General features: G+C 39.8%; 3 protein-coding genes and 1 long non-coding RNA gene across 7 annotated transcripts; 2 read left to right on the top strand and 2 right to left on the bottom strand.

Moving 5' to 3' along the window:
- Positions 1 to 778: 778 nt before the first annotated feature.
- On the top strand, positions 779 to 2,297 carry LOC128089513 (tubulin polymerization-promoting protein family member 2-like). The gene is made up of 3 exons (XM_052701040.1): positions 779 to 1,284; positions 1,431 to 1,584; positions 1,712 to 2,297. Exons 1-3 carry the CDS (start codon positions 887 to 889, stop codon positions 1,892 to 1,894), a joined length of 735 nt encoding a protein of 244 aa, XP_052557000.1. The 5' UTR covers positions 779 to 886; the 3' UTR covers positions 1,895 to 2,297.
- Positions 2,298 to 8,683: 6,386 nt separating this feature from the next.
- SYK (spleen associated tyrosine kinase) lies at positions 8,684 to 53,447 on the bottom strand. 3 transcript variants are annotated; one of them, XM_052700923.1, is made up of 14 exons: positions 53,289 to 53,446; positions 42,737 to 43,193; positions 42,040 to 42,200; positions 32,703 to 32,841; positions 30,796 to 30,877; positions 28,968 to 29,014; positions 25,529 to 25,597; positions 18,863 to 18,956; positions 18,030 to 18,207; positions 16,745 to 16,954; positions 16,149 to 16,338; positions 14,705 to 14,845; positions 14,347 to 14,459; positions 8,684 to 10,207 (listed from the first exon to the last, which is right to left on the bottom strand). In XM_052700923.1, the coding sequence occupies exons 2-14, from the start codon at positions 43,148 to 43,150 to the stop codon at positions 10,135 to 10,137; spliced, it is 1,911 nt and encodes a 636-aa protein (XP_052556883.1). In that variant the 5' UTR covers positions 43,151 to 43,193; positions 53,289 to 53,446; the 3' UTR covers positions 8,684 to 10,134. The 3 variants fall into 3 exon arrangements, with proteins under 3 accessions (XP_052556883.1, XP_052556884.1, XP_052556885.1); XM_052700924.1 differs by lacking the exon at positions 53,289 to 53,446 and adding an exon at positions 52,163 to 52,237; XM_052700925.1 differs by lacking the exon at positions 25,529 to 25,597 and having other exon boundaries at positions 53,289 to 53,447.
- Positions 53,448 to 66,303: 12,856 nt separating this feature from the next.
- LOC128089379 (uncharacterized) lies at positions 66,304 to 70,030 on the bottom strand. Its single transcript, XR_008210500.1, has 2 exons — positions 69,959 to 70,030; positions 66,304 to 69,797 (listed from the first exon to the last, which is right to left on the bottom strand). It is a non-coding gene; the product is annotated as an uncharacterized LOC128089379 (long non-coding RNA).
- A 27,842-nt stretch (positions 70,031 to 97,872) lies between these two features.
- On the top strand, positions 97,873 to 108,988 carry DIRAS2 (DIRAS family GTPase 2). Of its 2 annotated transcripts, XM_052700946.1 has the most exons (3): positions 97,873 to 98,188; positions 104,961 to 105,130; positions 107,275 to 108,988. In XM_052700946.1, the coding sequence occupies exon 3, from the start codon at positions 107,314 to 107,316 to the stop codon at positions 107,911 to 107,913; it is 600 nt and encodes a 199-aa protein (XP_052556906.1). In that variant the 5' UTR covers positions 97,873 to 98,188; positions 104,961 to 105,130; positions 107,275 to 107,313; the 3' UTR covers positions 107,914 to 108,988. The 2 variants fall into 2 exon arrangements, with proteins under 2 accessions (XP_052556906.1, XP_052556905.1); XM_052700945.1 differs by lacking the exon at positions 104,961 to 105,130.
- Positions 108,989 to 121,896: the final 12,908 nt, after the last annotated feature.

Raw genomic sequence — 121,896 nt, 5'->3', positions numbered from 1 at the left:
ACAATCTGAGCTAATCCCTCTGTAATGAAAAATCCTCCTCCCAGCGCCCATTCTCCCCCTGCCATACCGATACTGCACAGCCCGTGCAACCTGAGCCGTCTGTAAAAACTGTTAAGGCTGAAGGCAGGGGGGTAGGTGCTAACTTAGAAGTGGGGATCAGAGGGAATGAATGCAGGGTTTGCAGGAGTCTGTGGGATGGGAAATGAGTTGTAATCTGGCCGAAATATCCAGCCAGTGTGTGCTGGAGCGCATCTGATTTAGTGAAGGTGAAGTCCCATTGACGGAGATCAAAATGACTCACAGGTCTCGGGCATTGAGAGCAAGAAGACCATCACAGCCCAAAGCCTTACTTTCACCCCTCTTTTGCACCCCTTGGTGTCATGGTTCTGCTTTTTTTGTTTTTGGGTTTCAGTATTCCACATCAAAACATCATGTAGTGTACGGGGCATTAAAGTGTCACTGCCCCAATCCCTGTACATTACAGCAGTCACGGGATCTGGCCCTTCCGGGTGGGGGGGGCGCTCTCTTGCTGTCTGGCAGTGGGTGCTGGAGGTGCTTTCCTGGCTGTTCCAAGCTTTTCAGGTTTGAATCGGTCCCGGGAACTCTCTCTCTCTCTCATCTTGTCTGATTTATTAATCTCAATTTCAATTAAGTTGTGTATATTGTGTTATCTTGTATTCCGATATTATAGTAAAATAAGTTTTCCTCCATAGATTGCTGCTGCTGTTCTTTTCCTCCCTTCCTTCCTTCCCATTTTTTGTGGGACTGGGGTGGGGGTGGAGGGCAGAGGCCTGTTGCCTCTGTCACGGACATAGATTGATCTGATCAACTCCGTGACAGATTTTTGGTACATTGGCGGTTCAGTGGTAGAATTCTCGCCTGCCACATGGGAAGCCTGGGTTCGATTCCCTGCCAAGACACTTGGGTTCCAGACCAAGCCCTCTCCCACCTGGATTCTACCTGTTCTGTGTTGGTGCCTAGTTGGTTGCCTTGGCAGCGCTGTGGCAACCAATGGACAATGCCCATTGGTGACTTCACTTGTTCTGAAGGAGTCCAGCTGCAGGTCAGTCTAGCAGCTCCTTCCCTGCCAACTTGTTCTCTCCACAGTAGCAAGATGTCTGGGCTAGAAGAATCTTTCCGTAAATTTGCAATATATGGTGACAGAGCTGCCAGCAGCAACAGCATGACAGGGAAAAACTTCTCCAAGATGTGCAAAGAGTGTGGGGTGATGGATGGAAAAGCTGTGACCAGCACTGACATTGACATTGTATTCAACAAAGTCAAGTAAGTGAGGCAGTGAGATGCTGTAGGCAAAGGAGCAGGCAGGCACTCAACGGGCATCCATGGATTCTTTCCTTCCTACTGCCACACAGCTTTCCTCCTGGTAACTTTCCTTTTAGTAACCTTTGTCTTCTTTTTTCTGGCCATAGGACCAAGGGTGCCCGCACCATCAATTTTGATGAGTTCCAGCAGGCCATGAAGGAGATCTGTGTTAAACGTTTCAAGGGCAAATCACCAGAGGAAGCCCTGCAAGCTGTGCATGGCCTCATTGAGGGGAAGGAGCCAAGCAGCGTGGGCACCACCGTGAGTAGAAGTCTTTATCCACTGTCCACCTGGAGTTGCCATGGGCCCCTGCATCCCAAGGGTTATACTTGCTAACACTGACAAGCCTGTCTGACCTTGTTCCTAATTCTGGTCTCCTTTCATGCAGAAAGTCGCAAAAGTAGCTGGGGTCGAGAGGCTGACGGACACTAGCAAATACACTGGCAGTCACAAAGAGCGCTTTGATGAGAGTGGCAAGGGGAAAGGACTTGCTGGCCGTGAAGACTTGACAGACAACAGTGGCTATGTTGGTGCCTACAAGGGAGCTGGCACTTATGATAAGACACACTAGGACTGAAGCTACTTTGGGAAGCAAAGATCGTCTTCCTCTAGGAATACATGGCAGAAGAGGCAAATAAAATCTCATGAAACTGACCTCCTGTGTGTACTGCCAATCTGCAATATGATAGGATGGGAATGGCTGGGGTGCATACAGCATGACCAGCAGTGCCTGACCACAGCCTTAAAAGCACTCTTACAGTGCACAGGATGTGATATAGGCCATCCCTGGGGAGGGTAGGAGTCCCAGTAACGCTAGTCATTACTTTTTGCCACTCCTCTTCCCTGGGGTTAAACCTCTTCACCCATTCACTGCACTTGGCATGGTCATTCATTGCTATTTCCCCTACTTCAAGCTGCTGGCAGCTGGAAAGGGTCTGTATCAACAGGAAAGTGAATAAAGACTTACGACTGTCGTCTCCTGCTCTGTGCTCATGCTCTCCTCAAGGTACTAGGGGATGGGAGACCAGGAAGAGGGTAGAAGTGGCATCCAATGGAAAGCCAAGGTGTTTCCCCTAAGTGTTTATAAGTTAATTTTTTTTTCTCTCTGAACAATAACTGGTCACTGAAACTTTAAACAGGCAATAAATTCTGTGAAACTCAGATTCAAGACTGCTTTTTTTTTTTTTTTTTCTTTCCTATGTGGCAATAGTGGAAGTGCATGCAGTAAAATGGATAGAAGAACACTGAAATACAAGGAAAAAATTAAGGCCTTATGCCAACTCTTCCTCTTACCTTTTATAACTCCGATAAAATACATTAATTTCTGCCCTCAGATATGTTGGCTTAGTACATTGTGTCCTCTACAAAAGTCTAAGCGAAGTACATGTAAATTAACTGGTAGCAGGGCATTGTCCACAAAAGAAAAGCTAATACAGCTGATGAAACAAAGGCAGGACATTCTCACCCTGCTCTGCTTCCAGTGGCATAGCATTCCTTATTTTAATGCAGTCAGCAGGTAAGTGTAACAATATTCAATACTTCAGAGCTATGATTATTGTTCCTGACACACTGTTATTGGTTCCTGGTGTGACTCTATTCATCTCACTGACCTTCAGCTGCACTGGTGAAAACATGGCTGAATCTGCAGGACTGCCTGACAGTGCCTTTTGCCTGGACACAGCTTGTCAAGTGCCTTTTCCTGCAGTCTCTTGCTCTTTCCAGGATGGATACCTTCCTGGTTTTTGGGGAGCGCAGCTAGTGTGTTTTATAGTGCAATACAAAACATGTGTTCGAGGTTCTTCAGTACTTTTACAGCCCCATCCCTACCCTTTACAAAGGCTTAACAAATGACGGGCAGCAAACACCTGCCATCAAGCAGAAAGCCACACTGGATCCACTGGCTCTGCAGGTTGCTAACACCCAGACAGATCAGCATTTGGGCAGTAGATGCAGGCAGCAGCAGTCTCACAGATATATCAGTTTCCAGGCTTTGTGTGGTGGTGGGTGCCTCCATTCCTCCTTGCTGCACTTTCAAACAGCTTAGGACATTCATATTTTGCAGAGGACGACAAAGCTTGTCCTCAAAACCCAAGCAAACCTTCATTATATTTCTTTGTTAAGGCCTCAGTTCCCTTGTAATTAAATCATACAAGAAATAGCCTACATAAAGTAGGCCAATGCATACAGGAATGTGTTGGAATACTAGCTTTTTTAGTTGTTGTTTTTTAGGGTTTGTTTGTTTCTTTTAATATAGCTGGCACAAAAAAAAAAAGCTGTGTGAACATAGGGAACAAGCTGAGAGCTTTGTACTAATGCCTGTGTACTCAGAGTTCTGTGAATTCTGGTTTGCATTATCTGGCTACAGCGTGACACTGGAAAGTGAATTTCTGAGACATGATTCAATCTGTATTTCATCCTGTAATCTAACTTATGCAGCACTTCAGCTCCAGCAAGAATCCCTGGCTTGTCCTGCCTACTCCTTATGAGCAGAAACCACAGAAAGATGCGGAATGCCACGCTTGCTCCTTCCAGTAGCTACAGAGCAGACAGATGGAAAGGAAGTCATGTTGGCTAAGGAGTTTAAAAATAGTACCTATTGCCTATATTGCTACATGATTCTGGGGAAGATTTAAAAAAACGTACAAATCAATGACAGCATCAGTAAAACATCTGCAAGAGAAAAAAATAAAATTGTTCCTTTGGAACATGCAGAAATATAGAAGATACCCCACTGCAAAGTAGGGCAGGAGGCTCCTGTCACACCACAGCCATCTGGTACCAAATTTCTCTACCATTTTTTATTTCCTTTAAAGACACCATATTGCCTAGCAAAACAGGAAGGGTAGGAGTCATCCCCTGGCATAGGCAGGAGTGCACTGTGTGTCTTCTCCTGGTGCTACCTGCCCCCTGATCTTTGTGGAAGCAAGGATGGCTGCTGTACTCCTCTGCTGCTAGAAGAGCTGTACTGATACAAATTGCTGGATTTGGGGAATCTCGTAGGAACAATGGAAACCTTACTGAAATAGAACGGTACTTTTCTAGGAGTTTATACTGAGCTATGGCTAATATCTCTCATGGAAAAGCAGAGAAGCATTGGTTTCAAAGTATGTATCTGTTGGGGAAAAAAAACACTGGAATTAGACACGCTGTCAATTTACAACCATGTTAATGCAATCAGGATAAAATATCCCTGAATCCCACTCATTGGAAAACGTGAGCTGGTAACTGTGGTGTAGCTCTTCACATCCCTCCTGTCCCTGGCTCCCAGCCTCTCCATTGCAGTTTTCTTGCTGTCTTCTAGAAATATGACTCACAAACAAGCTCAGTAATTCTTTGCTAGCTGGTCATTGCTTCAGGATATTGGAGGATGTTGCCCGATGTGCCAGTCAGATAGAAATCATGGGGCTGACAAAATCTGCACACAAATCAGAACAAGATCTACAGCTTTATGACTGTAAAGCAAAGGGAGGCAGTAGCACAGGCAGTCATCTTAACAGGTAGGAGAAAAAGATAAGAACGTACAGATGCATGTGTGTGTAATGGTTTTAAAAAACAAAAGTCTTCAAACTTCTTTTTTTTGGCAATGCTGCAGGATGATTGCAGGATGCAATGAGCATTCCTGCAGAGTGATGCTTGCACTGCAGCATGGGCTGCTGGCTCACACTATTTGCTATGGTACTGTTACACCTTTGCAACAGCTGAACTGGGGAACGCAACACATGGGTCTGACACAAGGTGGCACACGGCAGCTCAAGCTGCGGCAATGGGACATGCCCACAACAGGCATTCATTCAGCTACAGAAGGCATCTAGGTGCAACCAGCTCTTGCCCTAACAGCTCATCTACATCTACAGTGGTAGACAGACACAGGGAGTTAATGGTCTGTGTACCTTTACTCTAGGCTGGTCATCAGAGATATTTAAAATCAAAATCATGAATATTAATGAACAACAGTGTACAGTGCTTGCCCTCATTTTCCCTGCTTCTCTGATTGAGCACATCTTCTGCCTCAGGAAACAGTGGTTAGGCTTGATGCAGAATTAATGATAGTCTGAGAAAGTCAGTGAGTGTTTGCCTCAACTGACATATATGCAACAGAAAAAGGAAAAAAAAATATATATTGGATATTAATACATAATGTTAGCCTGGCTCCAGAGAGCTCCAGGTAATTGATGCTGCTTTCAGTGAGGTTATCAGTGTGTTGCTTTGACTTTTGTTTCATTGGAATTTATGGTGAACTGCAAGCCTGAACGAAGGTATGCATGCCAAAGGCCTGCCTCTTCTTCTACCATTATCCAACAAATTATTTCCCGACACACTCTGCCTTTCTGATCCTTGCTGCATGCCCCACCCACATTCCTCCCCTCCTTTTCCAGCTCCAAGGCTGGCTACAGACTTTGGGGTATCAAGGCAGGCTGTGCACCCCCCGTGACAAGAAGGACTTGCTGGAGAGCCTGGCTACTCCCCAGCACCGCTAGGCCCACCTGCAGGGACGGCCAGGACCAAACATGTCATGCCATAGCTTTGAGCTGCACCATGCTGTGCAGCATTGGCACAGAGCTGGGATATGGATCACAGTGTGTACGAGGTGGCACTTTTTTCTCCAAGCCTGGGACTGTTTAGCCTCTTGTGCTGTTTTTCTATTTTTCTTCACTGTGGTTGTCAGGAATCATGTGGTTCTTCTTCTTCTTCTTTTTTTTTTTTTTTATTAATCATTTTCTGCTGTCAATAATTCCCCCTTTTTCTTTTTGTATGAGCAAGACACTGCAGGTAAGCTGTTCCACCCCACTTAGAATGCAACCATAGGCAATGCAAAGTATAGTAAGTATCAACAGAATTATTGCTAACCAGCGTAACCTTCCTTACTTAGTGCTAATAACCAGGGTAAAATGCCACCAAACAATGAACTCAGCTACTTATCAAATGGGTTCTCATTCACAAGAATTGACTGAGTGTGTTGCTTTAACCACTGTATCTGAAAGGTTAAAATACAACACATTCCATCAAAATCTTCACACCCATGTCCCATCTCCCCCATCCTTGGAAGAAAGTTAGTGTAGCCTTGGAAGTATATGCAGGTCCGTTATTGTTTTCCACCAAGTGGCACGCTATCTGCCGTCTGCAGAGACACAACAGCAGGTGACATGGACAGGGCGGAGGGCAGGGGCAGCGCGGCGAACGTCTGGTGGTGGAGCGGAGGGCGAGTGCGGTGAGCATCATAGAAGGAGCCGAAGGCGGGAGCGGGATGAGCAGCAGGAGCGGAGCAGAAGGCAGCAGAGACGGGATGAGCGGCTGGGGTGGAACCGAGGGCAGCAGCGACAGCGGGGGGGGTGGGGGGGTGGGGGGGGGTGAGGGGAAAGGCACGGGGGGATTGCGATCTCTCTTCTGGCGAGGGGGAAATAATCCGAAGAAATTCTTCTTTGTCAAATTCCTTCCAGTCCTTCCATTATTTGGTGCCATACAGGCAAAGCCTTAGCAGCCATTCTGTCTTAAGTAATAGCCATCTGCACTTGTAAGGAAGGTATGTGGACATAATCACCCCCCCCAGCTTGAGCCAACCAGCATCTTCAGATGATCCCGCTAGCTGTAACGAAACAGCTACCTGCTGTTCTAATTTATGCTTCTTATCACCAAACTTGCTCTACTCTTCTTCCTCAAAGAATGTCCCTAAATATATGAACAAGTCCTCTGCCTCACCAAAGGCTAGTAATCCCAGCACTTGCTTAACAGTACCTGTATCCACCCCTCGCTTCTGAAAGAAGCACTGTAATAAGTTCAGGGCTACCTCTCCTTCCATGGTTATATAATCAATATATAGGCTCAGGGGAGACCTCATTGCACTCTACAACTTCCTGAAGGGAGGTTGTGGTGAAGAGGGATTTGGCCTCTTTTTTCCAGGCAATGAGCAGGACATGGGATAATGGCTGCAAGTTGTATCAGAGGCGGTTTAGATTAGACATAAGGAAGAACTGTTTCTCTCAGAGAGTGGTCAGGCACTGGAATGGCTGCCCAGAGAGGTGGTGGAGTCGCCAACCCCAGCAATGTTCAAGAGGCATCTGGATGATGTGCTGCGTGATGTGGTTTAGTGCTTGTGGTGGCAATGGTGATGAGGAGACAGTTTAACTAGATGATCTTATAGGTCATTTCCAACCTTGTGATTCTATGATTCTTTGATTCTGTGCTGCACTGACATAGCAAGAACCAGGACAGGATGGACTGCCAGCAATAGTCATGCAAATGCATCAGCCTAAAAGCATTCATGTATTGCCATCTCCTGGCAGGGCCATGTACAGCTGCCTGTGCAGACGCCCTTAGAAGCTCACTTTTTTGAGCCAATACATATTTCAGAACTCCAAAACAGATGCCTCCACTTCTAAGAGAGTCTTCATGTGTGTGTGTGTAATGCGCCATTAAATCCTGCATAGCTGATACCCGACATAGTGCAGAAATCCCTGGATAGCTGATGTAGTGCACTGACTCTCAACACCTCTAATTTCCCAGATCCAGCACAACATCACTGAAAAGCAGTGTTTTGGAAAGGGTTAGGTGCAAAAATAACAATGCGTATTTTTAAAGATTTTGGGGAATTAGTTGGTTTATCTGTTCTGCCAGGTACCACCCTGTGCCAATAAGGAAGTCTTCAGTGTTGCACAACAATCACTGCAATTCAGCAAGTATACAGGCTTTGCACATCAGCAGCAAATTCAGAAATTTGAATCATTCTTGTTAAAACAATGTATTTTCTAAAACAACACATTTAATCTCAGTTTTAAAAGTTATTTCACAATATTTCATATTCTTAATGTAATTACAGAATAGTGAAGCTAAGAACAATTAAGTAACCCTAGAAAAAGACATTTGCTGCAAAGAAAAATGAAGAACTATTCCTCCGGTTTTCTCTAGCTTTCTTGAATGTGGTAGAACTTAAACACACATATATATTGCAAGGAAATAGCGCTGTCAGTCACTGTACAACTGGTTTTGATTTCTGCAACTGTTTTGCAACTGTTATCCCCATGAATGTTCCAATTGCACATGTAGAGCTTGACAGTTTCTCTGCAACAGAGATAATGCTAAAAAAATAGCTATATATAATCACAAGCAACAGCTACACGAGCAGTTCTTGTAGAAAAATGTTTGTTAAAAATAAATCAAAAAATGAAACCATCATCAATGTAAGTCATGTTTGAATCACATTTAAAACATGACCTTTACACTCAGTATCTTTCAGTAGAATGTACTTTCTGAAGTATCTTGCACTGGATTCCCAAATGTTAAACTACCAAAATCACTAAGCTTTTATTTTAAAATAAACCATACAATTTGTATCAAGAAATACATTGCTTCACAGTAAATCCAACATTTTTATAGCTGTATTTTATTCATATTATTTCACTTCTCAGTGTAACTGCCCAAAAATATCACCGCATTGCTAAGAATGTCCTGTTCACATAACAATTGAAAACATATGTTCCAAACATCTGTATGCAATAGGTATATCTAACTCTAAATCTTTTCATATTTCTTTAAAATCCCTGTATCTAGTAGACTCCTGAAATATACACAGGTGCCTGTCAAATGGCTGCTTGTAGGGAACACAGAGAAGAAATTTTGATTTCTAGAATATTTAAAATGAGATTGAACAAAAATACATACAAGTAAAAATTGGGGACAGAAGTTGATTACATAATTTATATTATCACTGCTATACCTACACAGTATTGGAAACTCTGCTTGGAGCATCACAAAAACTATGGTAAGACAAACACCTTTTTCTGAGATGTTCACAATGATTAATAATGCTAGAATTTAGGAGAGGACAAAAGTAAAGTGAATATCCATGAGCCTATTTCAAAATACTTGAGCTGGGAGTGAAATTGAGCTTCAGAAGTTATAAGCTGTGGTGAATAACCACATATGCTTTTGAAGAAAGGTTTGGAAAAAGATATGGTTCTGCTTAAAATACAACACAAGAAGCTTTGGTGTATCCAAAGACGGTGTAAAAGATGTATCTAGAGAAGGCTGAAACAACATGAAGGAAAGTTGCTGCTCCTTCAATTTTCAATGCATAATTGTCTTTTCAGGAACTGCAGTGATGGACTTCAGGTTAGAAGACTAATTGCTTTGGTCTTTTGTCCCAAGGTGAGACCAAGCCATTGAATTCCCTGGTTTTACCATTAATAAAGTAATTCCCATTTGGGGATTCCACAAGAGAGGAGATGGTAACACCTAATGGAGTTGATGATTCCTTTTATTTTTCTACATTTTAGAAATTCACATCTCCCAGCTCCTGACTGCAAATGTTACTAACAAGAAGAATACAATTTGGTTATAAAGTAATGGGGATAGAATCAAACACAATGTCAAAGGAACTGACACTATCACAGTAAATTTTTTTTACAGTGAAAAATGTTTATGCTATTCTTTCTCAAATAGGGAGAAGGCTGGAACAACACAATTTGAGAGCTAAGAATATTAACAAAAAATTAAATCCCCATCTGCACTCAAATATGTAAGAGGAAGAGGGTTGAAAGACTTTAAATAGGTTTTACTTGACTGTAAAGACAATAAAGCTGTAAATAAAATGGAAAGTAATGGAAGTCTATGCATCTGCACTTAGGTTGTGCTGCTCTACTTTGGAGCTTGACATTCTGCAAAAAAAGCCAAAAAAAAAAAAAAAAGGCAACCTCACAAACAGAGCTTAGCTCTCAACTGTATATGGCGAGGGTGACAGTACAAAAATAGGTCACTTAGTTTCAGAATCTGAACTGCTTCTCTTTGCTGAAGAAAGGCAAGCTGCTGCTCACATGGCTAATGGGCAATGTCGTAATAGTAGTTCCTTAATCGCAACTCCACGGAAACGAATCCTGGTCGGTCATCAACACTGTGGAAACATGACAAAGTATCACCACAAAGGACTGAGAAAGCTGAAGAGGTTATGTGGGCAGTGCAATAGCAGGCACTTCACAGCAGTGACAACTCCTAGAGGCTGTTACAGTACTTAAGGGCTACCAAAACACTGCTACAAAATGAATACCAGGAGGTTAATATTACTGCATAGCATTCAGTCAGTAGGTTTATTGTCATCAAAGTTATTTTGTGATTGTGGAAAGTATTATAGGGAATGGTAAATCAGCCTCAATTAATTTGCTACTTCATTTACTTCAGTAACAATCTAGAGGAAAGAATACTTATAATGCATTAGCTTCCTTATAATGAGTTCTACAATCATACAGATAAGCTTTGTGCCATTAAGAATAGCCTCTATAAACACTACATAGCTGTACTGTCTTGATTTCCTCTGTATCTCACCTCTTTTGATTTGGAAGAATATGACTGAGCTGACAAGAAGTTCTGACAATAATATGTTACATATTGAGATAGCTGCACTGCGTAAGCTGAACTTTTTTTTTTTTTTAGTTTTTTTTTTTTTCCTTTCAAATATTTGGGATATTCAAGTACAAATAAAAAGCAATACCTTTTATAGTACCTTTACTAAACTTAATGAAAGTGATTCTGTTTCACTCTGCAACTGCTACTACTTTACTGTAGTACAGAAAAAGGGCAGAAATTTAATGGTTCCATGTTCTTTCTAGAATACTAGATGTAATAAAATTAAGAAAAAAGCAAGTTTTCTAGAAAGGAAATAACATAACTCCTGAAATGGAACCTAAATATCTTTAGTGAACATATTATTCACATATTCTGAATTGTGATAATGAATATCAGATTCTGAAATCTGATAGTGAATTGGAAGAGTAAGCCACATTACAGTGGACTTTCTTTGCTTTATGGAAACCTTTCTAACAGCTAAAGACAACTTCAACAAAGGAGTTCTACTCTCAGTCTTTACTTCAGTTTGGGATTTCTCCTGACCTAGATGCAGCACCCTGCATTTGGCTTGTTAATCCTCATTAGGTTCACATGTGCTCTCTTTTCAAGCCAGGTCCCTGTCCAGGTCCCTCTGGATGGTATCCCTCCAGTCCACTGCAACAACCACACCACTCAGCTTGGTGTCAACTGCAAAATTGCTGAGAGTACACTCAATCTCATAATCTAAGTCACTGATAAAGATATTTGCTGCGGAGACTAGCTTCTGAGCAGGTAAGTCTGTACTGGCAAGGGATGTGGAGTAAAAAGTCCAACCAAAAAGCTCTTTTTAAGGCTTTTTAAATGCATTCTTGAGGCTAGCATCAACACTGCACTTGTGCTGGGAGCTGGCAGCTTGTGGGCAGGCTCCAGAGTCACCGGGGTGGAGCTGGCACATTAGCGGCATTAGTTTAAACACCCGCCCTCAACCTTCACACCTGATAATAAGCTTTAAATAGCTTTGGGGAGCTTGCTTCCACCCACAGAACATACCAGGTGAATAACCATTGTTTCTGCTCACTGTGAAAGGGAAGGTTCAGTAAGTGAGCATAGCACACACGTCCCATAGAGTGCTACATTTGTGCGTGTGGGAGGTGGGTCTAGTGGTGAGAATTGTAAGCTTTGGTCCCTTCTTGCTCAAGAGTCTGGCTTTCCTTGTCAGTCTCTGAGACCACAGGCTGAAACATGGTCTCCATCAGACAGCGGACTTATTCTAAGAAGACCATGGTGACCCAGACAGAGAGCTTGCTGAGAAATGTCACTGTTCAGGTCTCTGGCTGCAGGGAGTGCCTGAGTCTACTTCTGCCCAGGGACTCCACCTGAGTGAGGTGTGAGCAGGTGGACTACTTAGCCTAGTGGTGGAACTTAAAGATGAGGCGCAAAGACTTAGGGCCATCAGGGAGTGTGAGCGGGAGATTGACTGGTGGACTAACTTGCTGGCTTACCAGAGGGAAGGATTCTGGGAAAATACTCCCAGAAAGGTGGTGGTCCTGTCACAATTGGACAGACCTGGCTGATCAGGAAGGTTGGAAGAGAGTCCCAGCTCGGTGTCACAGGAGACACCCGCCTGCCTAGCCCACTTCCACAGCTCCCTTTAAGCAACAGGTTCCAGTTACTGGAAGTTGAAGGGGAGGTGAATGAAGAGGGATGGAGGATCTGCCTAGGAGAGAGCCTAGGGCGAGGTGGTCACCCCCACGCCTTGAGACTGCCTCTGACAGTAAAGAAAGAAGGGTGGTCGTGGTGTGTGACTCCCTTCTCAGAGGAATAGAGGGCACCATATGCAGACCTGACCTGTCAGGGCCATCAGGAAGCATGCTGCCTTCCTGGGGCTCAGGTCAGGGACATAACCAGGAAACTCCCTCAGCTGGTTAGGTCATCTGATTATTTTCCATTACTTGTAGTTCAGGTGGGCAGAGATGAAATTGCTCAGACAAGCCTACGCATGATGAAAAAAGATTTGAGGAGTTTAGGGCGTTTAGTTGAAGGATCTGGAGCTCAAGTGATCTTCTGCTCTACACCTTCAGGGCCAGTAAGGGACACTGAGCAGGACTGGAAAGCACGAGCAATGAATAATTGGGTCGGAGGCTGGTGTCAAGCCAGGAACTTTGGGTTCTTTGATCATGGGGTAGTTTACTCAGCCCCTGCCTGTCTGTCTGTGGAACCCACCTATCTCAAAGGGTGCAATGAATACTAGCACAGGAGCTAGCAGGGCTTATTGAAAGAGCTTTAAATTAGCTACAAAGGGGGAAGGGGACAAAATAGGCCTCACCAGAGATGAGCCTAGATGAATGATGCTTGAGCTGGGGGTGAAGTGCATCCACACCAATGCATGCAGCATGAGCAACAAGCAGGAAGAATTGGATGCAATGTGAGTCAGGCTAATTATGATCTTGTTGCTATTACTGAAACATGGTGGGACCACTCACATGACTGGAGTGCTGTGATAGGTGGCTACAAGCTCTTCAGAAGGGATAGACGAGGAAAGAAGGGTGGTGGTGTGGCCCTTTATATTAAACACTGTTTTGAGGTTGAAGAGCTTGGAGTTGAGAATGATATAGTTGAGTGTCTGGGGTAAGGATCAGGGGGATGGCTGTAGGGGTGATATCTTGGTGGGAGTCTGTTACAGACCGCCTAATCAGGATGAAGAATTGCACAAAGCATTCTATGCGCAGCTCGTAGAAGTCACACAGTCACCAGCACTTATTCTCATGGGAGACTTCAACTTCCCTGATATATGTTGGAAATATAACACAGCACAGAGGAAGCAGTCCAGGAGGTTTCTAGACTGTGTGGAAGATAGCTTCCTTATGCAATTGGCAGGAGAGCCTACCAGGGGTGGTGCTCTACTAGACCTGGTCTTCGCTAACAGAGAAGGACTGGTGGGAGAAGTGAAGGTTGGGGACCGTCTTGGGCAGAGCGACCATGGAATTGTAGAATTCTCCATTCTTGGGGATGTCAAAAGAGTGACCAGCAAAACTACTTTCTTGAAATTCCAAGAAGGTGCTTGTAGCGCGGGTCTCTTGGGAGTCGCTTCTCCAGGGTAAGCCTGGATGCTCCTCAAGATGGAAATCGTAAAGGCGCAAGAACAGGCTGTCCCTGAGTGCCATAAGGCAAGCCGTGGGGGAAGACGACCGGTGTGGATGAGCTGGGAACTACTGTTGAGACTCAGGGAGAAAATCAAAAGAAAAACTGAAAAACTGGAAAGAAAAAAACTGAAAGAAAAAAGAAAAATTGAGACATAGAATGAGTAAGTTGACAACAGAACTTTGAAACTTCTGTCCTGGAAATCAAAATGAAATGAAAGAAAAATGTTTCCTTAATTTCAAACTTACTTTTCTAAATATGTCAGACTGACTTTTTGGTGGAGTAAATTGTTTTTGATGGAATAAATTGTTTTTGATGATACACAATTTTTTGTATATTTTTGCTCAAGCAAAAAATAGATCATCTGTGCAGAATCAGATTCCTGTACTATACTCACCACTTCACATTGTTCTCTTTTGAAAGCACAACTGACTCCTACCTTTTCAGATTGCTTGTAAGCTGAAATCTAGTTGATGCAATATGCTTTGAAATATTCTTATTTCATGCTTTCTAGCTACCAACCATGTAGATTAAAATTTACCATTATTAAAAGAAAGAGATCACACTCACTTGTACGTCCAACATAATTTCATTAAGTCATAGACTTCCACTGGACAGGCTTCAGGACGTTCCATTCGTTCTCCTCTTTCAATCATCTGTGCAACTTCGCCACCTTTCATTCCCTGGAATAGGATGATCAAAGCAGTCTTCTGAGTTGCATATGATTACAGTACATGTTAGTATAGTATAAAACAAAGAGAAGTTTGGAGTTGAACTGGGGGCTGTCCTTTGACTTGTCTGTTAGAACAGCTGGGTTCTAAAGCCTTATTTGACCTGTAGCAACCCTTCCACGCAGGAAAAAATAGGTGATGTTTTGAATTTGCTCTACATTTTTATATTAAAAGAACTGACAGAAAGAAATACTCACTTTATAGGGCTTTTGCCCATAAGAGAATGCTTCCCACATTAAAACTCCAAAGCTCCAGACATCACTTTTGCTAGAAAACTTGTAGAAATTCATGCATTCTGGAGCATACCACTTGACTGGCCATTTTCCGTGACTTTGTGCCTAAAATACGGAATAACAGAAAATAAGAGAAGCAGACTTGAGACAGTAGCAAGTGGTAAACAACACTCATATTCACAGAAGCCAATTTTACTTGGATTTTCATGTGTTCATCCTAGCATTTCTGATATAGTCTGCCTTAGAGAAATTGGCAGCAGCTTCTTCAATACCATTACAAAATTGTTCGTAATCTCCCAAACTCAAATAAAGCATTGGAATTAATGCTGTGGTAAAGCAAAGCTTAGTTAAAGGACCTAACGACGTGTTTGTTAAGCTCTGTCAAATAAAGATTTTTCAACTCTTACAAAAGAGATACCAACTTAGCCAGAAGGAGTCTTGAGCTTTTATTTCAGATTACGTCAGTGCTTTATTTCAGAGCACAGTAACTGCTTTGTGACAAACTGCAATTTGATGACTTCATGCTAAACGTGCTACAAGAGTGCAAACATCAGACCATATTGGCACAGTGCTATATCTATTGAGATAACCCTGCAGCATTTTTTGCAGTTGTGAACGGAATGAGCCTTTGACACCAGATCTCAACCCCCTGACAATCTAGGCAAGGTGTAAGTGATTTAAGATGCTGCTGCCTTTTCTGGCAGCAGTTACTGTTCCCATAGGAAGGTCATCAGAGGGAAGTATGTGCTTGCTCCTCCTCTGCAGTGTTTCATGGTCTGGCTTATTGGTTTTAAACAACTGATGAAAGAAAAGGCAGTAGGATAGAATAATTTTAACTGCAAGAGCAATATATAGGAAAAGGAGATGCATACACTATCAGAGGCTTTAGCTCCCATTTACCTCACTAAATGTGGCACTTATTTTAGTATCTTTTGCTGCCCAAAGATTGTGGTAATTTAAAATAAAGCTGAACAAAACTTACCTATGTCAAACGATTATTTCCCACCTGTACCCCTTCGACAAACTCCCCAAATCTCATTCTGTTATTTGGTTAGACAGATTGACAACCTGTATTTTCCTTTGACATGATACAAACCAAGTGCTAAATTAGTATTTGCAACAAAGATAGTTTCAACCTCTATGGAAGGAAATATCTCATTTCCACAGTAAATTTCAATCTTCTAATGGTAAATTTACCAAAGAAATAACTAAATAAGGGACTAGCTTTTCCCTCCCTATTCATCTCTTAACTTTGATCACACACTTTGAAAATTCATGATTACTATTAGCAGACTATAAAATATTTAGTGTATTTCTTCCTTTCAACTTTTAAACACAACTGCTCTTAAATAAAAAAAAATCTTAGGCTATATTAGTAAACAGCTTTGACAATTTGTGCAAATCTTACCTTGTAATAATTTTCATCAGCACTAAGAGCCTTAGATAGTCCAAAGTCACTGATTTTGGCATAATGCTGGGTGACTAATAGCACATTCCTTGCAGCCAGATCCCTATGTACAAAGTTATTCTCCTCCAGATATTTCATCCCCATGGAAACCTGATGTACAAGTTCTGTTATATTCTTTTCAGTGATGTGCCTGAAAATCATAATTGAGTCTTTAAGAGGTCTGTAGTTCATTTTCATTATTTTTCAAGGAGTTCAAATACAAACTTGTTTGCACACATTACATACATATATAAAATATATTAGTAACAAGATCCATTTACGTTTAGCAAAGATTTAATTAGAACAGGCAACATAAGAATGTCTTGATCATATCAATAAACTGTGATCATATCCATAAAGAACATCCAGAAATTCTTTTATTCAAAATGCACTATCTTACAAAAATATTTGACATTTAGGAGACATTTTCAATATAATTATGTCCCAGTGAAGATTATCTATAATAGCTAATTATTACATAAGATAAAAAGACCTTCCTCTTGTTTTTTTCTACCCCTTTGGATAAATACTATGAAATGGAATCAAAGCTTACACACCTATTTTTTTGCAAAAACTTGTTCAGTGGCCCAAGTTCAGCCATTTCCATTACTAACATCCAGGCCTCTGCTTCACATATACCTATCATTCGGACTATATATGGGTTGTCCAGTTGCTGCATTACATTTGCTTCTCTCAGTAACTCATCCTTTATGGCTGGATCATTACTCTCGTTCTTAAGAATTTTTACAGCCACTGGCTTGGCCCCCCTGCAAAAGAGAATCCCCTGGGATTAGTTGCTGAAAAATCTGCATGTAAATTTATACAATCTCCAAGTTATGTTCCTGCACACATAGTTCAAACAGTGATAAAAGATAGAACTGAATACTTGGACAGGAAGGAATCTGATTGCAATGGGAATAACTCTCTACCAAATGATCAGAAGCAAAAGAAATAAAATGGAGAGAACGAAAACTAGAAGTAATCGTTAAAAAGTCTAAACAAGCCTGAAAACAAAGGCACTGAACAAAATTATCCTTCCCATTCTAACTAGTCTTCACTAATGAAAGTGGAAAGATTTTCAAAAAGGTATCTGTTATGTTGAGAGCCCTCAGAGGAAAAATTATAAGGGCTTTCTCAGCACTGATGTGTTTTGGACCTCAGACAATTTAGCACTTGCAAAGCCCCAAGGCAAGTGCTCCCACCTGCTGAGAAACTAAGTCTCCTCCTGCAACCTACAGTACCGATGAGATGACAGAGCTTAAATGCGAACAACTACTGATAAACAAAACTACAGCCCTTCAAATCCCCTCAGAAAATACTGGAGAATGAAAATTCCTCCTTGATTCTGAAAATCTGGGTTAAAGAAATGCCTCCAGCTTTAATTTGTGAAAGCATATACATAAGCTTCCATTTAAGCAACATACTGGTAACAGTTTATTATGAAGATGCATGAATAGTCAGGTGACTTGACTTCTGCCAGTATAAACAGGGTATGTTCCTACTGTAACTCCATGATAAGAAAGACCACAACATCTTCTGTCTGTTTGAAAATCAACATTACAGCTTCATGAAACAGGTATTCATCATACTATTTTAGGTGAGAATCCATTCGCTACAGGTAAGCTGTACATGGCTCTCTACACTATCTCACACAGACAGACTGTGCAGACCAGTCACATGAATGCCCACACAATTTCTGGAGAAAGGCACAGGGCTTCTTACTCTACTGTAACTGATAGCAGAGTCATAGAATCATAGGAGGCACTTCCCCACTTTGAAGACAAAAATAACAGCTGGGCAGTGACTATGCCACACTTCCTGGAAATAGAAGGAAACACTTACTTTTTCATCTTATAGAATCCTTTCTTTACAGTGCCAAAGTTGCCAGAGCCAAGTTCTCCTTCCTCTAGGGTTAACAATTTCCTATCAAGAGTGACATTTTTTGGTTTAATTTCATCTGGGTCAGCATACGGACTTTCATAAACCTCAGTGTCCATGGGTAAGGCCTCTCTCTGATCACCTGCAGTTCAAGGAATAAACAAATAAGAGATTATGTGAGACTATGTTGCTTGCACAGGTGCTATATTCAACATACCCATGCTCAGTGTTAACTGCTGCATCTTTGTATTTGTCTTAAGAAAGCATTATAAAAAAACCTCATACAGTCCAACTACACACACTTTAGAACATTCTCATAAAGAATGACTTTTATATGGTGACATCTTCTCACTTCTGAGCAATTGCTTAATGTGAAACAAGGATGTTCCTTCACAGAAGGAAGGTTAAAGACATGCTCTTCTCCTTAGCACTTCAGTATTCAAACAGTTCACTTCAGTTCTCAAACAGTTCTTCACTCCAATTGCAGTATTTGCAGCTTTCTTAAAGCCTAGGCATCAGACTGGCAGTGTGAATTCAGTGAGGCACAGTTCTCTTTATGAAGGGCAAGGATGCAGCTTTTAGAGTCAAGGAGGTAATAAACCTCCAACTTCTACATGGAAAAAGGGATTCCTGTTAAATCACTTTTATTATAGATACTGTCATCGGGCTTGAGCTGTGACAGCGATATGCCAATAAACAATATGGCATAAAATACAAGTAAAGAAGAAATAAGGGTTGTGGTAAAAGCTCTTGTATAAAGAAAAAAGGTGGTATTTGCGTAATAAACTTTTGCCTACCTTTCTCTGCTTCTATTAGACCTCTTGCCCTTTGCAGTACATAAGGATTAAAAGGTGTTTGGTCATCAGATGGGGGACCAATAGGTGTCTGGAGCTGTAGCACACAAATAGAATTTTTAAACTGAGCAAAATATAGTAAGTTAAAAACTTTTTTTTTTTTTTTTCCCAGAAAATTATGGCATGATTGCAAGAGAAACACAGGTGAGAATCAAAGAGTAAGACAGAGGTAAAAAAAAAAAAAAAAAAAAAGCTTATTGAATTATTGAGGTTATTGCTTGAGTAAACATGCAGGCCAAATAACACAAACATTGCTGCATCTCAAGAAGTTACAGGAAATATTTCAAAACATTAAATCTGCGAGAAGTAACTGGAATAGGTCATGCACAAATCTTATCCTGCAGATGTTAAATTTATATGCAGTTATAAATCCGCCATGTAACATTATAAATCTAATTTCTCTTTTCCCTTTTGTCTTTCTCCTCCCTCCAAGTTATCTCCAAGTTATCTCTCACCATATCTGGGCCACAGAGGAACTGCCAGAACGAATGAAAAAAAAATCCCAACAACCCTGTTTATCTCATGGATGTTACAAAGAAAATCCAATTGAAAGAAAAGAGGGTAAAAGAAAATTTAGTAAGTTTGAATAACTGAATATCATAGAGTAGTCTGTTTGTCTTTCTAGTCTGAGGAAGGAGAAAATGACCCGATCGCTAGTATATTTGAACAACTGATTCACTATGAAGCACATAGATGACTGTAGTAGAAGTCTGCTCATTCTGGAGTTGCTGGCTGAAAGGATGACTCTTACACAATAAAGTACAGAAGAGTGAAATTTATTTGCTCTATTTTATTGTGAACTGGAAGAGAGCAGTTCTAAGAATAGAAAATTACAGAAATTACTTTTTCAGTTCAGTACTTCAGTTTCTTTCACAATGTAAAAACTTCAGTGATGAATGATTTCATGCTCCCCAAAGGAGGGCATCAAAAGCATAGGTTCAGACATCAATAAGAGTTGCTCAGTTCTCATAAGAAATACAAATATATTGTACTTACAAAAACCTGGATAGGGCTATTTTTCAAATATCCAAATGTTTATTTATTTATCTTTAATAACTGAAGCTTTCTGTGGCATCAATTCCTTCCTGAAGTAGTTGTGGTTTTCAGGTAATGAGAAACAGAGCTTGGGAAATGTCTAGGAGTTAATTATTGTCATTTTATCAATTGGAAGAAGCTTTTTGATCTAGGAGGTAGAGAAAATTAAATCATAAAACATGATCTGCTCAAGTGGATGAAGCAGAAGAGGTTTTGCTACTTGGAATTTACAGCAAACCAGAAGAAGGAGACAAACTCCGCAAGATTCTGATTTGTTGGGATGGGTGTAGTGGTGGCATCAGAGATGGTAAAATTTCTGACTGGCCTTATTCGGTCCTGTGGAACAGTGTTGAAAAGGCAATTTACTGTCCGGGAGGCCAGCAGAGTAGTGATACAATTCTGACATAGGTCAGGGATAAAACTGATTACCCAGCTTCAAGAACAAGGAGAAGAATGCTAAGAAACAAGATTCATTCTTTCTCCTACTCCTGTTTTTCTAGTGTAGCAAAACCTTGCCAAATCTGCAATTTAAAATCTGCACTTCCAAGGCTCAATATAACTCTATTTGAAGCACAGGTCACATGCTTTGTTCAAAAGAAAAAGAAAAAAAATGAAAAAAAAATCACTTAAATTAGATAAATATATCTAAATATTGCAGAACAGCAAGGCAGAAACTCTTTCAGAAGTTCAAAAGGCACTGGGCAATCCCTCAAACTTAAAAAACACAGAGGGCATATGCTCTCATAGAATACTAGAATGGTTTAGCTTGGAAGGGAGATTTAAGATCACCAAGTTCCAACCCCTGCCATAAGCAGGGACAACTCCCTCTAAACCAGATTGCTCAAAACCCCATCTAGCCTGGCCTTGAATACTTCCAGGGACGGAGAAACTCATAACCCCACTGGGCTACATGTTCCAGCATCTCACCACTCTCACAGTAAAGAATTTCCTTCTTATATCCAGACTAAATATACCCTCTTCAAGTTTAAAACCATTTCCCCTCGTCCTGTCAGTACCTGCCCTTACAAGAAGTCCCTCCCCAGCTTTCCTGCAGACCCCCTTTCAGTACTGGAAGGCTACTATAAGGTCTTCTTGGAACCTTCTCGTCTCCTAACTGAAGAGTCCCAGCTCTACCAGCCTGTCCTCACAGGAGAAGTGCTGTACCCTTCTCATCATCTTTGTGGCCAACTTCTTGAGGTTAGCACCAGCCCACCTATCAAGCCTGTCTAGGTCCCTCTGGATAGCATCCTCTTCCTTTTAGGGTGTCAACTGCAGCACTCAGCCTGGTGTCTTCTGCAAACTTGCTGAGGGTTCACTCAATCCCACTGTCTTTAACCCTTACAAAAACATTAAATAACACTGGCCCCAACACTGATCCCTGAAGAACACCATTCACCACCCATCTTTGTTTGGACACTGAGCTTTTAACTGCAACACACTGAGTGCGACCATCCAGCCAATTCCTTGCCTAGCAAGAGGTCCACCCACCAAATTCATTTTTTCCCAATTTGGAGAGGATGATGTCATGCAAGACTGTGTCAAATGTTTTTCACAAGTCCAGATAGATGATGACGTTTTGCTCTTCCTCTATCCACTGATAAATTATCTCCATTGTAAAAGACCACCAAGTTTGTCAGACATGACTTGCCCTTGCTCAAGCCAAGCTGGTTACCACCAATCACCTGTTCCTTATTTTCCATATATGTGATTAGGACTACCTAAGGACCAGAGAAGTAGTTAGATGTCCCTGGTTTCAGGCTCAGTGTATGAACTGACATATTTTTCACTGGCCAAACAACATTGATGTACACCACATTTGTCTCAGAAGTAGAAAATCACCTGTGCAGAACAGCTGGTAAAATATTCTCATTAAAAGGTGTTGACTCCTTAAATGGGAAGTGTAGAGACATTTCCACTTCTTTGTAATTCAAGAGCAAAACAAATGAATCTGAAATAATTTGATGATCACATCCAGGAACCGCACTAAAAAATGAGTGCATTAATTCCCATGCTTATAAATAAAACTGCAGGTATGAACTGGAGATAGCCCACTGACGTTAAATCTAACAAACTTTTGAAGGAATTTTGTCTCAGAAGGCTTTTGCTGTTTGAAATAAGTGATAATATCTTATATATCATTAGAGGTAGTTAAGTTAACTAACAGTTACATAACTGTGGAATGATATTCCCTGTTTTGCAGCATAATTAAACGGCTTAACAAAGGCTTTTTCATTAATATTTTGGTTTAAACTGTAATTTTATGTTTCAAATGTATCTTTTCATAGCTCCTAGTAGTAATACAGGAATATTGGTTAGCACTCAGAAAACCTCAAATAGCATTCTCAACCTTAGTCCTGCCAATTATGTATTCAAGGCACGTAGCACCCTTCAGTCCTTTGAACAAGTTGTTCAAGCAGAAAGGCCAGAATTTCTCTCTTGCAGTCAAGAGTAGCAGTCTATAAATGGAGGAACGAGGTACTTATCTTTGTATGTACAGTGGTCTGAGTAATAGTACAAAAACCCCTGCCTTATTTTGAACCGTTATTTCAATTCAGAGTCCCTTCTGTCCTATGCTTTAACAGCAGCAAGTTTAATTGTGCAGGTCTTTCTGAGAAAAGGAGCTTTGCCTTAGTACAACCAAATTATAGACTAGGGGACATTCTTACCAGAATAGAGAATGAGTGAAACACCCGTGGATTTGCTTTTACAGTTAAAACAGAAAGAGGAAAGTGTCTGCCAGAGAAATCCCTTAAAAATGGCACAGGTTATGTAACATCTTATGGTGTGCACACTGGTAAACTGTGAAGCCAGGTGTCATTTAGGATCAGAGGTAATGGCTTTAAGTTGTGCTAGGAGAGCTTCAGATTGGATATTAGAAATAATTTCTTCTCAGAAGGAGTGGTGAAACTCTGGAATAGGCTGCTCGGGGAGGTGGTGGAGACGCTGTCCCTGGAGGTGCTCAAAAACGTGTGGATGTGGCACTGAGGGATGTGGTTAGTGGACATGGTGAGGATGGTTTGATGGCTGGAATACACGATCTTCTTACAGGTACTTTCCAACCTTAAAGATTCTATGACTCTATGATTTTATTGTCATTTTATGTCTTCATACTAGACCTCTATATCCCATGAATGCGTTTTTCAGCTAGTGTTTAATTTTAATTGGTTAAAATTCTCAGATGCACATTCTTGCCACTCTTTCCTTAAATAAGGACTGGCCATACAGATGTGGCAGTCCTGTACTAACACAGCAATATCCACAATAAGAGGAAAGCAGAAGAGGCAGAGTTTGCACTCAAATGCAGGTTCTTTTGTAGTAGAAGGAACATCACTTTCTATTTAAGGATAAGGCCACAGTAGGATAATCCCTCAGGAACTATGACAGCATCTTGTTGAATGAGATCTACTTATTGTTTGTTTTAAAATATGAATGAAATGGCACAAATTACTCTAAATCTCATTTTTACAGTAAATATTTTTATTTCATGGTAGAGGTTGTATTTATGAAATTAATCTGTATAGTAAGTGTTATTTCTTTTCATGTTCATAATTCTTATTTGTAATAACCCAAACATATATATGCAAAACCACAAAAATAATTTTATTTTGCCAAACCAAACTGTGTAGCAAAATGCAGAAAAAAGGCCTTAGTAGCAAAGCCCTCAATAAACTTTGGATAAAACTTAACAGTAGCCACTAGGTGGCACAAGGTCACTTATACTTTCATCAGAAAAGACAGTTTTATAAGCAAAGAAGCTGGAAAAAAAAATGTTCAGAGTGCTAAAAATACACCTAAATAGCCAGTCTGTGAAACAAATACATATTTTATAAAAAGTCACACAGAACCAGCATATTTTTCAAGTCTGAGAAAAATATAACATTGTAAATTTTACATTTTACTGTCTGAAAGGTTTTGATGCAAGAAAAGCAACCTAAGTAACCAGGCGTAATGATTTAAAGTCAGCTTCGTGTTTGTCCATTTTTCTGAACAAAGCCAAATCACAACTCTCTTATCTAATATATCATAGAATCATAGAATGACATGGGTTGAAAAGGACCACAATGATCATCAAGTTTCAACCCCTCCTGCCTGGGTTGGTGCCAGGGTCACCAACCAGCAGACCAGGCTGCCCAGAGCCACATCCAGCCTGGCCTTGAATGCCTCCAGGGATGGGGCATCCACAGCCTCCTTGGGCAACCTGTTCCAGTGTGTTACCACCCTCTGGGTGAAAAACTTCCTCCTAAGATCCAACCTAAACCTCCCCTGTCTCAGTTTAAAACCATTCCCCCTTGTCCTATCACTATCCACCCTCATCAACAGCTGTTCCCCCTCCTGTTTATAAGCTCCCTTCAAGTACTGGAAGGCCGCAATGAAGTCTCCCCAGCGCCTTCTTTTCTGCAAGCTAAACAATCCCAGTTCCCTCAACCTTTCCTCATCAGATAGAGCCCTATGATCATCTTAGTGGCCTCTTCTGGACCCTCTCCAAGAGCTCCATGTCCTTCTTGTACTGGAGGCCCCAGGCCTGGATGCAGTACTCCAGATGGGGTCTCACCAGAGCCGAGTATAAGGGGATAATCACCTCCCTCTCCCTACCAGAGATATATATTTTAATATATTTTAATCAGGATTATCAAATACAGTATAAGTAAAAAAGATTCTCACTCTGAAAAGCATCTCTAGGGCTTTTTGTGTTGATCATTTTTGTTACAGAGCAAATGGCATTGAATAAACAAACAAGTAAGCAGCAAAATAAGAGACTCACAGAAATACTTCTAGGTAGAAAAGGGGCATAAAAGTTATTCTTAGCATAAAAAAAAGCCTGTTTAAACCCCCTGCTATGTGCAGGGTCGCCACCCGCCAGACCAGGCTGCCCAGAGCCACACCCAGGCTGGCCCTGAATGCCTCCAGCGATAGCATGCTTCACAAGTGTACCAACTATTAAAAAGCATGATTTTCTGTCCACAAAACATTTTTACTAGCACCAGACTTTTTCCTTTGACTCCCTCACATTGCCTTTCCCATTCTCCTTGATCTTGCAACACCTTACACTTGTTTAAATGTAATTAACTTCAATGCATAACAAGATTTGTGCACAAGTTCTGTAGGAATATATTTTGTGTTTGTTATTAACAAACTTTGTCCCTGAATGTCTTCTGACAAGGTTTAGTGAACAAGCCAATTTTCTAGGAATTATATTTTCCATTAGAAATGTCACTTTCTTTTTTTTTTTTTTTAAGTGACTACTCTGTGAAATATATTTTATCCCTCATGGATTTTTTGCAGACATGTTGAGAACAGTACTAATTCTACATTTTGGGATGTGAAAAATTGCTTCAAAATAGCCCAATTTTCAAAACGTCTTTAGAAATTGTTTAGTTCTATAGAATTAAGGCTGGAATTGTGCAGATGATTTGTAAAGAAGGTAGCTTACAAAACCTGCACAATCTGTTTGTTAGTAGTCAAGACACACATTTAGTAATAGCAAGCAAAAAAAAAAAAAAAAAAAAGAGTGAAATTAGCCAAGTGTAAGTCCTTTTAACTCAGTTGATAACCTAAAAAGACTGTATAAAGCACCTTTTTGCTGCCAGCCTTTGGAAAGGTGTACGATTTGATTCTTGAGATAATTCCACCTCTTGCCCAACTCTAGAAACCACAATGTCAAAGAGGAACAGTAAATGTGCCAGAAAAATTACTAAAGGTATATTACAAAATGCATGTAGTATACAAGAAAAAAACACTCCCAACATTTCTCTCATATGTGTCTGATAAGTGCACATATGAAATATCAAACAAACGTAGTATATGAAATCTTAGCAATAAAATTGATTAAAACTGTAATATTCTTAACCATCTTGAATCTGTACATATGCCTTATGAGAGAATGCACTGAGACCTTAGCAGAAGTGAGCAAACTGGAAACACCTGTGATGTTTCACTTTCATCTACCACTTTGCTGGTGCATTGTCTGTTCCTGTCTGATCTCTTACAGCTACCACATCCTCTGAAAAATTGCTGCTCCCATGCTGTATTCTGCAGATGATTATTAAAATATAGGATCTTGCACTTCTTAATAAACTCCATTCTGTTCTTTTGTTCTTTTTTTTTTTTTTTTTTTTTTTCCTTTTCCTTTTTTTACAAAACAACTTAATTTAAACTTAATGGAAGTAACCTAAGTAAAAAGAAGATACAGATTTTGTACATAAGAGTTTGTAATTTTTCTGTGTTCTTTTCAGGATACATTTCTGTTTTTACAATCTGAATTCATTATATTTCAGGTTCTGCATATACGAATATCTACGCAAGTGGTCATAAGTGAGTTGCAGTTTTTGCACAAATTTGTTCATGTATGACAACCTGGCAATATTAACTGAAGTCTTTGAACTCCCTAAATAATAATATTAATTTGATTTTTTGACTTTATAGATTTATCTCTCTTATCCGTTGTGTTTTTTTTCTTCTATCATGGCAAACCTTAAGTATAATGACTACTGCTCAATTCTGAAAATATGCAGGTGTGATCAAGCTCCTTTATGTCAACCATTTGCCAGAGAAATACACATTCAGGGTTGGAAGTGATCTCATACAACTGTGACTACTTATAAGCAAGGCATGTAGTCCTGACAAACCACCAGGGCCCCTTCTGAGTGGAAAGAATAGGCACTTACGAATACACAGTAATGGATTTTATGCTCAAGTGACTGCTAGGCAGGTTCTCTCTTTTCCTTAAAAAAATCCTCAAAAAACAAGCCTTCAGGGTTTGTTAAGACTGGCTGCTCTTTTGAGTTGATTTATGTTAGGCAAGATTAATCACAACTTATTAGCAAGTCTTTTACCTGTAAAGCACAAGAGTCATTATTACTGTAATACACTGATGAAAAATAGAAGAATTTGGCCCATTTACTTTCTTTTGTAGTATTCCTGAACTGAATGTGCTTGCTCTGCCACTGTAACTGTGTATATGCTAGATTATATGCATGTGGCCTGTCTGGTGTGCTTAAACATCCCATTCATACTCATAAATGACAGAAGTCCAAACGTTGGAACATTTGAAAAACAGCACCTACTTTGACTGTATAATTCCATTACTTTAAATGGGTGCCTGACTTTCAGAAACAGATATGAATATGATTGCTGATGGGTCCATGGGGACTCAACAGTGAAATAAATTAAATTGGCTTATTTGAATGAAGTTTTTTTTCTTGTAATGTGGGACTACATCAACTGCAGAAATCCATCTAGAAACTCAAAAACTGGATATATTTTATGAAGTGTCTGTCTCCAGTAAAATTCTGGCATAATGTCAAGTCCTGAGGGCCTTTATGCAGGCACTAGATTTTACAGCTTCTTATTTGGTATTTGGAACTCAGTTTGCCCAATTATATCTGTTCAGTCAATCTGTAATATTCTTTTTGTGACCTTCTTTTCATATCCTTCATATCCTTCTATTGATACTTTCATCTGAAATTGTTTGTTTGCATTGTAAAGTATTTGTGAATTACTAGCTTACAGGTGCGGGTTCTGCTGCTGTGAGGACAGACTGGCTCTTCAGATTGCTGAGTCAGAAATGCCAGGGAAGGGGAACTGCGTAAAACGCTTCATGCTCAGATGCATACTCAAAACCAGACATCACACTACATGGCATTTAAAGCCATTTCCCTATCTGAGAAGACCTGAAACAATCATTTTTGTTGTGACAAGAGGATAAGTGGCTATGGAGGAGATTTTAGAGTAGACAACTCTACATACACAAGCTGGGCGCCATAAGAGAAGCAGGCACAGTGATTTTATGCTCAGCTCTCACCCCCACAGACTGGAATGTTGAAAAAAGAGAATAAAACAGCAGTGTAATTGAGGGCTATATGGTAGCTGGATTCTGCATATGGCACAGGCATGAAGCTAGACGCCACCTTGAAGTAACTAAGCCCTACACTGTCAAGACAGCAGCATCTCCGCCTCCTGTGTTGTTCTCCTATTTTTCTCTCCTAGATTTGAGTTTAAAAATGCCTTTGCCCTTCCCAGGAGCAGCCTCAGATACGTAGGGATAATATGTAACAACTCGGGGGGTTCAGTCTGGAAAAGACAGCTGCCTTTTTATGAATCTTCAGTGTTGTGCAAAGACAGCAATTAATGTGCTCCCAAATCTCCTTTTCAAGTCTCTGCTTCATGTCCAGTCATTCAAACTGGTGTCAAAATATAATTCTGGACCAGGTATTTGCGCACTCAGCCCCCAACCATTAGGTGAGACCCGATGTGTAAATTATGTGGTGTGGATAGGCTGGCAAATTCTTAAGTTGACTCGATGATGTTGAGGCTCATTTCCAACCTAGGCAATCCTACAATTCTATGAAAAAGCTAGATGATTAGGCCCTCCAGGGAGTGGTGAAACAACTAAGCTGAACTCCCTACTTCAGATTAGATTAACTACAGCTCAATGAGAAGGCGTGACATATCACTCCTCCGATGGCTCTTGTAATCAAAGGAGTCTAAGAGTGCAGAGAATTATAATCACAAATGGGCATGCTCACTCATGAAAATGTTAATGAAAAAACTTGCTTTAATTTCACTTCACAAGGAATCAAACCATCATGCAAAACTGGACGTTAACTACAAAGTAAGGAAATATCTGGCTTTACTCAGTAAAGTGAACCTTCATTTTTGCTTCAGCTGCCAATATCTTGAAACGTGTTTTAAATAGTATTAGTATCTGTCCTCCCAGTGTTGATACCGTCACTAAAGTACTTGACCCTTAATGTTTATTTTACACATGAAATATACTGATTTTCACATACATTGTGTATATAAAACAGATTCACAAAATTAAATGCTTAATAGCTAAGTAAAAAAATTTTATGAAAGCAATAGGCATAATAAAATATTTTAGGCTTATTTTCTATCTACTAATTATAAAACAATCCCTAGAAAAAAAAGTTCACTCTAACAGTATAAACATTAGGATTCCCAGACGATTATGCGACAATAAGCTTGTTAAATTTATTGCTCCATCACCACCTACCTTAGAAGGGGTTCCAGGAAGAGGACGAGTGTCAAAAGAACAGTTATCTATAAAAGAATCAAATGTGAAAGATACTGAAAAAGATAAGAAGTGTACCAAAATAATAATTTACATGAAAGACCAACTTTTTACTTTCAAATCATACTGCAGCATTTCTCTTAGCTCATCTTCTTAGATTCTGGCTATAATACGCATCACTCACACTATGGTACTTACTGCCACAAAGACATAAGTACATGCACTGCCTTAATAATGACTCAAAGGAGTGTAAAAAGTAAGAGCAAGTATGTTCAGCACAGCTCTAGCTTTCAGTTAGAAAAATAGAAGGCAGCTCTTATAGAGAGAACACTGCTTCTGAAATAGAAGAGTCAGACAAGGATCAGAATCAGAATCACAGAATGGCCCAGTTTGGAAGGGACCTCAAGGATCATAAAGCTCCAACCTCCCTGCCACACACAGGGCCACCAACCTCCACATTTAACAAACCAGGCTGCCACGGTCCCATCCAATCTGGCCATGAACACCTCCATGGACGGGGCATCCACAACCTCTCTGGGCAGCCTGTTCCAGCACCTCACCTCTCTCTCTGTAAAGAACTTCCCCCTGACATCCAACTCAAATCTTCCCTCCCTCAACTTAAAACCATTTCCCCTCATCTTGCAGTTATCAACCATTTCAAAGAGTTGATTCCCCTCCTCTTTGTAGGCTCCCTTTAGGTACTGAAAGGCTGCAATGAGGTCACCCCACAGCCTTCTTCTCTCCAGACTGAACAAGCCAACTCCCTCAGCCTGTCTTTGTAGGGGAGGTGCTCCAGTCCCCTGATCATCTTCGTGGCTCTCCTGTGGACCCTCTCCAACAGCTCTCTGTCTTTCTTGTACTGGAGGCTCCAGACCTGGACATAGGTACTCCAGATGGGCCCTCAGAAGAACAGAATAGACAATCACCCCTGTCCCTGCTGGTGACCCCTCTTCTGATGGAGCCCAGGATACCATTTGCTTTTTGGCCTGCAAGAGCACACTGCTGGCTCATGTTAAGCTTTTTGTCTATCAAGACCCCCAGGTCCTTCTCCACAGGGCTGCTCTCAAGGACTTCTCCTTCCAGTCTGCATGGGGATTCCTCTGTCCCAAGTGCAAAACCTTGCACTTTGCTGTGTTGAACTTCATCAGGTTCACCCATGCCCACCTTTCAAGCCTGTTGAGGTCCCTCTGGATGGCATCCCTTCCTTCCACAAAGGCAGCAAAAAGGAAGTGAATGCGATCTCATTTGTGTAAACATACACGGCGCATGACATTAAAGAAGAAACAGGTCCAAGACTGCGTGGGACCTCAGGATTCCTCTAATCCCCCTAGACATAAGTGCGTCTAGGCACTGTAAGTGGGTGGCATTTTAAAGATTCTCTTTTTCAGTATCAGGTGCAGTGAAACCTTTGTCTCACTGCACCCTATCCAAATGCCTTAACCAGCAGTGCTGGCACGCTGACACCTCCCTGGCGTAAAGTGTGTTGGAGGAGTGTCAGGACGAGCAACTTGGTAGCACAGATAGACAAAGCAAAACAGAGTGCCACTTGAAGTAGTAAAGTGCATTTTTGATCTGCTGTTACTTTTAGACCATCTGGCTGCCATATCCTCCCATAAAATACAGGATCTGCTTCCAGCCTGCATGATCTGGTGGATTTCAACTCACTTGAAAATTCAGTATTTCATTTTTTTTAAATCTAAATTTAAATTATATCTATGACAATCAACACCCACTCAGTTTGCAAATGCAAAAAAATGCACCCATTTTTAATAATCTATTTATGCTTTACAAAGCAATAGAAACAACTTACCACTTTCTGAGCCATGTCGTGGACAGGGAATGGACAGAACCCTTAATAATCCATCCGGTTTGTATGAATAATGCTCAACTAACTACCAGAATGAGAGAAAAAAAAAAAAAAAAAAGAGAAAGAAGAAAGAGGGAGATACCAAAAAGTAAGAGAGGTGTAATTGACTGTCTCCTAATCATGTGCTTATGTGCAATAATCCGTATTTGTTACACCAAATGATCACAGAATCACAGAATTGTAGGAGCTGGAAGGAACCTCGAGATCCAACACCCCTGCCAAAGCAGGCTCCCTACAGCAGGTTGCACAGGTAGGCATCCAGGTGGGTCTTGAACATCTCCAAACTCCACAACCCCCCTGGGCAGTCTGTTCCAGTGCTCCATCACCCTCACTGTGAAGTTTTTTTTTATTTGTGCTGAATGTCCTATGCTTCAGTTGTGGCCATTTCCCCTTGTCCTATCTCCACACTCCGCTGAAAAGTGTCTCATCTCTTTGCCTCCTGCACCTTAAATATTTACAGACATTGATCAGGTCCCCTTTCAGTCTTTTTTTCCTCAAGCCTGAACAGATCCACGTCACTCAGCCTTTCCTCATAACAGAGGTGCTCCAGGCCCTTTATCATCTTCACATCCAGAACCTTTCTGTGGGTATCTTTAGACCATCTTTACTTTTCTCTAGCAGACGGGTGTATTTCTGAAGGGATTTTGTGGCTGAATCTGGAACCCAATCCAAGAACTGGATTTGTGAGATGCTATATTCTCCACCTGGCTATATTAACATCAATTTCTAAGCTCCAAATAAATAATTTATTTTTAAACATCTGAGTTTCATCTTTTTTTTTTTTTTTTTTTTTTTTTTTTTTTTTTTTGTGGTGGTGGGTTTTTTTTGTAGATTTTTTGTTTGAAAGATGCTCTCTTTGGCCTTAGGCTTATAATGGTATGTAAACAGTTAACATATATATATAGCCCCAGTAGCTGTGGACTTTTGTGTTCCTGTATTATCCTATCCATGCTTTTCATCATTACATCACAGGAACATGACTCCTATTTTGGCACTAGTGCATTTGGGCAGGAAGGAGGGGGTCTGCACATGAAAAAAATGGAGATGTTCAAAAAACTTGAACATTAGGCAAGCTGCTTAAAATTTCCAATAACTCAACAGATATGCAGGATATTTACAAGAATGCTAGAAGTTAATACGCACAGGTAAAAACTTGTTTTTTAAATTTATGACTCATTTTTTTTTTACTAAAGTTTTAAGAAAGGATACAGAACTCTTCAAGGCTTTTAATTCCTTTAGCTTCTTCAACCTATCCAATTATTTCTCCAATTTTATTATCAACTATGGCATAGTTAACTATCCAGTTCTCAACTGTTTTATTTTTAATAGAATTCAGACATGTTGTTGTGGTAATGATTACAAACTACCTTTGTTCAGTCTAAAAAGTAGGGAATTTCAAAGTTAAATAGTGCATTATGTGTACAGCATGCCAAATCATCCTATGTGTTTCTTAAAATTCTGCTTACATTATTACAAAGGACATAAGCAAAACACCGTACCTGGCATAACTGTTATTGTATACAGTATGTCTCTTACAAATGAAATTAGTCTTCCGTTCTAGAGAATGTCCAGTTAACTGAATAATGATTACAGCAGTTTAAAACTCAGTGAAGCTGCAGCATCACCATTTAAAAATGATTGAAATCTTTACATTTACTTAGCTTTCTCCACTAATGAACATTTTATTTGTGTAGGAAAACCACAAAAGTTGTAAGGAGTACAAATAAACTGCTTTAACATGCTGCTGTTTAGCTAAAGATAGTTGAAGCATAGCAAAGTAAATGGGACTGCCTAACTGGGTAAAACTGCAACGTGATGACAGACACTCAAGTGATTCAAATTTAACAGACCTGCCAGAGGGTGTCAAATCTTTTTCCATCTGGTATGGAGAGCTTTCCTGTCTTATCTCTGTCAATACGATAATGCAGTACTTTTCCATCATTCAGCAGACACAGGGCATAGGAACCATTGCTGTCCCTTTCTCGGATTCTGTAGGATTAAGAGAGAATTTTAGGGTTACTCTTTACTATCAATGAGGAGTTGAGTTGAAGATGCTTTTTAAATTCACCTTTTCCTTTAAGCTTTTGAATTATAAAACAGCAAAGCCTGCACAGCAACTTCAGAAGACATTTTGTTAAACCATTCATTTATTTCTTAGTGTCATTTGTTTTCAGATAGACTTCTGTAATGCTTCTCTTTTTTCTCTTAGAAGTCAACAGAAAATCCATGATGTGGAGCTCTGTGCTAGGCAGCTACAGAACACTGTGCAGTGTACACTGTGCTCTCTGAGCTAGGAAGCACTTATAAAAAGCTCTTGCATTCAGACCTACAAAGCCCATGGAAATCCATTCTGTGTAAGAAGCTATACTTCAATCCCATCCCCAAAAAATATTAAAAACAATAGATACGTGTATTTATTAAAATAAGATTCTCTTTCAAAATTAACAGATGGCTGCAAGGGTAGAAAGCAAAATACTAGAAGAAGGTAATGAGGAATACATATAATGGAAATTTTTTTTTTCTGTAATAAGCTTCTGTAACTGAAAAAAATTGTACATTTCTGTAATCATTAATTATAATTCCCAGAAAGACAATGATGCTTTGTTTCTGATTTCACAAAGAATTCATGTGAAAGTTCACACAGTATTTTTTTACAGATCATGTCTAAATTCCACTAGGGAGAAATATCTGCATATAATACAAAATAATTCCCTAAAATTCATAGGTATCCAGGATATCCTGCTTTCAGAAGATCTGAGATGCCTTTACTGTGCTGAACAATTGTATACTCACGGCTAGTTCACACTGAAACAAGATGTCTCCTTGTGACTGCATCCAGAGTAAGAAAGAATTTGCTACTAGCTCCATCACAGCTGGCCTAGCATTATTTTAGTTCAGACAGCAGCTTTTACTTTAAACTGCATGCGGTCAGTTGCTGCTGACAGCAGTACTGAGACAGCAGTAGAGTTAGCTGAAACTTTTCTGGAAAATTTTTTTTCTCCTATGAAAAGCCCTGATTCAGCAACACCTACATTCCCATTTTCAGTGTGCACAGAAAGGTGCTCTCTCTCTCCATTGAGTTTGCCTCCTTTCCTCTTCATGCTCCCCACTGATGCCCACAGCAGGGGGCTTGAAAATAATCGGTCTTCAAGGTCTCCCCAAACTTATGGCATTCTGTGATTCTATACTGATCAGCTCTGACAAGGTATGGAGTGACCTGCTTGACCACTTGATTTCCTAAGGCAGTGTGGGACACTGGAGCAGCTCAGTAGTTTCCCATATCAATGGAACCCAGATTTGAATGACGCTCAAGATTTTCAAAGCGCTGCTCAGACAGAATTGAGAAGAGTATTTACAAAATCCTGTTTTTTGCAAGAGGAAAGACCACTGAAGTCAACTACATCTATCTCAGATTTTACGCTGAAACTGACTTTATTTGTCACTATATACATCAGCAGTTATTATCCAGAAAAAGCAAGCATTAAATTCTGTTCCTCAGTCTCTCAACTCTGAGCTAAAACTCTGTTTTACTACCAATGCAACTATTTTTCATGAAGAGTGATTTTTGTTGCTGAAGATGTGAAGACATTAGCAAGACACCAGCTAATGGTAGAGGGAAGTAGAGATTCTTTTTTTCTGAAACCAAAGTAACTTGCATGCTGTTTCCAAAGCAACTTGAAACACATCGTGGTTTTTCATGACATGCAGGTGTTTTCTCAGCATGCCGATTTCCTGTGCTTACTGACCAGTGGAGAACAACAGGTTCTGCTAAAATGAAGAATGACTTTTGCTTTGTCTTCTTTTGAGCTGCTCCTAGCAAAGAAGACACTTATACCTTTCAAAACACGTCTGAAGAACAAAACAGATTTAAAGTACAAGATACTTCCCAAATTTGGCAATCACATCACTTAGTTATTCAAAAAGTGCTCCCACAGAACTTATCATTACAGTTCAAACTGAAAACTTTTCTTCCTCGTTTTATTATCATAGGACAGATTTCACAGTTTTATCACGGTCTTGTAGACTGTGATAACAGCTGCATAGGTTAGGCTAGCCATCTAGGACTGAAGCTCAATTTAGAGCATCCAGTATATTACATTTATCATAAAAAACTGAATCAAATAAAATAGCTGCTCAAGATGAAAGTCTGAAACCTATTCAAATGAAAATCAGTATTTCCACATTATCTTGATGCTGACTGAGCTACTCACAGTCATCACATCAGTTTTGGGGGCTCTCTCAAATGCAAATTTGATTCTATATAAAGTGAGCACATTCAGAGTTCAAGTACATTCAGAAAAAAAAATCCAAAATTAAAACCGTACTATGTGTTTTGATGTGCGCTGAAGTTAAGCATGATATTTTTCACTCTCGAATACAAATTGAAATAAAAAAATCTTCTTTAAAAAAAGATAATTTTTTTTAAAGTATTTTTACAAAGAAGGAAGGCAGCAGTGAAATATCAAGCATTCTTCCCCTTCATGCCATCATAGCTAATTATAAATCTGAATAAAAACATAAAGAGAGTAAAGAAATAACATAAAGGGAATAAACACGGCCCTTTCACACACTGACATAAGCCTGAAAACATAACAACTTCAATGTGTGGAAATCCAAATTCACAGATATAATAAAGAGAAGCATTAAAGCATTTGATGCTTGCTTTGATGCATATTCAAAACAGGAATTTTAGAAGTAATGGAGAAACTCAAATCGCTACACAATGCAATGCAAAATAACTTTGATTTTAATTTTCCTGAGATCAATGCTTGGGTATTTCTTATGCTTTTATGTCTGCAATCCAAATAGCAATTACTATTTAGAATATCATTATAAGTTCTGTAAATAGCTATGCATCCTTTCTTTTGGTGGAGTCTATGTCTTCCTTGGGAAGCAACCACAACAATTTTTGCCTCAATTTTTTTTTGCTTTCACGTGAAAAGCCAAATGATCTTTCTTTATAAATGAAAGAATCTCTGAGGGTAAAAAGAAAATTAAAAAATACTATTGAACATGTCTCACTGACCATATAGAAAAAAAAGACAGCATTCTAGAAGAGAATAATAAGGGAAAGCAATTAGCTAAATGCTTGCTTTAGGAATGGTATGAAATTAATGTCACTGATACATCCAAGGGCATAAGCAAGTTTCTTCTTGGTATTGTTTCGTCTTCTCAGCAATAACAGCTTCCCTGATGCCAAAGATACTGACATTCCCCACTAAACATGCAGACACAGCCATTCCCTGCTTGCCTGTCCTTATGATCATCTTTCCTGTAATGTTATTCATATCACTGTTCTTCATTTTCACTTCAAAAATCAGCACCACACTGAACACACCGCAAATCTGAGGACAATATGTAATCTGTAAGAGCATCACACAAGGGTGAAAATGGACTGACTGCAGTCTTCTATTAAATCACATTTCCTCCCCTCTCTAAGAACATATTAAAAACCACTTCAGAAATCATAGAATCATGGAATGGTTTGGATTGGAAGGGACCTCTAGGATCATCTAGTTCCAAACCCCCTGCTATAGGCAGGGACAACATGCAGCCTTCTGATGTCAGCATACTTCAAAATTCAAGCCACAAGCTGTTGTTATTGAAAATGGAATGCAAAATTTTATTTCCTTGTAAGAGTATTGAGATTTTCTGCAAAATGATGGAACAATTTGGCAAGCAGGACTGTATCATCATTGTCTATTTTGCTCACATTTTATCTTATGTAACCATGCCCAGTTCTAATTATGGATACAAACACAGTAAGGGCAGATGCACTTAAAAAATGCTTTACAAGATCAGGTAAGTGGCCCACCTTGCTCATTTCACCCCTTAGTGGCAAATGCCCAGAGGAAGACATTAAGAGTAATATAAATACAAAAAGCTACAGGTATCAATAACACTTGCAAAATGTTGCAAAGTGTTGCAAAGTCTGAGCAAGTCTTTTGCTCAGAAAAAAAGAGAACTGATCGCTTACAGACAACTGCACTTCAGAACTTCAAATTGCTGGTAACAGTGCTGTCTGTTCTGACTTGTTAGAGGCAACTTGGTCCCTAGAGGCCATGAGGTGCCATTCTGAGTAGTGTTGTGATCCACTTACATGATCTACACCAGTCCTGTATGCTTTAGAATGTTTAAATACATATTAAAGATGGTTCTATGACACTAAAATAATGTTAAACTTTTCACATATTGTATGAATTACATACGGCTGTGGACTGATATAAAAGGTTTATAGAAGGTAATCTGCTAATTCTGTAATGTCTTAGCCACATTTTCCTTAAGGATGAGCTTTTATGTTTAACAGTATTTCTGAATATTTCTGAATAGTTGTAATTGCAGGGAAAGCTAGTATTTCTTATACTGTTAGTCTGTACTTACTAGCCAAATTTTTCTAATAGTTTTTTTTCTAATAGTTCATTTTTCTAATAGTTCATGTACATATGCACTTACATTGATAATACTAACATTATTAATAATAGCACTAAAACCAGTAATATTATCTGTGATCACCCAGACAATGCTGATCACCATATTCTGTAATTATACTTTCTACCAGATAAGGTCGAGTGAAAAACTAACGCTTATCAAAATTCTGATAAGAGCTGGAGTCCTCTACAGCATGAAAAATAATGCTATGAAGCCAACAGAGGTTTGAAACTTAATTTAAATCCTCTGTTTTGAGTTGCTATTCAGCTCATTTAAGGGACATTATATTTTCTTTCCATTCTTTGAAATTCTGCAGCTGGAATGGCAATCTTTTTCATAAGTATTCCTTTTGGAAAAATTGGGCACATCTTCCAATTTTATGTCATGTCATGATTTCTGTATTTGGATTTGAAAACAAGCTCTATAGCACTCAAAGCAGCACTTATTCCTGTGAATAGGTGTGACAAAAACTTTAAAAAGACCTCTGAAAATTCTTTAGCAATATATTCACAGATAGCTCAGAACTCTTCCAGCAACTTGAATGAGTGGCAGTTATAGATTTATGATGGTATTTAGGGCATTTTGAAAGGCAATTAGAAATCTTTTCAAATATTTCCATAATTATTGCGTATAAACATCTGGATTTAATAATCTTGTAGTGATGCAAGAAACTGCTATGAGTCTAAGGATTAGATGAGGTCTCATGGAGATCCCTGCAATGGTTTTTGCTGCAACAAAAAGACAGGAGATTTCTGATGTGATTACTTTTTAAAAGGCTTTGAAAAAGAAAATACAGAAGTATTACAGCCTCCTAAAATTTACTGTCTTTTCCAAAATAAAGAAGTTAATATTTGTAATATGCCAGCATTATTTCAGGCCTACCTGTGGCCTTGATCAATTCCACAACTTTTCAAAATCTGGTTTCCATTTATTCTCTGTGACTGCCCTCCAGTTCCTCACTTAACAAGTGACTGTTTAGATAGTAAATATTTCTAAATTTTACCCTTCAGTCACCTATTAGACTTGAGTGTCTCAATCAGTGTGAAAAAGAAGTCCTCGAGCAGCTACATTCACAAGCAAAATTCTCAGTGTTCAGTCCACAGATGTAAAGAAGATTCCAACATGTGCTGTTATTGGTAAGGAAAAATTATGATTGTTGTGCCTGAAATCTAAAACAATGCACTTCTCTAGCATTCACTATAATTTTGCACCTCCTGGTTCAGTTAGCTTACTAACTAGTGGTTTATTTCTCTGTATCTGCTTAGCAAGCCCATGTTAGGCAAAACTGCAGAAAATGTCTCTGAATTAGACAGTTGCTTTTTTATTTCCTATCAGTCTCTAGTCTTCTGATCTGATCTCAGAGCTAGAAGAATGGAAAACAGATTTCTAGTACAAATAACCAACAGTCTACTTCTCTTGCTGAATTATGAAGTAGTGAATGATGTTACCTTGATTTTTCCCTAGAAGCATAAGAGTCAACCACAGCTAAATGGTTACTGAGCTCTAAACCTGCCACACAGGCAACTCATACAAGAACAATTAATGTTCTTGTAATGTTCTTGCTAATAGCATTTGTCCTGCAGATGCAAAAGTATAGACTGCTGTACTATACAGAAGTATAATACTGCTGTACTAAGAAGGACATAAGCTGAGCATAAGTTCTAGAGATGTTTCTCATGGTCTAAAAAGAACTTGAAAGCTGAAATTTTCACTGAGGAAGTAGTCTCCCCAACATGAAAGAAGTCTTCCGAGTTGCAACAGAGATACCTAAGTCACATACCCATTGACATAATCAGTCCCAAGGAAGATGTGACCATGCCTGCCACAGCTCATTGTAAACAGCATTAGAAATGCCTCCCAGGCTGTCTCTAAGGGAAGGAGGAAAGTGCTGGAAAATAATTTCTATTTAGAGCTGAAGCTGAAGGAATACTTAAGATAAAAAAATAATAATAAAAATAGACACCAGGTCTACAATGGAGACCGTAAATGTCAGATCTGCTAAACAAAAACGCCATAATTCCAAACCACATACCTGCTCTTAAGAAATGTTAGCTTTTTTTTTTTTTTTTTAAAGAAACCTAGTTTCCTTTATTCGTCCAAAGAGAAGCACTCTGACCACATATAAAACAATATGTCCTGAGGTAAACTGGAAAAGATGCAAGTTTTAATATATGATCAACACCATGATTCAAAGGATGCAATAATAATTTGCTAAGATTTTGCATCTATAGACAGAAAATAGTAACAGAGATGAGAAAAATAACAAGGGAATGAAAAGAAGGAATGACATTGCTGTGCTGGTGGTAATGTACTATGTACTGACTACTTTCATCAATCCTTTCAGTGCTACTGAAAGAAGTGTTCAGAGGAGGTGAATCTATGACAACAGGAAATTTTGGCTGCACAAACTTTTAACAATTTTTTTCTTATCATGTGTAGAGAAAACAGCTGAGTAGGTGACTTTTAGTCAAGTACAAAAAACTCAGAGATTAAGATGGGAGATATTTCAAGAAATCAGATGTCAATACACTCAAAGTATTAGTAGGTAGCACACGACAGGGATTAACTCACACTGAAAGGAAAATTTACAGGACTTAAAATTTAAATTAGCCATATAAAAAATATGAAGGCTCCATCTCCATAATTTGCCAATGAGCTTGGCAAAATAATGGCAAATCAGTAATGCGAAAACAGTTGATACTGAAGAAGCACATCCACCCCATACTCACTTCTGAGGTTTTACCTTGGACAAGCTATAGAAAAGTCAAACCTAAATGAATACTGAAGAAGATTACAGGGGTAGGTGATGAAACATCCACCAAGTGTTTCTTCCTCAGACATGGCCTCTGAGCTCCAATTTCCCTTTTTCTTTCTTGGAGGCTGGGGAGTGGGTCAGGGGAAAGAAGGGAGGATGGCAAAAGACGTCACAGTGAAAACATCAGAACTTCTGAAATGAGGATTTCCTGAAGGACTGTTTAGCTGGAAAATTTTGACTGGCTTTGATCCTGACAAGATTACAACAAGTCACCAACTCCAGTGAAGGGTCTGCATTAACAAAGAAAGTGACAGACACAAAACAGTCACTACCAGTGGAACACTGACAGCTATGGGCACCAGAACTGGTTAACATAGGCTGTCTATCGGTATTTTTATGCCATCCGTAAATCACTGTGTTGGCTGTTGGTGGCAAGGCTTTGGTTGAGGAGCACAGTGGGAGGAGGTCAGATCTGCCCTGAGCAGGTCAAGGCTCATTACAGCCAGCGATGTGAGACACCCCTACGGTGCTGCTCAGCCCCTCAACTGTGCACACAGAGTGTAGCCCTCTAAGAGGAGAAGATCAAGAAGGAACTGCAGTCTGCCAAGAGCCTGCACTACAACAGGAAGTTTGAGAAGGAGCATCAGAAGGAAACTATTACGGAACTGACTGTAAATTCAAACTCTTACCCCTTGTGCTGTCTGATGGGGAGAGGAGTTGGGCACGAAGCAGTGAAGATAAGCTTGTGAAAATGGGAGGGGTGTGTTCTGACAGTGGTACATGTTTTTGCCTTTGTAATTCAGTATCAAAATTTTAATTGGTAATAAATCAGTTTTCTCAAGAACTGGTAAACAATTTCCCAGTTCTCTCTCAAGTTGACCAACAAGCTTTTCATTCCTGTTTTCTGACTCCCCATCCAGCTGACATGGCAGATTGTGAGAATAACTTGGTAGGCTAAAGTTAACTCACCACAGCCACTTTGTACTCATGGCTTAACTTGACAGGCAGCATAACATCAAACAAAGCTTTTTGCTCATGCCCCTCCTCTTATGGGATAAAGAGAATTGGAAAAAAAAAATAGAGGTAGAAATTGCAGCTTGAGATGGAAACTATTTACTAATAGTAAATAAGACAGAAAAGGAAGACAGAAATAACAGTAATTATGTGTATATATATATACATATATATATATATATGGAATCATATATTATAATCACAGAATCACTTTGGTTGGATAAGACCTTAAAGGTCATCAATACCAACTATCCACTTAAAAGTCCATTGCTAACTCATGCTCCTACATGCCACATTCTCATGTCTCTTAAATTTCTCCAGGGTTGGCAAAGCCATCAGCTTCCTGTGCAGCCTGTTCCAATGCCTAATCACCCTTTTCATGAAGAATTCTTTCCGATATGCAATCTAAACCTCTATTGGTGCAGCTTGTAAAAACTGAGCACTGTATTCAAGGTAAAGTCTCACCAGTGCTGAGGGAGACAGAGGGAAAATCCATTCCCTGGTCAATTCCTGCTTCCGATACAAGCCAGGATACCAGTGCCCTTGGACATACAGGCGCACTGCTAGCTCATGTACAGCCAATTGTTGACCAGAACCCCAAGGACCTTTTCTGCCAGGAAACTTGTCAGCCATTCTTCCTATAATGCTGCATTGGGTTATCATGATGTAAATAAAGCACTCAGCACGTAGCCTTGTTGAATGCCATAATAATCAGATAATTGACCCACTGATCTAGCCAATTCAGATCCACCTGCAAACAAATGAACACTCCCTATTATTATCTCCCATCTTTAGATAAGTGAAAGCCCAATTTTGGAGACATTTGCTTAATGTAGGAATAGTTACATCATATAGTATCTATCATGATGGACTAGGTGCTCTCACTACGACTAAGCCACCTCTTTGGGCATATTCTCACTTGATATTCATTCAAGTGAACTATGCAATGACACTAGTGGCAAACAGCAGCAATGCAGGAAAACACTCACAAAAATTTTCCATTGTTTCTTGATCCAATGAGGATACGCTGCTCTGACTCCTCCCGAGTGATCCTCCCATGGAACCAAGGCATCTTCTCATGGGCTGTAGTGGCAATCAGTTTCTCCAGCTGAGGTTTTTGGCTAATGATAGCTTGTTCAAGAGCATGACCCTGGAGTGATAAAATAATGAGACATTCTAACTGTCTTCTGCAGTAGAAAATATACAGATAAAACCTCTGTATTGTATTGCTTTTGGGACACCTAAAACATGCACATATTTGTTTTATGTTATGAAAAATAGTAGTTGCTACATCGACATTAAAAGATTTTTTCTTTATTCTGAGAAAGAAATGAGTAACTTAATACACCAGTATCTCAACTGAAAAGGTAGTCCGACATAGCTAGACATATTTAACGACCCTGAGATGTTGAACTGTATCTCCTAGAGTGTTGTCCAAACACTGCTCAAGATTTGGCAGCTTGGTGCCATGACCTCTGTTCTCGGGGGCCTGCTCCAGTGCCCTATCACCTCTGGTGAAGAGCCTTTTTTCAGTACCCAACCAGACCCTCCCCTGATGCAGCTCCGTTGGTGGGTCCTGCTGCTGTTATCAGAGAGCAGAGATTAGCGCTTGCCCCTATACTCCCTTAGTGAGGAAGCTTTAGGTTGCCCTGAAGTCCACTTTACGGCAAATTCACCTGGATTTACCTGCAGATTCCATGTTTGTTTGACATACTCTCTGATGAGGTTCTCTTTTAAATCTTCAAAAGGCCCTGTTTTGGGCTCAACGCCTGGTGGTCGATTGAAAGATCTTCTCAGTAGACAGATAAGGCCATCTGCTTCCTCTGAATGATAGTTAATGAGTTCAGCAGGACTTGCATGTGATTTGCCTCCTGCAATAGCATATGTCCCACTCAACTCCCTCTCAATTGTGTAATGATGAACCTTCCTTCCATAGGCCAAGGATAAGGCAAAGCCCCCTAGGTAATTTCGGCTTTGGCGAAGCAGGTATAGTCCATCACTCATTCCTCCTTGCATCAGATACTCCTCAGCTTCCTCACGTGTAATATTGCCAAAGAAGTATGGCAGATGGTTAGCAGGGCTAGCCGTGTTGGAAGCCATGATTATTTTTTTTCTTTCCAAGTAGTCAGTTAATGTTTAATGCCTGAAAAGAAAAAAGGAAACATGAGTATCACTGAAAATAATTAATGTGATAGTGTCACCTTAAACAGCTTTCATTTCTAATTGCTTATATTGTAATAATACAAAGGAACACTGACAATGAAAATACAGAAAAGAATGAAGTTCAGTATCTCTGAAGAGTAGTGAAGACGATAGCTTAAATTCTTTTATTCTTAATTTAACAGTTAAAGAAATCTCTTACAATTATGTAATTCTGAAAAACATGCAGTGTCTCTACAGATCTCTACCTACAGGAGTACTGTTCTTGTCTCCTGTGTTCCCTTGAGTTACCTCAATATTTGACTCTGTCATCAGGGAAACTTATTTTTACTAAAGACACATTAACACCTAAGACACATTAACACTGCCTGGACAGCTAGGGGGTACTGTCCTATAGAAAAAGACTACTGTTTCTCTGTCTTTACAAGATCACTGAATATCTAATATTATTTTTCCAGTGTATGTACACTAATAAAAATGTGTGTATACAAAATACAACAACTGAGAACATTCATGTAGAAAATAGATATCAGTTTTATTCATATTACTGTTACTCTGTCTTTCCATCTTCATTATTTTGAATAAGGGCTGAATAAAGTCTGACAAAAGAATGAGAAGCTCAGCTGCTGTTTCAGTCGCTGTGCAGGATCTAGCTGCAGAAGCAGTACACCCTTCACAATTAAAATAAATGGCAGGATTTTAGGGAAACGAATCAGAAGTCCATGGAATCAGCATTAAAGAAAATGCAAGTATACGTCAAGATCACTCAGCTTGCAGCTGGCTGAAGTGCACAACCAAGTCATGTGAAAGCGGGGGAGAGAACTTTATGGAAAACCTTGTAAGAACGGAGGGTCCCTGGTGCAACACTGCAACTGAGGAGTTGGCATCCTAAAAAAGAACCCTTTGTCACAGGATGCTTCAGGCTGCCATCTTCCCTGGCAGCCTTACTGCAAGCATGGTTGTGGCCTGCTCAGTTCATAGATGGATCATTAGCAAACTGTGGCCAATCTAGAATTTCTTGCACATGGGGCAAGACACAGGTGAGAAATACCTTTACTACTCTGAGTACACAAGATAATTGCAGTGAGGGGAGCACACAAGTCAACTGAACAAGAATCCCACAGTATAGAAAACAATGCAGAGAAGTATAGACAGTGCAATCAAGACTGAGCCATATGTTTTGCAGATCTTCTGATTTTCTCTCCTTCCTGAAGAAGGGAGACATACCAGCTACAGAACTACTACAATCCTACAAAACAGATTTGTATACAGCTTATTTATTAACTCTTGTGGTTTGCATCCAAAAATTACTAACTTAAGATCACTTTCTACATTAAATTTAACATTTTCAGCATTTATGTTGATAAAATTTCCCTGTGCTTTGCCTTTTAAATCTCTACATTTTAGGCAGTCATTTTCTTAGTCAAAATTATCTATCAATACATCTCTTTGTTTATTTATTGCAAAAGAAACCTGTAAGGTAAGAGATGGAAGAGGACAGTAGTCACCACAGTAAGTCACCACAAACAGCCATTCTACAAGAAATACCATCTAAAGCAGCAATTACATTTGCACCAACAGAAGATTAAGAGGACTCCCATTCAATTAAATGCATTATTTCAGTAACTCATTGCAGGGCCAGAGGTTTGTAATCACTGACACGTGTCCCAGTTGGATGTTCTTACTGGTATCTCCAGGACCCATATAGGAGCCAGTACTATCCAACATCTGCATTAATGAGAGGGACAATGAGGCTACAAGTTCACATATAATACTAAACCACAAGCTGTAGCAGATAAAACAGAGGATGCCATTCGCGGTGACACTGAAAAGAGTGGAGAGCTGAGCTGAGAGGAGTTTGGTTTATCTGAACAGCTGAAAGGAATTTGACTTATCTGAACAGGGAAAAATTCAAGGACTTGCACCTGGGGAGGAATAGTGCCAAACACAAATATACACTGAGAACTGTCAGCCTGGAAAGCAGAAGAAAATAACCTTAAACTTGTGGTGGACAACAAAATAAGCATGACCCAGCAAAGTGACTCTAGAACTCCTGAAGAAAAATACCACCAGCCGCTTCAGGAGGGAGCTGTTTTCTCTTCTCAGCACTGTTAAGCACCCTGCTGAAGTACTGTGTGAAGTTCTGGGCTCCTCAGTAGAAGGTAGCGATGGACATAATGTCGAAAGTCCATTGGAATACTTCTAAAATGAGGAAAAGGATGGAGCATCTTCCCATAGGTAGGATGCAGAGAGAGCTTGGGCTGTTCAGCTGAGATTCTGCTTAGGGCAGATCTCATCAAGGTGTAAAGATATCTGAAGAGAGAATGTAAAGACAATGGAGCTAAGCTACTTCTTCTATCCACTGAGATGAGGCAAAAACACAGAATGTTTCTTCCTACCATTAGGAAACATCCATGCTGTAAGAGTGGCTAGGAACTGAAACAGATTGCCGAGGCAGGCCTTGTCCATGGCAGCTCTACCTCTAGAAAATGGGTGCCCAGCAGATCGGCTTGCCTGAGATGAATAAAGAAGTACTGTCTTGGGCACTCCAAAAGTAGTGTCCCCTATGTATTTCCATGGAAACGACATGTACAAAGAGCACAATAACACTATTTGATAGAGCAAATTCTCAGCTAAAAACACTGTTTTCCCAACCAGTCACCACCATTAGCAAAACATTTTCAGCAGCAGTGAACAAAAACCTACATGCGGTGATTGCAAAAATATGCACCAGAGGAGGTGAACCAGTGTCACTGCCGCCACTGTTGAAACGAACCACCCACCATATCACTACACTCACATTCACTGTTTGGTTTCTATAAACATTCAGCAAGCATCAATGGATGTAAAGGAGTGCTATTATTTCTACATGGAGGAATTCAGCGGCACACTTATCCCTGATGCACACTTGAGTGTCAATACTATTTACTCCGACATCACCTTTCCTGCCATACGTTGCATGGGAATGGAGGAGGTTAATGCCCCATACATGTCAGTATGCAGTTTTGACAGTGTCTTCATTAATGTGCTTAACAACACAATAAAATAGAAGGCATTACTTTTGGAAAAACTCTTGTATGCTAATGAATATAAGCAACAGAACTTACTCCTTACGTATTTTTTTTAATTAAAAAAAGAGAGCAACAGAACCATAAAGCTAGTTTGACCTCATTTTTGTGAAACAAATGCATCAGCCTGGTTTGATGGCAGTGGTTGCCATTCTTTGTGAGCTCTTGAGGTGTGTGTCAGAGACCTGTAAAGAAATTTTACCCTCCCTGCACTTCACCCTTGAAAACAGTTGTTCACATACGTATATACCACCCGGAAGCAGTGACATGACTGAGCAACTGTGAAGCAAGGGATATTTCCTTCAGGTAACATAGGGCTTATAAAGATCTCGTAGAGGGACACAATCAGATTTTTGAGCTGAATGTCTGATTGCAACTCTACACATTCTGTTTGAAAATGTGTAGATAATGCATGACTGAAATATGATGCTGTCTGGAAATGGCGCTGCAAATAAAAAAAAATAAATATTGATGATTATTTTGGCAAAAACTGTTTTCAAATTCCTTTATCAAAATACAAAGCACAGCTGCATATTTTTTGCTGTCCACAGGACTGTGTTTACCCAGTGTATCAAAATGCATACAATAATGCTAATGCTTTGCTACTCAATTTATTCCACTCTGTCATCTCAAGCGATCTCCCTCTGACTTTCTCGGGAGTGAGTCCTCCTACCCTGGCAGCCCTTGCAGGGGATGAACCAGGGCCCTCCAGGGGCTGAGGAGGTTCCCAGTGCAGAGCACTCAACAGGCCTGAAGATGACATGGTTGCCGAGAAGATAACAGTGTCCAAAGAGGCAAGCTTTCCACTTTTTGAGTGCTTGTCTTCCTGGCTAGGCAACGTCTATCAGCTGGCCCTGAGACCACTGAGATTTCACAAGAAATTGAATATGATGCCCATGACCTCAGAGCTTGTCTGCAGTCACAGGTGCTGTCCCAGGCATTTTGTTCAGGGCTTCTATGGCCATACACACAAGTTGTGCAGGTTTAAGCAGGCCCATGGGCTTGTGGTCTGTGGAGTGCAGCATTTCTGGGTGCTGAGCAGAAGCAACCACTTCCACTGCTCCTGTCCCTGATGTCTGGATGCCCAGGTGCTGCGGGCCCTACACAACGGGGTACAGGGAGACCTCTCCCTTCCCAGTGCTGACAAGAAAAGCCTGGGCAGGAATGCAGTTAAAAAAAGCCTGTCTGGGGAGCCAAAAGCTATTTCTGAATACTTCAGGATAAACCAAGCTGAGTTAACTTTAATACATGAAGATCCTCGTTTAAAGCATCTGTAGAAAAGCAAAATGTAAAACCTTTTTATATACCGTGGCAGCTACTACTGCTTCTAGATAGGGCTTTAAAATGAACTTAGAAAGTCAGTGAGAATACATAAAACAAAAATACCAGTCTACTTGGAAGAACTGTAAAAATAACTGGAATGCAGGACCAATGGCCTGACTGTTTTCAGGTTCAATCTTAGTGACATTAAGGATGGCAGCATAGCAAATTTCCAGATGGAATACAGTATTTTTATGGAGGACTGCTACAGAGAGAGACTGCTACAGCAGAACAGTTATGAAAAAGAAAGCAAAGTAAAACCAAGACATGTCAAGATGTCACTAAACTTTCTCTAAAAATGACTCCAAGATCTTTTTTCAAGATCTGCTACTATCGGTTGTTTTTCATAAACTCACCAAAAGAAGCAGATCTACCAGAACATTTTATCAATAACAATATTTAAACAAAACAAGAAGGTTAAAAAAAATAAAAATAAAAAAATAAAGAACTGCAGTCCTGGTCACAGAGTTGTTGATACTGTGGATTTGTTTTACCAATGTAACAAAACAAGATTGGTTTCTTCCAGAAAGATGAGGTTTTCAGTGTGTTTTATCTGCATAATCCCTGACTTAGTTTAGATTTCTTGGGATTTTTTTTAGCAGCAACTGATAAACAAGATATCCCTCTGAAGAAAAACATCATTTCCAGAAGGAAGTCATTATTAAAAAGAAGACAGAACAAAAGAAATGTCTCCTCTCTCCTCCCCTCCTTTATCTTCTCTTCCTTCTTCCTCTCTCCTCTTTCTTTTTGAGGGGGAGAAGGAGGGATGATCTGATACTAGCTTACACAGCTTGACTATTAACATTAAAGATTCGTTTCTTAAACAAAATAATTTTCTAACTTGGACCTAGATCAAAGGAAAGGCTTTCCAAAAATAGCCACCAGCACTGAGGCTAGAAAGGGAAACTATGTAGAAAATTGCACCTGCTACCAATTATCATGTAGGTGAACAAGAAATCCAGTCTCCTAAGGGGCAGGAATCCCTTTTAGTTAGTGAACAATCACTTGAAAGAACTGCCACCTTGCTTCTCACAATAAAGTTTGAGACATGGTATGCAGCACCTGAACTAGTGAAATACTCTTCAAGACATGTTTATCGCTCTGAACAGAGAAAATGCACTTGGGCCAACCTGCAGTACTTCCCTCGTTTTCCCAAGCTGGGAAAATTAACACATTTGTAGTCAGGCTTCTTCATTCGTGATGTGCACTGTCAATGGTTACACTGCCAACCAGTTCAGAGTGGTGTTTACTACAACAGGCTACCAAAACACTGCATCCTTTGCAGAAGGAAGGCTTCAGTGGATTTGAGCGCACTCTTCCCCTTCTTCTGTGCACAGGAGACCCTGTTGCACCAGCTCAACCTTTGTTATGCTCACTGGATGGAGACAGTTCAGCTAACTCGAAGCAGCAGGTGGTTTCTTTGCGAAACCTGAAGACAAAATATTCACCCACTGTCACCTACCTCGCTGTTCGTTTTGGTTCTGTGGCTGTCCTGATGTGCACATGACAAGAATTGGTCACAACAGTGTTCTTCCTCTTTACATGCATTGTTTTAAATAAAACATAATACTCAGAAGTTTGCACAATGATTCCCCAATTCAAAAGGGAATTAATTGGATAAAAGGGAATTGAAATTCAATTTCCATATATAATCCTTATTTAAACATATACTTGGCTTTACCAACTTCTGAACAAGATATCATGAAAATCATACGTATTGTTTGAAAAGCAGATGTAAACTCTAAAACTCTATGTCTGAGATTGGTTGCACTAATGTTGCTTTCTTTACTTATATTCTTAATGTTTCAGATATTGGAGACCTTCACCTTGCAAAAGCCGTTTTTGCTTTTACACAGAGTGAACTGGTTGTCTTGATTCAATTTACCAAATTTGAGCTGTTTCCTGGAGATGGAACTTACCCATGAACATGTTTCAAACACTTAATATGTTGCTTTTCTAAGTTCTTTCCAAACAAAATATCAGAAAGTGTTTTTCAGTTAGTATTTTCCTGTACCAGATTTTTTGAAGAGCTTGAAAAGAAGTCTTTTACAGCAAATTTCCAGCCCCAAATAAAGAAACTAACTTTTCATTCAGCCCTACCAAACATCAAGAAAAAGTTTCTAAAAAAAAAAAAAAACAACACTATTTTAAGCTAAGGTTAACTCCTCTGAAATTTGTAGAGCCAATTCTGAAATCTGAACTACTATTTTTAAAAGCAGTACATCACACTCAGTGATCAGCAGCAGCACCCATTTTATCACTCTACCTCCGGCATCTCACAGTCTTAATTTTGCACTCAGATACCCCAGCTTTAACTAAAAGAAAATGCACTAGCTTTTCTGTGTTCTACAGGCTGTGGGCTTAAAAAAAACATGTATGTATTTTTATTTTCCCACTAGTTCATTATCTTGTCCAAAGAAAGGGAAAGAAATAAGAAAAAGACTATCTAGGAGGGTGGGTGTAGCACAAATGTGGCTGATGTATTCAGTGACGAGCCCTGGATCTTTCACTCATTTTAATGAATCTGTTGCTTAACACAATAATTTTAAAGTATTTATTTAATAAATAGACAAGCTCTGTTTTTATTTAATTTACAACGTAAAAGATATTTAGATAATTTTACACCCATTTTCTTTGCACATATTCTCTGCATCTCCAAGCACAGCTGTGATTCTTACAACTGCAGCTCTGTCTTCAGCCTAGGATTTACTCCATGGATTTACAAGGCTGAATTTATATACAGTACTTCAGTCCTACTTTCTTTACAAAAGCTTTTAGCACTTATGGGTTTACCTCTACTGAGAATCTACTCTGAAAGATTCCTTGTATCATCTCTTTGCATTTTGGAAGGTAGGGAAGCTGTTGCACATATTAGGAGTTACTCATTCAAGACACCTAGCATTCCATCCTTTTTCTGAAGAACATTGTCCCAGAGCAAATCAGGGCAAAGCAGGAGGAAAGGCAGGGTAGTCCTCATTGTTCAAACTAACAACACATTCCATCATCAGCAAGTTACAAACAAGCAGAGAAACCACATAAGGTAATACTCTTCTACATTTCTGCATACTGGCTATTTAAGTTCTTAGTCTTATTAAATTTGAAGTTGTTCTGTTACATGGTACAGAGAGAGGGCAGATACGAAGGAGTCCTTACAAGATAGAGACCCAACTGGTCTTAAAATATTCTCTCCTTTCTTTCCTTTCAACAAACTCATTTAAAGAAGTAGTCACTTCGTCACTGTACATACAGAGACAGGAAATTCTGAACTAATCTTGGCTTTGGAATGTAAAGATAAAGGTACATACTTTTATTTTACTTCTCCAAGGCAGATATCAAATGTTAATAAGTACCAATTATCCTTTCCTAGTATTCCACTCTTTTGTTTCAAATATTAGGAACATTTCCCTATTAAAACATTCCCAGAAATGACAACTAAAATGTTAGAAAACAAGCTACCATCACCTCCACCTCCAAGATTCTTATTTTGTCAAATGTAAGCAAAACAAAGGTGTTTCCCTGTAATACGGTATTTTCCCCAAATTAGAAAATAAGATGATCCTGCAAATGCTTGCAATGTGAGAATTTTTCACTCTCATGCATTTCTCATGTTCACAAGACTATCTTGAGCTTTTAAGGAGAACCACTGTGCTCAGACTGAAGACGTGCACAGACTGAATGGCACAAGTACATTCACCCCAATGCGGAAGCTCACACAAGTACACAGTCATCTTGAAGTACAAAAGAAACAATTTTAATTAGCTCACTGGAAGGATCTTTCTGTAATTGTTACTCACTCAATGCAGAGATATGCATTGCATTCCTTGTGATTACGATACAAAACCATACATGTTCCCCTTTTCAGCCATTTTATCCCGGAGCTAAACATGCAACTGCTGTGCACAAAATAGACACTGAACCACTGATCCAAGAGTCTGTAAAGCTAAAAAAAATGGACAACAAGATCTAGGATCTTTCTTCCATGGACGCAGACACAAATACAACTGCTGACAGTCACAGTATTCTAACTAGGAATGCCAGACGATTTACTGTTCTTTTGCTAAATATTGCATAATGAAAAAGCATGAAAAAAGAATCAACATTTATTATTAAAAAAAACAATGATTGCAATTGCATGAACTCTGTACACAGTGTACACTTCAGTAGTGACTTCTGCTCATGTCTCTGTCATCATGCAAAAAAAAAAAAAAGATGGAAGTCTAGAGTAACATGTCTATGTTATATTTTTTGTTATTACTATCTTCAAGGGTGCTTAAATCCAGCTTTTAATTGTACCATCCATGTTCTAAAATGCAGTTCACTTTTCAACATAACCTGCTAGCTCCTTCTAAAATCAAATTTCTGATTTAGTCTAGCTGCAACTTCCGATCTAATTCTGCTCTTCTTTCAGGTTCGTAACATGAAAATGGAAGAGTATCACCATTCGCCACTGATTTTATGAACTTAATACTTTCCAAAGGCAGCAAACCTAGAACACTTCAATATTATTTTTTATGGGGTTTTGCAATTATTTCACGTAAGTTTGAAATCTGAAGCAATTACTCACATTTTTGGGCACGTTCGGTGATTCCAAACCTTTTACTTCAAGGTCTTTACCAAACTATTACATTTCTCCCCCACAGGAAAACTGTCAGAAATATACAACATTCAAACTTCCTTATTTGTCTCTATCGCTGAATGTTCAAAAGAGGGATGAAAAAAAGTCACAGTTCCTCTAACTAGGCTGCCTCAACGTATTCTGCTTCAGCTTATGGCGTCCAAGCATGTAACAGTGCACAGTTTTAGAGGCTCTGATATTCACTCGTACCAGTTAACTGTGCCTGCAGATTAAGTTGCAGATTCAGAACAAAGAATCAAGAAATCTAAATTTGCTTGGATAAAAAGAGCATGAAAGAAGCCCAACAGAAAAGAACATCACAAAAGTTACAAGCAGTTCATTCCCGTAGAAGGAATAATTTTGTTTTAGAATGGAATTACTCTGCAATACTTCACGTAATCTGACCAACCAGTGACTCTACCACCTCCAGTGGGGTCAGTGTTCAGCTCTGCCCAGAGCAGCATCACTTTACACCCGAACCTGATGAACCCTAGCACAAAGTGCATGTAGTACAGAGCTAAAGAAGAAAACACTGGCCAACACTGAAATGATCAGCAGTAAGTCAGCCATCACATCCTTAGTACTGACTTTCAACACTTCTATCAGTTCTCTATCGTTGTCTTGTCAAAAACAAAATCAGAAGTTTGATAAGAAATAAGCCCTTTTTTAAAGCCACTTTCCCAGGTGTCAAATCTTTGATGTATTATGCATCATTCGGAAGCCAGATAATCGCTTACTTTGGCGTAAATTTTGCTCTGTTAAAAAATACTACCACAACACATCAAAACATAAGTAAATCTATATATTTTCTGTATTTAAGTTCCATATTCTAGTTCCTCAAATGCCGAGCTAATTATATTATTACAGAAGGACGGAACGTTCCAGCTTGCTTTCAGATTGGTGCATTTGCTCGCCGCTCTCCGCGTACAGCCAGCCACTCCTTTCCCGGGACGAGCCTCGCCGCTTTGCTGCTCCCTGCGCCCCGCTCTCTTTTGCCGGAGGCGGCTGCCAGACCCCGGCCCACCCTGCTCGCTTCTAGCAAGTGCGGCCCCCGCCCGGCGTGGCCCCCACTCACCACTGCCAAGGCTCCTCCGCTCACTGCCTACTGCCGCCCACCGGCGGATCCTGCCGCTCTCCGGAGCAAGCGGGGCGGCGCGGCTCCGCCAAGAGTGGAGCTGCACCCCAGCTAGGCGTTGCGGGAGCCGCCGCTTCCTCGTTTTCTCTCGCAGCCGCGGCCACTTCCTCAACGAACTGTCGGCTCTCTGCCCCCTCCCTCGGGGCAATTCCGGCCCTCGGCCCGCCAGACCGTCCGTCGAAGAGGGTGCGCGGTGTGGGACCGGCGGCGCCCCGAAGTGCGGGTCGCTGCGTCCCGTGGCGTGATGTGAACGTGGGGCTGCTCAGCAGCGCGAGTGGGAAAGCAAAGGGCGGCAAGTGTGGTCGTCTCTTGGGAGAAAAGGAATAGACCCACTGATTGTCAGCATCGAAATTCAATCTATTTCGGTGCTTTTGTGTTTTGGTGAAAAAATTGCTTTTGGAGGAGAAAAACGGTTCGTATTTGAAACTGTATCGGGTCTTCGTGCTGTATTTCAATCAAAAATATATTTCGGTCATAAATACAGTATTTACTAGCTTTGTGGCAGCTGCTGGTGCGGAAGAGACTACAGTGCAGAGACTCTGCTCTGTGCAGAGAGCTGAAAAAAAGCCCCACTCCAAGGCTCCACGTAGCCGGGAGTCAGCTCCCGCCGCAGATGTCTGCACAGCAACAGGCGGCAACAGCTTTCTCCAGGACGCGCTGCTCCCTGACACCGAGCGGTACCACAGGCACCCGCAGCCACACCTTCTCCTTCGGCCATGGTCACTGCGTGACGGTGCTGTGTCCCGTGATGGGCAGCGCTGGCGGGAGACAAATTCTGTTTCCTGCTTCGTTGTAGTAAATGATTGCTGCAGTGTTGGGCCCACTTACTGTAAGAAAGAGGTGCTGCGAGGAAGTACTGGCTCTCCTTCTGATCCATTGTGTTAAACAGAGCTGCCAAAGGGCAAAAGCCTTATGTTTCATACCGGTTAAGAGGGTCCCTTCTTTTGCTTTGATTGCTACAGTGCAGATACTTTTCTGAATTGGCATTGCCTTTGTGTTAGAACAAGGCAAAGCATTAAAAAACCTTGAATGTCTTTTGGTGCAGCTGTTTTCCTAAAACCATCCAAAGTAGAGCACAATCTATGGGAAATGGCTTTTGGAAAGTCATTACTGTGCTATGAGCAAGATTTCAAGCAGAAGCTTAATCATAAATTGATGAAAAAATGATTTTAAATTATACATGAGCAAGAGTACTTGACCTGGTAAGGGTGGAGTTAACTTTCTGCAGCAGCTGATGTGGTGCCTATCTGGCATTTTGAGTAGTAGAGTATGAGTAACACATTTTCTTTGCTGCTGGGCACTGCTGCTCAATGGTGAGGCTTCCTGTGTTTTGCACTCTGCCCCAGTCCTCACCAAGTTAACAAGCAATGGGCAAGATGGAAGGGGGTGGTGATGAGACCAGCTCCAGCAGAGGGAAGGTTATACCACAGCCAGCCAGATAAGTGGGGATAAATGGAAAAGGGCAGGAGCTACTGTTATCTTCCTGCTCACAGACCAGCTGAGCATCACTCACCTCATGGAGGAGGTGAGTGACTGCATTGATAGGATATTCGCCTTTCCTTTACTTGTTCCTATCTCAATGCACGTTTTCTTGCTTTGCCCTTTCCAGTTTTTTCCACCGTCTGCTGTGCAGGGGAAATTTAGCAAGTGGCTGTGTGGGTGCTTGTCTGCTGGTCAGGATTAATGCAAAACAAAAGTTAGGGAAGAAAATATTTTGTAATGCTGTGTGAAATAATTGTTACCTTATTTTTTTGGTAGGGGGCTCACAACATTGTAAGATATTATTTTATGTTATGAATCTTTTCAGTAATGTGTGGCTCTGTAGGAGACCTGTAACTAATAAATTAATTCCTCTAATTAATGTATTGGAGGGAATTAATGTCTGGCAAAATCGGGCAGATTATGTTCTCTAAATATGCAGCAGATTTGTGGAATCTCTTCCCCAGTGTGAATTCCTACAGTAGAAACCGATAGTTTGTCCATAGGCTCCCACTAGCTGTTCCGTATAACTCCAGTAGTTTATTTGTAATCCTTCATAGTTTTTGTAAGCATGTGAGTGATGCTTCAAATGCTTACCTTATTACAAACATGATTTGAAAGACATCTGTTTTCGGAAGATAACGTAGTTTTCCCTAAGACCAGGATACATGTAGTGTGGTGGGGGCTATGCAGCAACACAACTATTTACATATAAGTGAGTGTGAGTAGGAGAGGATCTTGGCTGAAATGCCATGACTCTGGTGAAGCAAAGCTGATATCCTGTTGGAAGTCTGTTAAAGACCACTTAACAAGGACTAAGAGACAGATGAAGCATTCTGTGAGCAGCTGGCAGAAAGTCATGCCATTGCTAGAGCTTGTTTTGGGGGACTTCAGCTTGCCTGACATTTGCAGTAAAAACAATGACCACAGAATGATTGAGTTCTCAATTCTTGGTGAAATATGGGAGCAGGTGAGCAAAACTTGGACTTCTGGAGGTATACTTTGGACTGTTTAGGATACTGGTTTAGAGAGTCTATTGGGATACGGTCGTAAAGGGGTCCAGACAGCTGGGCATACCTCAGGAATGAAACCTGAAAGCACAGGAACAAACCTCCCTGTGTGCTATAAGATGAACTGAGGGGAAAGAGAACCAAAGTGGCAGAACAGGTAACTTTCACTGAGAGGGGGAAAAAAAGGTAGTTCACTGCCTTTGGAAGAGGACCTGCAGCTCGGGAACAAGTACGAGGATGTTGCTAGGACATGCAAAGAGAAAATTAGAAAATTGAGCTATAAATTAATCTGGATAACATTGTCTAGGGTAACAAAAACTGTTTTTTTTACACATATATTAACAGCAAGGCAAAGGTCAAGAGGAGTCATTAACCTTTATTGAATGTGGTGGGAAATGTTTCCTTATCCATCAAAAAGACAGAAGTGATTAATGCACTCTTCATTTTGTGTTTAGCTGTCAAATAGTCATCCTCAGCACACTTAGTCCCTTGAGCTGGAAGATAGGGATGAGGGGCAGTATAAACTCCCTCATAATTCAGGAGGAAACAGCAACCTGCCACTGGCAAATGAAGTTGCCTAGCTGCTGTCCATCGTATTTGAAAGGTCATGGCAATCTGGTGAAGTTCTCAGTGATGAGAAAAAGGGGAAACATAACCCCTATCTTCAAGAAGGGAAAAAAAGATGCGAGAAGCCACAAGCCAGTCAGTCTCACCTCTGTGCCTGGCAGGATCATGGAGCAGATCTTCCTGAAGACCCTACTAAGGCACAGTGAGATCAAGTGCACCCTTAGCAAGTTCGCAGATGACACCAAGCTGAATGGTGCAATTGACACCTTAGAGGGAAGAGGATGCTATCCAGAGGGACCTGGAAAGGCTTGAGGGGTGGGCTGCCAACCTCATGAAGTTTAACAGGGCACAGTGCAACGTCCTGTACTTGGGTCGAGGCAATCCCAAGCACAGATACAGACTGAGTGGAGAATGGCTTGAGAGCAGCCCTGAGAAGAAGGATTTGGGGATGACAGTTAATGAAATACTCAACATGAGCTGACAGTGTGCGCTTGCAACCAGAATGCCAATTGTATGCTCAGTTGAATCAAGAGCAGTGTGGCCAACAGGCCAAGGGAGGTGATTCTGCCCTCTACTCTGCTCTCATGAGGCCACATCTGGAGTACTGCATCCAGTTCTGGGGCCCCCCAACACAGGAAGGACATCAGGCTGTTAGAGCGGGTCCAGAGGAGAGCAGTTAAGATGATCAGAGGGCTGGAGCACCTCCGCTGTGTAGACAAGCTGAGATCTGTGTAGACAAGCAGTGGCTGTTGAGCCTGCAGAAGAGAAGGCTCCAGGGGGATCTTATAGTAGCCTTCCAATACCTGAAATGGGCCTATTGGAAAGCTGGGAAGGGACTTTTTATAAGGGCATGTAGCGACAGAACAAAGGGTTTAAATAGCTTTGAACTGGAAGAGGGTAGAATTAGACTACATATTAGGAAGTCTTTACCATGAGGGTGGTGAGACACTTGATCTGCCATCGTATTTATGACTTGCCTCTTATGTTTGTATTGGAGGCATTGATATTATATTAATTCCCTTTCACTGAAAAAGGGGCAGGGAATTCCTGCATTGTAAATAACTTCAAAAAGTTCTGAAAATGAACCTACTTGTACACTTACCCTTACAGTAATATCAGGTTAGAATATCAGAAAAGAATACAGACAGAACAGAATATTAGAATTAGACTTTCCAATGTGATGCCCCTCTACAGGAAGGGTCAGAAAGAGAATCTAGGGAACTGCATGTCTGTCAGCCTGATCTTGGTATATGTCTGGTTATGGAGCCAGATCATCCTGAGTGTGATCATGTAGTATGTGAGGTACAATTGTAGGATCAGAGCCAGCCAGCATGGGTTCACGAAAGACACGTCCTGCTTAATGAACTTCATTTGCTTCTATGGCTAGGTGTTCTGTGTGGTGGATGAAGGAAAGGCTGTAGGTATAATCTACCTAGATTTTGGTAAAGCCACGGTATTCTCCTAAGAAGCTGACAGCTCTTGGCATACACATGTGTAGCTTTTGCTGGGTAAAAAACTGTTTGGATGTCCGGGCCCAAATACTGTTGGTGAAAGGAGTTAAACCCAGCTGGCAAATGGTTGTTAGTGGTATTCCTTTAGGAGTTGGTGCTGGGGCTGGCTCCGTTTAATTTTTTTATTGATGATCTGGATGAGGGTATTGAGTGCACCTTCAGAAAGTTTGCAGATATCACCAAGTTGGGATGAAATATTCATCTAGTTGAGACAGAAAGGATCTACAGAATGATCTGGATAGGCTGGCTTGATATATTGAGGTCAGTTGTATGAAGCTCAGCAAGACCAAGTGCCAGCTCCTGCAGTTTCGCCACAATAGCCCCATGCAAGCATCAATGAATGTCAGTCGGTGTGATTTTTTTCTGCATGGAGGAATTCAGTGGCATGCTTTTGCTTCGTACATGCTTCTGTGTGGGGTGCCATATTGTCAGACTGCTCCTCCGCTGTCATCTGTCACAGGGCAAGAAAATGTGATAATATAGGTGGGAATGTTCAAACTGTATTGCTATACCACTGTTTTTCCAATACACGCCTCTGACATCAGGTGCTATATCATAAATTATATAATATATATAATAAAATAGAAGGAATTGCTTCTGGAGCAGCCTTATGTACCACAGACAGACAATCTCATCTGAGGTTCAAACTGCAAATTCTTGTTACTTTCCCATACCTATAGCTAAAAGTCAAACATGTCAAAAATAGAAGGAATTAATGATGATAAGATAGGTCTCCCTGTGCGCACAAAGAGAAGAATGCAGAAGTGACTCATTTTGCCTAAGGAATAGGAAGTTTTGCTCAGTCTTGTCATGATTTGGAAAAAAAGAAAAAAAAAAAAAAAAAAAAGAGCATGCTATTTGGGAGTTAGTTATTGTCTATTTCATTTTAATTTTGAAGAAAACAGTAATTCAGTTTTAGCGCAATAGTAGTTAACATAGTGTAAAAAATTAAAAATGGGTTGCCTGAAAGCAAAATTGTGGCATAAAAACAAATTTTCTGTATCACATTCAGAAAGAACTCCCTACAGAATTCTGCCACATAGGTTGCATGCACCAGATGCTATCGACATCTTGGGATAACTGCTCATTCTCCAAGTCAAAATGCATCACCTCCAGCATGCTGTTCCCCTCTTCTGCTGTTCACAGTCTCTGGAGTCCAGAATAAGGTTATTTTTTTAATGTACTGTGTAACAGTTGTACCATGTACCAGTTTTGAGGCTCAACTGGTCATTGTACTCAGCATTTCCATCATTTCCATACTTCAGGATCCAATCTATTGCTCATTGTGCAAATCCATCAGTTATAATATTTCGCTAATTTGCTGTTTTAACTGGACAATGCCAGTAGCAATAATGTTTGCTATATGAATTTAAGAGTAATAACGTGAAAATTCAGGGCCATCAAGATATTTTCTTTTTCAGGTAACATTAGATATAATGATATCTGGCATTATTTTGTGTTTGCAGCTATGATGGTTTTAAAAAAACAATGAACATGATAATGCTTTTAAGAGCCACATCTCTTTTCCCATATCCTTTTATGTTAGAACAAAAAATAGAGTACGCTCATCATGTAGTCTATTATAAAACTAATGAAAATTTTGCTTTTTTTGTCATGAAGAGTAATTTTAGGATGTATTCCATGTGAAAGATTATGATATGAGAAAAGATGAGACCTTCCTTTTTTTAGTTTAGATGGAGTAGTACAGGCTATGATCGTAGGTTGGCTAAGAAACTTATGTAACCTTACAAATTAAGTTGTGTTAAAGTTAAGATATAGGCTTGTGTCAGTCCTGTTTCTGTGACTCCAAATACCATATTCAGTAAGAGTAAATAGACATGGAGAGTGAAAGAAGAGTTTCTAATGTAAGCCTATTAGTGCCCCATAAAAGTCAACTTCTGTTTTTGATGTCAGAGGGTACAGTTTTTTCCACATGGAGGAATTCAGTGAACAACACCTTTGCTTCATAAATAAATCCATATCAGATGTCACTGTCAGACTGCCCTTTGGATGCCATCTGCTACATGGCAACAAAATGTAACAGAATACTGGTGGAAAGATTCAACTTCTGCTGCTGTACCACCACTGTCTGCCTCTGACACTGTCAACATAATTAAATAAGAGGCGGTACTTTTGCAGGTATTATGAAGGCAAATCAGTGTTAGACAAACTTATGGGGCTTTTCTACGTATTTCTTACAGAAATGCTCATGCTCCAGAAATATTTTTGTTAGTTGAGTGTCTCATGCCATATCTTTGTTGATGACCCCATCCCCTATCTCAGGATCGGGGAGTAGCTGAGAGAGAGACTGCAACAGTCAGTATGGATCCTGTAAGTCAGTATGGAAACTGCAGTTTCATTCTGGCTGCAACAGATATAAACTGCTTACTTAAGAGCCAGTTCATATCTTTGTACTGTGGTTTAGAACCGCTTCTTTGCTTAGATACAGGTGCTGGCACAGTTTGCTTTTGTGTGCCTCATTTCACTTACTTAGAAGAAGATTTAGCAGCCTTCCATATTGCTTAAAACTAATGAGTGGGACTCACACTACTTTCTGAGTAAGCATAAATGGCATTTGCAACAGCAAGTACTCCTTTTCGTAAGAAGCAGAGTGTGGTAATACCTCACCTGTCATTTGATGAAGCAGGTTTGTCATTGTCAGAGATTCTGACTGAGGCACAGAAAGCAGATGTGCTATTTCTTGGATTACAGCTAGCACTGGAAATTATATGACTGTATTCCCACATTGCTGTAACTAAACTAACAAGTCCTGTCAGATCTGAGCTGATACTGCATCCAAGCATCCCTATATTTTTCCAACCAGCCTACATGGGCTCCTGAGTCAGGATTCACTGTTTTGAATTTGGCAGCCGTTTTTACAATGCAAAATATTGTCCATCTGCTCTCATAACCTACTTTCCTGTTTTTTACAGTAAGAACAAATACTTCCTTAGTATCAAGAGTCCTCATAAATAGTTTAACTTTGGTTTGTTTCCTACTGCTGAGTAGCTGGGGCCTGCAGACTGAAGCAATACTCCTGAGAAGCTGTAGTATCTTAAAAGGTACACAAATAACACTTCTCCATTTTCCATTCCATTTCTGAGGCCTGATTTGGCACTGACTCTGCTTTTCCATAGGCTATCTCTGAAGTTCTCCGTGAGAAGTACTTCAAACTGCACTGAAGATTAAAGAGGAAAAAAAGAAAAAAAAAAAAGATTGTTCAGAATGCTTTGGACACCACTAGTAGAATTGGTTTGTGAATTTCTCCCTTAATCAGTTGCAAAAGTCTTAATGTGCCTTCCAGTCTGCAGGGGTAGTGTGGCTGTGGTTGTTTGTATGAATATGCCATTTATATGAATACTTGTTTCCTGATTTTGGATATACAGTAGAATTTTAACAAAAATAAGCTGCCTTTCCAACAGCTTTACGAATGTCTGTCAGGTGCTGTGCCAAAAAGCACAGTGATGTCATAATATAATCAGAGGTTATAACTCCTGAAGTTTTAGGTTGCTTTTCTGCACTTTATTTGATGCACGATGTAGGAAAGACACACACACATGCACAAAAACAACAACAACAAAAAAAAACCCCAAACTGGTAGGGTCTTGTTTTCCTCTATGTTTTTCTCTATGTTTATAAATTTTTTTCTCTATGTTTATGATTTTTTTCTCTATGTTTATATATATTTTTCTCTATGTTTATATATGTACGAGTGCACTTTGAAAAAGCTTTTAAAACAGTCTTCAGTAGTGTATATTGGAACTAAATCAGTATCAACTCAAACAAGACACACACCTTTTGAAAAATGCAAAGGCATAAAAAATAATTAGATCAGCATCATAATAGGCTTTTTCTCTCTAATGCTCCCAGGTTGGTCCAGCTGGTCTGTGCAAGAAGGGAAAGAGCTACGTGTTCCTGGAAAGCCTTCAGAGCTCCAGCAAAAAAATTTTTTTAAAATGTATAATGAAATATGGTATGGGCCAGCTAAGTATGGGCTGTCTTCTCTGTTTTTCCTTCAGAATGTGGATATGGGAGGAATTTTCCTGCATGAATTCCTATCAAAATCGATGCAAATGTGAATGTAAAAATATTTGTAACTTTTTGAGAACTGAAACTGCTGGGGATTTCATAGGAAGCAGATAACAGGAAACAAGTTAGTTCCATATTCAATTTATTTACATTGATTTTATTCAACGACTTCTTTAAGTCTACTAGACCTCTTGGTTAATGGTGTCAGAATTATCTTTAATGCCTGTAATGTATGTTGTGTCTACTTATGATCATAGTGAATCATAGGAAGCTTTACTGTGAAGCTGAATGAATGAGTTTCATACGACAAGAATATCTGTCTATTTTGTTAATGTAAACATGGTGTTTGAGATAAAAAGCGAAAATAGTAACTGAAGACTAGAACATTTATATTCAGGCACTGTACTGCAAACAGTACTCCTTGGTGGAATGATAAGCACTTATTTATGTCCAGCAACCTTAATCATTCGTGAGTAATATCCCTTCTGATGTGTCGTGACTGTGGCACTTCTAACAGCATGTGAGCAGTAAAGAATAGAATACTACTATAAAATAGCTGTTGGAAGTTTTTTTCTGTTTTGTTGTTGTTGTTTTGGCTAATTTTTTTTTTTCTTTTGTAAAAATGTAATGCATTACACATAAAAATTAAAATCAAACAGTTTGAAATTTTGCCTTATTTGAACTTAGGGAGCCAGGGTTTTTTGCCTCTTCCATTTAATCAGGTGGGGTATTTTTGATTGTGACCATATAAACTTTATATTCGGATTGTGTTGACCATATAAACTTTTCTGTATTTCACATTTTTCAAACCCAGATCATGAAAGAACATGTTTATATGCTATATTTATTATCTTAACATTATAAAGGGATGGGAACAGACTTTCAGACTGGAGACAGAAATAGTTTGAAGGTAGATGAATTCAGAAGTCCACTGATGTCTCTAGATACATAATAAATGATACTCATATCTGCATTATGGAGTCACTCTGGATCAGCGTGAAAGCTGGGCTGATGTTCAGCATGTTCAGCATCTGAAGTGGCTCGTTACTCTGGATCAAATATTGCATGTTTTAAAGCAATACAGAGCCCAGGCTGCCAAAGCAAAATCTGTATCTGATTTCTAAATGACTTAATCCCTAGATTATATTCAATTATTTTTAAACTTTGTAATTTTTCAAAGAAATTAAACATAGCTTCACGGTTACTCTTTCTATCAACCTCACCAGTCAGACAAGAAAGATTCATAAACAGATTATGATAGATGAAGAGGATTGTGATTGCAGGATTACAGGTTGTAGATATATCTGTGCTGCATCTGCTGTCCTTAGACTCCATTTTATAGAGGTGGTATTGCTTTTGCAATTGTAAGAGGTACTGTATTCTCACTGGATACTGTATGTTTATTCAGTTGTCATTTAGAGGTTTTCCCAAATCAAGATAGAAGTGTATTTTTGTAATTCTTCCCTCAGTTTTTTAAATACCGTTTCATTTCATGTCATTTAAAGATAAATGACTTTTCCTGCTTTGCTTATGCACCTTTTAAAGTGTGCATCCATCTACTGCAAAATGGTAACAGCCCAGATAGCTTGTGTAGCTAAGCCCACTACCTAGGTATATTAGGAGGAGATCAGGCAGCTAATTGTGAGAGATCAGGATTCAGGAGATCCCTAAAAAATGTGCAGGCTTCCTCATGAAAATTGGTGGGAGAAACATCAGATTTTTGCTTGATTATTATGGCATGAAGTAATCATTTTTTATTTTTTATTTTTTGTCTTTTATTTTTTAATAATGACAAATTTCAGTCAACTTTGAGGATTATGCTGTGTTAATAATAATTTTTAATAATAATTTTTAAAGCTGTTAAGTGCCCCATTTTATGATATGGTTCTAAAATATCTCTTCTTGACTTTTCATCAACTCAGCTCATTCATATGAACTGAGTGTATAGTTTGAAATCTGTGATGTGCACTGGTTTGCACATATTTATGGCCTCTGGTTGCCCCAGGGGAAATTCAAATTGGAGTAAGGAAATACTTCTCGAGAGTGGCCAGGTGCTGGAGCAGACTGCCTAGGGTGGTACTGGAGTCAACGCCCCTGGAGGTATTCAAGAAACTTTTTGGTGTTGTACTGAGGGACATGGTTCAGTGGAAGATATTGGTGATAGGGAATGATTGAACTGGATAATCTTTTCCAACCTTGGTGATCTTATTATCTTATGATTCTATATTCATGTGTGTGTATCTATATTAATATAAGGAAGTGATAGGCTAGCTAGTTATGTCTGTAGGAATAGCTGATGTACTTTCTTAAATCCACACACATGTAGACATTTGGACTTCCCAGCATCATCTGCTTGTTTCTGTTCTCTCCAGACACCAGTAATAGATACTTAGTGTGTCATATCTGTAAGTCTTTTAAGACACAGCAATGGACTTAATTTTATTTTATTTTTTTAGTAAAGGGATTGTCAGTGAAAGAATAGTATGTTTTTTAAAATGACTGCATTGCATTAATACATGTCATGTCATTACTTTTGAAATTTTATATCCTTTGTAACACCATGTGCTGCATTAAAACCACCTGCAACAAATAATTTATTTTGTATTCAATACAATGAAGTACATAAAAAAGCTATGAGAGAACATCAATTCTGTCTTTAGTGTGCTAAATGCTGTAGCATTTCATTCAGAAATCCTTCAAAAGATGGTAACATGAGCCGACAAAATAAGTTTGACATTTTTTTTCTGCTTATTATTGTTTATATAGCACCATAGGGGTGTATGACACCTGGGGTTTATAAAGCGTATCCTCAGTCTTGTGACTGTGAAACAAAATGTGACAAGAAATGATAGAATTTATATGTATGTATGTATCATGTATAAAGTATGAAGTCATCCTACTTGACTGCATATTTCTTGATATTGTATGGCCCATCTAGGATCCCTGGCACACGGCATGAGAGGGACATGCTTGCTCTGGCAGTGATTCAGATGGGTTCCACTGAAAGCCCTTTTTCTTTCCTCCTTTTCTCCTTCATGTACAGGAAGCGGTTGAGAGCCTTCAGAGAATGCAGTGCTCAGCTTCAACTCTGGCTTACTGTGCAGCACACTTTGTTGAAGAGCACTGAAAGAAAATGCAATACTGACAAGCTACTCAGTAAGTAATTGCCAATTTTCTTAGAAGCTGGTGGAAGCAGGGCTCTTGTGGAAAAATTAGTTTGTGTTTGTACAGTTAGTGGACATGTACTGTAAAGTGTAAACAAAATGAAGTGTATTAAGGCCACATGCATACCTTCATTTAACTTGTGAAAACCTTAGTTTGCAAGTGTTATGGAGACTCTAGGCAGACTAAGAAAACCAAAGTTAGATATTAGAAGCTGATATCAGTTGCTCAAACATACTAGTATAGATTCATCCCAAGGGCACAATGCTACTTTTCAAGGATCTCATCACAGATGTGATGCGTGCTTGAAAGACATTGAGATTGTCTTTAGTATAGTGCATCTTTCAGTCTTCTAGAGCAAATTCTCAGCAGAATTTGATTTCCAGAGCTCAGTGGCTTTATTTCACTGCAAAGACTCTTCAAATCTGTACTGTTTTCTGGCTTTATTTGTTTCTGTAGAAAAAATTTTTTGTGAGACTTTCTTGCCTATGGGATTAGTCATTCCCAATCCTGTGGTCTTAGTCTGTCAGGCCGTTGCCCGGGAAAGTAACTTGAAAAGATCTCAGCCACACTGCACTGGTAGCATTACGCGATTTGTGGTTTTCTTCCATTATCATCATACAGTATTTATTCTGGTGTCCTTAATATCATTTTTTTAAAGAATGTAATTTTGAAATCTGTACAAATTCTCAACAGTTAAGCTTTTGCCTAGCATTATTCACAATATCATTTAGTGCTTTCATTTTGCCTAACAAACACAAATTTGAAGTTTAAATTCATATTTACTGGTGATTTTCATAAAAAGTTTCTGTGCTAGGATCTTTCTAAATCTGTATAGAAAAAAAGGGAGCTGAAGAGTTTGGCTAACCAGTTTTCTGGGAGAATGTGCAAGTATTGCAAAAGATTTCAAGGGTAATCTTACACTGTGAGACTCTTTGGCTCAGATGGTCTCCGGTGAGTTTGCTTTCTTCAGTAAGCTAGCACAACCTTTGCTGGCTGCTCTCACATTTTGGTGTTTAGACTCCCTCAGCACTGTGGCAACACTGACATGTTTTGCATTGGTTCCTTCTCAGTAGCTCAGTTTAGTTGTCCAAATACAGCAATTTATGCATAGTTTGTTTGACCAATTATGATTCTGCTATGAGTACCACACATTTTCAATAATATTTTGAAAAGAGAATATAAGAACCAGCTTGCTTTGGAATGAAATAGATAGTTTACCCTATATCCAAATGATGTTAACTTCTTGGACGTTCTTGGGGCACTGGTGATACTTGACATGACAAAAAGTAATATGCGGTAGACACCTGCTAGTTGACACTCATACTGAAAACAACCCCTCGTTTCACAAAAGCCATGGGTAAGTCATTAGGAGATGCTGAACATAGTTGAAGATTACAAAACAATAGTCTGGTGACCCATTTGGTATGAATTCATGAAATGTTCATTTTCCTCGCATATTTAGTCCCTGTTATGTACAAATGTGAATTCCATTGAATGCAAAGTGTAAAAATTCATATAATGTATTTCTTAGTGTTATGAATTGAAATGGTGTACCGTGACCATGTGAAGGGCAGATTCAGTCTAGCTGTCTGACTGAGTGTGTTGAGCTTGGAGGCAGCTTACTCAAGAAGACTAGTTTGATGTGTTAGGATGCAAATTTACATTGTACAGTTCACACCCTGCATACATGTTAATACACAATTCAAACAAAGGTCTAATTTCACATATATTTCATGATCTGGAATAGTGTATGTGTTTAGTACTGCTTGGATATCCAGACTCCAAAAAAGGACAAAGTAAAGGACAAAGTAATACTCTTTGCTGAAAGAATATTAATTTTATAGCAAAGTAGCAAGAAGGAAACTAAAACACAGGATGTTTCATACAAACACAAGAAAAGTCTTTAAGAGTGGTCCAGTGACAGAGCACTGGAACAAGCTGTCCAGAGATGCTGTGGAGTCTCCTTCTCTGGAGATCATCACTCACCTGGATGCTTCTTCCCTATGTAATCTGTAGGGACCCTGCTTTAGCAGGGGGTTGGACTTGGGGATCTCTAGAGGTCACTTCCTGCCACTAGAATTTTTGTAATTCTGTACCTCTTCTTTTGGCTTTTTCTCTCTCTTTCTCTCTGTAGACTATGGAGGCAATTTAGGCTAGATGTCTAGCTTCTGTATAGCTGAACTTATTTAAATGTGATGCCAAGTCAGAGCTGTGATATCTGTTTCATTGCAGTTGGATGAATACAAGCCTGACTGATGAGCCTGAGGCTGAGCCATGTTAGCTAGGGTTAGGAACTGGCATCCATGGTCATAATGTTTAATACAATTGGATACACGTTTTGACATATAGGTTACAGTTCCATATAGATTTCCAAAATAATGTCCTCGGTTAGATTTCTATATATAAATGTTCAAGGAAAGAGTTTGAAATAAAGGAACAAAAGATAATATTTTCTTGCACTAAAAATAAAATACTGCTAATAAATGTATGCTCTGAATATGAAGTTCCTAACAATTCAAAAATGATTTTTCAAATAACAAAGACATTTTTGCATACTTGTTGTTAGGGAAGGACAGTGACTAAGATGAGAGAACTCTAATTTACGTAATTCAATAACGCAGGTGCTATAATTACTTTCATTGAACTGTGGAAACATTTTCCATTAATTATGTAACTTTGTATGTTCCGTTGATTACACACATTCATATAAATGTCTCTGGACAATTTAAAATTGAGCTAACATTACGGGTTATCACACAGTCAATTTAGCTGTAAAGTAAGCATATATATTAAATTTTGTACTAGCTACTTCTTTTAGTATAGTTGTGAAAACAAGCACATAACATAGCTTTTTGTTAGTAAAGAACAGCTAGCTTCTGTCTTCTTTTATTTCTTTACTTTTTAACATGAATAGGAAGATCAGTTAAGAATAGTATCTTCCAAAATATTTGAAAAGAAAGATATCTGCATGCTAGTACTCTGTTACTTAGAACAAGAATACCGTTGTTTAGAATAAGTCATAATGAGTAAAAACAGCTGCTGTTAAACACAAATAAATGAACTTTTACTAACTCTGAAAGATAGGAAAATGGATGAAGTGAATGGAGAGGGCTGTCTGTGGCAAGCAAATGGAACAGATTTAGAACAAGCTTTAGTCAAAATATCTCTGCAGAGATGACTTGTGTGTTTATCAGTGTTTCTCATGTACAGGGAAAGACTCCTGTTCAGAGTATCACTGTACATGTCATGATAGCTATATCTTTATAAAATAACCAGCAAGGTGCCAGGTAAGTGGTAAGCAAGTGATAAGTGGTTGCTCTAAAGCAACATTCTGTTGTGTTCCTGTATGATTTCAGTGAGTTCTTAGTAAATAATTGCATATAGTGCCTATAAAGGAGAACTAAGTAAAAAGTCAATTTCACCTAAATTCTATGTTCGCAAAAATGACCTTCCAGTTTCACCTCCTGATTTATGACTTCTTTAATGATTCTCAGTTTTGGAAGTTTATCTTCATTTGATTTATTCCTCCACAGCTATGTGCCACAAATGCTGCTGTGGTCACTACTCTTAGTTTGGAAAGCTCTACTTTTAATGCACTATCTGGCACCCAGAAGGTAGCTCTCACAGATAGGACAGTTGTTTTCTCCTAGAGCTTATTTTAGCCCACTGTTGCATGTACTCTGTAAATTAATTAATCTCCTCTGCGTGCATTAGGCATGTTTTGTGGTGTCTGTTAATGCTGTGGTTTAACCTGGCAGGCAGCTGCACAGTTGTACAGTGAACAAACTGCACGGCTGTTTGCTCATACCGTATTGTGAGATTGGAGAAGGAATCAGAAAAAGGTAAAACTCATGGGTTGAGATAAAGCCAATTTCATAATACTGAAAAGGAGGGGAAAATAATATTGATGATAATCACAGAATCACAGAATCATAGAATGACTTGGATTAGAAGGGACCTTAAAGCCCAGCCAGTTCCAACCATGGGAAGAGCTGCCTCCTCCTAGACCAGTTTGCCAGTGGTCCTATCCAACCTGGCCTTGAACATCTCCAGAGATAGGGCATCCACAGCATACCTGGGTAGCCTGTTCCAGTGCCTTATCACCCTCTGGGTGAAAATTTTCTTCCCCACACCTGTATTTCCCCTTTTTTACTTTAAAGCCGTTCATCCTTGTCCTATCACTATTGGACTGTATAAAAATTGTTTCCCTTCCTGCTTAATAAGCTCCCTTCAAGTGCTGGAAAGCTTCAATGAGGTTCCCTCAAAGTCTTCTCCAGGCTAAGCAAGTCCAGGTGTCTCAAAAGTTTTTCATAGGAAAGGTGCTGCAGACCTTTGATCATCCTTGTGTCCTTCTTGATCCACTTCAACCGTTCTGTCTCTTTCTTGTATTGAGGTCCCCAGGCTTGGATGCAGTACTCCAGATGGGACCTCATGAAGGCAGAGCAGAGGGGAACAGCCACCTCCCTTTTTCTACTGGCCATCCCTCTCTTGATGTAGCCCAGGATACTGTTGGCAAGAGTATATTGCTGGCTCATGTCCAGCTTTTTGTCCACCTGAACCCTCAAGTCCTTCTCTGCAGGACTGAATGATAAGAAATATGAAACAAGTGATCCATGTTAAATATGTTCGCTATCCTCTGACTGATGCCCAGACAGTCTCTGAGTAAAAGCATCCCCCTAGACAGCTTCCTGTAGGGAGATATAGGAGATATACCTGATATTAGGAGATATCAGTGCTATGGGACATCCCTTTGTCCAGTTCGAATCAACTGCCCTCTTATTTTATTTGATTTATAAGCCTTAATTCCAATTAATATTAGAGAGAGAGTGTCCAAAACCGAAAACCTTACTTTGAACTGAAGATGTACGGCTGGAGAGCACACCCACACACTGCTAGGCAGCGAGCAAGCGAGCAAGCAAGTGCCGTGACTTCCTCCTGTGACCTATCTTCCTCTCTGAATGTGAAGTCCCCTGGGATATGTAGTTCTTCTCTTCTGAGAACCAGGTATCCTGAAAGCGGTCAGTCCACAGAGCTGGAGTATTAACTTCAATTCCCTGTGCTTTACATGATGTTATGATGTGGAATACTGATAACAAGAGCCATAAAACCATGACAGATTTTTATTGATTTGATGAGAAACGTGGACATGATGGACTTGAAGATAGTTCAAGAAGAATGAATGAGGGAAATTTTTCAAATTTTTACATTATGAAATAATAGACTAATTATTAGTGTTTATCGCTCATAGTAATTTAGAGACATCATCAAACTGTCAGCTCGAGACTTACTGCATACTAATCTCATCACTATGGACCTAAGTGGACATGAAAGACAGCCATGCCAAGCATTATGTAATTTCCAAACGAAAGAAATCCAGTCTCATTTAGCTGCATGATTATTTGAGAACCAGAGAGTAGCCTGATCACTACCGAAGACATAGTACCTCACTGATGCTTATTGCCAATGGAACTCCTCTTGTAATTAGAGGAAGTAATTATCCAGTAAAAAGCTAATTTAACACTGGTAATTCTTTACATTTATGGAGTGCTTGTAGGTAGCTGTGTAGAAATTCACATCTTACGGCTAATTGCCTATCGTCTCTCTTCTGACTGGAAACTCAGGGCAGGAATATGATATGAAACAACTTAGAAATGTCTCTGTTTTCCTGGGAGAAAGGAGGAACTAAATGCTAAGGAGAAATAGAAACTGAGTGCAGGCAGTGACTTTTGTCAACTCTCCACCCACTCAGGGCTCTGGCTGCATGTCCTCAAAGCCAGCACTGATATTACTGTAGATCATGTTCCTGGGAAAGAGTGGCATAAGACAGACCTGGGAGATGACTTGCTTGTGCCTCCCAGCCTCTCTCATTTTCATGCGTCCCTGCTAATGCAGAGCAGCTGGCCATTTCATCTCCCTTACAGTACAGTCTACATTTCCAGGGAGAGCTGTATGTACAAAATAGCCCATATTGAGTATCAGTGTTATTAATAGGGAGGCTGGAAAATTTCTGGATGCAACAGTCTGTCAGAAAGAGCAGTCAAAGTCCAAATCTGCTGCTAGGAGCTGTCAGTAATAAAATATCAGAAGAAGCCAAATTCTCCATTAGTATCAATTTATTTGACTTCTATGATGCACAACAGCAGAAGCCTCTGGGAAAAAAAAAAAAAAAAAAAGTCTAACATTGACAGTTTCCCTCTCTGATAACAGAATGCTTCAGTGAGTTCAGTCTGAATTTATAAAGAAATTTTTATTTCATCTGCTGACTTGTGGAACAAACTCTATAACCACAAAATAGTTGAAGAGCAGGTATGTTTTATTTGGCAGACCAGGTGCAGGGGGATAACTCCATCCTAGCCTGCACACTGAAGGCAGGTAAACATCTCTTTTTATAGAGGGAATACATGCATATTCATGGCACAAGGAATGGTTATTACAATTAATTCTAGAAATTCATTACAATATTCCACACCTATTCTATGCCCCAAACTCCACCCCTACCTAGTGACCCCATATCGTTTCCATTGTTCATGCTCTTACACAAACTACTCTTACAATTTTAACAATTGATTAGCCTTTTATTCAATTCCCCCTTTTTCTATGTCCTAGCAAATTCTTTTGCCAAATTATTCTGTTATTATCTAATGATTTTCAGAATTATGCTCCATTTTCTGTCTCAGTTTGTGCTTTTTCCATGTCTCATAGCCATCACCTGTTTGTTTACATATCCACATAAAACAGCATAGCATACAGCATACAAATATCCTAAGGAAAACTAAACTAATAAATACTACAAAGAGTTGCTTCACCCAGGCAAAATTTGGCAACCAACTAGTTAATTATCCCATAGCTCTGTATAGCCAAAAGAGGTATTATCTACCTCCTGCCCTGCCCCATATTGTCCAATTGTACATGGAATCCCTTATGGAGGGAATTGCATCCATCCATTCCTTGGCAAGGCTGTGCATACCCAACAATTGGAAATATTCAGGGCCTGAGTGAGATTTTCTGTCACTTGTTTAAGAAAATTATCCCACCAGGCTGAAGCAAGTCCTATACAAACACTACTTACAAAAATTAGTATATACATGTTGCCTTCTAAAGTTTAAGCTTAAGAGGTTCCTTCTCTTCGACAGTCCTCAGTGGTTTTGTCATCTTCTTGACTTGAGGATGATGAATCCACGACACTTGAATTTCACCTTGACTGCGGTGTATAATGTTAATATCACCAAAAAAAATCTTCCCACTTGGGAAAGCAGTGAATCTGAGAGGGATTTGACATATAATATAATCTCCAGGTTTAACATTATGAATAGGTCCATCCAATCCTCTTGTCCTTACGCCCAAAAACGATTTTCCTATTTCTTTTAACTGCCATTGCAGGCCTATTATATATGCTGCCAAGGTCTCTTCACCTACTTGATTTGAATCATATATGGCCTACCATATAATATTTTGAATGGGCTTAGTCCTTCCTTCACTCGAGGTTTAGTTCTTATTCTTGGTAAAACCAATGGTAATTCTTAGGGCCAAGTCGCCCTGGCCTCCTGCCCTAATTTAACAATTTGCAATTTGATCAGATGATTCATTTTCTCTACTTGACCACTTGACTGTGGCTGATAGGGAGTATGTAAATGCCAGTAATCCCTAATAGTTGGCTTACTTGTGCTACTACCTTAGCTGCAAAGTGAGGCCCTTGATCAGAGAAAATAGTTGCTGGAGCCCCAAATCTTGGAATTATCTCCTGTAACAATACTTTAGTTACTTCCCATGCTTTGCTGGTCCTACAAGAGAAAGCCTCTGGCCAACCTGAAAAGGTGTCTTTTAATACAAACATATATCACCCTTTTCTTCGTAGTTGCAAGAAATCAATTTGCCATTGTTGCCCGGGATGATTTCCTTTTCCTATCTGTCCCATACACACTTTAGAACCTATTCTTGGATTGTTTGCAGACGAATTGCACAACTTTGAATTACCTGTGTGACAGTGGTATATAAATTACAAGCTGTGATCCTTTGGTTTAAATATTTATACAGGGCTTCTACTCCCCAGTGTGTTTTCCTGTGTTCAGCCATCACCACAGACTACAACTGGGGCTGAGGGAACTATTATTTTACCCTCAGGAGTAATTGCACATCTTTCTTCTCCTATTTGCCCTTCTAAATCTTCAGTTAGTTTTTCATCCTCCCTGAAATAATTTGGCTCACCATCAATTTGAATTTTACCATCTAGAATCAGAGGATGCACTTCCAGTGGATCCTCCTTTGCTGCCCTCTTTGCTTCCTGGTCTGCCAAGGCATTACCCACCTCATTTGGTGACTCTCCCCTTTGGTGCGCCTTGTAATGCATGATGGCCACCTTCTCTGGTAGTTGTGCTTCCAAGAGCCTAAGACTCTCCCTCTCCTTGGCATGTTTGATACCTTTTCCTTGAGTTGGTAAAAGTCCTCTCTCTTTTCATATTGCTCCATGGGCATGTACAACACTGAAAGCATATTTTGAATCAGTCCATATGTTAATTCTTTTTCCTTTTGCCAATTCTAATTCTATAATTTCTGCGTTTTGCACAGATGTGTTTGGAGAAAGAGCTTTTGACTCTATTACCTTGCTAGCAGTCATCATGGTGTAACCAGCTTTGCACACAAAGTTACTACCATCAGTGTACCAGGAGTCTTCAGCATCCTCCAGCAATTCCTCCTTCAAGTCTGGTTGTCTGGAATACACTGCCTCAATAGTCTCCAGGCAGTCACACGACATCAGTTTTCCTGAGATTCTGCTGTGGAAAGATACTGGATTGACAGCATTAGTCACCACAATTTCTACATCATCCTGCTCCACTAGGATTGCCTGATACTTGGGGAACCTCTGTGGTGAGAGCCAATACCCTCCTTTTACTTAATACTGTAATTCTTTGGCTCAGTGTGAATTTACATTCTTCTTGAATATTCAGCACAACTGCAGCCACTGTTCTTAAGCAGCTAGGCCACCCTCAGTTTACTTTATCCAGCTGTTTGGGGAAATATGCTACAGCCCTTTGATAGGTCCCCAGGCTTTGGGCTAGAACTCCCAAATCTATTCCCTGCTTCTTGTGCGAAGACAACTAGACAGGCTTTGTTGTGTCTGGAAACTCTAAGGTGAAGAGAATAAGCCTTTTCAGTTTGCCTAGTGGCTCCCCCTACAGTTACAAATTCATCACTTACTGGAGGTAGAGAAATATTTAACACTGAATAAGTTGTTCCAGTGTCCACTTAAAATCCCACACTATGTCGCAGTTCTTTCCCTAGCTTAATTTTAACCAGTGGATCTGCTAGGATAGATTCTCCAGGTCCCAGTCAACTCCTTTCTACTGGGGCCTGGATTTTATTCCAAGCTCCCTTCCCTTCCCAACCCCTAAAGGGGCATTCATTCTTCCAGTGTCCCTTCCTTCTACATAACGCACATCTCTAGGGGGCCTCTGGGGCCTCTCAAACCTCATTTCCCTAGTTCTTTGAAGAGCTGCCATCAACACTTTCATATCCATTCTCCTATCCTCCTTGACTGCTATATATTCTCCATGCCTCGTCCAGCAAACTTTCCAAATTTCTGCTCTCTGGTAAATTTACTTCTGAAGCTTTCGTCTGATATTGCCTGCTGATTACTCTATAAAGAGTGAAATGAACTGCTGAATGCCATTTTCTGATCCTGGGTCTAAGGGTGTATGCCTCCTCATAGTGTCCCTTAACTTACCAAGAAACTCAGTGGGGTTTCCCTCGGTTCCCTTGGTCTTACGGTATACAAGACTGACCAGTTAATGGTTTGGGAAACAACTCTTTCCATTCCCTTCACTACCCACTCTCTATATCTTTCCAGAGACTTCCTGTCTGCAGTGTGGCTTGGATCCCAATGTGCAGGGGAAAAATGATCCTTTACATCTTCACCCTTAGCTGTTACTGCATCTGTTGCCAAATCCAGTGCTGCTTTTAGCATGAACTGCTTTTCTGTTTTGTTAATTGCTCTAGCAAAACCTGAATATCACTCCAGTGAGGGCAATGCCAAAAACAGAAAATGCCTGGTTACTCCGGTGGGGTCGCTCCGATAATCCTTAGCAACCCTCTCCACGCCTCTAAGTCAGATGAGGAAAAGGGCACCTTAATAAGAACTGGATCTCCATCTGGCCATATGGCTTCTCGTAGAGGTGCCTGTATAATTCCCTGTTGTTTCCTAGTCTTCGATGCTATAGGACTGTGTGTGGGTGTAGGTGGCAGCAGGGGAATTTCTTTCCTGCTCTTTCTTTCCTGCTATTTTGCTTCCATGGAGCTCCTGGAGCCTGAAAATGTTCCGGTAACTCCGTAGAGTCCCTGACTCTGTTTGGTCTGGTGCAACACTGCCCTGATGAACAGCAGCGTTTCAAGTTCCTATTTCTCCCACCACTTTTCTCCTTTTCTAGTGCTACAACCATCAGGTCCTGGGGCGGCCCCATACCACAATCCCGCTGCCATTCAGGGTGATTATGGAGGATGGAGAACGTTATCAGCATATGCAGCTTCCTCTCCTTTGCCCTTCCTCTGCAAAAACATTAACTGTAAAAGGGTATTGTAATTCAGAGTGCAATTTACAGGACAGTTTTCACCTAAAAGTGCCACTTACAGGCAATTTTTCACAGCCTTTCAACTTATATAACAACCACCACTGATTACAGTATTTAATTACAGTTTTCTTGCTCAGGGTGCCTCCAGGCTCCCCAGCAGTATGTCACCAGTCACGATGCATTTAAGTGGGGTTCACCTAGGAGCTCCCTTTCCTTGTGCTCCCTCCATACTAAATCTTTTTAATTCTTTATTGTTCTCCAAAGTTCACACCTTATAGCGAGTGTATCAGTTAGACCTGATATGTGTTCTCTTTAAACCCCAACTCACAACCCAACAGAAATGCCAGTCTCCTATGTTCCACTGTAATTCCTGGTCCATATTACAGTTTAAGCATCTAACGACAAATACAGGGTTGCAATTATTTTCAGGGTATAACAAGCATCCAATTACTTTCAAATCTCACATTAACACCACTCACACTTTCGATCCAATATTTAACATTCACGTTATATAGCAGCCACTTATAAAGTCTCCGTTGCTGAGTTCTTACTTACCTATTACTGAGTCTGCTTACTTCCCCAGAGCATGGGAACTCTGAATTCCCTGGACGAGAGCTGTAACCAATGTCCCCCAGCAACAATAGCATTTATATTATAAATGGAATTCCACAAGCATTATTTTTATAACAAAAGCACTTAACAATTACAAAGATAAGCAACAATGACCAACACACTTCCTATCATGAAAAGAAAGAAAACCAGTTCGGGCATTTGCTCCCCCTTCTCCCCATTTGACCAGCCACTTTAAATACTTCAGTGACTGTCTCCAGCTGTCTTCCTCACAGGAGAACAAAACAATGGATCAGAACTCCTCACTCAACCAGTAGCTTAGCTACGTCTCACTTGCACCACATTCACACTATGGATCCGAAACACTTTTGTAGCTATGATCTTTCCAAAGTATTACAAAGCTTACATTCCCGAGCATGGGATTTACGGCCCCTCTCTTGGGATACCTCATGTGCTATACCTGTAGGGTTCTTGAGATTGTTGAGATGGTGGGACCCCCCTTCCAAGAGGTGTACTCACACACCAATCTCGATCACCCAACTGTTATCTGTGGATTCATCCTCAGGGGGAGCACCCTCGCTCCTTCAACCCTGCAGACATCTCCTTACAACTTATGGGTCCTCTGTGCCTGCAGTATACCAGGTCCACACCGGAACTCTTTCCCTGCCCTGTAGTGGATGAGTTGGCCTGGGGAGTCTTCTCTGAAAGAATTGTTTTCGGGACATGCCAGAAGTGTCCTTTGGTCCAACCAGCCCTGCAGTCCAGCAAAGAGCTGGCTGTTGGCCATGAGCGAGCAGTGTGCCCTCATGGCCAAAAAGACCAATGGCATTCTGGGGTGCATTAAAAAGAGCGTGGCCAGCAGGTCGAGGGAGGTGATCCTCCCCCTCTACTCCACTCTGGTAAGGCCTCACCTGGAGTACTGCGTCCAGTTCTGGGCTCCCCAGTACAAAAAAGACAGGAATCTCTTGGAAAGAGTCCAGCGGAGGGCCACAAAAATGGTGAAGGGCCTGGAGCATCTCTGCTACGAAGAAAGGCTGAGTGAACTGGGTCTGTTCAGCCTTGAGAAAAGAAGACTGAGAGGGGACCTGATCCAGGTCTATAAATATCTAAGGTGTGGGGGTCATAGTGGTGAGGCCAGTCTCTTTTCAGTGGTATGTGGAGACAGGACAAGGGGAAACTGACATAAGCTGCAGCATAGGAAGTTCCACACAAATGTGCACAAGAATTTCTTTACGGTGAGGGTGACAGAGCACTGGAGCAGGCTGCCCAGGGAGGTGGTGGAGTCTCCTTCTCTGGAGATGTTCAAGACCTGCCTGGATGCCGACCTGTGCGACCTGCTGTAGGGAACCTGCTTTGGCAGGGGGTTGGACTCGATGATCTCTAGAGGTCCCTTCCAACCTCTACAATTCTGTGATTCTGTGAAAGAGTCTCCTGGATGGCTTGCCAAAACTGACTTGTGGAACAAACTCTATAACCACAAAATAGTTGAAGAGCAGGTATGTTTTATTTGGCAGACCAGGTGCAGGGGGATAACTCCATCCTAGCCTGCACACTGAAGGCAGGTAAACATCTCTTTTTATAGAGGGAATACATGCATATTCATGGCACAAGGAATGGTTATTACAATTAATTCTAGAAATTCATTACAATATTCCACACCTATTCTATGCCCCAAACTCCACCCCTACCTAGTGACCCCATATCGTTTCCATTGTTCATGCTCTTACACAAACTACTCTTACAATTTTAACAATTGATTAGCCTTTTATTCACTACAGTAGTTGCTACTTTTCTGTCCTTCCAGTTGAGAGAGAAGGGACAATAACAAACAAAGAGTGGAAATTCAAGAGAGCAAGAGACAGATTCTGCGAAGAGATGGTACAAAAATCATAATATAGGTATGCCAACCTAAGTGCTTATGTGATTCACTTATCTGTAGTAGCTAACAGCAGTAGCCACTGGGTTTTATTAATTCAGTGCTGTAACTAGATGTGATGTGGACATAAACATCAAGCTCCTTTGCAATGATGATATGCCTTGTGTTACATTCTAATGTAAATGGAAAAGAGAGAGGGAGAGAGGTAAAGATAAAAAAATGGGAGTCACCACCCTTCAACCTAGCGATGTCTTGGTATTCATGGTTGGTCCTCTAGTGGTGGGCAGGCATCCAACATGGCAGTCCTTTGCATTTATGCATTTAGACTTTCCCTGCAAGGAGGAGTTCAGTCATTAGTTGTAAATGAATCCAGGCTCTCAGGTGGTCGTTAGGTCTCCTCTAACGTTGGGACTGAAGAATGGCCCTAACTCTGTGCAAGCGCAGTTTAAGATCCAGAGAAATTCTGGAAGTGGGTCAGTGGAACAGAGGGGCTTCAGGGACCAGGAGGCACTCTGTCCCACCCAAATGACTGTTAGCTCACCTTCTTTGTTGCACAGGCTTGTTTGACAGAACACTCCCTCCCCCACTTAGTTTGCCTACTGTAATTCAACAGGTCTGTGTATTATCACCGGATAAGAGAAGTGGTCCGGAAAAGCTTGGTCTTGCCTTCACAAGGCCCTTATCTGTAAGTGTGAAACCTCCTTTTCAGTTGTCTGCTGGGACATTAACCCTTTTGCTTCTCAGTTTCTTACATACAGATGTTTGCTTTCTGTTGTACCATAAACACCTTCAAATTTTCAAACCTTCAGTAAATGTTAGTTTATGTGTTTTTAATTCCTAAAATTGTTCACTAGTGAACAGAAGTGTATGATTGGTAGTATTTCACTAGTTTCAAATTCAGTTATGTCAGTTGTTTTTCACTGCTTGAAACAGAAAAAGACAAACATTTATTTCTTTGTTCTTATTTTTTCTTTTTTTCACTTTGTCACTATTTTTTCACAGGATGAACAAAATGCAAGATCCTTATTGTTAGTTATATTTTCTGGATTCATTTTAGAAGTTGCATGAAGCTCTCTTTCAAACTGTTGGATTTATTTATAGGTTGACCTGAGGAAATTGACACACTACACAAACAACAGCAAGCACTGCTGTGTGGCCAGTAGTCAGCACAGATTCAGAGGTCACTGTAGCTGAAAGTCTCAAAAAAACAGCATGTATTTAATGAATAAGCAAGGCATTGGGAATTTTGGCAAAATCTTTTAATTTAAATGTCTCAGTTTTCCTTGCATTTTGACATTTTGACACAGAGGTAGAGAACTAACAAGGTATCTGTGAAGAGAAAGGGCTTTTTTGTTTTGTTTTGTTTGTTTGTTTGTTTTGCCTTGTTCCATTTTAGGGTTTTGTTGTTTTTTTTCTTGTATGAGTCTGAATATACTGTGACAGCAGACTATAGAGATAGCTTTCTGACAGATACATTTGTTCGTTATAGGCTCTGTTCCTAAATGGAATGTCTCATTTTACAGACTACAAGTGTGTTTACTTGTTTCTTTGTTTGTTCATAAATACAGACATGAATGCACAGAGAACAAGAGCAACATTATATTAAAATACAGTCCAGATAAACCAATGAAATTGAATGGGGATATGGAAATTATGTTGCTGGATTTGACCTATCTTAGAGTACAGGAATGCAAAAAGTAAGTCTGTTCTGAAAAACATGGAAATTGGTGGAACATCCAGCACGATCCTGGTTGGTGGCACACTACAAGTCATTTCAAACTTCGTAATTCAGAGAATTTCAGAAGAAACTCTCTCTGTAGAAATACAGATGCCCACATTTAACCTTCATTGCGGAATATTTACTGCAGAATAATCAAACAGAGTAGTTCTTATACTTTGTTTTGTGACTTTTCTACGTCATCCATTAAAACTGTGGTCATCTGATTTTCTTCACTTTTTGCACTGCCCATTAGAGACAGAATGCCATGGTATATGTCAAACACATTATTTAACTTTTATTCTGGTTCTCTTTGTCCTTCGAAGGACTATAAACATAATACTTTTTGTTTGTGTATTGTGATTAAGATCTAGCTACCAATACTAATAATAGTAATGCTGAAAACTTCTTTGAACTATTCTGTCAATGTAAAGGGCTGAAAATGAAATGGTTGCAGTTATGACTTGCTCCACTCTCTTTCACAGATGTTCTTCTGTGAAAAGGCAGTTGAAAGATCCTTGTACTGAAAATAGTGATCTAAGAAATAACAGGGCTAATTTATGCGATTGGAATTGCTTTGTCCTGGCCTGCAAGGCCAGGATTCTGACATTAGGGAAAAAAGGTGAAAGGAGACACCAAATGAGTACAGAATTAGCTGAAGTAACCATTTTGTGGGAGAGGATACAAATTGTTAGGCAAAAAAAATCCAAACCACCAGAGGCTAAAGTTAGTCTTAGAGATATAGGAATTGTGATAAAAAGATTGTAAAATGACCAGAATTTTCCTATCTGATTCTATGTCTTTTGAATAATGATGAATTCTTTGTCTTAATAGATCTCTAAAGATCTATTTATGTAACATATCTCATAAAATATGTTTCTTGCCAGAGTCAACAATTTTAATACTACTGGTTTCAAGAGAGCCACAGTTAAAACTTAAACCTGCTCTGTATATTGTCCTTTTAATCCTTTCTCAGAGAATTAGAACTGAAGCAAACATCCTCCCACATAAAAGTTAGCAATTTTAAATATTTTTGAAATATTTATTTCAATATTTTAAGTTGTACTCCCTTAGAATTACTGTTTTTCAGGGTGAGATATACTGAAATAGACTTATTTTAAAAACTGCAATGCTGGAGGATAGAGTAAGTTGCTATCATTGGCTATTCAGGCACTGTAGATCTTCAGAAAATGCAACAGATAGCCAAGTCTGATTTTTTTAACTTCAAAAAAAGATTTAATCTCATATACAATATGAACCATTCTTTTAAAGTTTTTTTGGGTGCCTGATGAGTGGGGAATCTATTTTGGTGACTGAATCCTGTCTCAGAATAGCCTTCTGTTCTGAATTTCCAGACAGACTTATGAATTTTAAAAAAAGACATTAGGAATCTCATTGAGAAACTCCTGCTTTCTAATTTTGACATAAATGGCTGCATGTGGTATTTCTGAAAATTACTTAGTAAGTAGTGCCTAAGGAACAGATTTTAAAAAAGAGTTAATATAGCTTGTGTTGAACCATAATGTTCAATTAAACTTATTCTAAGGATTCCAATAGTGAGCAAAATGAGGCACCTCAGACCACAAGATCACAGGCAGGTATCCTGGAAGTGATGGGCTTTTGTGTTTCAAGCTTATTTGCTTTGTGATGGAATAGGGTTTACTACAGACTTCACCAGTGCATTAGGTCATAAAGAGAATTCAATGAAGTGCTGATTGATACAGGATTTAGGAACTGTATTTCAAACATGCATGTCTTCTGCATACCTATGAGTGCTAATCACTAGTGCATACAGTCCTATTCAAAAGTGAGCAATGAAGATCAGGGTACTGAGTGCAGGAAAGCAACTGTCAATAATATGAGACCACAGTCTGGACATGCAGAGTATCTGTTGAAAGACAACAGCTGGTTAAAGACCAGAGTGCAATTCACAAGTTTCTTTGATCAGTCTAAATTCTGTTTGAACAATGCAGCCTGTTATTTTGTTCACCCTATGAAAAAGCATGATTAAAAATATTTTTTGTTGTTCTGACCAAAGAGGGGATTATGCTTTTTTAAAGTTTCTGCTTCACTGGAGTGGGAATGGCAGTCCCATGCCTAGCTAATGAGAAATCCAGTCATTCACTCCAGAAATAAGTTTCATATCTTGCTACATGGAAGAAGAGCAATACCTGAGCCTGCAGGCTGCAAACAGTGTGACAGAGTCTTCAGGTCTGATGCTACAGTTATTGTTTGACACTGAACACTGGGCTAATCTTTGTTAACAAAAACAAAACAAAAAGAAAAGAAGAAGAAAGTTATAAGCACCTAATGGGTAGGAGACAAGAAGGTGGGGCCAGGCTCTTTTTGATGGTGCCCAGCAACAGAACAAGGAGCAATGGCTACAGATTGGAACATAGGAAATTCCCTATAAACATGAGGAAAAACCTTTTTATTTGTCAGGTGACAGAGCAATGGAACAGGCTGCCCAGAGAAGTTGTGGGGTCTCCTCTGGAGATATCCAGAACCCACCTGAATGCTCTTCTGTGCAACTTGCTGTAGGAAACTGCTTTAGCAGGAGGTTGGATTGGATGCTTTCCAGAGGTCCTTCCCACCCTTGTAATACTGTGATTCTGTGACTATCAAGATAATCTTTTGTCAATACAAATTTAGTGAAAGGCTCAACTCTTGTATTTTCATATATTTTAAAATTTGTGAAGATTAGCAGGACATGCTGATATTTTGCAAATAATAGCACATGGAAAACAAGCCCCTCCAAAAATAGAGAGAAATAGTGACACTGCATTTAGACAAGCTATCCAAACCATGCAGACATGTAAATCTAAAATGTTGAGTTAACTGAAGTAAAGACTTACTTTAAGTGCCGTTTTCACAAATGAAGCTGCAGCCTTGAACTGGATTTTGCAGCTTTATGTGGTGTTGGGAAGCACCATTCTCTTCCTAGTGAAAATGTCATGGTCGTCACATTTACTGGTAATCCTTGTAAAGTTCACTGAAACCAGTATATTTTTAAAGAAGCATACAAATCTGAACAAAGATGCCTCTTACAATGAAAGGCAAATTGAAAGAACTCCACAGCTTCTGTTGCTTGGAGATAGGTGAAAGACTTTGATGAAAATTTTCAAAATACTCCTCTCCCTCTTGTTTTCTGTAACAGCTCCCATTTCTGAGGAGAAGCCTTTGTGATTAATTAGGACAGATTAGCAGTCATCTCTAAGCAAATCTTTTCTAGATACTATGTTCCTACCCAAAATTTGCTTTAATAAATGTATGGCCTATTTCCAGATTTTGTGCACTGACATAGTTTCCCTTGAAATTATGTCAAGATTTTTTTATAAATGAAACATTCAAAAACCACAGAGCAGTGAATTAAAATGACTGGGTTTACCTGTGAAACACTGGCAAATTTAGCAGGGAAAGAACATTCGCTAGGCTTGGTGAGATCATTTTACTCATAGAAGGATCAAGTGGTAGTGGTTAATGCAAGTGTATTCTCTCTGTCTCTGCCTGTGGAATTGATTTTGGCAGAATATATGTGCATTCATTCTTGTTCCAGGACAGCAACAGCTACAGAACAGAACAGAACAGCTAGGTCCCAGTTCTTAGCTCTTGCATATCTTGTACTCTAATTACAATGAAGGTGAGCTTTCATCCACTGATGATTTAGCTTAACATTGCTTAATCATATCTCCCCTAGAAAGAGCAACAGAAACAGCATGCTTCTTTGAGATAGCCCAGAGATATTTTACAAAATTAGCAAGAGAGCTCTGATGAGCACAAAAGTTTCCATGTCCAATGTAGTATTTCCTGTATAAAAATTCAGTTTATTATGAGGAAAAAAATAATGAACATTACCAGCCAGTTTCGTCTTCAGTGGAAGTCCACAAAGCTCCAGTATAAAAACAGACTGATTAACGAGTGCTACTGCTATGACTGCATCATAACTATCTGTATAGGTAGGTGGGCTCTTCACGGCAAATTCTGTTCTAAGAAATACCATTTATATCCAGCTAATTGTGACTTACTCAGTATGCAGTAATGTTAGTTGATGTATGTGTAGATGTTTGCACTGCTGCACAGGAATAAAGCTGTTTAAAATTGTGTGGCCAGTGGGCTTTTTGGACATTTCTAAATGCAGCATACCTCCATGTAGCTGTGGTTCAAGATTCTAGCAGAGGTCCAGAAGTACAATCATGTCTCTGGAGGCATCTTACTGCAATTTTCAGTAGAGTCAATTACTTTGACAAAACTGCTGAGTTGAGATGACTTTGCTGTTTTTAATTTTGGAGCTAGCTTATTTGGCACAGATTTAAGTATCTCTACGCAGACTACATTGTGTTCTTTAGCCATACTCCAAAAGACCCAGAGTTAATGAACTGAAGCTGTAACACTTTCTTGCATCCAAATCTACCATCTTTATTCAAGAGAAATGTTTGGAGGACTGATGTATTCATCTAGCAGGTGGTAGACCAAGTATTGGGAGGCCTGTAAAGCTCTCTGAACAAAGCCACATTCTTGATTATTAAAAGCTTATGTTTCAGTAACAGTGGCAAAGTGTGTAAGTACCTTGCAAAAGTGATACAATTTCTTTTTTTTTCTTCTTTCTGAAGAACTTAAATGAACATGATTATACTTTTATGAAAATGTGCTACATTAGTATTCCTTATTTCTTCTTAGGAAAAGCAAATGCTATATATTTCTTTTATGTTTGTACAGTATAGTGGCACACAGCCCACGCAGTAGGTAATTTAAATGAACAGCAGGCATTCAAATTACACTGAAAGGGCTATTATATTTCAAGCAGGGAACATTTTTATTATAGTCACATCTGTGACATCCTACAGGATGCACACTTTTTTTTTTTTTTTTTCCTAATATCTTCATCTCAGACCAACATGCAACCAGCTTTGATAAATGGCCATTTCTGAGATGCCCGTGAACAACTTAGGAATACAAGTATCTCGCCTTTCTGTTACTGATATATTTTGTACAGAGGAAAAATTGTATTTTGCACTCAGGAACAGTAGCATGAACTGCATGTGGGAAGCCTCATCATATTCTCAGTAATCCACAGTTCTATTCAGAGCAGACAGCTACTAATGACATTATCCAGCCCAGTAAGCAGGGATTTATGTACCAGGGCTTCCCAAAAGTGTTATCACAGCAGTGAAGGGAGGCAGCAGCTCTGTTTGCATTTTCTGTTTGCATTTGACCTTTTATCAAGCATTGGACCTTGATGCAGCCTTGACTGTTTTCATCCTGTTTTGAAATGAATCTGACAATTTTTCCTGGAATTTTAAAGGACAATAACTAAGGGTAGCTGTACCTTACATGTTTAGTGTATGTCTTTTTTCTGAACTCATTAGTTTTCTCCTTTCTCATCCTCACTGCTTCTCTGAAATCTAAGGCTTTGGAAACGGTACTTCATTAGTCATGCTTTCCCAGCAGTAGAATACTGGACATTCCTCACAATCACCTAAATTAATAAGCTAAAAAATTGGGATTTCTTCAGTGACCAAATGATGATTATGCAAACTTTCAATCTCTTTGAAAGGAAAAAAAACATGTCTAGGGATTCTTAAAAATGCATATTGTTTAATGAATGCTGTGGAGCTTAAAAGATTGCTGACAACACCAAGCTTAGTGGTGCGGTTGATACGGTGGAAGGAAGGGATGCCATGCAGAGGGACCTCGACAGGCTGGAGGGCTGGGCTCAGGTGAACCTAATGAGGTTCAACACGGCAAAGTGCAAGGTTTTGCATTTGGGCTGGAAGAACCCCAGGCACCCGTACAGGCTGGGAGGAGTGGGCCTTGAGAGCAGCTCGGCAGAGAAGGACCTGGGGGTCCTGATGGACAAGAGACTGAACATGAGCCAGCAGTGAGCTCTGGCAGCTCGAAAGGCAAATGGGATCCTGGGCTCCATCAGGAGAGAGGTGGTCAGCAGGGACAGGGAGTTGATTGTCCCTCTCTACTCAGCCCTTGTGAGGCCCCATCTGGAGTACTGTGTCCAGGTGTGGAGCCCTCAGTACAAGAAAGACATTGAGATTTTGGAAAGGGTCCAGAGGATGGCAACTAAGATGATCAGGGGGCTGGAGCACCTCCCCTATGAGGACAGGCTGAGGGAGTTGGGCTTGTTCAGCCTGGAGAAGAGAAGGCTGCAGGGTGACCTCATTGCAGCCTATCAATACCTGAAGGGAACCTACACCCAGGAGGGGAGTAAACTCTTTGAAAGGGCTGACAATAGCAGGACTAGGGGAAATGGATCCAAGTTGAAGGAGGGAAGATTGAGGTTGGATGTTAGGGGGAAGTTCTTTACAAGGAGAGTGGTTAGGCCCTGGAACGGGCTGCCCAGGGAGGTTGTGGATGCCCCGTCCTTGGACGTGTTCAAGACCAGGTTGGACGGGGTCCTGGGCAACCTGATCTGAATGTGTACGTTTGGTGGCCCTGCTAGGCAGGGGGGTTGGAACTACATGATCCTTGAGGTCCCTTCCAACCCGTGTGATTCTGTGATTCTGTGTGATTCTGTGATTCTGTGATTGTAGGTGACTAGGCACTGAAACAGGGACGTAAACATTTAGGTTGGATATTAGGAAATTTTTTTTCTTTGAAAGAGTGGTCAGGTGCTGAAATGGGCTCACTGGGGAGGTGGTTGAGTTAGCATCCCTGGAAGTGTTCAAGTAATGGCTTGGTGGGGACATGGTTTGGTGGGGAAATATTGATGGTCTGTGGACAGTTGGACTGGATGATCTTGGAAGTCTTTTCTGATCTTGGTGATTCTATGATCCTATGATTTTTGTTAATCTTTCTATGTCACAGACTCAGGCTGTGTCTTTACCATTGTCATTGATGTGAAATACACAGATATCCAAAAAAGAGCTATTAATGACTCAATTCCAAATATGGAAGCACTCTTGTCATAGAGACTCTCCACACAAGCAAATTTACTCTCATCCATGGAACCACAGTAAGACTGCTTCTTCTCCCTTGACCAGCAGTGAAGATGTATCATCAAAATCCAGTGAAAATGACTGAAACTTATGCTTGTGAATGATAGAAGTATTCTGAAATATCTTGGTCCGTAAGGCCACAGCTGCAGTATCATAATAAACCTAAATAACTAACAGGAGGTGCTAGTGTGCAGAAAGCTCTGCTAAGACTCAGCAGGGTCTACCTTATCCAAGAGTCACTGTGGAACTAGATGACCTTGTGCAAAAAAGTTCACCTCTCTGGGCTTCAGCTCTGCTTGTATGAGGACAGATCTGTGTTTGGATTATGAGCTGATAGATATTTGAGAAAAATGTAAATATCAATAGAATATCTTCGTTGAAATATTATTCAGAAGGGTACTTCCTCCAAATGAGTATATAAGAATGATAAATTCTTACATATTAAATAAGACATTTTGCTTACACCACGCTATCCCTTAGAAGATTATTCCTCATACTTTGGCTAACACTGTGAAGTGGCTTTGAATTTCATCATCTCCAGTGAAAAACCTGCACTTTGCACTCCTTAAGGTCCTTAATAGCAAATAAAGAATAAAAGATGTGTGGTGGTTTTGTTGTTGTTGTTTTCCAATTAAGCTGTTGAATATGATAATTCAAGAGAAAGAAGTTATGCATATCATGTTCTTCTTTTCTGTTGTGCCAATTCCACATTTTTATGTGGCTAAAAGTTTCTCTCAAGATCATTTACTTTGAAGGATATGAGGAACCATTGGGAAGAGAGGCTGTCCTTGTAAAAACGACTAACGTATTTGACTTGCTGGCTTCTGCAAGTGAGTCCATAGTGATGATATTAAAATGCAGCAAGTGGTGAAAATCATCAGGTGTCACTAGTGCCAAAGCGTTATCTGCAGATATGGATAGGTGGATTGACCCTGCAAAAAGTCTTAAAATATTAAGAAATTTAATAGACAAATATGAAGCAAGACCATAAAGGAAACCAAAGTATCACCATAACATAAGGCAGAGATAGAAACATTCCTCTCATTTTCATGGAAACTCAATTAAAATATGGCATAATATTAGGCAGTGACACAGAGGAATCTACCAGACGTATCATAAACTGGCTTTTCCATTTCTATTATGCACTTAACCTTGCTTCACAGCACGTATTCAGGAAATAAATTCTCACTAATACTGGTACTAATAGGTTTGTACACTGGGCCAAATAATGCTGTAGTATTTAACATTTAATGGTGGATAGGAGAGAAAACCAGTAGGTAGTACTTGAAAACCATAAGACCCAACTAAAATGATATCATTGGCATCTATGTGGTTCTGTTATACTTTGTACATCCTCAAGAAAAGAGATGAATACCAACAGTGAAAATCTCTGGATACAATGATAACATCAAAATACAATTGCTTCTAATCTAGTTAGCAGAAGTGAGAGTTTATATTAGACAAGAATTGAGAAGATGAAAAGTCATGCTGATACTCCAGATATACTGCAAAAATCAGAGAATTGCTTACGATGTGCAAATTTTGTGCACACTATAGGACTTCCAGACAAATGTCATTCTTGTCCCTGGACATTTCTGCAAAAAAGATGAGAAATTATACTTTTAATAGTAGAAGAGTATCACATTAGTGATGTTCAGGCCTAATTAGCAATTCCCTGTTGCTTCCTGCTTTGGTACTCTGATTCTACTCTTTGCATGGTGTTTCAGGGTGCATTTCGATCTGAGAGACAGGGTGTCTCAGGAGAAGAGGGAAGCAAACTACACACTTAGAGCATCACAGAGGTTACAAGTTTTATTCAATACATACACACACACAGGCATCCATTTTAGATAATCCCAGTAAGTGGCAAGCAGAAACTCTCTAAGCAAGTGCACTATCACTTACCGACCCTTGAGAAATGGTGAAACGCTGAAAAGGAGAGAGGAGGAACATGCCGTCAGTGGATTCAGCTGGTAGAGCAGGAAATCCCCTGATTCAAAGTGCACTTCTTTCTCTCCCACCAAAGCCTCTCTCAAGCTTTATTCTCCCCAGGGTCTACATGTTTTTTTCCATTTGCACACTGTACCCGTGTGGCCAGTGCGTGACACAGAGCCCAAGTGGTATAGCTGCTTGCAAAACAAGTTCTTGCAAAAACAAGACAAACTACCAAGGTCAGCTCTCTCTACACAACAAAACAAAACAAAACAAAGCAAAACACTTCCCTTAAAACTGTCAGAATACTTTGTTTCATCCCAGGATAATTCTTCAGTCAGTGGCCTGTAGGTCCCCAACACACATGGATACAAATCCAAATGCAATTGGGAGCAGCAATGTGGAAAATGATAGAAGGCTCTTCATCTCTCACTGTTCACATCCAGTTGTTGTAATTGAGGGATCTGGGTACCAACTAGATCAGCGATGTCAAGACAACCTATGATGAAAGTTTCAGTTTAAAATAGGCAACAATAAGTACTGAAGACAAAATTGGGAACTCTGACCTTGAACACATACAATTAATGTATTTTGCAAAGGGTGTATTATGTTGTCTGTACTTAAAATGCCAAGACCTTCTGTCTTCTGCGCTTCAGATAATTAATAGAGAATACTTACAGCTGATACATCAACCAATCAGCTTCAAATGAAGAAAGCAATAGCAAGATTCAGACTGCTCTCTATTAACAAATAAGCATATGGCAAGTAGGGATCTTATGAAGTACTGAAAGTGAAAACGTGATATGATGGCTGTGCACGCATATTCTGTTATAATTGGTATAAATGTGCAGGCTTTATGGTGAATATTATTCAGCGAGAGAGAAGACTGCTATAGGTACCGATATCCAATATATTGTGTGATGAATGCTCATACAAGTTTGAAGATGTGATTCACATCTTCAGAAATGGCCAGAGAGATGATCCTGGTAGCTACAGATCCATCAGTCTGGAATTGGTAATCTTGAGAGCCATCGTGACTCAATTAGAGGTCAACCAGGGGATAAGACCCAGTCAGCATGGGTTCATGAATGGTAGAACCTGTTTAACAAACCTGATTTCATTCTGTGACAAGGTGACATAGTGGTCTGCCTGGACTTAAGTGACGTCTTTGACACTGTCCCCAAAAAAATCCTCGTGGAGGAGCTGGCCCATGGTTCGGATGGGCATACATTCTGCTGGGTGAAAAACTAGCTGGATGGCTGGGCCCAAAGAGTTGTGGTCAATGGAGTTAAATCCAGTTGGTGAACAGTCATGAGTGATATTGTCCAGGGCTTGGTACTGGGACCACTCCTATTTAGCATCTTTATCAATGATCTTGACGAGGGAATTTAATGCACCCTCAACAAGTTTGCAGACAACACCAAGCTGGAGTGTTGATCTGCTGGAGGGTAGAAAGGCACTATAGAGGGACCTGGATAACGTGGATCGATGGGCTTAACTGTATGTAGGGCCAAGTATTGGATCCTGCATTTTGTTACAACAACCCCAGACAACCCTAAAGGCCATGGGAGGAGTGGCTGGAAAGCTGCCTGACAAAAAAGGACCTTGGTGTACTGATAGAAAATTGGCTTAATGTGAACCAGCAGCGTGCCCAGCTGACCAAGAAGGCCCACAGCATCCTGGCTTGTATCAGGAGTGGTGTGGTGAGCAGGACTAGGAAATAATCCTGCCCCTGTACTTGGCACTGATGAGGCCCCACCTTGCGCATGTTCAGTTTTGGGCACCTCAATACGAAAAGGACAGTAAAGTGCTGGAGCAAGTCCAAAGAAGGGCAACAAGGCTTGTGAAGGTCACAGAGAATATGCCCTACAAGGAGAGACTGAAGGAACGGTGGCTGTTTAGTCTGGGGAAGAGGAGGCTGAAGGGAGACCTTATTGCTCTCTTCAAATATCTGAAAGATGATTGCAGTGAGAGTGGGGCTGGTCTCTTTTCACTGGTGATAGGTGACAGGATGAGGGGAAATGGCCTCAAGTTGAGCCAGGGGAGTTTTAGGTTGAATATCAGGAAAAAACTTCCTTACAGAAAGGGTTGTTAAGCACTGGAATAAGCTCCCCACAGAGGTGTTTGAGCCACCATCCCTGGATGAGTTTAGAAACCTCCTGGATGTGATGCTCAGGGACATAATTTAGTGGAGGGTTGTTAGAGTTAGTTTAGTATGGTTAGGTTGTGGTTGGACTTGATGATCTTGAAGGTCTTTTCCAAACCTGAGTAATTCTATGATTCTATGATGTTATGGAGATAGAAATGCTACATTTTGCTTCAGAGAATTCTTAATAATTTAGAAATGTAATGAAATACTTTTCAGTGCATGTGTAGTTTTATGATAGATGTGCATTCAATCTTTAGACGAGTCATGTTTTGCTAACTAAGGAAGTTTCTTTTTCATATGTAGTACAGAACCACAAAAATCATGTAGCATGCACGAGGCTTTTGTCGACAATGTTAGTTTTATGGAAATAGTCTCAAAGGGCTTTGTACTCTTGCCCTCTCCACTTTCCCTTGCATTGAGCAGTGCATGGAGCACAATGTATTTTGGGACTTTACTACAGAGGACCTTGAGGAAGGGCATTTCTTCAGTGTGAACAGCACTGTGAGGGCTATAATGCACTAAAGAAACAAGACTGACTGCATGTCAGGTTGAAGGACACAATGTTGCTTCTGTGATCCCTGTAGTTCCGCAAACCACAAACCTGTGAGAGGCACTGAGGTGCAAACACGGCTGCATGGCTGCCTGTGCGAGCCTGCATCCCCTCTGCCCAGAGCTGACACCCAGCGAAATGGAATGTGCTTCCCACAGCCTGGGGTGGGGAATTTCGTATCTTGCTGTTTCTGGCCTGGGTTAGGCCTTTGGAATTTGCTGGGATTGTGCTGTATTTCACAGAATCATAGAATCACAAGGTTGGAAACGACCTATAAGATAATCTAGTCCAACTGTCTTCTCATTACCATTGCTACCACAAGCTACTAAACCATATCTTACAGCACCTCATCCAGTCACCTCTTGAACACTGCCAGTGCTTACAAAGATTACAAAGCCATAGCTGAGGGCAAAAGTTACCATGTTCATTTTCAGCATAGGTAGGAAGGGAAATCTCACACCAAAATACATGGGTTGCTCCGAAAGTAATGTCTTCTATTTTATCATATTGGCCCACAGTGTCAGAGGCAGATGGTGGTACAGAAGTAGAGACTAAACCTTTCCACCAATATTCTGTTACATTTTGTTGTGTGGTGACAGATGGCAGGACAGGGGCAGTCTGACAAAATGGCATTTGACGTGGAAGTGCACATAAAGCAAAGGTGTGTCACTGAATTCCTTTGTGAAGAAAAAAATAGCACCCACTGAGCATGAGTGAGAGAGTTACAAAACAGATCAACCACCACTGAAATTGATCCCATTATTGTAGGTAACCAATAGAGGGGGCTCTGCTCTCAGTTGGGGGCGGGGGGAGGGAAGGATAGTAGAGTGTATTGAACTGTATGGATTCTATGGCCTGGCACATCAGACCTACAGAAATGTAAGGCACTGGTGAACACTGGTGCCCAGTGCACTCTGATGCCCTTGGGTTATAAAGGGACAGGATTGATTTATGTTTCTGGAGTAACAGGGGGCTGTCAGGAATTGCCTGTATTGGAGGCAGAAATAAGCCTCACTGGTAAAGACTGGCAGAAGCATCCTATAGTGACTGGCCAGAGGCACTGTGCATACTTGGTATAGAGAGTATCTCGATGTACTCGGTATCTCAGAGGGGGACATTTCAAGGATTCCAAGGGATATTGATGGGCTTTTGGAATTGCTGCTGTAGATACACACAACGTTAAGCAGCTGTCCGTTTTTCCTGGCCTGTCGGAAGATCTGTCTGTTGTGGGGTTACTACAGGTAGAAGAGCAGCAGGTACCAATTGCCACAAAAACGGTGCACAGATGGCAGTACCGCACAAACAGGGATTGCTTGCTTCCCATTCATAAGCTGATTCATCAGCTAGAGAGTCAGGGAGAGATCAGCAAAACTGACTCACTTTTTAACTGCTCCATATGGCCAATGTGTAAAACCAGTGCAAAATGGAGGCTGACAGACTATCGTGGCCTGAATGAAGTCACACCCCCACTGAGTGCTGCTGTGCCTGATATGTTAGAACTCCAGTATGAACTGGAGTCAAAAGCAGCCAAATGGTATGCCACCACTGACATTGCTAATGCCTTCTTTTCCATTCCTTTGGCCACAGAATGCAGGCCGCAGTTCAGTGGAGGGTAAAAGTCCACTGCACCTGGAACTGTTTGCCTCACAGGTGAAAACATAGCCTGACCATTTGCCATGGGTTGATCCAAGCCATGCTAGAACAGGGTGGTGCTCCTGAGCACCTACAGTACATTGATGACATTGTTGTATGGAGAGATACAGCAGAGAAAGTTTTTAAGAAAGAAGAGCAAATAATCCAAATTCTTCTGCATACTGGTTTTCCTATTAAGCGAAACAAAGTGAAAGGACCTGTTCAAGAAAGTCAGTTCCTAGGAGTAAAACGGCAAGATGGGCATCATTACATCACAGTGATTGACGAAATCACTGCTATGTCTCCACCCACGAGTGAGGAAGAGACACAATCTTTTCTGGGTGTAGTGGGCTTTTGGAGAATGCACATTCCAAACTATAGCCTCGTTGTAAACCCCCTCTATCAGGTGATGTGGAAGAAGAATAATTTTTCATGGGGCCATGAACAACAGCAGGCTTTTGACCAAATTAAACAGGAGATAGCCCATGCCGTGGCCCTGTTGCCAGTATGGATGAGAAAAGATGTAAAGAACACTGTTGCTGGGGAGAAAGTTCCCACTTGGAGCTTGTGACAAAGAGCATCAGGAAAGACCAACCCCTGGGATTCTGGAGTTGAGCATACAGAGGGTTGGAAGAGTGCTACATTCCAACTGAAAAGGAGATCTTAACCAGATATGAACGGATTTGGGCTGTTTCTGAAGTAATCGGTACTGAAATGCAGCTCCTTCTGGCACCTCGACTACCAGTGCTAACCTGGATTTTTAAAGTGAAGGTTCCCTCCACCCATCATGCTACTGATGCCACTTGGAGTAAGTGGATTGTGCTGGTTACACAATGAGCACAGATGGGAAACCTCAGCCGTTCAGGAGTCTTAAAGGTGATTATGGACTTGCCTGAAAGCAAAAAGTTTGGAACACCACCAGGAGAAGAAGTATTGCATGGTAAAGAGGCCTCACCATACAGTGAACTATCAGAAAATGAAAAGAAATATGCCCTGTTCACAGATGGATCGTGTTGTATTGGAGGGAAGCATTGCTGCTGTGTGGAGCCCCACACGACAAGTTGCAGAGGCCACTGAAGGAGAAGAAGCATCAAACCAGAGGTGGCCAATGCTTTATCTTTATACTGCCTTGTGGATGGTGGCAAATGCCTTATAGGGGTGGTTACAGCAATGGGAACAAAGCAATTGGCAAAGAAGAGGTAAAACTATTTGTGCTCCGGAACTGTGAAAAAACATTGCTGTCCAAAGAATATGGTTTAAAGGTGTGCCTTGTAGATGCTCATGTGCCCAACAGTCAGGCTACTGAAGAACAGCAAAATAACCATCAAGTAGATCGAGCTGCCAGAATTGAGGTGGCTCAAATAGACTTGTGGTGGAAGAACAAGGGAGTTATTTTAGCTTGGTGGGCCCATGAGACCTTGGGCCATCATGGAAGAGATGGGATATATAAGTGGTCTAGAAGCCTAGAGGTAGACTTAACTATGGACATTATTGCAAAGTATTCATGACTGTAACAAGTGTGCTGCAATTAAACAAGTCAAGAGGATGAAACCTCTCTGGGGAGAAGGGCAATGGCAAAAATACAAATATGGGGAGGCGTGGCAGGTTGATTGTATCGCCTTGCCACAAACTCACAGTGGTAAGCATCATGTGCTTACCATTGTGGAGGCACCCACTGGGTGGCTTGAAACATATGCAGTACCCCATGCTACCACCCGAAGCACCATATTAGGTTTGGAGAAACAAGTCCTGTGGCGACATGGCACTCCAGGAATAACTGAGTCAAATAATGGAACCCATTTCAAAGATTCACTTGTAAATATTTGGGCCAAAGGACATGGCATTGAGTGGATTTATAATATCCCTTATCATGCACCAGCTTCTGGTAAGATCGAACAATTTGTAGCGTTAATGTGGGTTGTTAAAAACCATGTTGAAAGCAATGGGTGGAGGAACATTTAAGCACTGGGAGAAGCATTTGAAAGAAACAACCAGGTTGGGCAACAATAGAGGATCAGTCAATCAAAACGGCCCTATCCAATCCAGATCCCTACATACTGCAGAGGGAGATAAGGTCCGTGTGGTACACATAAAGAGCATGTTGGGAAAAGTGGATTGGGTTCTTCCAGCTTCTGGAAAGGGCAGACCTCTTTGTGGTACTGTTTTTGCTCAGGGACCTGGATCCACTTGGTGGGTGATACAGAAAAGTGGGATGTTCAGTGTGTACCACAAGGAGATTTGATGCTGGGGGAGTGCAGTCAGTAACTCCATGTATACAGATATGTGTGTATGTAATGCATGTTAATTACTGTTTGTTTGTGTATAGATATATTTTAAGCATGATGCAGTGATGTGGAATAAGGGGTGGAACGTTGTGGTTTTGTGATTTTTGTTGTTGGTGGGAGTGGGAGTTAAAGAGTTAATGTTCTGGTTCCGTGGACTGCCTTTTTTTTGGCATTTCAGGCTCTTGGAGGGAAGGGGAGGAACAGCATTCCCGGAGGACTTCATTGGAGCTCCTGGCAGAACACCAGCTACTCTCCCTCTCACTGACTCTCTCAGTTTGCTGCAGTGGTTCCCCTGCAGTCTAGAGTAAGGTCTTAGCATTGGACACTGCTGTGGTAGCAGCAGTGGGTCACCTCCAGTGGTACACATTTTCAGAAGTGCAGTTTGCAGACTCTTGTTTGTCACAGGCAAAAACGTGTAGCAAATGCTGGTGACTATGCTGAAAAGTAGTGTTTTGTAGCAAGAATGTGCTCTATCACACAGCATTAATGTGTTCTGCATATCTTTTGTAATTTCCATAGAAATAAATAGGAAGCATTACTTCTGCAGCAGCCTATATCCCTTGCAGGGCTTTACAGTGCAAGCTTAGCACTGCACTTGTGCTCAGAAAAATCTGACCATGATTGCAGTGGGAGGAGAGCCTGACTGAAAGCTGCTTAACAGGAGCATGTGTGTACCAGCACAGATGTGTCTGCCAATGAGAGAATTCTTTATTTTGGACATGTTAGTAGAATGACAGCAGTCTATGCTGATAGTTGCAATTGACGTAAATTGTATTTCAGAAAGGATCAGGATTTTAAAAGACATAGTCTTGAAGGTTTGAACATCTGTCTTTTTGGGATACAATTCAAGAATTAAAATTTCCCTGACTAGTGGTGTAAATCAAATGAGTGAAAGTTGTTGCAAATTATGACTCTAGTGCTCATCAGATGCTTCTCACACTTTTCAGGCAAGTTAAAAAATGCACTGGTAGTAAGGGTATACTTGCTGAGGTCTGAGATCCTCTACCTGCAAATCACTGAGAAGATGTATTTTTTATAGTTCAGAAGCATACTGTAGACTCTGGAATAAGCAGAGCGAGATCCTACATGCATGCTGCCATGGGCAGCACCAGGAAAAAGCCAAACTTTTGTCTAATATTACAGAGTCTGTAGATTAAGCCTTGCTTTGTTGCGGTAACTGCAGTCTTATAATACTTCCACTTTTTGCTTTCAGTATTAGCCAATCCTTAGAGCGCACAGAGTTAGATTGTTGTTCAGGTAGGGCTGTGCTGGAAGGCTGCTTCAGTGGGCTTATGGCTGTTGGGGTATGGCTGGGCCCATGCCTGCTGTCTGGTGGCCTGCAGAACAAAGGTCAAGGGTGGCCTATACCAGACCTGCACCCAGTACAAATCACTCCCCAGGGCTAGAAGGACAGGTCATCCAGCAACCTAATACTCTGACATCTGCAAAAGGCACATGTAAAGAAAAACCTTTTCATTTCTGCGTCAAACAAAACAATTAACATGATGTGTATGAATGTTTCATGAAAACAAGCAAAACAAAGCCTCCCTTTACCAAGAGTGGCATTTAACAAATGCTACCAGCTGTTATGAGCTCACTGCTCAACCTTTGGTTCCCTCCACAGTAACAGCAAGCAAATAAAAAATCATATACTCTCCTTACTGCCATACCTGGTGCTGGATGCCACCTATTGTTGTAGGGCAGCTTCTTTTCCCCACCAGGCTAGCAGCTTGGCTCAGCTGTATGTGCAGGCTGAGAGAAACTGTGATGCCACAAGGCTATGAGGTGCCATCACCCCTTGGTCACACAGAATAGCCTGTGATCCATGTGAGTGAATTTGCAGACGTTGTGTAGAGCCTGCTTCCACTCTGGAGAGAGAAAGTTGTTCTGGGCATTGCTAGGAGGTGATTTGGATATAAACAGCTAAAGGAGGTATTAGAACTTGTCTCTGGATTTTTCATTAAAAAAATTGCATTTCAAGTTGGAAAAATCAATGTGCTTACTCACTTTTCATTTGACTGTAAAACCCAAGAAAATGATTTTACTCTGCTCTCAGGAAAAGACACAGAAAATTTATCTCCTCTGCTTCCAGTGTCTGAAATGTAGAAGGGCTCTGTTGTATAGCATCTGCTTTTAGGGCATGCTTTTAGCACTTCATTTCTACTGTATTTTTGCAAAAAAAATTGGACCTAAAATACAAATTTCCCAGCTAATATAAATCAGCAGAGCTCCACTTATCTGGATGGAGCTATGTGATTTAGGCCCACTGAGGATTAGCTTGACCAAAGGCTTTATAAGCTTTTTGAAGTTAAAGGAGTGGTCTTGAAAAAAAAAAAAAAAAAAAAAAAAAAAAAAGTGTAAGATTAAAGTAAACTACAGTTTTAACTACTAAATATTTCGAAGGTTTGAAGTTTAGTTGTAAAAATGCACTGCATCTGGGGAGAATGCCAGAAATTTGCAGCCAATGTAACATATGCATCCATACACATATTCCACAGTTACTCAGTAGGTGGCAGTTAAAAGCCTGGATGAGCTAGGCAGTCGCCATTTAAGCAGCAGCACCAGCGGAGGATGAAACTATTGCATCTGTAACAGCAGAAAGCAGGAGTGAAGCTGCAGCCCAGCCAACAGCAGCACCCACCTGGCCCCAGGGGAGAGTGCAGAGCTGCAGCCTGGGACAGACAGTAGGCAACGGGCATCACAGGACTCAAGGCAGAGGAGGAGAGAGTAGAGCGACAGCCTGCAACTGAGACGCGTTCCCTTTCCTAGTAGAGAAAAGCCCACAGCAGAAAGGGTCAGCAGCTGGTGTGATGACAGGCAGAAACTGAGGAAATTTTGCAGCCTTCTGTTCCTTCACAGGTAATTTTCTTTCTGTTATTTGTCTTCGTTGCCTTATCCATTAACATAGCTTTGCAAGGAGAATAGAGGTTCTTTTACCTTGTCAGACCAAAATCCACAGCTCTCACTCAGGAAAAATTTCAGTAGAGTTTTGCTTGAGTTAGAATTGCAAAATCTGATCCGAGTCATTACCACAGATAGAGAATATGGCACATTACAAGCTGGGGCTGATATGGAAGCCAGAAACCTGTAACATGCATTCTGGCCAGTTTAACAGCACTGCTTTTCTGTTTATTGGGATGCTGGTCATGGCTTAATCACTTTCTATTTTTTTTGAACTGCCTTTCGTTAAAACTGAATGTACTGAATTTTGCCCTACTTATACATTGCCACTACAATGGTGTAAAGAGAGGGGTTTTTTTATTTTATTTTTATTTTCTGTTAAAAATATTTTTATGTTAAAGCTACATTTTTCCTTATGTGAGGAAAACCCACAACATTTTTGTGTTCTTCTTTGGAACAAACACAACTTTTCACCATTCGTCTTCCAGATGAAAAATATTTTGTTTGCTCTGTAGGTTCTGAGTTGAATGAATGAAAATAAATCATAAAGGGCTATTCTCAAGTAAGTGACATGAATTCAGAGATGACAGTACTTCCCCTTATGGTGTCTCCCCTGTAAAATGTGGGGTGTTCTGTATGCTGCAACCCTCAGCCACAGCTGGGTGAGCTCAGGCTGAGCAATAAGATTTGAAGTTTCATTTAAAAAAAAGGTTCCAAATCTCTTGTTTTTATGTGTGATTGATCATACACATAGATGTATGCACATTCATGAATGCACATACTTGCACATATGTGATGTGTGCACTCACATGCCTTTTCATATAAATGAAGCTGTTACAAGTGATTGCTGTTTTACTTTTGCTAGGGTTTATACTTCATTGTATCTGGAATGTTTTCATTCTAAAATGGTTAATTCTGGACCAGATGATTATTTTGGCTGTTGTTTTTCCCCCTTTTCTGACTTCACTCCAGTTTCAGGAGCTCCCTGCAGGGGGACCCAGCTGTGCTTACAAAACGCCTTAGAGCCTAGTTCTCGTGGAACGGAATCTGTGCCGTTGTTCAGGGACTATGAAATAGCTTTAGGTTTCATGATACCTCTTACATTGCACAATGCATTTGTATGGTTTTGTGTGAAGAGCTAGCCAAACATGAAATATGTACATCAAATATGTAACAGCAAATCAGTGGTGCCATGGAACTGAAAATCTGGGAAAATGATTGCTTCAATATACAGCAGTCTTCATCCCTGTGAAGGGCAAAGAACAAATGGGTATAAATGCAGTGTGAGTACACTCAGGATGGATGGTTTCAAACCATTAGACCACTAGCATACTGGCACTGCTTTTTTGTTGAAGTTACGAAGAGGTTCTGCATGTTTTTCAGATGGAACTTGATGGAGGAGATTATGAAATTGTTGCCTGCAACAGCAATGATTTGGATTTGATATTCTAGAAGGTCTCTTTCAATGCAAATACCATTCTTGCAATTCACGGGCAGTTGCTTACACTGAAAAATCTCTTTGCAAATTGGTCAGACACCTGGGAGGCACAGTTACTGCATGTCCCACAACAAAACCAAATGCAAGCACATTTTTCTTCTAGGTTTTGCTGTACTTCTGTTTGAACCACTCTAGCACTAGAGCAGATACATAAGCCCTGATACTTATCAGACTAAATGATATCCCCTTCGTATAATGCAGAACAGGTCTCTATGGAAGACTGGAGTTTGGAGAGAAAGTTCCTCCTGTCCAAGTGGATTATTATACCAGCGCTGCAGTCTGCGGTATCAAAAAAACCCACAAGCCTCCCAAGGTGGATAAGATTTATTCTGTCACTGCCAATTCTGAAATTGCTATTAATGATGGTCCTATTTTCATTTGAGTTTCAACTGAAAACTTCACTTTTATGCTCACCAATACATCTGCCCCTGTAAAAATCCCATCATCGCATGTAAAAATCAAAGACACACCTTTTCATTGTGACAGAGTGTACTCTGTTCCCCCAGGCTTAGCTTTAAAAAGCACATTAAAAACTATTTTTTCTCAAAGATTCTCTTACAGAAAAGAATGATCACATTCAACTCTATATTCCCTTTTCTTCTACTTTATTTTCTTTTTAATCAAATACTTTTTTTCTCTGTATTGTTTTTTATTGAAAGGATGGTATTACATTGAATTGCTCTCAAGCTGCAGTAAATCTCAATAATTATTCTGTAATAACTAACTAATCAGCTTCCATGTGGCATGTAAGCATGAGGCCATTTATATTACTCTCCTTTTCAAATGAACAGTTTTTCTTATAGGAAACATTAAAAAAAAAAAGAAAAAGAAAATTTATTCAGGAAGTTGTTTTTTAGTTTCTACTCAAACAAAGGTTTTATCAGCAAATACTTCACTTGTCGTGTTGCAGTAAAATAAAAAAACATACACTTTATCTTATTGTTGCAAAGGCAGTGATAAAAGGTCATGTGACAATTCCACTGTATGTATAAATTGAAAGAGTGTACATTTTCTTTCATCACAAGCAACAATACTGATTAGCATTTCATTCTTGATATGAGTATAAAAAGAATGCAAAAATGTCAAAAAATGGGTATCAGTGTGTGACAAACATACTCTTCCACTCACATTGAAGTTAGAAGCACTTTCTCTTGAGTAAATTTGAGTTGAATGTTAGACTTACGTTTATGAGAGCAGAATAAGCCTCTGATTCCTCTGATGATGCAGAGCTGCAGTAGGTTGTGTCAGTGAAATACAATCTCCCTCATCATGACTTCAAGCAATGGAATTGGTTTAAGGTGATTCAGGATAGGTGTCAATGAAATCCTCACAGAGTTTTAACATCACTGTTTAAAATCTGTGTGTAGGCAACCACTCATGTGAAAAGTGCAAATACGTTCCTGGATAACTGATGTTTCCCGTTTAATAAAAGTTCAGTAGTTCTACCTTGAAATGAATGTGAAGTTAGGAAAAAGAAAATTACTGTCTTCTATTGATTTTTAAATTCTTTTCTGAAAATACAGACTGACAACTTTTGTTTGTTCTTAAAAAGGTATTATGTGTAATCAAATTCTGGCTAGCACAAATTCTAATACATTCCTGCAAAGAAAACGCATTGCAGTTTTCTTTATGTGCTCAAACATTAGAATGCAGATGTGTGTTACTGAGAAAGTATTTTTTATTTTTAAAACATAGATTTTTGAAAGTAAGCTGCTCGTATAATACTCTCTACGTATACATTTTTTACTTCAGAATAGAAAGTACAGAAAATGATTAATATGAAAATGAAATTGCTTTCCTGTTTAAAAGTAACATGTTTCAGTGACGAAAGTATTCAGTTTCGTAAACATTTTGAGGTGCAGATTTGCAAAGTAATTGTTAAAGAAAATGCACATTACAGCATATATATATATAATATATATAAATATTTTCCTAATACATCAGCAAATGGCACATCGTAGACATCATAGCAAATACATTATTGTGAAAATTTTGAAACTACTATCAGAAATCTTCATTCTTTTGCCACATCCCACATTTATACTTTACTTGCTGCTTTCCAAACTTTTTGATCTGTGGACAATTCCTGGTGAAAGCTCAGGCTTCTTCCTAGCACTTGAAACCTTACTATCGACAGAACTGCACTAAATAACCATTTGTCAGATATCCTTTCAGGTCCTGAAACCCACTGTATTAATCTATTCACAAGTTCTTGCCTAGCAGTTGCAAAATGTATTTCATTGACTGATAGTGTTTTTGGACAGCACGCTTTGCAAGGCATGGACTGAAAAGCAGACAGTGATATCCTTGGTTAGAACTAATCCACATTGTTTTGAGTGGGGAATGACTTAGTCTGTATAAGAGCATCAGAACTATCTCAGTAGTCAAGACAGCAGTCACTACATGTGTGGCAAGAAAAGGCAACAGTAGGAGCTATATACTCCCTAACAAGTCATCAACCCTTCATCTCTGATAATGCTGTTTCTACAGAAGTGTTGTTTAAATAGTCTCAAGTGTATATGAGGGAATTGAGGACTAAGGAGGAAAGGCAAAAGGGCCATTGATCTTTGTACAGTTTTTTCTGCTGAACAAAACAGTCTTCCAAGAACATGCACAGTGTTGTGTGTCAATTTGTACTTTTATATGCTTATGTTTTTATCATGAATCTCGTAATATATGGGAATTAGCACCCAAAGTGTTTAGAGCCAAACGTTTATTTGAGAAATTTTGGTTTTGATTTTTTTTTTTTCCCGTATTTTTCTAACTTTCTTCGTTAAGGAAATCTTTTAGCCCACACATCTTTCTGTTAGATACAGAAAAAAATAAGTTTCTTTTTGAGGGGTAGTGGGCATCTAGAGAAGTTCACCACAGCATGTATAGTCATATGTCATACCCATAAAGAGCATCTGCTCTTAAAAAACAGACTGAGAGATGAGACTTAGTCTTCAACTGTGCAAATGTTCATATGAGTGAAACATTTCAGTGAGAAGTTCTACAGTTCTATCCAATGGCATTACGGGGTGAAAAGTTAATATATAAAATTGTAATTTTTTCTTTAGTAAGATGAATTAAATTCATGGTAAACTGAACAAACCAGTTGTTATGATGGGGAGAAAAATCAAATAAAAGTGTATGGGTTCCATAGAGATTTAATATCGTGCTGTTTTCTTAACATTTTTATTTCTGTGTTGAATTAACAAATACCTATCTACATACATGCAGAGTCTCTAAGGTTGCTCAATGACATTTGTCTCTAAGCACTTAAAATATTAACATACTGCTTTACCAAATACTCCAATAGATAAATAAATCTGAAAGTAGTTCCAATTAAGTGAAGTATCTAACATGCCAAAAGTAGAGATGAATTCAAACAGACCTTGAGTGTAGATATTCTTTTTTTTTTTTTTAATTTTAAGTATACCCAATCCACTAACTGGAAAGTGACACCCAGTAAAACATCAGTGCACGCTTGGTAAAATTTTCATTTGGTATCATTTCTGTTTATGCAAGTGAGGAAGACCCAAAGAAATCTTAAAGATCTCTGGCACTGTGTAAAAACATTGAACAAAATGCAGCATATTGTTATTTTGAAGTTATGTAACTGATTTCTTTGCATTTCAAGACTTCATTTTGCTATGGTCTAAAATGTTTCTCTATAATTTTGTCTTAGGAAGGTATTTAAAAAGTTGTAACAGTTATGAGTAAATAGTGTCTTACTTAATATAATTTTATTTAATCTATTTTTTTAACGTTCATTTCAACAAATACTTCGACAGTACTAAAATATTCATATCTGCTTACAAAGATAGCAAGAACAATGTGTGCCTAAAAACCAGAGCTGACATAAATCAAGCATTACAACATTCCTGCAGTGAAGAAATCACAATTTATACTGGCTGATTATCAGGAAGCATGCTTTCAAAGAACACTTTGTTCAGCGTGGGAACAAAAAAGTGCTTTCCAAATGCACTACGACCTCATGTTGCAATGAAAAGCTGTTTTAAATGCCTTTTGAATCTATTCAGCTTTCAAATATGCCAAGATTTTCATTGATAAGAAAGTCTAAGCAAGAACAGAAAAGAATCAAATTATATATTGTATTGCATTAAAAGACGGAAATACCATTAGCATAAAATCCCCATTCTGTAAGTCTATATTCATTGGCAAACATTGTGATAATGCTCCCACAGAAATATTTTTCTATAGATATGTAAAAAATCCTTTCAGAGGCCTTCTTCTCTCCTCATTCATCCCGCTTATCTTTTTCACCCTTGTTGTCTCCATAAACTATGCTCTAAGCTACCGTATTTCTAACAGCATTTTCTGCTGAGGCTGGGTCCACCTTCCATCATGTATCACTGCAAAATGGTATCATCACTAGATAGCCTTACGGACTGTTGTTTTACATTCAGGTAAGGTTTTGAACCAAATGCACTGCTGAAATTTCATTGGATTTTCATAATAACCATGAGAATACAGGAACCTTTCCCTAGGCTTAATGAATGAATGAATAAATAAATAAATAAATCTGACTGACATGAGATGATTTTGCCTGAGGAAGAAGAGCTTTCAGGAAATTAATACAGAGCATCTGACAAATGCTGTACTGTCTATCAAACTGACATCTCAGTAGAATGTCATAAGAGCTCAAGAACTGGATCAAAGTTTCTGGCTCTGGATAACAAGTCTTAGATAAGATTTTTTATAGAAATGAGCGCTGCTCTAAAACATCTAGCCAAAAAGTTTCAAAGAAATTTGCAATGTGTCTTTGGATGGAATTCTAACAATGCAACATGGTGAAAATGCTGCAACAAAACCAAAACTGTGACAGATCTGTAATGAGTATCTTTTTCTTAACTGCTTTCAATTATGAAAGGAGAAGAATTTTACCAGCAGCAATGGCTTATATGATCATAGAGTCATCAAACCACTGAGGTTGGAAAAGATCTCTAAAAGTCCAACCATCAATCCATTACCACTACACGCACTAAGCACTAAATCTACATGTTTCTTGAATGCTTCCTGGGATGATAACTCCATCAGCTCTCTGGGCAGCCTGTTACAATACTTGACTGCTCTTTCTAAGACAGTTTTTTTCTTAATACCTAACCTAAAAATCCTGTAGCACATCCCTCTCATTCAGTTGATAGATACCTGGGAGAAGAGTTCAGCTTCCACCTCACCACAATCTCCTTTCAGGTAGTTATAGACAGCTTTAAGGTCTCTCTTCAGTCTCCTCCAAACAACAATCCCGGCTCCCTCAGCCACTCCTCGTAAGACTTCTGTTCCAGACCTCTCACACGCTTCGTCACCCTTCTCTGGACACACACCATAACCTCAGTGTCTTTCTTGAGAGGAAACTCAGAAGACTGAGAGGACTGAAACTCAATACAGTACTCAAGGTGTGGCCTCATTAGTGCTGAGTACAGAAGGATGATAACCTCCCTGCTCCTCCTGCTGCCAACTGTTTCTGATACAATCTAGGATGCCATCTGGGCACACTGCTACTCATGCTCAACTGATTGACAGCTAATACCCCAAATTGTTTTCCTGCACACAGGTTTCCAGCCAATCTGCCCCAAGCTTGTAGTGCTGCTTGGGGTTTTTGTAATCAGAGTGCAGGACCCAGAACTTGATCCTTTTCAACTTCACCTCCCTGATCTCAGCCCCACAATGCAGCCAGTCCAGATCCCTCTAAAGGGCCTTCCTACTCTCAGGCAGACTGGCATTTCCCTGCAGCTTGGTGCCATCTACAAACTTACAGAGGGAGCATACAATAGCCTCACCCAGACCATCAATAAAGACATTGAACAGGACAGGCCTCAGTGCCAACTCCTGGGGAACACAACTCATGAGTGGCCGCCAGGTGAATTTAACTCCATTCACCATCACTTTCTGGGCCCAGCCCTCCAGCTGTTTTTTTGCACAGCAAAGTAAGTACCTGCCCAGGACTTAAGCTGCCAGCTTCCTCAGGAGGATACTGTGGGACAGTGTCAAAGGCTTTGCTGAAGTCTAGGTAGACTATGTCAAGAGTTTTTCCCTCATCCACAGCAGGATCCCCTGATAATTGAAGCAGATGACGTTAGTTAATCAAGACCTCTCTAATGAACACATGGTCGCTGTGCCTGATACCTAGGTGTCCTCCACATGCCATGTGATTGTACTCAAGACAATCTGAATCATGACTTTCCCTGATACAGAGGCTGAAAGGTCTGTAGTTCACTGGATGCTCCTTACGACCCTTCCTGTAGGTGGGCTCCCCGTTGGATTCTAATGTTCTGTCTGTATTCTTGCCTGATATTCTAACCTAATTTTACTGTAGGAGGAAGTATACAAGTCAGTTCATTTTCAGAACTTTTTGAAGGTATTTATTATGCAAGAACTCTGTCTCTCTGTCTCTTCTGGAGTGATAGAGAATTAATACATTATTAATGCCTCAAATACAAACATAAGAGGCAAGTCATAAATACAATGGGCAGAAAGGCGAAGAAACAGAATCACAGAATCATGGAATGGCTTGGATTGGAAGGGAGTCCAAGGATGACCAAGTTCCAACCCCCCTGCCACAGGCAGGGCCACCAACCACCAGATCTGGTACTAGGACAGGTTGCCCGGGGCCCCATCCAACCTGGTCTAGAATATATCTCCAGGAACAGAGCATCTGCAACCTCTGTAGGCAGCTTTCCAGCCTCTCACCACACTTTCTGTAAAGAACTTCACCCTGACATCCCTCCTTGAGCTTAAAACCATTCCTCCTTGACCTATCACTGCCTACCCTTGAAAAAAATTGATTCCCCTCCTTTTTATAATCCCCTTTTAAATACTGGAAGGCTTCAATGAAGTCTCCTCACAGCCTTCTTTTTTCCAGGCTGAACAAGCTCAGCTCCCTCAGCCTGTCTTCATAAGGGAGGTGCTCTAGCCCTCTGTCATCTTTGTGACCCTCTGCCAGACCCTCTCCAACAGCTTCACATCTTTCCCATATTTGGGGCCCCAGGTCTGGATGCAGTACTCATGCTAATCTGCAGATGCATTTTACAAGTCATGAAGTCGTGTTGTCTAGGGGCAATGGAAATTAATTCCCTAGCTGCCGAAGAGATGGCATGTTCAGAGTAATGGTCTAATAGATGAACTAGGTGATCTTAGTGGTCTTTTCCAATCTTAATGATTCAGTGATTCTCTGACTGTCATACACATATCTAGCAGTCTGTTTTAACAATGATTTGAGACACTTTTTGGAATAAAAAGGAGGAGTTCAGTCTCACTTCTGCTCAGTTTGTTCAGGATGGCCATGATGAAATACCAGTTCCCATATGTAGCTTTTTGCTTTGGTAATGTTATTCCAGTAGGAATATAACTTAAAATCACAATGCTCATTTTAAATAAGTGATGAAGATATTCGTTTATTACTTATCCAGGCCAAACTGTAACTCTGCAACATGCATAACATCACTTCTACCGTGTTTATTTCTCATACTGGGAAAGATAAATTCAAATTACTGAAGTTAGCTGCATTAATACCTTTATTTTTTGCTATTTTCTTTCCTAGATTTTCCCCTCTAGCTGAACAACAGACACACTGAGAAACATGCCGGAGCAAAGCAATGATTACAGGGTTGTTGTGTTTGGGGCTGGAGGAGTTGGCAAAAGTTCTTTGGTGTTGAGATTTGTGAAAGGCACTTTCAGAGAGAGCTACATCCCCACCATTGAAGACACCTACCGGCAGGTGATCAGTTGTGATAAAAGCATATGCACTTTGCAGATAACTGACACTACAGGGAGCCATCAATTTCCAGCCATGCAACGTCTTTCTATTTCTAAAGGGCATGCTTTCATTTTGGTTTACTCTATCACCAGCCGACAGTCTTTGGAGGAACTTAAACCAATCTATGAACAAATATGTCAGATTAAAGGTGATATAGAAAGCATTCCAATAATGCTGGTGGGGAACAAAAATGATGAGAACCAAAACAGAGAGGTAGAAAGCAGTGAAGGAGAAGCTATGGCCAAGAAGTGGAAATGTGCGTTCATGGAGACCTCTGCCAAGCTGAACCACAATGTGAAGGAGTTATTCCAAGAGCTTTTGAACTTAGAGAAACGCAGGACTGTGAGTTTACAAATTGATGGTAAAAAAAGCAAGCAGCAGAAAAGGAAAGAGAAGCTGAAGGGTAAATGTGTAGTCATGTGAAATTGCACTGACAGGAGTCTGTCATGCATTCTCACCTTTCTGATATTACCCATGTAAAGCCTATACACAGCAAACAACCAGAACAGATCGTACTGATTGATATCTGTTTTAAAACAAATACTTGGAATTTGAAAAAAAAGAAGAGTTACTGTTGTTACTATGAAAACAGTCAACAATTGGAAGAATCATGCTCTCTAGATACCAGTGAAAAATTCAGGATAAGAAAAATCACATGGAGCATATTGTGGAAGGCTTAGAAATCAAATCATTATATTTATATTCTCATGTAACTGCAGTGGAAAGTACTGTATAATGCTAGAAAAAAAAAGGCAAATGCTTATGCTAGGGCATGTAACTGCATGCTGGATGAAGTTATCATACACTTCAAGAGTGATGTGGACAAACTGTTCTGTGCAATTTTCAGTTCTGACTGCTTAAGTAGTTTGAATAAAGTAATAATCTCAGATATGCCAAATAATCTATTTCTCACCAAAAGGAAGCACACTTAAAAGAAGTGGAGATTTTCTCTACCTCCCTGAGCATGAGATGCCCTTCCTGTATGATACAGTGTTTGAAATAAAGATGATGAAAAGCCAGCCCCTGCAGCATAAGTGGAGATTCATCTCCTCTGTACTCATCAATCCAGGAATCCTTGACACCAAGGTATTTCAGAGGAGAAGATGCTTGCTGTTGAGGAACATCAGGAAATATAAAAACAGTGTGTATATGGCAACAGATTACTTCTTCAGGGAGGACTGGATGGAGAGTCGCCCACAAAGGCCTTTGTGGGAAAGGCTGACTTCAAGCAGTTCTGACGGATAAGTGAACAGACAGCATGACTTGTGAATGAACCGGAGGACTATTAAACACATGCTGCTGCTGGAGAGGGGTGTAGTAACAGGAAGGTTTTACTCTGTTTATTAGATTAGCTGAGTAAAACTTATTTCCTTTATTATATTGCAAATAGAATAGTTTTGGATTCATACATTGCTAGATTTATTGTGTTTACATTGTCAGTGGGGTTTTATATTCATCATTTAAACGAGAGGAAAAGAGAGGAGAGGAGAGGAGAGGAGAGGAGAGGAGAGGAGAGGAGAGGAGAGGAGAGGAGAGGAGAGGAGAGGAGAGGAGAGGAGAGGGAAGGGAAGGGAAGGGAAGGGAAGGGAAGGGAAGGGAAGGGAAGGGAAGGGAAGGGAAGGGAAGGGAAGGGAAGGGAAGGGAAGGGAAGGAGAAAGAAAATCATTCAAGTACTCTGTCATGGGATACTTTAAAACATTTTAAAGGGGATAAATGTCCAAAATATGAGTTTTGCTGGATATCTCTTCAAGCTTTTTCTTAAAAAAAAATAAATAAAAATAGAAGTGATTAAAGTTTGTTTCCTATTGATAGCAAATAACATCAAATATAGAAGAAGCACATACATTTCTTAGAGGACACACAAGAACTGTATAAATGACAATTTGTACTTTACAAACTGCTTTGACATATTAAAATAAACTAACAAAACATATTTTTAGGAAACTTCTGTGTCAGAATCATAGTATAGGAAAATGCAATCTAGTACTAGTATTATTAATACGCATGCTGTTGTATTATGAATGTCTTAGAGCTATTCAAATACAGCATTTACATTGAAAATTGCTACTTTGTTGCTCTCAAAGCTGCTGCTTATCTTCTATCTACTAAAGTGTAGGCATTTCATAGGTAGAGTGATAGTTACATGTCTTTGAGCAAGAATTGCTGTTAATGCTGTCTCTAAAGGAGCAGAATTTCTGTTGTTCACTCAGAAAAGGTTCTGGCAGCATTATTATCAAGTGTAAACCTCCTACTGATTTGAAAGAAGACAGTTTTTGTGTTTATTTCATTAGAAAAGTGAAGAAAGAAAAAAGGCTAAGGCTCTTCCTTAGCAATAAATTTCCCTCTTAAGCAGTGCTTATTCTCCATTAATTCCAAAGCACTTTATACAAAAGACAGAATCATTACCTTAAATTTGCAGGTGGTGAATCTGAGGCACAAAGAGAAGAGCTCATAAATTACCCAGCAGTGACAGACTCAGGAAGAAAAGCAGATCTCTCCAGTCCTACTCAAGTGCTGTCTGCCTTTGCTCAGACTGCCTCTTCAGATTCTTAGTTTCCAAAGTATATAAAGAAGCTCGATATAGCTTATATGGCTGAGCGTATCTTCTTCTTAGTGTGCCAGTAAATCAAACACTATTTCAGATCAGGGATGCAAAACTACCTTTACTACGTATTTTCTACATGTTTATACATACACTCTGTTTGTAAGCAGATATTTACATATCTTCACTGCACTGGAATCCACTAGCGGAACTGGAAAGTCAAAAGAACGACCACACTCGGGAGTGGTGAGTCATACACAGGGATTAGCATTACAGAGATCTCCCACTGACATTAACAGACTGGTGCCTACTGGCACTGTGCTTGGTCCACTCCTAAGTGGTCAGCATGGAGTAACTACAGAAGCAGAAAGAAGACAAGGCTATGTAAAGAAACAGTCCTTTTAGAATTATTACTTTAACTGGAGGAATTATTTGTATGATGAAGAACCTTGCAGAAGTAGAATACAGGAGATCTGAATTAGACTCAAAATGTTACGACTGTAAGTACATTGCATACTGAAATTTGGATTTTGGCTTTTTTTTTAATGTGCCTCATAGAAAGAAAAAAGTGTATGTATAACCAGGAAATATACCAAGTAGTTGCCAGTTATTATTACATTTAAGGACTATTTCTGCTAATTTTCAGTTAATTCTTCTCCTGTTACATAATGGATCATGGACTATTTTGTAGACTTACAAGTATCAAACCAAGGCCAGTAGAGAAGCAATATTGCTCATGGAACATAGACCTATTTTTACCCTTGCATTTTTATTCTAGTTTATACTCCTAGATTATATATTTGTTGTGTTATTACTTATCTTTTTTCTCTCTCTCTCTAATTCAGGAAAAAATATGAAGAAAATACACAGCTTTATTAGAAGTTTGTTTTCTTCGGGGATGTGATATTCATATAATAATATATTTTAAAACATACAGAAGAGATATGACATTTAAAATGTAAGATCTGCAGTGGATTTTAGCACCCAGATGTTTAGACAAAATAAGTCTTTACAACACATGACTTTTGTATGTATATAAAACTTATAAAATTATGTAGTTTTCATGAAAATGAGTCACTGTGATTTCATTAGCAAATATTTTATTCAAAAACTGTGGATATTAAGTTGTTTGTGCCTACAAGCTTCTTTGTTTCCAGTAATGTTCTAAACATAAGAAATAAAGTTTTAAATGAAAATGTAGTTTGGGAACATTTTTCTGTATTGTGTTTGTTTCCTAAGTATATTAACCATGCTATTTCTAAAAATGGGAAAGAAAATACCCTAAAACAAAATAGAGTCAGGCATGTTAGCTAATGTCCTAACGTCTGCACCTATACTAATCTGAGTCCTAAAAAGTTCTAAGGAGTAGAAGAATATTGTCTTATTTGACATTTACTCTTCCTTTATTATGGTGAGACAAAGCATCTATAAGTTCAAAGTGATTTAGTGCTTGTGCTTCTGCTACTTCGTTTCTACCAAATGCCTGATGTTTTCACAAAATTTTCTACTATGGCACATAAAAAAAAAAAATAATAATAAAAAAAGCAAGGATTACAGCTCATTGGATAAATGAAATTGATAGTTTTTGTATGTAACCATAATTCATACTCAGCAAAGAGAGGAATCAACAAATAAACTTGAATACATAGGCACTTTTGTAGGCATTTTAAACATTGAAATATTGAGGATTTAGTGTAAATTTCAAAAAAATTCTACTATTCCTTTCTTTTGTCATATACATCATCATTCACGGAGCATACCCTGATACTGACATGGCATACCCTGCTACACTGGTTGTTCTATGTTAGTGCAGGAATTTGCACAACATAACTGCTGTATAGGTATTTGTCCATCAATTTGTTCACATCAGCATTACAAGAATTACACAGTTTTCTTGCCTCTGAGTTTTTTCTTTCATTGTTTACAATTTGTTCCTTTTAGCATTCAAAGTTTTGAGTACATATGAACCCTGTAGGTCACTGGCATCTCACTACCTCATATATATGTTCTCTAATTAATTCAAATGTTTATTTAATGTAGAGAATGGTACCCAAAATGCTGGTGCCACTCTGAGAGTTTTGATTTTTACTATAGTGGGATCTTCTATTAATGTCCTGTAGGGTGTGGTGGATTCCACCTGTTTAGAAGAGGCAACAAGCTGGCTAACATAGTGAGGCACGCTTTAAACTGAAGGACTTAGGGGGCAGGGTCCATGATGGCAACACTCATGGCACTGCAATCAAATGGAGAAGGATTTAGGACAGCCATAAGAGTAACAAATGTTCTTTAACTGCCTCCAATGACAAAAGCCAGAAGACTAGCCGCCTCAAGAACTTCAAGATATGCCTACAGGAAATCTTTCACCCCTCTAGGGGTATCTTCGCCCTCTGCTTTCTTGAAGTGCCTGTATACCAGTACACACAGCATGGGGAAATAATGTCTTGTTCCACATCTTCATCAGCTCCTAGAAAGAGTCTAATTCAGAGCGACAGTTAGGAGCCTGGAGTATCTCCTTTGCAAGGAAATACTGAGAGACCTAGGACTGTTCAGCCTGCAGAGATATTCAAGACCAATCTGGATGTCCACCTATGTGAGCTGCTGTAGGGAACCTGCTTTTAGCAGGGGGTGTTGGACCCAATGATCTCTAAAGATCCCTTCCAACATGTACTATTTTGTGATTCTGTAAAGTTCAACTTAACTTATGTTGGAATCAGAGGAAGTGCAGAACATAAAACATCTTTGAAAACATGGACCTGGATACATCTTGTGAAGGATGCAGACTTGGCTTTAAACAAACCAGGAAAATGTAAGGTTTTATGTAGGTTACTTTGCTCAAGTGCTTCTTTTTTAATGAGCCATAATGGACCTACCATGAAGTCATAATGGAACTGAACCACAGAGGGTCATTTGTTTTTCGGTCAGATGTACTTATGCCTCATTCAGACACTAAGAAATCATCCAAAATGGTTCCTACAAATGCTGTTTTATCCCAGTGCCATGAAAGCTGTGGATGAGAGTGTCTGTCACATATAAGCTGCCACTGTATTCATTTTAGTAGAAAAAGCAGATGAGGTATAAAAAATATTTTTTCTGTAAGAAGAAAATCATTTTCATTCATTGTTAGGCAGAAATGGAGAGAGTATCAAGCTGCTAGTCACTCTAATATATACCTGCTTTTGCTCAGTGATGTTGAGAAGAGCCTCTGCCTGTGATTTTTCCTATCCTTATTTTGTTCAGTTCCTGCTGTCAATTAGCTCGGTCCCCCATCATGCACCAGCCTTTGGTAAGATGGAACAGGTTGTTGAAAAGCATGTTGAAAGCAATGGGTGGAGGAACATTTAAGCACTGAGAGAAGCGTTTGAAAGAAGCCACCTGGTTGGGCAACAATAGAGGATCAGTCTATCAAAATGGCCCTATCCAATCCAGATGCCTGCATACTGCAGAGGGAGATAAAGAGCATGTTGGGAAAAGTGGATTGGGTTCTTCCAGCTTCTGGAAAGGGCAGACCTCTTTGTGGTACTGTTTTTGCTCAGGGACCTGGATCCACTTGGTGGGTGATACAGAAAAGTGGGATGTTCAGTGTGTACCACAAGGAGATTTGATGCTGGGGGAGTGCAGTCAGTAACTCCATGTATACATATATTTATGTGTGTATGTTCAATGCATATTAATTATTGTTTTTTGTTAGTATCTGTTAAGTATGATGCAGTGATGTAGAACAAGGGGTGAAATGTCATGGTTTTATTATTTTTGGCTATCAATATTCCACTTCATAACATCATGTAGTGCGCTGGGAGTTAAAGAGTTAATGCTCCAGTTCCAGGTGCCTGTCCGAGAAGAGAAGAACTACATACCCCAGAGCACTCTGTGTTCAGAGAGGAGATGAACCCCCTGGCAAGGTCACTAGACTAGGCTCTCCTCCCTGCTGCTCAACCCAACTGCACGTATCATCTCAGCATTAGTGTAAGGCCTTCAGTTTTCAGACACTTTCTCTCATTATATTTGATTTATTAGCTCCAATTCTAATTATATTGTATTATATTGTATTATAGTGCATTATCTTGCATTCCAATATCTGATATAGTAAATTGGTTTGTTTCTCCTCAGATCATCACTGCTGTTTTGTTTTGGGGTCCATCTATCTATCCATCCTTTATCCCCTGTTTTCCCCTTTCCAGACTTGAGGATTTGTGGATCCCTCCTCTCCACTAGACAGAATAGGGCCAAATCAGCCTGTAAACTGTTGACAGCAGTCACAAGGGACAGTGTCAAATGCTTTGCACAAGTCCAGGTAGATGACTTTAGTTGGATGTTCAGAAGGGCACACAGCCCTTCTCCTTGTTATGCACACAGGTGCCTATGAAAAAAATCTGCAAAAAGCTGCAAAGTGACTATATGGTCACCTCAGCTGAGAAGTGGACAACAAGGAAGAGAAGGCCTCTGTCAGCCCTCTTTTCCTGCTATATGAAACGAGACAGATGTTCTTCTATATGAGTTCGTAGCCATGATAACCTTACAGTAAGGTCCTTTCTTTCCACAAGCCTTGGAAAAGCCTATTTTTACAGTGAGAATAAAATTTATTGCTCTGGAAGAGCACATTTAGAAGCAGAAAAAGGCATGATTACAGGCAGACTGTGGTGTGACTGTGGATGTTGAGTGTGGAGGGAAAATGGATTAGTGTGTTTTCAGTGGTAAATGTAGGAAGAAAATGATGAAATAAAGAAGCAAAGAAAAAAGTGAAATATGTATATAGTTATATGCATATAATTATAGTTATCCCTGTAAGAAAATCTATTAGGATACAAAATTCAGAGTAAGCAGAAGTCAATATCAACAATCAAAAAAATTGTTCTGAGTAAATTAAACAGTCTGAAATTCTGCCTTCCTCTTTTGCTGTCAAAGATATATTTGGCATAGTGGCTCTCTGTTTCTTTTCAAACTCAAATCTGAGTTTGTTTCAGTATTTGCTTTTCTAATCGCCAAAGCTGAATGCCACTTTACGAAAACTGACAAGACATTCCTGTAGAACAGATCATCATTTTCTTTGATTAATCACTAACAAAGTTTGCAATAATTTAACAAGTCCAGTGATCAGAGGGATAGAGTAACTCTCTATCTTCATGTGGAAAACAGTTATGCAGTAGTACTTAAAGTATGCCCAGATCACAGAGCTGAAAAATATCATTAAAGACAGATGGATGAAAACACAGAATTTTATTGCTGAAAGAGTAGGGAAAAGAAGCGGTAGTGTTCTGGCTACTCTGTCCCTGCCCCTCCTCTCCCTGGGAAGAGCAGTCAGAGAGGCTGCACTCACCACACTACAGCTGCATTCACCACAGCACTTCCTGAGTGCTGGAAATAGTTTACATAGGGGAGAAGCAAAGCAAGAAGACAACTGTCAGTAACATCCAAGTGCTTTTTCCCCTCCTCTAGAAGCAGCTGCTGCTACATGTGCAGCATCGTGTGAAGGGAATAGAAAGCGAGTGGTGCCTCACTCCAATTTATAGGAGTGAGAGGAGATTCTTTTAATACATGCATACCCAATGGCAAGATTAAGACACAACAGGTCAAATGTTAGCCTGTCCCATTTATTACAAATCCTAGTTGTTTAGGGAGATAGGGAAGGGAAGACGAGTGATAGAAAAGATAGAAAATAAAAGCAAGGGTGTCTGTAGGAAGCAAGACGGAGATAATCACCACCGTGGGTCCAGCATAGTTTGTAGTTCAGTCGCTGGTCTTCAGGAGAAGTGGGTCGTTGGTCACTGTTGTTCAGTTGATGATGAATGATGGCGATGACCCCTTTCTAATGGCAGTACAAACTTATTTATAAGTGGTCGAGTCAGCTCCTTTTGAAGTGACAGCTTCTGGCTTTTGGATCTTAGCAGGAACTCCTTTTGTTCCCATCTTCCAGGCTTTGCCAACAGATAAGAGGAAGCATGGAGGTTCCATCTTGTATCTTGCCTTCACAGCATACGATGGTATCAATTCCCCAATCTCCCATAGCAAGCTGGATTACTTGGTCACAGGCCAGATCTTCCACCAGTAAACAGTCCTGGGCACTCGATTCCAAAGGCAAACAGCTCCAAAGAAATGCTTTCAAATATAAAATTGTCCACATAGTGATGCCAACTGTCACACCCATCTCTCATCTCCTAGATAAGTCAGAGTCTTATAGCAAGAAATGCCTCAGAAAGCAAGCTTTGAGCCAGAAACAAAGAAAGGTTCAGACAGATGGGAGCAGACCTGGGGTCAGCACTGCCCTGAGATGGGCAGCAGACGCAATATTCCCTGCTGTGGGTAGACAGAAGAGACAGGAAGCACACATGGTTCCTTGTGCCCTGGCAGGCACTGCCTGTGCTGTGAAGGTCACATCAGAGGTGCTCAAGCTTGAAGCCTGCATTTAGTCTTTAAGTTTATGTACAGGCAGTGTGATTTAACAGAAACCTCAGCAGGGGCAGATTCAAAGGCCTTACACAGAAATAATTTACCAGCTGAAAACCCACCTGGCCAACAAATAACAGGTAAAGAATAAACATTTATTTAAGTGAAATCAAACCAGATTGTTCAGAGCCCTGCTCTTTCTTCCCCTGATGAATCTAGTCCAGCACATGATCTGGGACAGGCATATATGATATGTTACCCAAGTGGGATAGGGAGGATTTATATATTGTACATAAACAAGGTGTTGTGAGGAGGTTCAAAAAAGATGTGACCTGAGTAAAATATACTTCAACTTCTCTGCATGGCCTCCATAGATGTCCTCATCCTCAACCACAGATATGCATATTTAGAAGTGAACTTATTAAAAACTTTGGGTCATTTAGGCTACACAGTACTATTCTAAACTTCTCATATAAACTAGTTTACAAAAATCTGTATTACACTGCAATCCAGAAAGCATACTATTCTACACCATACAAGCGTATGAGATAATGCATTTTTAAATGCAAGATAGTTGTTGTAACTGTATTGCCTTTACTGTTATGATGTCTTCAGTCTGTTATCTATGTTTCCTTAAAAATCGAAAGTAATGCAATTCTACTGAATCTTGTAAATTAGAAAAGAAATTTCCATATTAGGCCTGTTTTCAGCGAGAGATTTTTAAAGTGCATTCAGTGGCAATTAGAATTTGAAGTTCCAAGGAAAATTAAGTCATTTTGTAGAGACAGTATGAGTCATCCATTTCCCACACAGATATGTTTTATATTTTGAAATGTTAGTAGAATGGTATTTTAGAACACAAAGCAGAAGCTTGAATAGGAACAGTTTGAGCTTGTATTTTAACTTTCAAATACATTGACATATGTGCAACTTTCGCTTTTTTCTGAAAGCCAGAGGCCAAACTCATTCCTAATTCAGTTAAGAATGAAATTGTTTCCATATTTTCCAGTTTCTTTCCATGAATGATGTATCTGGGAGTTGATGTTCTAGCAAACTACAGATTTGGAGATTCTGAAGTGTTGCGGAGAATCATAGAATAACAAAATCATGGAATGGTTTGGGTTGGAAGGAACACCCTATATCATCTTGTTCCAACCCCCCTGATATAGACAGGGACACCATCTACCAGACCAGCTTTCTCAAAGCCCCATCCGGCCTGGCCTTGAATCCCTTTAGGGACGTAGCATTCACAAACTCTCTGGGCAATCTGTTCCAGTGTATTACCATTCTCACAGTAAAGAATTTCCTCCTAATATCTAGTCTAAATATGCCCTCTTCCAGTTTAAAGTCATTTCCCCTTGTCCAATCATTATATGCCCTTATAAAAAGTTCCTCCCCATCTTTCCTGTAGGCCCCCTGCAGGTACTGGAAGGTCGCTATAAGATCTCTTTGGAGCCTTCTGTTTTCCGGGCTGAAGAGCCCCAGCTCTCCCACTCTCTCCTCGTAAGGGAGGTGCTCCAGCCCTCTGAAATCTTCATGGCTCTCCTCTGGAACTGCTCCAACAACTCCATGTCCTGTCTCAATGCAGGGGCAGAATCACCTCCCTCGACTTGCTGGTCATGCTTCCCTTGATGCAATACAGGATAGAGTTGGCCATCTGGGCTGCAAGCACAGTGTCAGCTCATGTTGAGTCTCTCATCAACTGACACCCCCAAATCCTTCTTCTCAGGGCTGCTCTCAAGCCATTCTCCACCCAACCAGAATCTGCGTTTGGGACAGATTGAATGCAGGACCTCGCACTTCCATAAACCTGTAAGGTATGGACGTGGACTTTTGGAAAATCTTTTGCATTTTTTCTTCTATAGTATGCAGGAGACTTAGGGAATATATGAAATGAGAAGTTCATTTCTCTATTTACTTTTAACATTCTCCAGTAATATAGCTGTCATTTTTTCAAAATCTATCATCCTTTTCAAGTTCATAACATGCAGTGAAAATCTGTGGGGTTTTTTTGTTTTTTGTTTTTAACACATCAGATTTTACTCCCTTGATTCTTACATTTCACAATTCTCCAGGGTCAAATAAAACGGCTGATGTTTCAGCTGCTGAGTAGTATCTACATTAAAGCAAAGACGTTTCAGGCTCTTGAGTGTCCTCTCTGCCAGCAATGGGGTGCATAAGGAGCTAGGAGGGGACAAAACCAGGACAAGTGTTCCAAACTGGCCGAAGCAATATTCTATACAACATGGATGCCTAAAGGGGGAGTTGGCCAGGCTGGGTAGCCACTGTTAGAGGACTGACTGTGCATCAGTTGAAACGTTGGAAGAAATTACACTGCATATCTCTTGCTTTGATTATTCTTTTGGTTGTCATTTTTTGTGCTCTTTATTTTTTCTTTTTTTCTTTCATGCCTTATTAAAGTGTTCTTATTTCAGACCACAAGTTCTTGAACATTTCTTTTATATTTTGTCCCCCATCTCACTGAGGGTGGAGTGAGCAAACTGCTGTGTGGCACTCAGTGTCCTGCTGAGGACAACTGCCCACACATTAATGCCCACACATTAACACAAGGCAAAACCTCACACAAAAACTTAGTCATTACAAACCAGTAGACAATCTTAACTCAAGTCTGGTGTGATAGTTTACTGCTTTCTCTGTAGTGGAGTCAGACATGCTTGAAGATCAAATCAGTATGTAATTAACTCCTTGTAAAAAAAGAGAAAAAATTGTACTTGCAAACCTGTAGGAATTGCTGATGTATAATATTTGATTTATTTACACTACTTGGATTTCTAAACATCATTGGTTTTTGTTTATGATCACTTTGTGATAATTTATTTTTATTTTTTCTTTCTTCTCCATCTATCCTGACTTTGAGTGCCTCCAGGGATAGGTCTTCCACCACATCTCTATGCAGCATATTCCTGTGCCTCACCACCCTTATCTTAAAAAACATTTCCTTATTTCCTGTTGAAATATCCCCTCTTTAAGTTTAAAACCATTGCCTCCTGTCCAATCACCGCAAACCCTGCTAAAGAGTCAGTCTTCCTTCTTACAGTTCCCCTTTAGACACTGAAAAACTACTCTCCCAGGAGGTCTCCCAGGAGCCTTCTCCAGGCTGAACTACCCTTGCTCTCTCAGCCTGTCCTCAGAGGAGAGGTGTTCCATCTCTTGGATAATTTCTGTAGCCCTCCTCTGGACATGCTCCAATAGGTCCATGTCCCTCTGAGGACTGAGGACTCTACATCTGGATGCAATCCTCCAGGTGAGGCCTCACCAGAACAGAGCTAAGGGGCAGGATCATCTCCCTGACCTGCTGAAATACTAGGATATATATTTCAAATCTTAGCAGAATGATTAGGAACTTTTCCAGACAATGGACATAGTTACTGTGATGTAGAACAAAAATTCCCACAAGAAAGTTTGTGACAGCAGACTAGGTGAAGAGGTCCTTGTTTAATTGCATTTTTTATATTTCTTTTCATTGGTTCATGATTTTATTTGTTTTCTTTTGTATTTCCAGATATGTAAAAAGATACCCTGGCTTTGGTAGTTTTATGAAGGACAAGTGTGTTTGCCACGAGAAATGAGGGGAGATTTGCTGTATGAGAAAATGACAGCATTGTTGAGTAAGAATCTTAGTACTCTATGCATTACTTTAATGTCATGTGGGGAACATGATTACTATAGCAAGCAATCTCAGAGGAAGATTAATCATGACAGATTCACAGGGGAAAAAAAAAACAACCAACCCAGAGGAAATGCCAAAAATAGTCATTCAAGAGGATTGACTGTCTATCAAAAAGGTTTATCACATTGGTGGCTTAGATTTTTCTGAAAGCAATCTTTTTTTAAAATTTTCTTCATTGCCATCTTTAAACATTCTAGGATGGGGAAGTATGTTTACAGGGAAAATCCCAATGGAATTTGAAGACGTTAATACAATATTTTTTTCTTTTAACTTTTCTGGCAAATTAAAAATTTTATTTAACTGACTGGATTTGCTTTAGTTTCTTTCTCTTTCATTTAAATAAATATTCCTGGTGAACTTGGGAAATGCAAATCTTAACAGTGTTTGGGTTGGTTCAGCACAGTTCATGTCTTCTGTAATATGTAACATGTAATATGATCCTTTCAGATGAATGCTACGTTGCTGGAGTCTACTTTAATATAGCATATAATGCTGAAAGTTAAAAACCACTTATGTTACTACCAATTTTTTTTTCTTTTTTGTCTTACAAACAGTTATAGATGCTAGGATGAAAAAATTAATTACCTATTCATGTTAAAATTCATTTTCCACAGCTTATTTAATTAGTAAGCTGTAAAATACAACTACCTAGCATCTTTAGAAGTAAGTTTACCATTAAAAAGTAGTATTTCTCCTATAACAATAATTGCCTATGTACAGATTTAAATGCAGTAAGACTTCAGAAGAAAGGAAAAGTCCTCCATCATTTCCTTGGAATACATGGAACATGTGTGACTTCCTGCATATTATGTTGGGTATGATTGGCACTCAGAGAGAGGCAGAAGAATATTTATGTTTCATTTTATTTCTGTATTTAAATACAAAGATTTCTGTTTGGAAGTGTTACAGACATTTTCTAATATACATTGCAGTAGTTTTCTGCTTATCTGAAGGATAGGCAGTCAGATCATGTTCCAAATTTATATGTAAACCCCAAAGCAGAAAACATTTGCAGAACTCAAGGTCAGGAAAATGAATATGTAGAATCTTTGTTAAAATTTCAGACTTTCTTTTCTTATCACTACTTGGGTGTCTGAAGAAAAAAAGAGTTACTTCTTCATGTTTTGGTAAAACCTGATTTTATTCTTGAGACATTGCCTTCAAGAATAAATCAAACCTACTGTTTAATTCAGATTTTCTGATAAATGATTCAAACTGCAGAGTAATGTGACATCCAGAGATAACTTCAACAAAAGGTCGTCGTTTTTATTGTTGTTGTTGTTGTTTTAAAATGTTTAGGATAAAATGCCTGTAACATATTTTAAAAATGAATATTTTTTCCATTGGTATTTTTCTAATGCTCATTAAGTAAAAAGAACAACAATACTGAAAACTTTGGTGTAAATATTCTGACTAATTTTACGAGTTTAATATTTTGGCTATGATACAGCACAGTAGTATTGCCAGAATGGCTACACTCAAGATGCTCAGAAGTCTTTCACAAAAATGGAAAAAAATGGAAAAAAAAACAAACAAAAAAAGTCCACAAAGAACAGCAAGAAAAAAAGTATCTTATAATACTTTTTTTGCACTATTTATTTAGGAGAGAATTATAGTTGGGGTAATTGTATTTGCTTAGAAATCCTAGAGGTATTTCTGCAAAGTGCAGAGTAGCTGTTAGGTAAATATTTAATGGTGAGCTCGGAGTGTTAGGTGATGGGTGAACATCGTGGTCTTAAGGACTCAGTCAAAGAAAGGTGCGGAGCTGAGGGATATCAGTAGAAATTGCCCG

This window comes from Tympanuchus pallidicinctus, unplaced genomic scaffold (assembly GCF_026119805.1).
Source record: "Tympanuchus pallidicinctus isolate F22 unplaced genomic scaffold, pur_lepc_1.0 scaffold4, whole genome shotgun sequence".
In the NCBI taxonomy this organism is placed as follows: domain Eukaryota; kingdom Metazoa; phylum Chordata; class Aves; order Galliformes; family Phasianidae; genus Tympanuchus; species Tympanuchus pallidicinctus.
The sequence above is the reverse complement of the archived record's forward strand: the minus strand, read 5'-3'. Positions and strand labels throughout refer to the sequence as shown.

What these genes read in the sequence shown, in the direction of transcription:
- LOC128089513 (XM_052701040.1), top strand. Translation starts at nt 887, where the DNA reads ATGGGAAGCCTGGGTTCGATTCCCTGCCAAGACACTTGGGTTCCAGAC. An exon ending in ATTGTATTCAACAAAGTCAA is followed by an intron (nt 1,285 to 1,430) that starts GTAAGTGAGGCA and finishes TTCTGGCCATAG; the next exon opens with GACCAAGGGTGCCCGCACCA. An exon ending in CAAGCAGCGTGGGCACCACC is followed by an intron (nt 1,585 to 1,711) that starts GTGAGTAGAAGT and finishes CCTTTCATGCAG; the next exon opens with AAAGTCGCAAAAGTAGCTGG.
- SYK (XM_052700923.1), bottom strand. Translation starts at nt 43,150, where the DNA reads ATGGCTTCCAACACGGCTAGCCCTGCTAACCATCTGCCATACTTCTTT. An exon ending in TCTAATAGAAGCAGAGAAAG is followed by an intron (nt 18,208 to 18,862) that starts GTAGGCAAAAGT and finishes CTTGAACTGCAG; the next exon opens with GTGATCAGAGAGAGGCCTTA. An exon ending in AAGTTTTTGCAAAAAAATAG is followed by an intron (nt 16,339 to 16,744) that starts GTGTGTAAGCTT and finishes TATGATTTTCAG; the next exon opens with GCACATCACTGAAAAGAATA.
- DIRAS2 (XM_052700945.1), top strand. Translation starts at nt 107,314, where the DNA reads ATGCCGGAGCAAAGCAATGATTACAGGGTTGTTGTGTTTGGGGCTGGA.